This window comes from Delphinapterus leucas, chromosome 18 (genome assembly GCF_059928025.1).
Source record: "Delphinapterus leucas isolate spDelLeu-1000000601 "Yukka" chromosome 18, BTC_Dleu_Yukka2, whole genome shotgun sequence".
NCBI classification, from domain to species: Eukaryota; Metazoa; Chordata; class Mammalia; order Artiodactyla; family Monodontidae; genus Delphinapterus; species Delphinapterus leucas.
In genome coordinates, this window is record NC_143146.1 from 27424072 (window position 1) to 27568250 (window position 144179).

General features: G+C 40.6%; 2 protein-coding genes across 2 annotated transcripts; both read left to right on the forward strand.

The window, feature by feature from the left end:
- Positions 1–34432: 34432 nt before the first annotated feature.
- OBI1 (ORC ubiquitin ligase 1) lies at positions 34433–84366 on the forward strand. Its single transcript, XM_022576977.3, has 6 exons — positions 34433–34593; positions 43974–44109; positions 46509–46600; positions 49034–49282; positions 58664–58752; positions 77850–84366. The coding sequence occupies exons 1-6, from the start codon at positions 34522–34524 to the stop codon at positions 79363–79365; spliced, it is 2154 nt and encodes a 717-aa protein (XP_022432685.1). The 5' UTR covers positions 34433–34521; the 3' UTR covers positions 79366–84366.
- A 5639-nt stretch (positions 84367–90005) lies between these two features.
- POU4F1 (POU class 4 homeobox 1) lies at positions 90006–92150 on the forward strand. The gene is made up of 2 exons (XM_022576978.3): positions 90006–90234; positions 90890–92150. Exons 1-2 carry the CDS (start codon positions 90112–90114, stop codon positions 92036–92038), a joined length of 1272 nt encoding a protein of 423 aa, XP_022432686.2. The 5' UTR covers positions 90006–90111; the 3' UTR covers positions 92039–92150.
- The last annotated feature ends 52029 nt before the right edge of the window (positions 92151–144179 follow it).

Below are 144179 nucleotides of genomic sequence, written 5' to 3' on the forward strand. Positions count from 1 at the left end.
GTATGGTAATTACCTTGCTAGTCACTCTTCTACCTTGAGTAACATTCACTAGAAACTGTAAAACACAAATCACGTTAGAGGAGACACTACCCCTAACTAACCCTATCTTACGAGCTCTTGAAAGTCATAGAGAATATAGAGTTGAAAGCTTGAGTTTCTGGGGAACCTGAGTCTTAAGTTCCATAGAGAATGCAACCTCCTTTCTCTAGTCTCGGGGGCTCCCAGCTCAGATGAAGACATTGCTGTTGCTCCCAAGCTCCAATTTGAAATTGGAGGCTTATAAAAAGCCACAGGGTTGGGAAGGGGTTCTCTTTGAAGATTTCTCAGCTGGCTCTAGACCACTGGATCTCAAACTTGGCTGCACATTTGGAATCACATGGGGGAGTTTTCAGAAATGCTGAGGCCTTGGGTGTGACCTTCAGAGATTCTGGTTTACTTGGTATGGATGGCTGGGCAGAGTTACTAGACAATTCAATTCTACAGAAAAGTTCAAGAGCTACTGCACTAGACCAGTGGTTCTCAAAATGTAATGTACATGTGAGTCATCTAGGGGTCTTGTTAATTTGATTTGATTCAGCAAGTCTTTGTTGGGGTCTTAGATATCACTTTTTTGACAAGTCCCAAATAGCTGTCAAAGCTCCTGACCTGGAGACCAAGCTTTAAGTAGCAAGGCTTTAGGGACTTCCCTGGTGGTCCAGTGGGTAAGACTCCGCACTCCCAATGCAGGGGGCCCGGGTTTGATCCCTCGTTGGGGAACTAGATCCCACATGCATGCTGCAACGAAGAGTCCACATGCCGCAACTAAGAAGCCCCCATGCCGCAGTGGAGATCCTGCATGCCTCAACGAACACCTGGCCCAGCCATAATAAATAAATACATAAATAAATAATAAAAAGAAAAAGTAGTAAGGCTTTAGACTAAGTTGGTAATGCTGGCAATGAGATAATAAATCCCCTTTATCAATAACCTGAATCCTTAGCTTTAATCACACTAGTAACCCATTCTGGTGAATGTGCAATGACATATGCAAATGATATGTATTTACACTTGCTCGTAGTTGAAGAAGATACTGTACTAGAACAGCCAGCCACTAAATCTGGTACTGGGGGTATCATCTGCCAGTGAATATGATTCTGTTCTATATTCAATTTAACACAAAAATATTTGTTTTGATATCAGGCAGATGTTTTGGTCCACTGCACCAAAAATTTAGGCTGAATCTTAAAAAAATAAGTGATACTGAGAGTAGTCATACATGCAAAAGTATTAATTAGGTGGTAATATATCCATTATAGTATCTTTTGAATTCCTAATATTGTGTTTATATAAATGACAAGTTCAATAGAATCACCAAATCTATCTTATTTTTAATCCTCTTTACTTTATCCCCACATCCCAAGATTGGAAGCAGGTTTTTCAAAGACATTGCCTATCAGATTCTAATAATCTCTCCTATCTTAATGCTAAAATGCATCTAGAGTATTTTGTATCTATTAAAAAATAAAGTACTTTTAGGAACATAAAAATTCACACCACAACTAAGACCTAAAAGTGACAGTTTATACTAGTAATTGGGGATATTTTTCTCCTAAAAGGTCAAAGGGGTTGGATTAAGAATAATAAATAGAGGACTACCATGTTTCACCTCAATAATGATAGCTTACTGTGTGCCATATGCTTGTTTTAAACACTATATATCTATATATCTACCTGTTTAGATAGATAGAGACAGAAAGATAGAGAGATACATGAGTGTGTGTGTGTTTATGTGTGTATTTACACTCATCTAACCCTCAAAGGAATCCTACAAGATATTTTAATCCCCATTTTATATCTGAAAAAAATTGAGATATAGAGAACTTAAGTAACTTACGCAAGGCCAAAGAGTTAAAAGTGTTGGAGCCAGATTGGGATTGACATATATACACTAATATGTATAAAATAGATAACTAATAAGAACCTGCTGTATAAAAAAATAAATAAAATAAAATTCAAAAAAAATGTTGGAGCCAGAATTCAAATACATATTTTCAGGATTTAGATCTCTGCTTGTACCCACTCTATTATAATGCCTTTCAAGAAAAAGAGCAAACCTCTTCATCTGAAAGGTTGGAAGATATGCTGACCATTCCTCCACCCTCAACCCCTTGCTCAGCAAAGCAATTTCCGTAATTCTGAGGACTTGTCCCTCTAGGTACAAGTGATGCTTTTTGAGATAATCAAATGGCTTACCTGCTTCCCCACCTCCAGTTTTTCTAATTCCTTTGCAAAACTTCGATTCCAGGTGAATTAGAATCAGAGAGAACTTAGATGGCCACAGGATTTCTAAAACAATTAATATCAGCAGTTCCCAGGTAGAGTGGGAGTGAGGAGAAGGGTGGCACTTGGGTGCTGAAAAGCAGAAAGACTGGAATGGTTGCTCTGAGGGATTCATAATCCAAGGAATGAGGATAAAAACAGGATACTTGGTGTTACCAAATGATGGAAATTGTAGAAACCTCTGATTATTGAGGCTCTTAGTTTTCTCTGGAGCCTCTGGTGACTGTAGAACTTTCAGCAGCTAAAGTCTAGATTGATTTTTGTGGTCTGGATATACTGCTGAGTAAAAAAGTATCAGAGAGAGACACCAAGGTAATGGCTGCTGTCAGAAAGAATTCTGAGACATGCTTAGAAAATTAAGCTTAACAGTTTGAGGTCCCATCCTGGTGTCTAGGTACTGAAAGTTATCAGAGTCAAAGATTAGTGCTATTCCGACTGAAATCAGGAATCAGTCATTGCTGATAAGAACTCATTGTAACCGAGAAATAGAAAAGAGCATTCTCATGTTAAAAGTTTATTTTAGGAGCTAGTAAAGATGATTCTACATGGCAAAACACTGGACCCTTGGTAATTAAAGACAGAAATAGGAGATGCTCACTATCATTGCTATTTTTAACAGTGTTCTGGAAATCTTGGCCAATGCAAAAAGACAAGATATATATACACATTGCAAAGGAAAAGAATAAGAAAAAGTGTCCTTGTTTGAAGATGACAAGATGATCAGAAGGAAGCTTTATAAATCAATAGAAAGACTATTGAATCTATTAAGAGATTTCAGTAAATTAATATATTTAACAAAATAAAAATTATGTATTATTTATAAGCCTTAATATATAAAAATCTTTTACAAATGAATAACATATGCAAAGCATGTTAATATCATGGGCAAAGTAAATAAACATAAACAATACAATTGAGTATATAAGAATCCCCTAAGTAAAAATTGAAATGTAAGTTTAAAAATATGAGATAGCAATATCAATTTGATAACAGTATTTTTAATATTTTTTAATAAATATAAAACACATAGATAATATTTTAAAAGGTAATTTGTCAAAACTCATAGAATATACAACACCAAGAGTGAACCCTAGTGTAAACTATGGACTTTGGGTGATAGTGATATGTCAATATATTGTCATAAATTTTAACCTATGTACCACTGTGGTGCAGGATGTCTATAGGGGAGGATGTGTGCGGACAAGGGGTATACGGGAACTCTGTGCTTTTGGTCACTTTCTTTAATTGAAATATAGTAGATGTTCAATATTGTGTTAGCTTTAGGTATACTAATTGTGATTTGACATTTGCATACCTTATGAAATGAGCACCATGATAAGTCTAGTAGTCATCTGTATTAATACAAAGTTATTACCATATTATTGACCATATTTTTTATGCTGTATATTATATCCCTGTGGCTTATTTATTTTATAACTGGAGTTTTGTACCTCTTGTTCCCTTTACCTGTTTCTGCCCTGCCCCTCTTCTGGCAACCATCCATTTGTTCTGTATATCTAGGAATTTGTTTTCATTTTGTTTTGTTTGTTTATTCCTTATATCAATTCATGCACAAAAAGTATTTGACAAAATTCAACATCTCTTCATGATAAAAACTCTCAGCAAACTGTGAACAGAAAAGAACTTCCTTAACTTGTTAGAAGACATTTGCAAAAACCTATAGCCAACATCGTACTTCATGGTGAAAGACTGAATGAATACTTTCCCCTAAATTCAGGAAGAACAGAACTTCAGACTTCCACCATATTTGTCAACGATGGGTACGTAATACCTTGCTACTCAGAGTGTGGTCCAAGGACCAACAGCAAGGGTAATACCTGGGAGCATGTTAGAAGAGCAGAATTTCAGGCCAGGTCTAGACCTACTGAGCCAGAATCTACAGCTTAAGGAGGTCCCCAGGTAGCCCATATGCACGTTACAGTTGGAGAAGCCCTTGTGTAGGGTACCAGAACAAAGCCTTGGGTTTCAATCTCATCTCCACTACTGTGCAGCTTTGGGCAAGTCACCTAACCTTTCTGGGTCTCTGATTCCTCAACTATGAAATATAGAAAACGATATCTCCCTTGCCGGGTTGTTATAAAGATAAGTGACCTGGTAAAATCATGCTCCAAATTATGCAAGAAGCCTGGGACATATCTGCCATTTCTTTTATAATAACCATAGCTTGCTAGTGGGTAACAAGATAAGTGCAAAGGTGTAAATAGACAGAGAGAAAACTAACGTTTCCAAAACTGATAGGGAAAAAGCAAAAACAAGAACTCAGGTCTCCTGAGTGCCAGACTATCACACACTATGTTTGACTTTACTGGGCCCTTATCACAAAGTTCATACTCCCCCTCCACGCAAGCTGTGTCCTGAATTGCTGAGTTATAAACTCCTGGGCATTATATCACAGTCACAGGTAACATTGCTCTATGTGTATATAGACATAGTATTGCTGTCATTTCTAAAGCCCAAATCGAGACCTAGGTAGGATATCTCCCCCGTCAATCTACCTTGTCTTTCCCAACTTTAAAAAAGAAAGTTCCTTATTTCAACCTTGATAGCTGCTGGTTTTCAAACTGGCCCCATACACAGAAGGCAAGGAGAGACTGAAGAAAGAGGCAGCCCACTCCAGGTTGGTAGGTGGCTGTTTAAATAGGCAAGGGAGCTTACTTACAAGGCTTGTCTTGGGGAGCTGCAAGATGACTAGCTCTCCACATCCACCCACCAGCATCTTAAAAGTTTATATAGAGGCCTTAACAGGGTTCAGTCATATACATAGTCCAGATGGGCTCGACAATACCTTACTCTCTCAAGGCTATGTTCCCACTGTGGGAATGGTGGGCAGAGTATACATTCCAAGGACAGGGGAGGGAGTGAGGAGTATCTTGGGTTCAGCTTGCCAGCAACCATGTCCTCTCAATGGTCTCCTCCAACAATAGCTTTAAAAGAAAATAGTAAAAATATCTTATCAGAGTGAAAAATGCAAAGTGGCAAGTGGAAAAGACCCATGCTGGAACTCATTTCAGCTCTAAACAGAAATGAGAGGAACAGAAAAATTAATTCCATTGTTCGTATTGGTCAACAGTGAAGAATTAATGGGCCTAAGGGTTGGAACAGGGCATCTTACTCTTAATTCCAATATTTTAGGAAACTTACAGCCATCATGTGCTCCTTCCATCTGATTTATTACCTTCCTCCTGCTGCTATTTTAGCCAGTGTCCCCTTTCTGTCCTTAATGACGATGTAGTACATTTGGTCACCAGTCATCTTTGCAAAAAGTTCCTGTGCCCTTATTCAATCATCCCTCACCTTTGTCCTCTTCAGCTTTGCTAAATTTTATCTTATGAACAAACCATTTTTCCTGTTGTCTTTCATTCAAACAAGATACCAAATCCATCCCCTTCTCTTTGTATTTGCCTTAAATCTGTTTCATCCTTTGAGCTTCTGAAATTGGTGTTTCTAGAAAGAGCTGTATAGCTCTCATCTGCCTCTTTAACCTCATGCCCTCTTCACCACACTGGGGGATGACCTCCTGCAGCGTCTGACACCAGATCCTGAGCAGTGCCAGTAGCCACCAGGGCCCCTCATCACTACTCAGTATTGTCGTGTTGTCCCACACCAATCCCAAACCCTGCCCATCAGACACTGCCCACAGTAACAGGAGAAAAACGAAGATACTACACTGAGTTTTCATAAAACTGCATTTACAGTAAGTTCCCTACATACAAACCTTCAAGTTGCAAAATTTCAAAGACGTGAACGTGAGTTCGCATGTCCAGTTATGTAAGTTAGTTCACGTGTCTGGAGTACATTGTCACGGGCATGCATCCTCTACAAGTGGCTGTGTTTTGTATAATTTACTGTACAGTACTGTATAGACTACAGTAGTACAGTATCTTTATTTCAAGCTTCCAGGTTGTCTGGAAGCAAATGTAAAAGCAGTGGTATATAGCCGATTGTGTTAGTTGGGTACCTAGGCTAACTTTGTTTGACTTACGAACAAATTGAACTTACGAACGTGCTCTCGGAACGTAACTCATTCGTATGTAGGGGACTTGTTGTATTTCCATGGAAACAGTGGCCTTGTATTCTGAGATTACGTGTTTCTCACTTCTGTTTTTTTCTTTTGTTGGAATAATATAATAACACTGCCCTCCTTTTTAAATGATCTTGCTTTGCAAAACTAAAATATTGCCAACCCTCTGTCAGGCTCTTCATCTTTGTCGTTGTTTCTTTTTTACTACTCTGTGAAATCTCAGAGTCTGGGTGTAGAGGTTAAGAGCACAAACCTTAACCTCTGTGATCTGAGGTGGATTAGAATACCTGCTCTGCTTTCTATTGATGAAGAAACCATAGACAAGTTGCTAAACCTCTCTAAGCTTTTGGTTTATTCATATTACAATGGAGAAAACAGTACCTACGTTTGAAAAAAGAAATAAATAATATATGCCAAGTGCATAACATAGTACCTGGCACAGAGTAACAGATCAATAAATAGTAATTATCATTATTATTATGCTTCCTTGAGGGTTATTTGGCCAAACATTTAAAATAAGCTCCCATCTGTTGTCAAGGCCCCACTTCCCCTTAGGGGAGGAAGACCAACATGCCATCAACCTCAAAATCTCACCTTTGATTGCAGGTCGGTCCTACAGGACAGGCTTTAGGATAGAAGTAGAGCCAGTGTATTAATCATATATTTTTTTCTATATTTTATGACACTTTGGCATCTTGGGGAACCTGTGGACCAGAGGAGGGACTGCTCCTCCCAGGGTTAGCTAATTCCTAGAGGTAGCAAACAATTTGCCTGGGAGTGCACCTTTGATATGCAAACCAACAGATCCAACCCTAAACACTTCTTTTAACTAAATCTCAAACACCAAACCAATATTTCCCCTGTTCTAAATCATCCCAGTCCAAGTACCAGGCAACTAGAGATCATCCCTATAGCCTAGAGCCCACTGAAATTATTCAAACAAGCCAATCCTAAGGTGCTTACCCCACCCTGCCTTGTCTTTCCCGCAGAAACCAAGATAAAGGCTTGTGGTCATGCTTTCCCCTCACCCCTCTGCCTCTTGGCTGACCCCGGCGCTTCTCCATGTGGCCCTGTATGCCATGCTTCCTGTTTCTAGGCAACTGGAAGTAAAAGCTTCTTCCTTCATGGCAGTTTGTCTCCTGATCTGTTGGCCTCATCACATCTGACTAAATCAAATTCAGGGTACATTTTAATGTAGTCAGCAAATCTGACCTGTCTCAGGTGATATCTTGGGCTGAATACCCCCTTAAACTTAAATATACCAAAATGTCACCATCAGTGTAAATATATTCCTCAATGATAAACACCTCCCCACCTCCACTCCAAATCCACATGGTACTAGACGTGTATATCCAGAATGACTAGAGAATACTTGGTTTCCTAAGGGTAACTTCCAAGACGTAGTATCATCCACATGGAAAGTTGGGCCAGGTCCAGACCCACCTCTGAATTGCAATGACAGGGTATTCACTTCAGAGAATTTTTGAAGAATAGGTTTCAATTATCTTACAATTGTCCTTTATTTCCTTGGAGTCAATGGCAATGCAGAACAAGCGGCCTACAAAGAATTAAGAAACTTAGACACTGTTTTAAATAGAAGCTAAAATGGGGCAAAAATTGTGTTTTGCTTGTTTCCTGGGCAGAAACTCGTTTCTTATTTATTTACTTTCTATACTTTGATGGTGTTAAAGGTCCCTTTCAGATCTTAAGTTATATGATTTTATGACCATCATTTTATTTTCTCACCACTTTGGATCTAGTTCGCCGAGATATCACCAAGAGGTATGAACTGTTATTGTTAACAGGTAAAACTGAGCACAATATGTATATTTGTTCCATACAAGAAATAACTCTGTGAAAAAGTTCAAAAATGTAGGGCTGAGTTTCTTCCTATACCACTGACTTCCCTAGAAAAAGTCTTTTGGCCAAAATGAAAGTTCTTCGTGATCACCTAAGAAATTGCTCACCTTCCTGAGTCTCTAATCCCCTACCCACCACAGCCATTGAGGGTGGTAAATGGAGCACAGAATTTTAGTGGCTCTGAATCCCTCATGTTCTTGATCCATTCTGGACGTTGACCAGAATAACCTGCTAGGAGACCCCAATAAAAAACTGCCTAGGGCTTCCCTGGTGGCGCAGTGGCTGAGAGTCCGCCTGCCGATGCAGGGGACACGGGCTCGTACCCCGGTCCGGGAAGATCCCACATGCCTCGAGGAGCGGCTGGGCCCGTGAGCCATGGCCGCGGAGCCTGCGCGTCCGGAGCCTGTGCTCCGCAGCGGGAGAGGCCGCAACAGTGAGAGGCCCGTGTACCAGAAAAAAAAAAAAAAAAGCCTTGACAAACCCTTTGCCTTTCCCTTCATTTGTAACTGAGGTGGAGCTTGTCAATAAAGCTTTCCAAAGGTTCTTCACCACAATATTCTTAGACAAGTATTTACATTCTTTCCTCCTCCCCCATCAAAAGCAAGACCATTTTTGTTACCTTAAAGAAATGAACAGGAGTAGAAGAAGGCCATCGGAAGCAGACCTTAGCTTTTCTATCCCGGTATGAGTTTGAAAGATACCCACTCTCACAGAAATACATCCTGGACAATGCAAACATGCCCCACTTTTTCCTCCTGCTGTAGCTCTTGTGATGTGGTCTAAAGGAATTTCTAAAATGAGGTCCTGAAGTCCTTTTGCTGGGCAAAATGTCTGTTGGGCATATTCCGTGCCTTTTTTCTTTCTCTTTTTTGGTAACAAATGAAATAAATTACTGCACTTGTGCCCAGTTCTTTTCCCATTCATTGTTCTTATTGGTTTCCTATGCTTGTGTTGACATCTATGAAAATGAGCCTTTGTAGCCTCCTGTTAAAAAATAGTAAAGTAAAACAGCTACACTACCACATCCCTTGTCTTCATCTTGTCAGTCACCCTCACCGTCTCCCACTGCATACACAATCACCAAATACTCAAGTAGTTCTTTTCTCTCCTTGTAATATTTACTTTAACCTCAAAACGTATGCAAATAAAGATTAATTGTGCCCAGACTACGTAGATCATTTTTTAATTAAGCAGAGTTCACTGTACTTAGAGAATATGGTGATTAAATAGGACAGCGAAATGGCTAATCCATCATAAAATTTATAAGTTCCTCACCCCCCAAAATTTCAACTTAAGATGCTTTTATTCATCTGAACAGTTCAGCCCTGCAGTAAAGAAGGCAACTAATGTGAGCTAAAGCCCCATATTTGCATTAGCATCGGTCAATAGAAGAAAACAACATAACCTATTTTTAATTACATTCAAGGTGTTCGTCCTATTAACCTGAAAATTAAACAGGCAAAAATGAATTCCACTGGTGAAATATTACTTTCTAGCATGTTAGAAAAAGAAATAAAATCGCTCTGGATATAAAGCAATGTGTGGCGAATCCTTCTTACAAACTCTTGCATGGTGGTTTCCCAGGAAACCAAAACTCTGCAGGTGTACAAACTAAAATGCAGATGTGTGCATTTCAAAGAACTAAATCCAGTTTTTATTCCTAATGAAGCCAACTCATTTTCTGAGTTTACACAAAATGCCATGTCCCTCTAAATTGGAATAAAAATCTGGTTTCCTAAGCATGAACAATAATGTTGTTTGAAAATTAACATTTATTCAATCAAATTTGATTTTTAAACCCGTATAATATATGATCTCCATAGACTGGCAACTAGTAAACCACTAGGTAAACTTGTTCTTTGGTATCTCACCAGGGGCCCTGCTGAATCATTGCCTTACAGGTTGTGTGCCAACTATGGAACAAACACAAATGTATATTTCCTTTCCAAATGCCTCACTTCTGCCAGGAAACTAACAGATGCACCAACAAATGTTGCAAGTCTGCCTATTAAACGGGGAGCTCATTGAATTTCTATTGCATTTCTCCAGCACAAGTGCATTTGGGGCAAAGAAAGAAATTAAAATGAAGTCAGGTGTCATTCAAGAAAATTACAGTCCCACGGAGGATAGTTTTGAGTTGCAGCTTTGAGTTGCCATGCTGTGCCTTTCACAGCTGCCTACAGTTCTTGTCATTAATAATCAGTAAATAAGATCTGCAGGTGGGCCTGGAAGGCACCCCAAGCCAAGAAGACGGTAGTTAGGGCTTCTGTCTCTAAGATGGGTGGCCAGGCTCATTTGCACTACCCAGCTTATGTTTCCACACAAAAGTGCAACCCTACTTAGCATAGCTTCAGGGAAGCTGCCACAATATAGGGAATGCTAATTACTGTAACCAACTGGCAACGATGCATCCAAAATTAAATGGCCTGTGACTGAGCAGATGAACAATTTTTATGGCCCAAAGATCAGGGAACAGGGATAGTTTGTTAAATTAACTGACAGCCTCTTTGGTCTAAGTAGGTGAGCTGAAGTCATTTGAAAGCCGTGTTTGCATGCAGTTACACACCAGAGTCTCTCCTGTGTAAGTACAGTTCCCCCTGCAGTTTTATGTGGGAGTATGGCTACAGTTAGCACATAAAATTAACAAAGTTCCCCAGTTCAGTTCATAAATGACCAGGAGATGCTATTCTGAATCCCTACGGGATTGATTTTTCACACATAAAGGTTTGATCATCTTTAAATTCACCCGAAACGAATTCAAATAGTTGCATAGAGAGGTTTTTAGTAAACCTATAGAACCCTGCATGAACAAAAGCTTTTAACTTCTAATTTCCAACATTGATCACACTTAGAAACCAAGCCATTTCACTCTCATATCACAAGTTGCTGTTATTATAAGTTCATTCCCAACTGTTAATGCAAATCTAAAAGTCTTCCTGAAAAACAAATAATACAGAGATGAGAGCATACATAGCCTCCAAAATTTCCAAAGCATTCCTTTTAGTAAACACTTTTCATGTCACAAATTAAGCCATTATTTCTGCCTCTTCTGCTACAGGATTTCTCAGCTTCGTCACCACTGACATTTTGAACTGGATAATTATTTGTTCCTTGAGGTGGGAGAGTAGGGGGCAGAGGAAATGGTGCTAGAAGGACTGTCCCGTGCCTTGTAAGATGTTTATCAGCATCCCCAACTTCTACCCACTAGATACCAGTAGCAACACCTCCTCCCAAGTTGTGACAATCAAAAATACCTTCTGGCACTGCCAAATAAACTCTGGAGAATAAAATCCTCCCCCCAGTTGAAAATCACTGGCCAAGAGTTGAACAAATATTTATTGAATCATTATACCAGACGCTGTGCAAAGTGAGGGATGGGGTTAGGGTGAGGCTGAGAAATAACCTGTGTCAAATCATAACACAGTTGTGACCTGGAGGAGGGGGTAGTTCAACAAAAGAGACAGGCACATGAACAGCACGTTTCAACAATATACGATAAAGCATAACCTAGAGTGTGTACAGGGTGCTCTGGGAATCGAGGAGAGGTGAATAACTCCTGAAGGTTCTGATGAGATTTACTGGAGGAGAGTCTGAGTTGGGGCTTGAAGAATGGGTTAAAGTTGGCCAAGTGAAGAAAGATGGAAAAAGCATACTTCAGAGGGCACTCCACGGACAAAGACACAGAGGTGTGAACGAGCAGGGTATGTGTGAAGCACTGTATCCATTTCTAAGCAGTTCTATCCATGGATACCACAGTTTTTAAAAGCACATTTTTTTTAAAAAAAAGGCAAGAACACTGAGAGGTAAGAGGGGAGTATGGCATTTTTTTTTTTTAAAGATGTTGGGGGGTAGGAGTTTATTAATTAATTAATTTATTTTTGCTGTGCTGGGTCTTCATTTCTGTGTGAGGGCTTTCTCTAGTTGCGGCGAGCGGGGGCCACTCTTCATTGCGGTGCGCGGGCCTCTCACTATCACGATCTCTCTTGTTGCGGAGCACAGGCTCCAGACGCGCAGGCTCAGTAGTTGTGGCTCACGGGCCCAGTTGCTCCACGGCATGCGGGATCCTCCCAGACCAGGGCTCGAACCCGTGTCCCCTGCATTAGCAGGCAGATTCTTAACCACTGCACCACCAGGGAAGCCCTGGCATGATTTTTGATGTTACAAGGAAGTTCTTTCTAATCATTAATTCAATAAATATTCATTTACTATCAAAGATATATATGAGACTCCTTGCCATCTAGATGCTCACCATTTGGTGAGATATGAGAAGTACAGGTACGACTCAGATATGTTCTAAATTGCAGACTAAACTACAACTCTCTGTGTCACTCCAGCCTCTAGAATCTTCTCTTCATCTATTGAATTTCACCAGGAAATATTAAAATTGCCAGATTTCTATGACAGTCTTATGGGAGAATGTGAAGAAGGTGAAGACATACAGCCTACAGGAAACTTACAATTTGGTTAAGAAGATAAAACTCATGAAAAGATAATGAATCACACAAATTATGAAAAATGCCAAAGAGGAGGTACAGACTCTTAGAGTAGCAGAAGAGGCAGGAAAATGGTAGCTCTCCATGGGCAGGCGAGAACTTGAGAAAGACATGGAATTTATTCTGATCTTAAAAAATGAGTAGTATTAAAATCATAGAAAGGGGAAAACATTTTAGACAAAGGGAAAAAACGGCAAGTACAGTGAAACAGATGTTGGTCCACGCCTAGCATTGTAATGATAGTGAGGAAACATACTTAGGTAGGCGAAGCAATGAGTTCCTACAGAAAGGAAGAATTAAAAGTAGACAGTAGAACCTGTCTACTTTTAATATGGAGAACCTTCAAGCTAAAGAGTTGGGGTATGGGATAGGCATGAAGTTAGACAGTATTTATGCCTACCATTGAAAGATGGATAGAATGATGGTAATACTTAGGGGGCAATACATAGACAGTGGCAAGGAGGTGGGAAAAAGTGTATATCCAATATGGCACAAAGTTCCATTGGGGGGACTTCCCTGGTGGCACAGTGGTTAAGAATCTGACTGCCAATACAGGGGACACAGGTTTGAGCCCTGATCCGGGAAGATCCCACACGCCTGTGTGCCACAGCTACTGAGCTCAACTACTGAAGCCCAGATGCCTAGAACCCGTGCTCCACATCCCACCACAATGAGAAGCCCGCGCACCGCAACGAAGAGTAGCCCCAGCTCACCGCAACTAGAGAAAGCCTGCGCGCAGCAACGAAGACCCAACGCAGCCAAAAATAAATAAATTAAAATAAATAAAATTTTAAAATAAATTCTAAAGTTTAAAAAAAAAGTTTCATTGGCTTTGGGTGGTCTCATGCGGTGGATGAAGGGATATATTGTTTGCCTGCAGTCTTTTTGTATTTCATGAACACCGTTTCTGTTTCAGCATTGTGCTAACACAGTGATTCCCATAAACAATTACAAGAAAGTTTGTATTTTGTTAGGAAAATATTAAAAAGCCATGCTTTTTAATAGGCGTCATACCTCTGCAACCAAATGCCAAACCTCTAGGAAATGACTTCTGCCATTCTTCTCCACTCCTTCTGACTTCAATAAAATGACATCCACTTTTCTCAGCCCCACAGAATAGGCAGCAAATAATGCCTCCCAACCACAGAAGCCTCTGCCCCATGCCCCTTAGGGACTCTGTTGCCTGCAGCCAATAGACTTAGGTGCATTCCTGCCTAGAGCAGGTAATAATCAGTTAGCATCCTGCAAGTTAACTCCCTCTCTCCCAGAGGCAGGTGTGGGGATCTCTTCCTGTTTTCCTTATACTTTGTTTGGAAGCACATAATTTTGATTGTAAAAGGCATGAGATTGGATATAAATTCTGCCTTCCTGTGACCCTTTTCCCCCAGCACAGAGACCAGTATTCATAGTCTATGACTGACCAAACATACAAGAAAAGACATTTCTGCCCACAGTTCTCAAATTTGGATGTAAATGAGAGAATCACATGGAGAACTGCAGCCTAGAAATTCTGATTCGGTTAGTATGGGGTTGGAAACAAACAACTGCTCTTACTTGGCTGGTTCTGATTTTTAGAAAGTTTTTAGAGGAACATGAAATATGTTTTTTAAAGGGTATTACAGATATCTTTCTGGAAGTAAGGCCATTGTTCTTAGCCTTGACTTTCTATCCTCTTGAAGTAAATAAATAAGTAAACAAATAAATAAATAAGACAAAAAAGCAAACTTGTTGCCTCTGAAGTGTTTGGGTATGACAAAAATGTAGCAGGAATAGTCAATAGTTTAAAGTCACTCGAGGTATCCTTTAAGGAAATCTATCAGCACAAGTCACAGGCTCAGAATCAAACCTTTCCGTCTCACATAAATCATACTTTTCAAGGGATTCAAGGGACTCTGAGAAGACACTTGTCAAGGAATCTGCTTTCATTGAAAAGAAGAGAAACTCCTTCGAAATCCTTTCGGTGGATTGAATGCCAGTCGTGGTTGGACTTAAGATCTGTTGATAGTTCCCCAAAAACCCACACCTCACCTGATCCTTTACTCTTTCTCTCTATTCTTTGCCACAGCAACTATGCAATCACAATTAGATAGAAAGAGGAACGCCTGAACTAAAGTTGGGAATGATATTTGACACGGCCCTGCTCAAACAGCAGTCAAGGTGGGCCAGCAGAGTCTGCCCTTTCCCCTGGACTTGAAAAAATCAAAGAGATGGGGGAAAGAGAAAGCAAAACCTTTATCAAAATTTGAAACTTTTGCTACTAAAAGATACTCTTAAGGAAATAAAAAGAGAAGCCGCAAACTGGGAAAAAATATTTGCAAAGCACGTATCTGACCACAGGTTTGTATCTAGAATATATAAAGAATTCTTACAACTAAAAATGAAGTCAAGCATCCAGTTTCAAAAATGGGCCAAAGATTTGAGCAAAGAAGAAAAATGATGGCAAAAAAGCACATGAAAATATCCTTTAGGGAAATGTGAATTAATACCATAAGAGACACCACTGCACACCTATTAGAATGACTAAACTTATAAAAGCCTAACCATACCAACTGTTGGAGAAGATGTGGAGCGACTGGAATTCCCATGCACTGCTGGGGGAAGTGTAAAATGATGAGTGACCTTGGACAACATTTTGCCAATTTCTGTAACACAAACACACAATCTAAAGTCTGACAATTGCAGGAGAGTTTCTATGTGGATAGCAATGGCATATAAGACCTAAGAAACTCCAAATGGAGCCTCCTGATCTCCATTTGAAGCAAGGATAATCTGCCGGCATTTTTCCTCCCTGGGCAAGGGAAACACAGTAAGTCAACCAGCAGAAAAAGACCTGCCTTTGAACGTGTGTCTCAGGTCTGGCCTGTGAGTCCTACTGCCCCAGTGCTTAGCCTTGCATATTTCATGTCACTTCTGGTACTGAGCACACCTGTCGCTAGCAGCAGCATGTCAGCGGGGGCTGTCAGTGGCAGCTGTTTCCCAGCTGTTTACAGCAGAGCTACATTGCTTCAGGCTGAGCTTCTGTGCTTTGTCCAGCCCCCTGGTCTGATTTCTTCCACCTATCCTCTATAAATCTAATGATGATTGTTTAAGTTTTGATGCTATTGGGAATAACATAAAGGTTGATATTCTCTTTAAGAGTTGAACTACAGTTTTGTGACCCCAAAGTGGTACTAAACATTCCTCTTGGCCTAAACTTGTCATAAGATTAGGTCACGCAGCCCAGGAGGCATATCTGGCCCCTGACTCTGCATTCCTGGATTGATTTCAGAGCTTTCTGAACCCTTGGATTCACTCTGGGGGCACTCCTGTTTAGTATTCACTTTGCTGTTCAAAGAGCATATGGCTTTTTAGTCCTCAAAGAACAGCGAGTGCCCTGATGAGAGTGAATGCTATAATCTCACTCATTTTCATCCTCATCTACCAAGGCTTCCCTTAGCAAATTCGGCCATTCTTCTAAGTCCAGACCAAGTCATTCCTGCTCCAGGAGCTCTTTCAATATTCTAGCCTATAGAGATGCATCTCTCTCATTCCTGGCTACATTCAGAACATAGAATATTCTGCCTTTTTATTCCACAATCCAATCCACTTTATACACTGTTGATAGGTTGGATTTTCTGAAGCATATCTCTGATCATACACTCCCTTGCTCAGAAATTTCCATTGGCTCCCAAGAGCTTACAAAGCAAAGTCCAAAGTCCTGGGACCCTCGACCACTGGCCTCAACCCATCTGACTGGTCTCTCTACGGCTGCCCTTATCCAGTTTGTTTATGCTCCAGCTAAACTGAACTGTCGGCTGTTCCTTAATGCTTTTCTATTTCCATAACTTAGTTTATGCTATCACTTCCACCTAGAACACCCTTTCCCCTACTCCATACGTGTATATATGACAAGCCCAAATGATGTTTTTCTAGGAAGTCTTCTTTTTAACCCACTTAAAATAATCTTTCCCACCACTCAATTCCTATTATTGCACAGTTGAATCTCTCTTAAGACTCTTGCCATTTTATTCCTTTTTAAGAGTTATTTGTGTATAAGTATTCTCCCCCCACTGAACTACAATTGCTTTGAGAATATGCAGGGTCCATATTCCATTTATCGTTGCTCATGGTGTCTTGAGTATAGTAAGAGGTTAACAAACAATTCTTTCCAAGACCAGCTCAGTCTTGTCCTCCAAAGACAGCTGGGCCAGATTTTGTGAGAAGAGAGGAATCTAAATGTTTGCCCCCATATTTGCTAGTTCTGTGTCCTAGGGTAAGCCACTTAGCCTCAGTTTCCACAAACGTAAAAGTAAAGTGATGACATCTTTCCAATCTGCTCACTGGGCCATTATGATGAGCTAATCAGATGATGTATTTGAAAACTGCAAAATCCTGCACAAGGCTTACAGTCCCCAAAGTCAGCATCTGGCATATGCTTTCAGAATGCATACATTTTTATACACTGCATCAAGAAGTTTTAGACACATAGAACCATTAAAAATTAGAGTAACTCAGTGACATCTCATCTAGTACCTGTAAGGCCCAAGAAGCTTGGGACTTTGCCCCTAAATAGTGTCAGAGACACAACTCTGAGTCCTGTGCTATTTCCATTAAGCCATGTATAGCAGGCACTCAGAAACATTTGCTGAACCAAATAGATTCTATGACATTTTTATTTAAAGTTCAAAAGTCACCATAGATTGAGATTCCCTGTGGAATGTACATGGCTGAGAAAACAATATTGAAGCAGTGGTTAAAGCTCACACGCTACACCCCACCCCACAGTTACTCTCCTACTTGGAGCAAGGTCTCCAAACCTCTCTGAGCCTCCGCCAGAGGGTAATCTCTAAGAGGGTGGGGACTTTGTGTCTACTTTATTCATTGCTGTGGACCTAAACCTAGACGAGTGCCTGGCACATAGTATGAGTTCAATGTGCATTTGTTAAATGAATGAATGCACCTCAGTTTTCTCAAAAGTGAAATAGTAAGAATCTCATAGGGTTGTCCTGAGAATTAAATGAACGGAAGCACTTAAAGCTCTTGACGGTGACTGGAATCGAGTAAGTAGAATCCAGTAAGCTGGCCATTATTACCATCCTGAAAACAAATCTCTCATCATCCCTACCATTTGGGGCTGGGGTTAAGGGGAGGGCTCCAAAAGAATGGGTGCTCTAACCTGAGCACCAAATCTCTGTTACCATGGATTGCAAATCTAAAACAAATTAGGAAGCACATTCTGGTAAATGTTGGTTGCCTAGAGATGCCTGTATCAAACCAAGTACTATCAATCACTGAAGATCAGAACTTGGAACAACTACAGACAAAGAGAGCTAGAGAACAAAAACTTGAGAACTAAGTCCTAAACTAGAGAACAAAAAGGGTTTGCTGACGCCGAACGATAAAATTATGTGTTAACTTTTTCATAAAACGAAGAAACACCCTTTTCCAACCAAATGCCTCAAAAATTTAAAGTAGAAGCAAAATAAGGCAGTAGTAGGGCATCTAGGTTATATTCTTCTTATATTAAAGGGATGTTTTATTAAATGCCACATTTGCAGCCCCTATTGAAGATTGGTTATGAAATTAAACTTGTTAACACCCTTTTTCACAAATACTCACACCTAAGCAAATTAAAGGACAGTTAATTAGCTATTTAGGTCAAGTGAGAGCAACAATATATAACACAGAAGGATAACCAATATTTAAATAATATAATAAAATATAATTAACAAGAATATTGACCTAGGCATAATTTAATATACCCTTGAGGATCCCAGAGGCATCTCAGTATTCTTCAGAGTCACAGAATCATCATTAAGAATTTCAATTATAACTGTGTAGTATTGATACTGATTACCTGAGCTTTCTGTTCATTTGAATTCAGTATGGGAGTTGTTAGTTATATAGGTGTATGAAGGGAAGTGTGTATGGGGGTGGAGGTGTGTATATACATATAGCATACACACAACGTTAATAGGGAATGTATATATTTCCTTCCTGCCTTGCTTTCCTCCATGTTCCCCTAAAAAGCACACAGTATTCTAATAAAACATTCTCACCAGTTTAAAAAAGGGCTTTAGGCAGTAATTTAAATTTTTTCCACTTAGCATGTGCTTTGACTCCTAAAGGCTTGTGCGTTTGTACTTTTAAAAGTTTATTTTTAAAACAATGAGGTTTCATCCCTTGTGGATCTTCCAAATAATGGTTAAAATGCCAAAATAATGACAGATCCATTCAAACATCAATGAATTTAAAATTTATTTTTAACTGTATTCTGTTATCATTCAACAAGACTGACTCTTCCGGTGATTACCTGTCCACTATCCACTGACTACATTGGTCTCTCGTATCTATGTGAACGTTCTAAAACAGACCTTTCCTAGTTCATTAATCTTTTACATACAGATTTTAAATCAAAAGGCGAGAGTCCTTCATGGAGAGGTTTGCATATTGAAGTGCTCCAAGATATATTCTGTTCTTCCAAAATAAATTCGTGCAACAACAATTTTTTAAAAACCTGATTTTAATTACGTCATATTTTCCCACAACTAATTTCTTTCTGACAAATATAAACCTAAGAGTTTGGAAAGTGTTCTTTCTGCCAGGCAGAGTACCTATGCTAAGACGACAATGCTGAATCTTGAGCGAAATTAGAAAATTCAGTAGTTGCACGTACTCCGCTCCTTACCTTGTTGTCCAAGCTAGAAATCCGGGTATAACCCTCGTTACGGAAGACAAGTTTATGTGCCTGATGCACAGTGAGACCAAACAAACCGGAACGTTGGAGTTTGGAGCAGAGAAAGGTTTATCGCTGGGCCGTGCAAGGAGAATGAGAATGGGGGCTCATGCTCAGAAGACCCTGAAACTCCTCCAAGGGTTTCAGCAAAGCATCTTTATAGGTCAGGTGAGGGAAGGGCGTCGCAGGGTAAGTGATCAGCTGGCGCACAATTCTCTGATTGGTTGATGGTGAGGTAACAGGACGGTCAACATTATATCAATCTTTGGGTGCCAGAAGGTCAGGGGAGGGGCGGCTACGTGCTCATAATCCTCATGTACTTAACTTCTTCCATTTGGTGGCGGTTTTTAGCATCTGAAAAACTCAGGAGATATGCACGAGATACTATATCTGGGTACTTCAGAAAGGAGATTAAAAAAAAAAAGAATCTTTATTAAAAAAAAAAGAGGAGCTACAGCAGAGGATATGGGGGCGGGGTCTGTCCCAGGAAGTCCCCTGAGGATCCTGCTCGGTTACACTCTGATGTCACTTTCCCCACCCAAACTCTAGAGCGCAGGCTCAGAAGTTGTGGCTCGCGGGCTCTAGAGCGCAGGCTCAGTAGTTGTGGCGCACGGGCTTAGTTGCTCCGCGGCATGTGGGATCTTCCCGGACCAGGGCTCCAACCCGTGTCCACTGCACTGGCAGGCGGATTTCTAACCACTGTGCCACCAGGGAAGTCTGATCAAGTCTTAAATGTATCTATAACCCCAGAGTGATTCAAGCTCCTTGAGAGCAGACACCATGTCTCACCCAATTTAATACCTTGCAGGTATAATACATATTTTCTGGAACACAATGCATCCTTGACAAGTGATCGTTAAATGAACAGCCACTGAAACACAAGACAGAAAATCTATTTATGGCATTTAGAAGCTATGTAGTTTTGCTACCTCTCTGAACCTCAATTTTCTAACTATAAAAAAGGAAGAAAGGTAGGCTATCTATCAGGGTTGTTGTAAGGAACACATTGGACACATTCCAGAAATGTCTGCTGGACTGAACCACTATTCTCATTGGCTTACCTTTTGCACCTCTGCCAGAGTTACGTGTCTGAGAAGGAAATTTTGGTGAAAGTCGGAACCTTTTCTTTTGCTACTCCTCAGTTTTTGCAAAGCTACAGCAATGTAATTGAAACGATTTCTTATTTATTTAGAGATTATTTCTTGAAAACATACAGTGTTTAATGATACTTTGGTGCCTCGAGGGGTAAGAAGAGGAGGGAATGGGAACAGGGAGGGAAAGTGTCCATCAAAGCCCCTTTGAGTCGCTAAACTACCTTCTTGCTTAGGGTGTGGCTGGGGGAGGATAAGAAGGTTCATTTATCAGATGACTCAAATTTTGACTTTTAACGTTATCTCAAAGAGAATCTAAAGACTTCATTGTAGACACACTGATGATATTAAAAGGAGGCATCCATCATTCAGCCTATGCTTGTATATCAAGATAATAGTTCTCAAAATTTTAGTACAAACCATAGTTAGAAATCTATTCTGTATCACAAGTCAGCACAGAATAATACCACTACCACATACAAAGCGTTGTGTATTTGTGTTCTGTTCTCTTCTATTAAAAGTTTCTTAACGTGTTAGCTGCAACCAGGACAGATGGAGGTGAAGGTGATGGGATGGGAAAAGTGGAAAAAGTCAGTATAAATTGCTGAGGGCTTGCAGTCTAGAAGTGGGGCAAACACAAATCCCAGGTAAAAATTTTCATCCAATTCATCCTGGTTTGGGGGGAGAGAGGGTGAAGGAGATTTTTGCACCTTGGTTTCCCTGCTTTTCACTCACTAAATGATTTCATGACCCACTAATGGGGATGTGACCCATGGATTGAAAACAAAGACAAACCAAACTTTTACAAGCTATAACACTGCCTTTAGTGCCAAGAATTAAAATTCTAGGATAAATCCTATTTTGGGCAATGTGAAAGTAATTATATTTCATGGTATTTCGCCCTGAAGTAATTTGTGCTAAAGGAATTAATCTGTTAAATATCAATATTCAAAATATAACACATTATTTGTGATAACTATTTTGACACTTTTTCATTTTTTAATATACTGAGGAGTCCTAAAAATAAATAAAAGAGGGCTTCCCTGGTGGCGCAGTGGTTGAGAGTCCGCCTGCCGATGCAGGGGACACCGGTTCGTGCCCCTGTCAGGGAAGATCCCACATGCTGCGGAGCGGCTGGGCCCGTGAGCCATGGCCGCTGAGCCTGTGCGTCCGGAGCCTGTGCTCCACAACGGGAGAGGCCACAACAGTGAGAGGCCCGCATACAGCAAAAAAAAATAAATAAATAAAAAATAAAAGACAAAAAGTTAAGTGTCCCAGCCTCTTGACCTCCTAAAGGTATTTCTTATACCTGTAGGTGATAAAGTATTTCCCCCAATGCCTTTAAACAAAGAAAGTCACCCTCTGAAAGTTAAATGTGCACATCTGACGTATCTTTCAGTAGGTAGACAGCATCTGAGGCCCACAGGAGCAGAGGTTGGCTGCAGCTAATCAGTAGGAATGGCACATCAACAGAACAAATAAGTCACCAAAGGAGGACAGTGGGGAGACACCGAGGCACAGAGACCCATTGGCAGTATCTATGTGTCCAATCCTCTCTAGTAAAGAGAGGCTCTGATTCCAAAGATCAGAGAGAAGTTTTCTGGGAGATTATCTCCCCAAGATTCCATAGGTGGGAACCATGTCCCTCCAGACTCTCCACGTTCCTTTGTTCTGAAGCAACGATCACTAAATGAAAGATACAAGTCATTGGAAAGGGATTTGCCTCTTTGTAATTTCATGACTTTGCATCCTTCTTTATGTATGTGTCCATGAATTTGATTAAGGTGAGTCTGATAAGTACTGACTGACCAGATATATCCTAGTTTCGGGACTTTTCAAGGCTGAGACCAGAACCCTGAGGCAAGTTGAGTTTAGCAAGATCGTGCCGCCTGTAAAGCCTCGTGACAGACAGTTCACAGTGTTCCCCATCCAGTCCACAGATCTGTTGGGTGTCCTACTGGCCCCTTGGCATTCCTCAGCCATTTAAGTCCTCCCTAGAACCATACAGAGGAATTTTTATAATTGATAGCTATTTTTATGTTATAATTATGTTAAACAAGTAGATCCAGTATTTCAGACTTTTTTAAAGACTTGAAAGATTCTTCAGAGTTTATTTAGCCCAACTATTTTCAGATGCAGATGAGAGAACCAAGGTCCACAGAGGTGTACGTATTCCACTGTGTCACACAGGCAGGTGAGGGCAGTGCCAGGCTTAGCACCCACCCCTTGATGTCAGGCATCTCTGAGTCATCTTGAGGGCAGTTGTCTCTGAATTACTGTGAATTAAATGTGTAGGCAATAATCTTCTGATAAAATGTGTTTAGGTTAGTCCCAAGGCAGAGGCAAGAAAGAGAATATATCAAGAGAGGTAGGATATTTCATTGAAAACAACAAAAAGCCCCACATCTAACACAAGCATATAGAACCTGGGACAGGGGGAGAGGGATGAACTTCAGGTTGAAAAAAGCCCCTCAGTTCTCTCTTAATCTTCTCCTTCTCTTTCTTTTCCCTCCTCTCCCCTCCGCTTCCCTCCTTCCCTCCTTCCTTCCTATTGTTGTTACTTAAATCCAGTGGTTTCTTCATAGAATAATTAGGAGTTTGTTCATGAAGCAAGGAATAGATAAACAGATAAGTAAACAGATGTGTCCATGTATGCATACAAGCGTGCATGCACGCACACACACACACCTCTCTTATTTTCTTTAAAGATAGACATATTGTCACAGATTGGGTTTTCTGGGAAGAAGACACTAAGACAGAGTTGAATGTGCAGGAGTTTTGTCAGCAAGCACCCCTATGATCAACACCCACGGAAGGAGGGGAAGGAAATAGGATTGATTGGACAAAGGAAGAAATGAGGCTGGGATGCAGTCAATGGATACCTCAGCAGGTTGTACAGGGAGCTCCAGAGCTCAACTGGTTTGAAATGGTCAGGCTTTTATACCCCTACCTCCATCAGTTACCAGATGTGGGTGAGCCTAGGAAGGATACGACCCAGCTGAGTCAAACCCCAAAGGGGCTGAGGGCCGAAGGATATCTGCTGACAATACTCCCAACAGCTGGGGCCCCCACCTCCCCTTGAAAGGGAGGACTGAATGGTTTAGCTCTGTGTCCAGCATGCATGTATTCCCAAGAAAGAGCCAGCCTGAGCTGTATGTACAGACACAGGTACCACATGGAGTCTCACACAGAGTGAGCACTTAGAGGGCAAGGCTGCTGTGTTAGTGAGGATAGGCTAGGATCTGCAGCTACGAAAAAAAACCAGTCTGAAGTCTCAGTGGCTTATAACCACAAAGACTCATTTCTAGCTCATGTTTCAAGTCTGTTGCATGTGGTCTGAGGCTGTGATCTACGTTGTCTTCACTGCAGTACCCAGGCTGAGCGAGCAGCTGCCACCTAAAGATTCCCAGTCCTCACGGCAGAGGAAACAGAGGCGTGAGGAAGTGAGCGTGAGCCCTTTCAGCTGCAGATTGCAAGAGACCTATGTTACTTCTGCTCATGTTTCATTGACCAACGAAAGCACCTGATCACACCCAACTTCAATGGGATTCTAAAATATAGCACTCTTCCAGGAAGGGGAGGGCAAGCTGATGTTGGTGAACGGTAATACGACTTACCACAGTTACATTAATCTCAAGGAACACTCTAGCAAGACTAAGAACAATTCTACAAATCACCATTTAAGTTCAAGAAGTACAGAAATGGTGTGTGTGATCATTAAAAGTCTGTAACTGCAGAAAGGGAGGAAAGAGATTTGTGTGAGGCTCCTGAGGATGGCAGCCATGAGAGCTGGATCCGGACACAATAGACTTTTGGTATATTTCTATGAAATTGAATTGAATTTAGGGTTTCATGTGGGTTTCTTTTGAATTTAGTTCATCACCAAGATAACCTAGGTAGCACATCCAGTAAAATACATGGCATAATGATGCACGCTTTGAAGAATTTTTTTAATGTTAAAACTTTTGTGGTTATAAAAGTAATATTTTTTACAATTAAAAAAAGCATAAATAAGAAAAAATCATAAATAAGAAAACAATCTAAATCAGTATAAGTAAGAAAAACATATAAATAAATACGAGTAAGAAAAAAAATGTGTCTTAGTTAAGGTTGCCATAACAAAATATTATAGACAGGGTCGCTTAAACAACAGAAATTATTTTCTCAGAGTTCTGAGACTGGAAGTCCCAGATCAGGGTGCCAACCCTAGTTGGGTTCTAGTGAGAGTTCTCTTCCTGGCTTGCAGACAGCCTCTGTTTTGCTGTGTCTCCACTTGGGGGCTGTGAGTGGTAAGAGAGAGTTGGTGGGGGGGGTAGATCTTCCTATTCTTACAAGGCCACCATCCTATTGGATTAGGGCCCTACCTTTTTTAGGGCCCTAATTTAACCTTTAGGTTAAATTGACCTCATTTAACCTTAGGTTAAATATGACCTCATTTAACCTTAATTACCTCCGAAAGACCCCATCTCCAGGTACAGTCATATTAAGGGTTAGGGTTATAATATATGCATTTTGGGGAGATACAATTCAGTCCAGAGCAAAAATTATAAATAAAAATAATCTCCCAAGGTTATTATATCAGGAGAGACTAGGTTGTGCTCTGGTAGCACATCTTAGAGTCACTTATGATAATAAAGGTTCGGGCTATTTGCCTGAAATCTGACTCTATCAAGAGTCAGCCAGGGACTATTTTCTTTGCTTCACTCTGGAATTGAAACTAACGGAGCAGAAACCATTTTAAATGTTCCTGGTTACCGTGGTAGAAAGAAAGAGAGCTCTCAACAACCTCAAACAGGCAATGAAAGGCTCCAGTCAAGAAGTAACCATAGGGGCTTCCCTGGTGGCACAGTGGTTGAGAGTCCGCCTGCCAAGGCAGGGGACACGGGTTCATGCCCCGCTCTGGGAGGATCCCACATGCCGCGGAGCGGCTGGGCCCGCGAGCCATGGCCGCTGAGCCTGAGCGTCCGGAGCCTGTGCTCCTCAACGGGAGAGGCCACAACGGCGAGAGGCCCGCGTACCGCAAAAAAAAAAAGAAGTAGCCACACTAACTGTACCTGCATCCTACTCCCAAAACTGGACCAAGGGCTTCACCACAGACAGGAGGGCCAGGCAGGGCAGACCAACCACACCCTCAGGAGGCAGGGAATTGGACATCACTGTAAACAGTATTCATGGCTACTGTTATGGGTTAAATTGTGTCCCCTCAAAATTCATATGCTGAAGTCCCAACCCTGTTACTTCAGAGTGTGACCTTCTTCAAAGACAAGGTCATCACAGGTATAATTGTTTTTTCGGATTATCTTTATTTGATATTGATTATATCTCTGGACTCCTGCTTTTCCCATTTAATCTGTGTGTTTACTACTTTTCACCTCATGGAATCCTGAGATTTTAGTTGATTTACTTTTTTTTTTTGACATCTTTATTGGAGTATAATTGCTTTACAATGGTGTGTTAGTTTCTGCTTTATAACAAAGTGAATCAGCTATATATATACATATATCCCCATATCTCCTCCCTCTTGCATCTCTCTCCCACCCTCCCTATCCCTCCCCTCTAGGTGGTCACAAAGCACCGAGCTGATCTCCCAGTGCTATGCGGCTGCTTCCCACTAGCTATCTATTTTACATCTGGTAGTGTATATATGCCCATGCCACTCTCTCACTTCGTCCCAGCTTACCCTTCCCCCATCTGTGTCCTCAAGTCCATTCTCTATATCTGTATCTTTATTCCTGTCCTGCCCCTAGGTTCTTCAGAACCATTTTTCTTTTAGATTTCATATATATGTGTGAGCATATGGTATTTGTTTTTCTCTTTCTGACTTACTTCACTCTGTATGACAGTCTCTAGGTCCATCCACCTCACTACAAATAACTCAATTTCGTTTCTTTTTATGGCTGAGTAATATTCCATTGTATATATGTGCCACATCTTCTTTATCCATTCATCTGTTGATGGACACTTAGGTTGCTTCCACATCCATCACAGGTATAATTCATTAAAGTTAAGACGAGGTCATACTGAAATAAGAAGTCCCCTATTCCAATATGACTGTTGCCCTTATGGGGGAACTTGGACAGACATGAGCTCAGGAAGAAAGACATGGGAAAATGAAGGCAGACATCATAGGGGTGTTTTTGCAAGCCAAGGACCAATACAGATTGCCAGAAAACCACCAGAAGAAAGGGCAGAGCATGGAACAGATTCCTCCTCACAACCCTCAGAAAAAAACAACCCTGCCAACAACTTGGTCTCCGACTTCTGGCCTCAAACTGTGAGACAATACATCTGTATTGTTAAGCTGCCTGTTTGTGGTACTTTGTTATAGCAGCCTTTGCAAACAAAGACAGCTATCATAGTAACTCTTGTTTACGCCCCCCCCCAAAAAAATCCAGTTACATCGTTAATTTATGGTGAATTAGAGTGCCTATTTGCTCATATCCTTGTCCCCACTGGAGATTCTCTTCTTTGGTCACAGAAGCTAAATTCTAATCAAACAGCCATGCCTTCATTATTAAGCCATGCTGAGGACTGTGGATAAGAGATCACAGAGAACTGTGATTTAATCATTAAATTACAATAACTTCAAAACTGTTTTGTGATCGTTCTAAAGGGATCATATAATTTCATGCCTTCTTTGAATGGCAATCAAACTTAGCTACTTGGAAGGAGTCCACTGTCCTTGTGGAGGCCACTTCAAGCTTCTGGAAATAGGACAGCACTTTCTAAGGGAGGGTAATGAAGCAGCTGGTGGGGTAAGAGTGAAAAAAAAAGGCGCTTTCATGCTATGATCCCCCAGCTGTTTCTGAGAAAATAGCATCCGTGACCTATTCTGTGATGTGGCTGCACCTTTTCCTCTAAGTTGAATTTACATGCTGTGTAGCAGAAGATGCTGTTCCCCTAGCTTACCACGCAGGGATCCTGCCTGTGGACTTGCTCTTCCGGACAGATCCTACTATTTAATTTGTATGATAGGAACTTCCCTGGTGGCACAGTGGTTAAGAATCCGCCTGCCAATTCAGGGGACATGGGTTCGAGCCCTGGTCCAGGAAGATCCCACATACCACAGAGCAACTAAGCCCGTGCACCACAACTACTGAGTCCGTGCTCTAGAGCCCTCGAGCCACAACTACTGAGCCCGTGTGCCACAACTACTGAATCCCAGGCGCCTAGAGCCCGTGCTCCGCAACAAGAGAAGCCACCACAATGAGAAACCCGCTCACCGCAATGAAGAGTAGCCCCCACTCGCCACAACTAGAGAAAGCCCGTGCACAACAATGAAAACCCAACGCAGCCAAAAATAAATAAATAAACAATAATAATTTGTATGATGGTTTGAAAACATCATTCTTGGGTAAAAATACACACACACACACACTTGTTCTTTCTAAACCTGAGAACAACAGCTCGAATAAATTAATATACATTTTAAAATGGTGATATGCAAGTAAAGATAGAGAGACATAGAGCTAAAACTGGGATAGACTGCCAATCTGTAAGCCATTATTTGCTGAGACCCACTGTATTTTGTGCCACATGGGTAAAATAGGATTCCTCATGATCAGGGACCTCCAGTTTAGTTAGGGAGAGATTTTTCCAAAAATGTAGAGCCCAACAGAGGCGTATATGCCACTGCACATGGTTCAGCTGGGTGCTCTCCCTCTCAACGCCTGCAGGAATTAACTCATTGTATAATTGATGGCTTATTAATATGTTTGCCTTCCTGCATTTAGAATGTAACTTTCACCAGGACAGGGCTGGTCTTGTCTTTCAACATTTTAACTTTAGCATTTGTCGTGGTGCTTGATCCACTGTGGATGTGAAATAAGAGCTCAGAGAATAAATGCATGAGGTACAAAAACTGGTGGATGTAGATCATAAGTGATCAAGAATTTGAAAGGCAAGGGGATTATGAGCAGGCTGGAGCAGACAGGAGAAGCATCATGAAAGAGATGAAACTTGAGACTTGGTCATAGTGAATGGAGTGAAGAAAAGAAAGAAAAGTCATAGATCAAAGAGTTGAGGATGGTGAAACGATGGGGAAAGGAAGCCTTATTTTAAATAACACTTGTAATAAATGATTCAACTGCTGAAACAATGACTGGGAGTATTGAGTGTGTAAAGGAGTGTTGATGCTTTTTACCTAAAAGAGGTAAAACCACTTGGCAAGACTCCAGCCAGCTGCCGAGGACTCCACGGCCAAGTGCAGGATGTCTTTGTGAGAGAGGTACACAGAGGTGGAATGCAATTAATTATAGGTCTTCAGTAAATAGGATGAACAGAGGCCTGGTTTTGAGTTCCCATGGAAGGGTCCCACCTTGGAAGGGCTGCTCACACCTAAACTAAGGGCAAGAAGAAAAGGACGGTGCTTTGTTTGGCGCCTTTTTTTTTTAACAGGCTTTTTTTTTTTTTTAATATTTTTAAAAGTTTTTTTAAACTATTTATTAATTTATTTTTCGGCCACACCACTTGGCATGTGGATCTTAGTTCCCCGACCAGGGACCAGGGATAAAACCAGTGAAGTCCCTGTCGGGCATATTAAAGACAAAGCAGTCAGGATCTCAGAGCTGGGGTTCCTATTCTGCTGCTCTGGCAAATCCTAGAACCTCTCTGTCTTTGTGATTCCTGTTACGATATTCCTGGACGTATTATTTGCTACATTCATTCTCTAGCATTCAACAAACATTTGTGAAGTAGAAGTCAGGCCCTCTTAGCTTTAGGTGGAACTAAAATATTCTTTAAAAAGTTACCTAGTTTAAAACAATCACCCAATTTGCAACATTTTAAAATATTGAACATTATAACTTGCTGTGTCATAATGCCAGGGGCTAACCAATAGTGAGAACATCCATCCGGAAGAGAAATCACTGTCAAAATAGACATTTAATGGTGGAATAGAAGACTTGGGCTCAGTACTTCCATTTATAAAATGACTCATAATCAGTACAGGGGCTGGCATATCACTGATAATCAATAAAATATTTGTTGAATGAATAAATGCAGGCGGGGACATTATCTGATTTACAGCTGTCTACCCAGCTCTTAGACGAGTGCCTGCCACATAAAAAAATTTAAAGATCCGTGGAATAATAAATAACTAATTACATTTATTTATTTATTCTGCAATCACTTATATTGTTATTACATAAAAATTTGATGTGTAGATTCAGTATTAAAACCTCAACTGCTACTCAAGAGGCCAGGATTTCATTCCAAACCAATAAAGCGTAAGTGTAACTTTTCTAGTAGAATGTAAGCCCCATGAAATGAACTGTCTGAGTTAGTTTTCCTTAATGTTTTTAATAAAAATACATTAAATGAATAAATGCTAACTTCCAACAGTCTATTCTAGAAAGAAAAACAACAAAAAGATAACAACAAAAAACCACTGTGCAGGAAAAACCCAAGTTCTTCCTTCTGCTGTAGTAAGAAGCATCTTTCATGATGACATCTTGAGACATTTTAGCTCAAAATTTCCAGCCTGTGAGAAGATGGTACCATCCATACAACTGGGCCAGCACCTCTGATTAATTGTTAATCCAACTTTTATGAGTTTTCTCAGTGTTAACCGCAATCCAATTGGGGGTGTATAAATTTAAAACCAAAAAAAAAAAAAAAAGAAAAAAGACTGTCTCAGGAATGAAAAATAAATGTAATCTGAAATCAATATTTATGAAGTTGTGATTAATTGACTGATGACCAAATGATTACAAAACGTCTGCCTGAAACATCTACTCAAATTTATTAGCTTTGACCAAAAAAATTAAAAAACAATCTGAACTGGGTCAATGAAAGAATAATGCATTCCTAATCAATTTTTAATAGCACTTAAGATTTTATATTTTTTTAAACTTGCTTTTAAATAATTTATCATAAAAATGAATCCGATTTAAACAAGGAGTAAAAGGTGTTCCACGGCTATTTGATGGTTTTCTTAGCAAAGAAATTCAATTGTAACTGACTTTTTATTACTGAACTACTTTATTAATAATAATACATCTTGCACTTACATGAAGGCATTTAGCCAACAATCTCAAAGAGTCTAAGTGAGATCTAGGATTTAGCTCCCATTCTACCATTATCTGGTGGTTTACCTTATCTAGGCCTCAATTTCCTCATTTGCAAAAGGAAAGGCCTGCATAAAACCCCCTAAGATCCTTCCTACTTCTAAAAGTTTATAATTCTAAGGATTTTGGAGGCTTTAGCCTATCCCAGGTGCTGTATGTATCTGATCAAACTCCTCAGGTCACAGGACTCCTCATGGGGCTACGAAGAAGCTGAGAAAGAAATTAAGCAGAAAGTCAACAAGCCATGTAATCTTTGTTTTCCTATTAAAGTAATGGCAGCATTATTTAATGATTTGGGCCAAATAATATCTGTTTAGAATATGATTTGTCAAGATGCCATATCTTATTAAAATTAAAGCAAATGTGAATTAAAGCATTGCTTTGGTTTTCTATTGCTGTGGGACAATTCACCCCAAAGCTTAGTGACTCAAAACAACAATAAATATTAATGATCTCTGATAGTTTTTGTAGGTAGGAATTCAGAAGTGACTAAGCTGGGAAATTGTAGCTTGGGTTCTTTCAGAAGGTTGCAGTCAAGATGTTCACTGGGGCTGTAGTCATCTGAAGGTGTGAATGGGGCCAGAGGATCCATTTCCAAGATGGCTTAGTCACATGACTGGCAAGTTTGTGTTGGCTGTTGGCAAAAGGCTTCAGATCCTCCCCAAGTAGGCGTATCCACAATGCTGTCTGAGTGTTATTTGAGGCACTTCCACAGGGCAAGCAATCCAAGAGAGCAAAGCAGAAGCTACAGTGACTTTTATGACCTAGCCTTGGCAGTCATACATGTCACTTCTACCATACTCTATTGGTCATACAGGGACAGCTTCACGGGCATGAAGCTGTGTAGTCACACAGGGCCCTACATTCAGAAGAGTCCTGCACTTGGTTTAAAGCTTTGATGCTGCCATGTTGATATTCTTAATCATTTTATCTTTGGACTTTCGAAAGTGAAGTCAATAGGAACCATGGAGTACACAGGTGAGCAAAGAAGGTACTTGCAGTATGTGTATTCACTGCTATTCCTTGCCACCCCTTTGCATACGGTGTTAGCAATGCACAGAATTCTGGTGGGAATTCAATGAAACTCAAAGCAAGGACAACGTCAGCGTATTTTGGAAGCCTCCAGCTTCCAGAGTGTTGGGAGAATGTGCACGTATTAAGAAGTGAAATAAAGAGTTAATTTTGCACATCACCAAAAAAGAGAAATGCCCTTCATAGGGCAGAGAGAAGAGAGAGTTCCTGGCCTTAAAGCATTTGAATTATTTAAAGCAAAGCCTGGGAGTTGGCCTGGAATCAATCTGGACCTAGAGAGAGTCCTAGTCAGTCTGTATTGTTAACGATATTACTCAGGTGTGTGTGTGTGTGTGTGTGTGTGTGTGTACTTATTCACAAATCGTTAGTGAGCAGAGCAGGTATGTTATGGTATGATCCTATCTGTGCTTATGCACACAATAATATATGAATGAAAATGTTTGTAAGGATATGCTCCAGAATGTTGATAGTGATTACCAATCAGGATCGAGAGGTAAAGCATAAGCTTAGAGGAACTTTTGCTTATTATTTTATATATTTATAAATGGCTTAATTTTCAAGATGACTCTTACTATTGATATTTTTATAATTAGCAAAATGCAATACAGTCTTCCATTTTGAAGTGAAAAACAAGTAAACACAATGTGTAAAGCAGCCTGGGTCTGTAATAAAGGTAGTTGGTGGCTAAAGAAAATATTACGGTCTGTGGACTAGTCACTCAGTACCAGATGCTAGATAAATCAAATACAATCCCGGGCCTCAAGAAACAGACAGTCTGTTGTAGGGGCAAACAAATAAACAATCAACTATAATAGAACGTTATTAGCCTAGTGCAAAAAGAGCTATATGGACAGAGCACTAGAACAGCACTGAGAAGCTGTGACAATGATACACGAGGGATGTTCGAAATAGTCTAGATTTAAACATTCTACTTAAAATGTTGGTTATGATTTTTTAAATATATTTTTGTGACTGAGTACTAACACCAATCATCAGGATGATTAACAAGAAATGAACTTTCCCTAGTAGCTTTGGAAAAGTCTTTTTTTAAAAAAACTGTCTTCAACGTGTCTTCCTATTGCACTGTCTCCAAGGCTTGGTGTGAGAGGTAGAACAGTCTCAGTCCTACATCCCCCTCAGAGGGTGGGAATGACAGGTCCTAAAATACCACATTAGGTATAAAAAAGGTGAGAACAAGGTGAGAACAGGGAGGAACACAGTAAGATGGGGAAAAGGCAAACCTTGAACGAAGGTGGGTAATGACTTGGAGCTTTCGCATTCTGAAGCCTGAGATTTACAGCCAGGAATATGAAAGATGCATTTAGCAAAACATGTGAAGCCGAGACCCCATTTAATATGACTCCAAACAGCCAGGAAATAGGCAAACCAGATGACTTTTAGGCCAGTCATTCAGAAAAAAAGTGGCCATTAAACAGACAATCAATATGACTATTTTGCCCAGATCTCCTATCCCAAGCATGTGATGGTCTCCAATTCCTAGGAAATTAAGTTACTGAGCTGTTTGGAAGAATTCTCACTATCACCTGTGAGCCGATTTTGAACTGGAATTGGGCTACTTCAAGTGAATTACTAGCTGCTTCAATCTCATAATTGTCTGTTCCTTTTGTAGACGTGATAGTAAACATACATTGACCTCATTCAACACACACACACACACACACACACACACACACTTTACCAATGAGGAAGCTGAGAAGCAGAGCGGTTAAACAAATAGTCTGAAGCCAGTAGAGCCAGGAATTTGTTCAGGCAGGGATTTCTGCCCTGCAGCCCAGGTCCAGACCCCTTTCTTTTAACCATGAGGCTGCTTCTTGTAATTATAATGCTCTCTCCCACAAAAAGATTAGTAGAAGTAGTTGCACTGGTTTTGTTTCTAAATCTCCCTACTCACAGATTGTATTTGTTTGCATAAATTGATCACACTGGCTCTTCCTCACTTAAAGTAAATTGCAGTTAAATTCCAAATCTGTTATACTCAAAGATTCATTTAGGAACTTTCAGAGTTTTTCTTTTTCATTGGTAGGAAGTGCTAACTTATAACATCACACATTCTTCTTCAGAGTTCAGCAACATAGTGGTACATTTCATATCCAACCAGGTGCCTGAAATGAAGGCTTTAAACGCCTGTGCGAGTGCTGTCGGGGAGTGTGGATGGTTCACGCTCTTTGCAGCTTTCTCACACGTGGGTGTAAATCAGAGTCCACGGCTCAGATCCTAAAGTCTTTCGGATAGAAATCACAGAAGGGCCAACAGTGAAAGCGTGTCTTCACGGAAAGCTGCTATTAATGTACGCAAAACGTCTCTGAAACAAACAAGGAGACAATCACTGTCGTTTTTAAGTGACATTACATCATTTAAGAATGTAAAAAGACCTGAGCCCGGTAGAAAGTGGCTTGGAAAAGTTAAAATGTACAGATAACACATCAAATTTTTATTTGTCTTTCCTCTCTTCCCGTTTTGACTGCGCCGTGTTTTCTGTGTCGGGTTTACTCTTTAGGTGGAAAACTCTTCCCTCCTCCCCACCCTCCAGGAAAGATCCTGGGATTTTAAATCGCCTTTCTGCATCTTCCTCTCCTCCCTCCACCATTACTCTTTCATTTAAACTTTCAAGATCCTCGATGCCCGTAGCAAACCTCCTTCCTTCCCATTCTCAGGAATCCTGTAGCTCCCGAACCGGGGAGAGTATTTTTCAAACTGAAAAGCAAGGAAAGAAGGAAGGGAACAGCTCCAGCAGCCGCGCGCTGGGAAAGCGCATTTTCGTTGCCTCGACCGGCGCGGCGTGGCCCTGCTGGGCCACCGTAGCCGGCCTCGCGCGGCCTCAGTCGCTGTGAGGAGCCGCGGTCGGCGGGACTTCCGTGTTGGCGGGATTCTGAACGCTGCCATGGCTCAGACCGTGCAGAACGTTACGTTGTCGCTCACTCTGCCCATCACGTGCCACATCTGCTTGGGGAAGGTAATGGGTGATTCCGGGCACGGCTACGAATCGGGGTCGGGTGTGCAGTGGCCCGCCAGAGCCGAGGCCGGTCTCTGTGTGTGGCGGGGACGCGGCGCGAGGCGCCGGGCTGGTTGAGGACGCCGACCCGCGTTCTCCTTAGGCTGGGGTGGCCACGTCCTGGGCGACGGAGGGAGAGCGCCGCGATTCGTGTGGTCATCTCTGTGCCTTTCGGAGGAAGATGACATCGGTCTGGGGTGTGGAGGGAGGGCGGCCTCACCCGGGCGACTCCGGCGTCGGAGGAGGCCTGGTCAGAAACGAATCCCAGCAATTTACGCCCCTGTGCATCCCCATCAAAGCCTGAAAACACGTTTCCTGGGAGCCTCGCTACGGTTCCTTCGTCCTCTGCACAAACTAGAGTGTTTTGTTCTTGGGCCTCCAGTGCTGGTTGGAGAGTCTTTTCCATTTCCAAGATCATTTCCTTTACTTAGCCCAGCGTTGGGAGTGGCCTTTGCTCTGGGTTCAGAATTAGAAAAATAAATAGTACGTGTCCCTGAATGACGTTTAGAATGAGAGATACGGTTGTTAATTCCAAGAACGGATCAGTCACGAGGTAGAATACCGTCTTTTTGTGATGCAAGAGGTGCCTAAGGTGTTTGTGAAACTAGGTGGAGAAAGTAGTTCAGAATTAGAAGCGGAGTTTTGAAGGTTCTAATGCATTTGTCTTTCATTTCCGTTTGTGCCTCCCCTTCGGTTTAAGAAGAACATTTTGTTTTACTACGTAGGTCTAGAAGGGAGACTTTTTTTCTCACGCTGAATTGTTTTTACATTTGTGGTGTGTTTGTGTGTGTGCGTGTGTGTGTGTGTGTGTGTGTGTTTACCGCCCCCCCCCCCACTGAAACTGTAGCCACAGGCTTAGGATTGAGAAATGCAAACTTAATAGAGCAAACATTTGAGTGTCAGCCAATATGATCATTTGATCATCTGCTTTAAGTCTATGTAAATTTCCTGAGTTCAAGAAGTAGTAGGAAGTCAGGCTTGGAAGAAACTGATAACTCATGATATCCATCAGAATGAAATGCCAAGGAAATAGCAGATGTGCTGTGAGAGGATATAGAGATGGCTTGATCCATTCTGACTGGCGAGATCAAGGATGGCCTGTGGAGGGTGGTTATTTGAGCTGGCACTTGCTACCACTGTCTGCATACATAGCTGAGAGGACGGCAAGATGTTTCAATTTGCTACAGTCTACGTTTGGCTCCTGACTTGAAGTTCCCACAAGTTAAGTTCTGAGTGAATTTACTCCTAACAGTAGCCTGGTAAAGGGCTGATAAAATAACCTTCGGAAATAATTTTCACTTTGTTGTAGTTGTACACATTATATCTAGTTTCCTTTAGTTCATAGACTGTTTCTTGCAGTTGTGTTGAAAATGTGTTTTGCCTGGCTGATTTTGCCTACCTATGCTTCCCGTGCTTAACAAAACTGATAGCTAATAGAATATAGTGCTTTGCAGATTACAGGATGCTTTTGTATACATTTAATTATTTCATTTACTGCTCTCACCAGTGCTGTGAGATAGATAGGGCTGATTTCCCCATTTTTTCAAATAAGAAAACTAAGGCTTAGAGTCTCCAGCGTTTGAACCTGTTACCATTTGTGTCTTCAGTAAGTTACTTCCTAAAAACTCACTTGAACTCATGCATAACAGCAGACACTTTTGGTGTCTTTTTTCTGCCATGTACTGGTTAACTGTATTCTAGAATTAAATGTGATTAATTAATTAAAGGTTAATGATTTGTAAATAGGCATTTGTTTATGTCTGCTATGGAGGCAGAAAGGCGTAGTGGTTGAGGGCCCTGAGTACTGTGTTCAGACTAAGTTCTAATCTAGGTCTTCCACTTAATAGTTATACGACCTTATACACATTACTTAACCTCCCTCAGAGCAGTTTCCTTATCTGTACAATGGGAATGATAATAGTATTAACATTCATCCTTGTCTTTTGGGGAGGATTAAATGAAGTAATTCATATGCAGTGCTTAGCATGAAGTTTGGCACTTAATAAATGTTAACCTTTACTATGGACACTGAGGCAGACCCTCAAAATGAGGAAGCCAGCCTTTCCCAGTAAATGTTCTTCCCAGTTGCTTCATGAGACCAGTACACTCACTCAATGAAGATTTACATTCCCAACAGAGTGGGACCTGTTTGTCCAGGAAATTGCCACAGTACATCCAGAGGTTTTAGCTGGTTCCCTATCCCTGTTGCCTTTTGTATAGTTAAAGCAATTCTGATCTGCTTGTGCTACTCACCCTCCCACACACAGCTGTATTTGTGGGGTACTGGAGATGGTATGGCCTGGAGTAGCAGCGGGTTCCTGATGTTACTTCCATCTCCCCGACACACAGCATCTCCGGCCACCTCTGAGATCTGCCTTAAGGTCCTTCCTGACTAGCCCTCTTCTGTATAATCATCCTTTTGCTGCCCTCACCATTTGTACCATATAGAATTAGCAGTCTTCATTTTTGATTTTTCTACAGAATTAGGGGCCATTATTCCTAGAGGTTTACTGTAAAAAAAAAACAACCTTGCATATTACTTAAAGAAGATAGGGGTGGTATAGACCTTAAATCTGAAGAGATAAGGTAGATGCTGATTGAAATGGGGGTGGAGGTGGGGAAGAATGCGGGGGGGAGGGAGCAGTAGTGGAGATAGTCCAAGTATGTAAGTGGTTAATACTCTGTCTTTTGAATACAAATGTGCTTAAAATTGAAAAGTTTAAACATTTTGCATTTCCTACCTCTGACTCTACCTCAGTCTTAAAGGTGGATTCTCTCTGCCCAATAATGTTTAGCAACCTTGCCAATATTGTAAGTAAGAGCTCTTTGTGGCCTGAATAAGTTGGGTACATCCTGTGGGACAATTTATATATAACATTTTCTTGCCTATTCCTCTTTAATTTTTTTCCATGCCTTGGGCTAATAGGCCAGCAGGCCAAAGTACAGAAATGATCTAGCCCAGGATATCTGTTCAGTGACATTTGGTCCTGCCGCCAGAATGCTACAGACCAGTTTATCTCTAGATAATTCCAGGCTTTTATCTCTTCAATTAGGATTCAAGCTATGAAACGAAACTGTTGCAGGTAATACTTTTATTGACTGAGTCAGCGTTTTGCCATGAGTGACAGCCAAATGTGGCCCACAGTTAGTTTTATCAAAGGACAGAGGAGGTTCTCAAGAGAAGTGCCAAGCAACTAGGCTTCTAATGCTGTTTAACATTAATATATCATATCCAATTATTCCTCACTTGAGTATGAATCCAGTTTGGGGCACCATGCTTTAAGATAAATATAAATAAACTAGAGTATTTGAAATCATTTGGAAAGGAATTGAAATTGAGGTTGGAATATAGATGGAATGGAATAGTGTTGGAGTGAATGAACATGATAGCGAATCATTAAATAAAGTATTTTCATTTGGAAGGGAATCAAGCTTTGGGTAGCTCCACGATATTAAGATTTGTACGTAATATAATGCAAGCTTTCTGGCTGAAATAATCAGAAATGAAATCAGCTTTCTTAGAATGTGGAGTGTCCGTCTCTTGAAATGTCCAGTAATAGCATGGACTCTTTCCCACTAGGAACACTGTGGAAAAGAACCCTTCTTTCAGGGAGGACTTCTTGCTTTGCTTTCCACACATGTAGTTGATTTAAAATGTTGCAAAGATAGAGCTAGAGACAAAGCCTTAGCAACTTAGCATCCTAACTCTAGGTTGACTGAATTCATTAATCAGTGTTCATTAGGGGCTGTTGATCGGCCAGCAAGCCACCCACCTCAGTACACTGAGCCCATGTTTGAGTCCTGATTGTCTCTCAGTTCCCAAGAGTAGATTTAAGAACCAGCCTTGTACATAATTGTCACAGGTAATTTGCTTTGAAAAAAAGTCATGTGGAGTATATAAATTTTGCATTTTCTCTTTTCTAGATTAAAATAAGCTTGAAGAATGCAGACACTTTCAGAAAAGTATAACAATGTTGTGTCTTAACATGGAGTATAATAAAAATTAACTCAAAAAAGTGTTGATATATCCTAATAATTTTCAAGGTTGGCATATAATAGCTGACATATTTACTTCACAAATAAGATTCCAGTTTATCCTTAAGGCGTTCTAGGTAGGGATAAAGATGGGAGAGGGGAAATGTATTATCTTTCTTTTTATGTAGACAGAAGTGGGGACCCAGACCAATAGGCATTAAGTATAATAACTTAGTTCTCGGGATCACACAGTTTTAAAGTTCTAGGTCCTACTCTGGCCCAGAGCCAAATATTTCTTGAAACATAGCAAGAGCAATCCAGGAATTTTATTTTTAAAAGTTTCCAAATTTCTAAGGTTGAGTAGGCGGGCCCCTACTACAATCATTTCTACCTCAACTTTGTTTTTCAGTCTTTCTATGTCTCCACTAGTGAAACCCATAAAATTTTGACATAGGTGCCAGAAGGATATTCTTCGGAGAAGAAGGATTAGCTCTAGTCTCTAGTAAAGGTGACAAGAACAGAGAAGTTGATTGTAAGTGAAATTGCCAGGCCAGCTGGTAAAGTTTATCTACTGCCTTTTCCCTCCAGCCACCTCCATCAGTACAGTACCTCTTTTCTGCAGTCCCTACTGATCCTGGTGTCTTGATCCTTTCAGACATGTGCCTTCTATTTCTTACTCCCAGATTATTATTTACTAAACCTGCTCTAAGGAAGAAAGAACTATTTCTTAGTTGAAAGATCATTCAGTTTGCATGTGTAATGGTGGTTGAATGCTGACTCTGCCACTTAGAACCTGTATCATTATTTCCTTGAGTCTCAGTTTCTACAGCTGAAAATGAATTTGATACTATCAACCCCATTAGGTTGTTAGGGAAATGCATGTGAGTATCCCAGCCCAGTGGTTCTCAATGGGATGGGAGTACATTTCGTTCCACAGAGACATTTAGCAATGTCTATTTCTGATTGTCTTTGGGGGTGCTACTCATATCTAGTGGATAGAGGCCAGGGATGCTGCTAGCTAAACATCCTACAATATACAGGACAGCCTCCCACAACAAAAACTTTTTGTTCCAAAATGTCAGTAGTGTCAAAGTTGACAGACCCTGCCCTAAACCAATATATAACTCCTATTAGGTAAGTCTAGAATGGATATTAATGGACAACACCTTTAGGCATGACTCCTCCCAGGTACGTTTGCTTTTTATGAAAGGGGTTTTTGTGGTAAAGTCTCTTAAAACTGAAACATCTTCAGATAAAAGAAACTACATAGTAGAATTATATATTATAGGGTTAATGTTTTTTATACTTAGGACTGCTTCCTTGGGCCCATTCCAGTGAGGAGAGCCCACTTTTCATCCCTTGCTTTGTCTTCTCTTCCTCTCCTCACCAGCCTCGTGGGGCATTACCCTAGGATATCACCTCAGCATGCTTACTCCACATGAGTTTGGAATTGTACGTGCCACTTAGCTTTGCCATTGTCTTCTTGCATTTTTATTTTGTAAGAGTGCTTACTGTGTTATTGCCACAGATCTCATTTGAGAGTAAATTGGATATAAAGTCTAATAACATAGGCAAATTATGACTATTTCTGTATCTTGAGAAGATCTTATTAAAGAAAATTATTTGTGTATGTGTTTTGGTGTTGTATATAGCAGGATCTGGGCAGAGGAAATGGGTGGACAGGAATTGAAGGAGGGCTAGATTCTTTGTATTTTGCTTCTGTAGGTTATGGTCAAATAAATAACAAGTAATTTGTTTTAGTAGTTCTTTCTCCTTTATAGGTTTCTGTTCTCCTAAGTAAATTTAAACCATTGTCTAGAAATCATCATCTGATAAGTACATGGTCCAAAGAAATGACTTAGTCAACTGTTTCAAAATCCAACACAATGACAATGATAATACCAGGTATTGAACAGTGAAAATGATTCTCCTTTGGGTGACATTGCCAGTGGCTGTTAGCAGACAGAGCCAAGTAGTCTGCCTGTGGTTGTTCTTCTGTATCATTCTGGCAGATTAAATGGAAAGGTTAAACTTTCACTTTTTCAAAATTTGGCAGTGGCCATTGACCTTTTGCTTCTTGAGATGCTTTTAGCAGCATTATCTCAGCCTTTTGTTTTAATACATCAAAATTCACTTCTATTAATCTTAGAGTATACATTGTATAAGTTGTTGTAGGTGGACATAAAGATGAACAGGACAGTGCCCCTGCCCCCAGGGAGCCTGAAATCTAATAGGGAAGGCAGGGTGTAAACAATTTTCCAAGGCCAGTGAACATTAAATCAATGTATAAGAAGTGCTCTTATAAGAATCAGACAAAGATCCAGTTAATTCTAAAAACGATTAGTGAAGGCCTTACAGAAGAGGTAACCTTTGATTTCCTTAAAAGATGGGAAGGATTTTATTTTGATTGGGGAAGTTGGGAGGCCAGTGGAACATATTAAGCTAAAAAATGAGAGCCCAGTAAACAAGGAGACTCTATTCTTATTCCTTTTGATGAACATTGGGTATATCTGTGTGGTTGAAGTATAGGTTTTGTCAAGTATTGAAATAGCAGATCAAAGATATGGCTATTTAAGAACCATATTACATTGTTCTTTGGAAGCTGTACTTAAAACTATGAGCAGGGAAAAAAACGTTGTTTTGCAGGAGAGCAGTGAAAACTGCTGCTCCATATTTTAGATGGCTAGCTCTGGCATCAGTATGAAAGGCGGACAGCAGTGAACATGTGGAAGCAAGGAAGCTTGGGAGGAGGTCATTGCAATAGATTGGGCTAAGAGAATGAGAACCTGAAGTCATTGTGGTGAAGATGGAAAAGAAGTGATAGATGATAAGTAAAAGAACATTTAGAGGTAGGTTTGCCACATTTTGACTATTCTGGGATATACTTTTTTTCCCACGTTATAACATCTCTGAAATCTGGTTCTATTTTACAAGCGATAGCATCTTGCAGTTGTAATTGGCAGCATTTTTCATTCTTTCTTTTTTCTTAGTGGTAAATAAAATATGGGTATATCTTAAAATCTCTGGCTTCTTAGACTGATATATGATACCAGCATTTGATGATTGATTGGATGGTGAGGATAAATAAAAAGGGTGCGTCAGAGACAGCTCTCAGTATTCTAGCCTGAGTGGTGAGGTGGTGGTGCCAGTAACTTAGACAAGAAGCGCAGGATGGGGAGTGAGTGTGTGGAGGCCAGGTTTGGCTTTGGACGTTATGGTTGGGGCAGCTTTAAGATGCCTACATGGAGTTGGCTCCTGGGCATGTGGATATAGTCCTTTTCTCCTTTCCCCTCCCCTCCCCAGGGATCGCTATGTGGAAGTCTCTGTGCTTACATCTTTATATTATTAAATCTTAAGCAACATCTGAATGAAAAGTTTACTAGGTTAAACCATAGTTTTCAGAAGAGGAAACAGATGCCACTGTAACTAAAGGGTTAACCCAAGGTCAAACAGTTCAATAAGTAGCAGAGCTGAAGTCAGCCCCAGGTTTGTCTCTAGAAGCCTAAGCTCTGCCACTTACTAAGGTCCAGTTACAGAGGATTCTCAGGAACTGTTACCATAGAAAACATGTTAACACTATGTGATACATGAGATTGAGAGAGAAAATAGAACTTTGTCAGGTAAGGTGTCCCAGGACAAAACATTAGGGAAAGCAGCTGTACCGCCTCCTGTGCTTTGACTATGAGCATCTGCTCCTCCTCTCATCATACCTACTCTTCCAGTATTACTTTAGCCTTTTCAAGATCCATTGGTTGACTCTATCAGTTTGCTGCCATTCACATACTCAACAGTGTTTGGCAATCCAGCTCTGTACATAACCCTAATAAATTTACTTTCTTACCTTTCAAAACAACTGCTTTATTCTCCTATTTTCTCAAGTCGATATTCCCCCCTTCTTCTCACTTGCAGCTGGTAACCTCACGTCATATTTAATCACAAACAATAAGCAGTTGGAACATGAGTTCCCTCATCTTTCCATCAACAGATCTTCCATCCACTTTGTATTTGTTCTTGTACCCTCGGTTTTCCCTTTTGTTAAAATGGAAGACAGATCCTCACTCCACTCCATATAAGCCAAAATCTGACCCCTTGTGCTTTGGATATCATTCCCCTCTTGACTTCTTAGGGACTTTGCTATCTATGGCTCTTAATCCCTCCCCCTCTTCCTCCATCATTAATTAATATCCCCTTTTTACTGTGTCATTCCTGTTATCATTTCTTACGCTGGCCATATTTTTATGCTCTCTTCTTTACAACAAAATGTGAAAGAATTGCCTATTCCCTCTGACAAGTTCCCCAGTAAATTGAATTTTAAGTACTGTCCTAATAGCAATTACTTCATTCAACAAGACTTTATTGCGTACCTACTGTGTACTAACCTATTTTCTAGGTACCAGGGATTCAGAAATGAATGAGACGAAAGAAGTTCTTGCTCTTACGGAGTTTCCAGTCTAAAAGGGGAGATAAATATAAATTTACAATAAATATGTAAACAAATAAGTAGAAAACTAAAACAGCTTCTCTTCTATTTTCCCTCTGATAAAACAGCTACACAGTCAGAACACCTACATCGTTAACCCTGAGCAGGCCACCTAATATCTTCACACCTTGGTTTCCTTATTAGTAAAGTATATTTACTGTTTATCTCACAGGGTTATTGAGAGAGAGAGAGAATGCATGGAAAGCCCATTGTAAAATATAAGACAATATAAATGTAAAGTATTGTTATTTGATTACACTGAGTCAAAGATTTATATATTTGGTGTATTTAAGTATTTCTGTCAGCATTGTTTGCTATTTAGATTGTAAACCACAAGAGCGTATGTCTTGTCTTTTAGGATTGTTGTAGCTTTCATGCCTCTGGTTTCAGGGACTTTCTAGTAAGAATCAGTGCTAAATTGTTGATTGCTATTGCTCTGTAATATAGTAGAATGACTTGAGGGAAGGATTTCAAGTCTTGAATGTCATATGGGTGATTGGACTAAATAACATTTAAAGAACCTTCTAATTCTGACATTTTGTGATCCAAAAATAGAATAGTTGAAGGAAAATTGCCCCAGCCTCAGTGGAACAAAATGCATTTTATTTTTGGCAATAAGTGTGGTTTGGAACAAAATAAAACCATTTCATGATGTGTTCAAAGTTTCAGTCTCTATGACCAGATATCTAAGCTAGTGTCTGTATTATACATGTGTAAGAAACAATGTGGTAGCACAAGCAGCGTTTTTATGAATCCTAGATATTATACTTCCTCTTAAAGCACCTACTTCTGTACTCTAGAGAAGAGATTTGCTCTAAGCTAAAACTATTGAGATTCTCATTACGACTGTTGCCCTGTACTAAAAGTAATGTTTCTTTTTTCAAAGGTACGCCAGCCTGTTATATGCGTCAACAACCATGTATTTTGTTCAATTTGTATCGATTTGTGGTTGAAGAATAATAGCCAATGTCCAGCCTGCAGAGTCCCCATCACTCCTGAAAATCCTTGCAAAGAGATTATTGGTAAGGGTCTATTTTATAAACATATAGAAATAGATTTGAAACAATCTTAAATAGTGTCTATTTGGAGGAAGACTGAAATAGGCAATTTTCAGTGATGTTATTTTGCCAATATCCTACTGGATGGATTGGTCATTTGGCATAATCTGTAAGTGGAGCAATTGAGGAGCACAAAGCACCATGAGAAGTCTCAGAGCCTCCTGGAACTTTCGTTCTGGTAGAGGCTGTGCATGTGGACCAAAATATTAATGGTTTAAAGCAGCAGATGCTAACAGCCAAAAACAAACAAACAGAAAGGTCCACAGAGTTTAAACAGGGAAGTTAAGCTAGGAACATTGAGAAGGGATCCATGACACAGGTGGCCTTTAAGATGGAGATTTAAGGATGGATAAGTTTTCAAATGGTAAAGATTAGGGAGGGCATTTCATGCAGGGGGAATAGCATGCACTACAGTTTAGAAGTAGTAAAGTAAGGCATGTTTTTGGAAATGATCAGTAGTCTAGTTTGGGTCTGACTGTTGAAATAAGACTGAAAATGTAAAATGAGACACTTTTTACTTTTTTTAACATCTTTATTGGCGTATAATTGCTTTACAATGGCGTGTCAGTTTCTGCTGTATAACAAAGTGAATCAGCTATACATATACATATGTCCCCATATCTCTTCCCTCTTGCATCTCCCTCCCTCCCACCCTCCCTATCCCACCCCTCTAGGTGGAAGGGAGGGAAATCACCGAGCTGATCTCCCTGCACTGTGCGGCTGCTTCCCGCTAGCTATTTTACATTTGGTAGTGTATTAGAGCAGAGCATCTTGAGTGACAGACTAAATCGGGGAACTGCTGTGTGGGTGAGAAGGGCGAGGTGGGCATGATGGTCTGAGCAAGGGGATGGCACAACCCAAAATGTGTGTAAGGAGTATCACTCAGGGGATGTGTGCAGGCTGGGCTCCAGGGGAGAAACAGGATGTGAGTAGGTCAGGTTGGACGCGCTTGCCCAGGTGAAGGAGAGTGTGATTCTGGATTAAGGGAATAAAAAAGAACATTCAGTGCTACAGTAGTGTAGGTAAGAGGGGGGATAAAACTTGAACTAGAAGATTCTTGAAAAATAAAGCATTTAAAGAGCTTTTTTAGTGTTATTTCTCTTAGATTGTTAAAATTAAATGATTTTTATTTGGTTTTGCTTTAGGAAAAATTGAAAGTGAATTCATGATAGCATGAATCATAGAAAAAAACCTTTCAGAAAACTTAAGAAGTCATTGTCATAGTCCCAAGTTAGGCAAAATGGACTTAACTAAAATTTTTATAATGGAAAGGAAGGTACATATGCTAGAACAAAAGAACAACCAGTGGAACTTTGGAACTAAGTGATCTGAAAGGGGAGCCGGAGCTGGCTCCAAGGTTTCTTTCTTGAGTACCTGGATGGAGTCTGATAGAGGAATATTTCTCTGCTGTGCTGGAAACTGGAGTGTTAACCTTAGCCCCTACTTTTCTACCTGCACTGACCTTTACCAGGAGTCAGGTCTTTCCTTGAGGAATATGAGTTTTGTTGATTAAAATAATTCGAATGTTTTTTCCCCAGCTTCTTTTCACATCCCTTCTCCCTCCTTTATTCATTCATATCTAAGTGATATTTCATAAATTCTCTCAAGTAAAATGGTTCATCCATCCTGCCATTTGGATAGAACATCCTGAAAAAGAATATCTGTATATGCCTTTGCTATCATGATGCTGAGAAGTACAAAGAAGGTAACCACAGCATAAGTGAAGAGCTCTCAGGAAGAAAACATTTTGAGTGTGTTTGTGTGAGTTATTATGGGCATACAATTAGTGCTGTGATTTATAATCCATCGCAACTGGGTTGTTAGAATCAGTGAAAAGACACGTTAATCTTTTCAGTTGTGTAACCACATATGTTTGAATGAATACATTGGTTATAATAATATGTATCATAATATATGTATCATATGTGATATATACAGATAATAATATGTATTTGATAATTATATCATGTACAGATAATATTGATAATATTTATACAACTTATTGGTTAGCTGTAAATATAATCATTGATTTTATTATTAGCAGTTGTCTGGTACTCAAAATTTGCAGTTGTCCAAATGTGATCATTAATAAAATATAGCCTTTGCCTTCATTGAGTTTAATATAATAAGATACATAGGTAAGTAAACACAACATGATATTTTATTGAAGGTATTTCTTATGGTGTTATTTATCTTTTCTCAGGATTAAAGTACAGAAGAGGCCTAGATGGCAGCCCACGTGGTTATAAGGAAAAGGGTAGAAATTAAGCTAGAGAACTATATAGAACAATAAGAAAAGAGTTCATTTTAATTGTCATTCTACCCAAATCAGAATGAAAAGTTAGCTTTTTTTTTCCCTATAGGAGGAACAAGTGAAAGTGAACCTATACTGAGCCATACAGTCAGGAAGCACCTTCGGAAAACTAGACTTGAATTACTCCACAAAGAATATGAGGTAAATAATAATTAAAATGTTAAATGATGACAGCATTGAATTCAAGGTAAAACTGAGCTATCAGTCCCTGGACTTCTTAGAGTAAGCATCTAATGAAATCTTATTTTAAATGCCAGTTTAAAAATATCTTATTTGATAAATTTTTTCTTTTTCCCTTTCCTATTTCAAATAGTGGAAGGGAACAGATGGAAACATTTCCTTTTTTTTCTTTCTTTTAATTTTAAATTTGTCCTCAACAGAAACATTGTTTTGTAAGTTACTCCCTCAAGAGGTGGGAGATAAAGGAAACTCCCTTGTAAAAGTCAGTCTTCCAGCCCCCACAAGGCATTGTGAATGGTCTGGCAAACAGGGACTATAATGGTCATTCTGTTTTTGTTTCTACCTATAAATTCACTGCTAATTATAAGTCTGATCAGTTCTGGTAAAGAAAATATACTTATGTCAGCTACCAGCAAAGAGATTTTGGTGTGAGATATGCTATTTCCTAATTCTTTTTTTTTCCCCATGTAAAACAGTGTTTTTTTTTTTTAATAAAAATTGTGTATATTTAAGGTGTATAACATGTTTTGATATACATATACATGGTGAAGTGATTACATCAATCAAGCTAATTAACATAGCTGTCTCCTCACGTAGTTACTTTGTGTGTGGGGTGAGAGTACCTGAAATCTACTCTCTTCGCAGATTTCCAGTATACAGTACAGTATTATTAACTATAGTCATCATGTTATACAGTGTAGATCTCTAGACTATCTCTATCCTGTATAACTGCAACTTAGCACACCTTGAACCAGCTCCCTATTTCTCCCACCTCTCCATTTCCCCCACCTTGCACGCTTGGTAACCACTGTTTAACTCTGCTTCTATGTATTTGACTCTTTTAGATTCCACATATATGTGAGATTATGCAGTGGTTTTCTTCCTGTGAAGGTGATTTGACATGGTGATGGAATTTTTTCTAAATTAGCTTCATGTTAATGGAATACATATACTTTTGAATAAACATTAGGCCCAGTTGTCATTTTATATCGACTAAATGAGGGATATTATTGCTCTCTTCCTTTGACACAAAATATCTTTAAGTTATACTATGTAAATGGAAACTGCTTCAGCTGCTTTAAAAATTTTTTGAAATAAAGTGGGACATAAATAAATGAATAAATGTTCATTCATATGTTTTCCTGTTTATATTTGTTTATTCATTAATATATTAATTCAAACAAGTAAAGTGATTTTCTCATTTTATAATGCTATTTAACTTGAAATGTATTGTAATTTAAAATAGTAAATAGCACTATCTGTGTTAGCTCTGAAGCGTATTCTTATTTATTTAATATTTATCACACTTAGATGCTAATCAAATTAATCCTTTAGAAGATCACTGGCATATTGAAGTTTATTTTCTAACAACAGAATTTCTGACAATCTTAGTTTAAGATGAAATATCCATTATAGATGAATAAATTGTATCACAGAAAAGAGTTCTAGCCCCAAATGTTTAGTTACTGGATTTAAGGTAGCAAGCAGTTCCACATGGGGAAAACTAATACTTGGAATAGTCTTAGCAGTAATTAAAGATCCAGAATGTAGAAGAGTTAAAAATTAACTACAGGTACTATTCTGAAGTGGAAAGTGAAAGGACATAGTATGTGGTTTTACTCCTACTTCAAATATAGAAGCAAAAATATAGACATCAAACAAAACTATAAATCTTGATCAAAACTGTATTTTTAAATTCCCCTCAGTAAAGCAATTAAACATGCCTCAGAATTTTCTTCTGAGGAATCTACTTCCTTGTTGAATTCATGTGCCTTTTCGTGTTTTATGGATATCTAAAATAGAATCAAAGATTCGACATTTTAATTTTTTTAAATCACAAACTATCATTGAATTAAAATAAAAGCAATGGAAATGCCTTTTTTTTTTTTTAAAGAAGATGTTGGGGGTAGGAGTTTTATTTATTTTTGCTGTGTTGGATCTTCATTTCTGTGTGAGGGCTTTCTCTAGTTGTGGCAAGCGGGGGCCACTCCATTGCGGTGTGCGGGCCTCTCACTATCGTGGCCTCTCTTGTTGCAGAGCACAGGCTCCAGACGCGCAGGCTCAGTAGTTGTGGCTCACGGGCCTAGTTGCTCCGCGGCATGTGGGATCCTCCCAGACCAGGGCTCGAACCTGTGTCCCCTGCATTAGCAGGCAGATTCTCAACCACTGCGCCACCAGGGAAGCCCGGAAATGCCTATTTTTATCAGAGTCAAAATACATGTTGAGAATTTCAACTATATGTGACTTTCTGTCTGCAAAGCTTTTCTGATGCATAAAGAATCTATGTATCTACAGAATTTTGAGTATAAAATTTAAAAGCACATTGGCCTCACTCTAGCATATGTATGTGTTTAGTGTTTCTGTCTACCTGATGGCTATGCAATGCTTTTTCAGGATGAAATAGATTGTCTACAGAAAGAGGTAGAAGAGCTTAAGAGTAAAAATCTCAGCTTGGAGTCACAGATCAAGACTATTCTGGATCCTTTAACCTTGATGCAGGGCAACCAAAATGAAGACAAACATCCAGTTGCAGATAATCCAAGTAAAGTTGACCCAGAAACTGTAGCAGAGTGGAAGAAAAAACTTAGAACAGCTAGTGAAATCTACGAAAAAGTGAAAGATGATGTGGAAAAGTTGAAGGAGGTAAGTTGTGGTTGTTTTTAAAATTCTGTAGTATTTTAAGTACCTTCAAAAGTATAAGTCACCATATTATTTTGAGTCATCATTAGATGATTTGGGGGGAAAGGACAGAAATCCCTGGATGAGCATTTATAAGAAATAGGAAAACTTTTTCTCCTTAAATGTTATTAGCTGCCAAGAAATATCAGGTGGTTCCATTTGTGACTATAATTGGAGACTCTGTAGTGCCTCTATATGAATTTGCATCTTCTTGTGGAAGAGTGACATCAATTTAAAGGATGTATTTCTATTCTTCTCATTGTGGTTTGGCTTAATTTTGTTTTTTAAGCTTATGTTAGTGACTGCCCTGTATGCATAAAGACAAACACCTGTCCATTTCCCTACCTATAAAATGAAAGGTTTAGACCATATCTTTTCTAGCACTACCATTCTCTGATTTTTTTAATATTGTAAATAGTTAAATATTTAATGACTGCTTCCAAGAGAGCTGTGAGTAGCTGCTTTAGACTACTCCATGAAAGAGAATATTTGGCTTATGAGGCAGGTTCATTTTTTTCAATTATTCTTCCATCCATACAACAAGATAAAGAAAGCATAGGTGAAAAGGGCAAACCTCTAGGATTTTCCAGTCTAGGAAAGGAGATGAGATCCATGCTATCAGCACTAGAGGTAATAATCAAGTGCTGTAGAGCTTTGCTGGCCAAAGGGACTAGCCTTTAGCTTGACTTCAGGTTTATCCACAGTGGAGTCTTGTGCTGAATAGAGATGGTTTTGTGGTATCCAGGTCCACAACCACCCATTCAGCCTATGTGCATTCTCTTAAAATACTGTTACTGTGCTGAATTACTAAATCCTGCCTCCTGAAATCATTAATGCTCCATATGATATTTTAAAGATGTGCTACCACATACTGATCTTCAGTGAGGTTAAGTAGCAGAGAAGTATCTGCAGCTTAGTGTGAATACTGAGTCATACCCACGTGTAAAATAAATGCCATTTAGGCTCAGAAAAGGCCACGATGAGACAAAGAAGGGAACTTAGTGCTTTTAGAGAAAAAAGAAACTACAGACATAATTGCACTGAGTTTGTTACAAGTTTAGGGGAAGTGTGTAATTTCTTTGGTTTTCGGAAGCCAACATTATTAGCGTTTTGTCTAAGAAGAGAAGAGGACACAAAAAGGAAATACAGCTGGGAAGTCACAGTATTTATCAATCAGCCATGTCCCCTGTAACTTTTCTTCTTCCTGGACCATCAGTAAGTTCTATAGGGTCTCTTTTATAGTTATTGAATTGCATTTAAATTTTTGGTAATAAATGTTTCTTAGAGCATGAAGATGTGTATGAAAACTTTACTCTGGGCTTATAAGAGTGGTATAGGGAAAAAAAAAAAGAGTGGTATAAGAGATGTATGTAAAAGAGAGCTACATAAAATACAGTTTTTCTTTGTTCTTTTAAAGGTCACGTGTTAAATTCAATACCCAGAGCTACCCCGAGACCTCACAATTATCTGGGATATTTAATAAGCCCATTTTGGATGCCCAGTGAAGATATTAGGTAGAATTAGGCAATAAGCTGGGACATAAATAAATTTTAAAATGCAGCGGCAAAACTTGAATGTAAAGTACAAAATAACAACATACTGTCAATCAAATATAGGAGTACTAAACATTCAGAATAAAGGAATACCTAGAATGAGTGAAATGGACTTTTTTTTTTTTTGAAGTTTTGGATTGTATCTTATTTTTTTATACAGCAGGTTCTTATTAGTCATCCATTTTATACACATCAGTGTATATATGTCAATCCCAATCACCCAATTCATCACACCCCCACCACCATGCCCTGCCACTTTCCACCCTTGGTGTCTATACATTTGTTCTCTACATCTGTGTCTCAATTTCTGCCCTGCAAACCAGTTCATCTGTACCATTTTTCTAGGTTCCACATATATGCATTAATATACGATATTTGTTTTTCTCTTTCTGACTTAACTTCATTCTGTATGACAGTCTCTAGATCCCTCCACATCTCTACAAAAGACCCAGTTTCATTCCTTTTTATGGCTGAGTAATATTCCATTGTATATATATACCACATCTTCTTTATCCATTCGTCTGTCGATGGGCATTTAGATTGCTTCCATGACTTGGCTATTGTAAATAGTGCTGCAGTGAACATTGGGGTGCATGTGTCCTTTTGAATTATGGTGTTCTCTGGGTAAATACCCAGTAGTGGGATTGCTGGGTCATATGGTAATTATATTTTTAGTTTTTTAAGGAACCTCCATACTGTTCTCCATAGTGGCTGTATCAATTTACATTCCCACCAACAGTGCAAGAGGGTTCCCTTTCTCCACACCCTCTCCAGCATTTGTTGTTTGTAGATTTCTGATGATGCCCATTCTAACTGGTGTGAGGTGATACCTCATTGTAGTTTTGATTTGCATTTCTCGAATAATTAGTAATGTTGAGCAGCTTTTCATGTGCCTCTTGGCCATCTGTATGTCTTCTTTGGAGAAATGTCTATTTGGGTCTTCTGCCCATTTTTGGATTGGGTTGTTTGTTTCTTTAATATTGAGCTGCATCAGCTGTTTATATATTTTGGAGATTAATCCTTTGTCCGTTGATTCATTTGCAAATATTTTCTCCCATTTTGAGGGTTGTCTTTTTGTCTTGTTTATGGTTTCCTTTGCTGTGCAAAAGCTTTTAAATTTCATTAGGTCCCATTTGTTTACTTTTGTTTTTATTTCCATTGCTCTAGGAGGTGGATCAAAAAGATCTTGCTGTGATTTATGTGAGAGTGTTCTTACTATGATTTCCTCTGAGGGTTTTATAGTGTCCGGTCTTACATTTAGGTTTCGAATCCATTTTGAGTTTATTTTTGTATATGGTGTTAGAGAGTGTTCTAATTTCATTCTTTTACATGTAGCTGTCCAGTTTTCCCAGCACCACTTATTGAAGAGACTGTCTTTTCTCCATTGTAAATCCTTGCCTCCTTTGTCATAGATTAGTTGACCATAGGTGCCTGGGTTTACCTCTGGCCTTTCTATCTTGTTCCATTGATCTGTACTTCTGTTTTTGTGCCAGTACCGTATTGTCTTGATTACTGTAGCATTGTAGTATAACCTGAAGTCGAGGAGTCTGATTCCTCCAGCTCATTTTTTTCCCCTCAAACCTGCTTTGGCTATTTGGGGTCTTTTGTGTCTCCATACAAATTTTAAGATCTTTTGTTCTAGTTCCGTAAAAAATGCATTGGTAATTTGATAAGGATTGCATTGAATCTGTAGGTTGCTTTGGATACTATAGTCATCTTCACAATATTGATTCTTCCAATCCAAGAACATGGTATATCTGTCCATCTGTTGGTATCATCTTTAATTTCTTTCATCAGTGTCTTATAGTTTTCTGCATACAGGTCTTTTGTCTCCTTAGGTAGGTTTATTCTTAGGTATTTTCTTCTTTTTGTTGCAATGGTAAAAGGGAGTGTTTTCTTAATTTCCCTTTCAGATTTTTCATCATTAGTGTATAGGAATGCAAGAGATTTCAGTGCATTAATTTTGTATCCTGCTACTTTACCAAATTCATTGATTAGTTTTAGTAGTTTTCTGGTGGCATCTTTAGGATTCTTTGTGTATAGTATCATGTCATCTGCAAACAGTGACAGTTTTACTTCTTCTTTTCCAATTTGTATTCCTTTTATTTCTTTTTCTTCTCTGATTGCCATGGCTAGGACTTCCAAAGCTATGTTGAATAAGAGTGGTGAGAGTGGACATCCTTGTCTTGTTCCGGATCTTAGAGGAAATGCTTTCAGTTTTTCACCATTGAGAATGGTGTTTGCTGTGGTTTTGTCATGTATGGCCTTTATTATGTTCAGATAGGTTCCCTCTATGGCCACTTTCTGGAGGGTTTTTATAATAAATGGGTGTTGAATTTTGTCAGAAGCTTTTTCTGCATCTATTGAGATGATCATATGGTTTTTATTCTTCAATTTGTTAATATGGTGTATCACATTGATTGATTTGTGTATATTGAAGAATCCTTGCATCCCTGGGATAAATCCCACCTGATCATGGTGTATGATCCTTTTAATGTGTTGCTGGATTCTGTTTGCTAGTATTTTGTTGAGGATTTTTGCATCTATATTCATCAGTGATATTGGTCTGTAATTTTCTCTCTTTGTAATATCTTTATCTGGTTTTGGTATCAGGGTGATGGTGGCCTCATAGCATGAGTTTGGGAGTGTTCCTTCCTCTGTAAATTTTTGGAAGAGTTTGAGAAGAATGAGTGTTAGCTCTTCTCTAAATGTTTGATAGAATTCACCTGTGAAGCCATCTGGTCCTGGACTTTTTTTTGTTGGAAGACTTTTAATCGCAGTTTCAATTTCATTCCTTGTGATTAGTCTGTTCATATTTTGTATTTCTTCCTGGTTCAGTCTTGGAAGGTTATACCTTTCTGAGGATTTGTCCATTTCTTCCAGGTTGTCCATTTTATTGGCATAGAGTTGCTTGTAGTAGTCTCTTAGGATGCTTTGTATTTCTGCAGTATCTGTTGTAACTTCTCCTTTTTCATTTCTAATTTTATTGATTTGAGTCCTCTCCCTCTTTTTCTTGATGAGTCTAGCTAATGGCTTATCAAGTTTGTTTCTCTTCTCAAAGAACCAGCTTTTAGTTTTATTGATCTGTGCTGTTGTTTTCTTTGTTTCTGTTTCATTTATTTCTGCTCTGATCTTTATGATTTCTTTCCTTCTGCTAACTTTGGGTTTTGTTTGTTCTTCTTTCGCTAGTTCCTATAGGTGTAAGGTTAGATTGTTTATTTGAGATTTTTCTTGTTTCTTGAGGTAGGCTTGTGTAGCTATAAACTTCCCTCTTAGAACTGCTTTTGCCGCATCCCATAGGTTTTGAATTGTCATGTTTTCACTGTCATTTGTCTCTAGGTATTTTTTGATTTCCTCTTTGATTTCTTGAGTGATCTCTTGGTTATTTAGTAACATATTGTTTAGCCTCCATGTGTCTGTGTTTTTTACGTTTTTTTCCCTGTAATTCATTTCTAATCTCACAGCGTTGTGGTCAGAAAAGATGCTTGATATGATTTCAGTTTTCTTAAATTTACTGAGGCTTGATTTGTGACCCAAGATGTGATCTATCCTGGAGCATGTTCCATGTGCACTTGAGAAGAAAGTGTAATCTGCTGTTTTGGGATGGAATGTCCTATAAATATCAATTAAATCTATCTGGTCTATTATGTCATTTCAAGCTTGTGTATCCTTATTAATTTTCTGTTTGGATGATTTGTCTATTGGTGTAAGTGAGTTGTTAAAGTCCCCCACTATTATTGTGTTACTGTCGATTTCTTCTTTTATAGCTGTTAGCATTTGCCTTATGTATTGAGGTGCTCCTATATTGGGTGCATATGTATTTATAATTGTTATATCTTCTTCTTGGATTGATCCCTTGATCATTATGTAGTGTCCTTCCTTGTCTCTTGTAACATTCTTTATTTTAAAGTCTATTTTATCTGATATGAGTATTGCTACTCCAGCTTTCTTTTGATTTCCATTAGCTTGGAATATCTTTTTCCATCCCCTCACTTTCAGTCTGTATGTGTCCCTAGGTCTGAAGTGGGTCTCTTGTAGACAACATATATATGGGTCTTGTTTCTATATCCATTCAGCAAGCTTGTGTCTTTTGGTTGGGGCATTTAATCCATTCATGTTTAAGGTAATTATCGATATGTATATTCCTATGACCATTTTCTTAATTGTTTTGGGTTTGTTTTTGTAGGTCCTTTTCTTCTCTTGTGTTTCCCACTTAGAGAAGTTCCTTTCACATTTGTTGTACAGCTAGTTTGGTGGTGCTGAATTCTCTTAGCTTTTGCTTGTCTGTAAAGCTTTTGATTTCTCCATCAAATCTGAATGAAATCCTTGCTGGGTAGAGTAATCTTGGTTGTAGGTTTTTCCCTTTCATCACTTTTAGTATATCATGCCACTCCCTTTTGGCTTGTAGAGTTTCTGCTGAGAAATCAGCTGTTAACCTTATGGGAGTTCCCTTGTATGTTGTTTGTCTTTTTTCCCTTGCTGCTGTCAATAATTTTTCTTTGTCTTTAGTTTTTGCCAATTTGATTAGTATGTGTCCCGGCCTGTTTCTCCTTAGGTTTATCCTGTATGGGACTCTCTGTGCTTCCTGGACTTGAGTGGCTATTTCCTTTCCCATGTTAGGGAAGTTTTCAACTATAATCTCTTCAAATATTTTCTCTGGTCCTTTCTGTCTCTCTTCTCCTTCTGGGACCCCTGTAATGGGAATCTTGTTGCGTTTAATGTCCCAGAGGTCTCTTAGGCTGTCTTCATTTCTTTCCATTCTTTTTTCTTTGTTCTGTTCCACAGCAGTGAATTCCACCATTCTGTCTTCCAGGTCACTTATCCGTTCTTCTGCCTGAGTTATTCTGCTATTGATTCCTTCTAGTGTATTTTTCATTTCAGTTATTGTATTGTTCATTTCTGTTTGTTTTTTCTTTAATTCTTCTAGATCTTTGTTGAACATTTCTTGCATCTTCTCGATCGTTGCCTCCATTCTTTTTCCAATGTCCTGGAGCATCTTCACTATCATTATTCTGAATTCTTTTTCTGGAAGGTCGCCTATCTCCACTTCATTTAGTTGTCTTTCTGGGGTTTTATCTTGTTCCTTCATCTGGTACATAACCCTCTGCCTTTTCATCTTGTCTATCTTTCTGTGAATGTGGTTTTTGTTCCACAGGCTGCAGGGTTGTAGTTCTTGCTTCTGCTGGCTGCCCTCTGGTGGATGAGGCTATCTAAGAGGCTTGTGCAAGTTTCCTGATGGGAAGGACTGGTGGTGGGTAGAGCTGGCTGTTGCTGTGGTGGGCAGAGCTCAGTAAAACTTTAATCCGCTTGTCTGCTGATGAGTGGGGCTGAGTCCCTTCCCTGTTGGTTGTTTTGCCTGAGGTGACCCAACACTGGAGCCTACCCGGGCTGTTTGGTAGGGCTAATGGTGGACTCTGGGAGGTCTCACGCCAAGGAGTACCTCCCAGAACTTCTGCTGCCAGTGTCCTTGTGCCCACGGTGAGCCACAGCCACCCCCCACCTCTGCAGCAGACCCTCCAACACTAGCAGGTAGGTCTGGTTCAGTCTCCTATGGGGTCACTGCTCCTTCCCCTGAGTCCTGATGCACACACTACTTTGTGTGTGCCCTCCAAGAGTGGAGTCTCTGCCTCCCCCAGTCCTGTCGAAGTCCTGCAATCAAATCCCGCTAGCCTTCAAAGTCTGATTCTCTAGGAATTCCTCTTCCCGTTGCTGGACCCCCAGGTTCAGAGGCCTGACGTGAGGCTCAGAAGCTTCACTCCAGTGGATGGACTTCTGTGGTATAAGTGTTCTCCAGTTTGTGTGTCACCCACCCAGCAGTTAAATGGGATTTGATTTTACTGTGATTGCGCCCCTCCTACCATCTCATTGTGGCTTCTCCTTTGTCTTTGGATGTGGGGTATCTTTTTTGGTGAGTTCAAGTGTCTTCCTGTCGATGATTGTTCAGCAGTTAGTTGCGATTCCAGTGTTCTCGCAAAAGGGAGTGAGAGCACGTCCTTCTACTCCACCATCTTGAACCAATCCTGGACTTTTTTTCTAATGTTTCCAGGGCTAAGTGAGTTTTGAACAATTATGAAGCCAGTGTTGAGAATGCAAAATATAATAGTTAGCTGAAGTCTTCATTACTCTTTTAGGTGCAACAAATAGGCAGAACTCTCCCCTTTGTAACTTTACCCACCTGATTCTCCTGAAGTTGAAACTATCTCTAATAGTTGAGGAACTAGCCAGCCCATAAAGAGAATGTTAGAGAGCCACAGGACTGGTGAGAGACCTTGACAGAGGGGATGGGGAAAAGAAATCAAATGAGGTTCTAATTTAAGCCTGTCCTTCATCACCAAAAAGCATTCACTAAGTGCCTCCTCTTATGAGGGCTTAATTCATTGTTTGTGTGTATGAGGAAGTAAATTACTTTTCCTGTGTCTTCAGAGGGGCAGTAATGGTATTTATCAGTCACTTAAAGAATTAACCCTCCACAGTCTTGTTTGGTTTGCACCCACGAAGATAAGCAGGTGCTCAGAGCTCAAAAGGAACCTAGATTAGTCTAAGTGAGAGAGTTAGGCTTGGTGCCCAGAAGAGTGTCCTCTGTCCTGCTTCTCTTGTCATCCTCTTGGGGTATTTGTGTGTTGATGGGCAAATAATATAGTCAGAAGTTCTAGAAATTATTGGTCAGATTTTTAAAATCTGTTTTCAAGTTTTCTTGGTTTAAACCTCTTTGTTGACAAATGTTCTTGTGACCCCTTCACTTTCAATGTTAATGTTCTAGTCAGACAATGAATTCCTCTTGCCAGGTTGGTAAGATTGGTTCCTAGTCTAGGGAGTCTTATTTTTTGTTGGAATTGAAAAACACAATGACTAGGGAGTTTAAATGAAGTAGCTTTTAAGAAGACTACAATAGACACACTACTTTTTGGGCTGTCAAGAATCAATATTGAGCTTCTAGATTTCTTAGCAATTAATGTTTTGTCAAGCAGTTTTTAGGTATCATAGAACTCAAAAAAGAAAATCATACTTGGGATTTTTTTTTTTTTTTTTTTTTTGCGGTACGCGGGCCTCTCACTGTTGTGACCTCTCCCGTTGCGGAGCACAGGTGCCGGACACGCAGGCTCAGCGGCCATGGCTCATGGGCCTAGCCACGCCATGTGGGATCTTCCCGAACCGGGGCATGAACCCGTGTCCCCTGCATCAGCAGGCGGACTCTCAACCACTGCACCACCAGGGAAGCCCAGGATTTTTTTTTTAAATCAAAAGAGGATCCGTAGAATTTATTAGAAAACATTGATTCAATTCTGAGAGTCCCAGAATTTGTGAGCCAGAGCATTTGAGAAAGCCATTTTGAAGAAAGCAAGCTATGTTATCACTAAAAACTATTTTTAAATAGCAACCAAAAATCAATCTCATAGCTCAAGATTCTTAGCATTAGTTTTGTGAATAATTGCATGTGGTATAATGTTATCATGCTTAGAGTATTCAGTTATGTGAAAAAGGAAAAGAAAAAAACATATTTGCCATTAGTTCAGTCCCTTAATGACTCTAAGCTGACTAACATAGTTCCGTTTATTTCCCTGGATAGGGGATTTGCAGAGTGCTTGGGGAATACGGATTAAAAATGCTTGGTTGTGTTCACAGTTTCACAAGTCATTCCCAACGGTGGTTTTAAGCTTCTGAAGACATGTTCTAGTATTCAGTTTTCTGATATTGTTGCTCTAAAGAATACAGATGGCTCATGTCATTATTTTTACAAGGCACTTTTGTTTTAACTTGTGCTTAATTATTTTCAACATTTTTTTTTTCTAAGGCAAATAAAAAATTGAAATTGGAAAATGGTGGCCTGGTGAGGGAGAATTTACGACTGAAAGCTGAAGTTGATAACAGATCACCCCAGAAGTATGTATTTTGCTAACAGAGCAATGTTTCAGGTTATGTCAATGTTTTAGAATAAGCTGCTGTTATAGTTTGTGTTTGTCATTTGACTCTTTTCATTGAAGCATGTAAGTTTAAATAGAATGTCTTACCTCTAAACATCAAGTGTATACTTATGTTACTGGTAAAATCTTAGTCATAGTTAAGACTAGTGTTGAAGAAAAGATTTCCCTCTGATCCTTTTTCTGTATCTGATTAGCAAGAGGATTGTTTTATGTGACCTAAAATAGGTGAGCCTTCACTTCGTTTTACATGTAACTGTTTAGTGGTCCTAACAAAGAGTAGGGAGAGTAACATAATGCCCTTTAGACGTTTTCTGAAATAATCATAGTTAAAATTCATATAGCGCTTTCTCTTTGCCAGGTACAACAACCTGTGATGTAGAACTATTATTATTCTCCATTTACAGATGATGAAATGGAGGCATAGAAATCAAATTAATATTTCTAAATCTGCACTGCTAGTAAGTGGTGGAAGTAGGATTTGAACCAATGTAGTCTAGCCCCGGAATCTGTGTTCTGTTACATTACATTGAAAACTATTACACTACCCATTATACTAAAAAGCCTATCTGAAATAGAATTTTAAGGCATCATTTGTTGAATTTTGGACTGATTTGAACTATACAGTTAAATGAATTTATTCTTTTATGATGAGATAGTTTTCACTCCATTCCAAAAGGTAAGCAGTTGGAACTATTGACCCACTTAACAGTTAGTTTAAAATGATAAGAAACCATTGAGAGTTAAGACTTGAAGATTGAGAAAAGATGGGAGACAGTGCTTAAGGTTGTTATTTTTCTGGGAAAAAAAAATGACAAGTGAAAAGAGAATATGGCCCCCATCCCTCTGAGGAGTGGCATATCAGAACTCCACACTTTTCCCATCCAACCATTAGACTTCATTTTTTCCTAATGGAAAAAGACAAAGACAGACATAAACAAACAGTGGAAATTTATCCTACCAGACGTAGTTCTCTGCTTGTCATTTGAAAAGGAGAAAATATTGCTTTCAGTAGAACAAGTGTAGTATCCAGAAATGGTACAAATAAACCATAATTACTCAAAGCAGAGATAACTAACCAATAGACAAAGAAGCATAGCTTTTACTTTTAAATAGTTCCTTCCCCTTTTCTCTTTCACTTCAGATAATGTTGTACTTTGATGAATTAGTGAAATAAACTTAAGAAGTGTTGCCATTATTATATGGCGGTTTGAGTCTCTGCTCTTCTCATTTATTGGCAGCTCGCCTTGCCAGTCATAGTAATACTTGTCCATTAGCCATTTCCCACGGCAGGCTGAATGGAACTAAAGCCATTTTGTTTGTAGCTTTTATTTCTTGAAAAGTTGCCCACCAGATTTCAGATTTAATACTAGCCACCAGGATGTGTGTTTTTAAATAGCCATGACTCCTACCTGATAAACAACTGAAGAATCTTATCTAAAGAAACCGCACTGCTGTCTATTCTAACAAGCAACCACACTTCTGAATCCCATATAACTCTGGGATTTGCTATCTTTAACTTCCATTCCTTCCCTTCAGGGGAAAGGAACAGTTTCACTTAAAAAACGATTTGAACTGACCCCTATTCCTGATCAATTTGCAATGCATTGAGGTATTAAAAGCATGGCTTTTGATTTATAGCCTTAGTTTACTCTGCATCACAAAACCCTAGTGGGATTCAGAGAGAAGCTGACCACAGCTGAAAATACCCAGATCTGGTTCACCTGAAGAGAGCTCCTATTCGTATTGAAAAGAATATGAAATTTCAAGAGTTTAAAAGTAAATGCAAGCAAATAAAAACCATCTATTCCATTTCATTGCCTTGATTAGGAAGTGCCTTGACAAATTATTTTTCTCTTATCTACTTGATTAGGTGTCAAGGTATACTTTTTATACACATGACCTTAGTTTCTTATGTATCTTTCAGGTTGTGCAGACATATTCTACAAATCGTGCAGAAGAGAGAGCTTTAAAATTTAGATACTAGAGAGGAAAAAAATTAGGAAGTTATATTTGTTAGCTTGGACTGCCATAACAAAATACTATAGACAGGGTGGCTTAAACATTGGGTATTTATTTTCTTACAGTTCTGGAGGCTAGAAATCCCAGATCAAGGTTCAGCAATTTCGGTTTCTGGCAAGGGCTCTCTTTTAGGCTTGCAGACAGCTGCCTTCTCACTATGTCTTCACATGTCAGAGAGAGAGTGCGCACGCTCTGGTCTCTCTTCTTATGAGGATGCCAGTCCTGTTGGATTAGGGCCTCATCTTTATGGTCTCGTTTAACCTTAATTACCTCCTGAAGACCCTGTCTCTGAATATAGTCACATTGGGGTTTAGGGCTTCAACAAATGAATTTGGTGGGGAAGTTGGGAACACAATTCAGTCCATAGCAGAAGGTATTTCTTTTTAGGACACTCAAGCAAATATCATGCTATTGCCCCAAAACTAGACTAACATCTGGTGTCAACAAGGGGGACTTAGACATTTACATTGGTCTCAAGTAGATAGTATTGTATAAAAGTAATAAATTTTATAATTTTTAAAAACAGTGCTATAATCTTTAAAATGAAATCTGGATTATCATTTATCTCCTATGCTATTGTTTTTCTAGTCTATCTTTTACCCTCGATTATATCCAGTCTTAAAGTGTACCTGCATATTTTTCCTTTCTCAACTTTAACTTAAAAGCCCTTTTGAGCAGTGTGGCAGATATCCTACTAATCGTACTCTTCTAGGTTTCAATAATATCCATTCTATTCCTTGTCAAAAATTCATTGTCTCGATATCTAAACTGGTGGTCCAGAAAAATGCGATCTTTTTCTTTGACTTGATGTAGCCAAAGACTTCCTGAATTTGTCTTCTAATTTGTTTCAGCTGGAGAAAGCCGTCTGTTTGCCCTTTCAGTTTTCTCTAACATGGACTCCTAAGAGAATCAGATTTAATATTCAGAACTCAAGAGGTGGTGGTAATGTCCTTCAGTTTACAAGACTGTTATGCGAAGAAAACTTACTCTCCCAACCAACCCAGAAATACTAAAAGTTTATTTACTTGACAGTATCCTAGGTGCTTTGAACTATACAAAATAAATACTCTTTCTGACCCCTAAAGTAGGTTAGGTTCCCTTGCTGTAATTTCTCTTACTACCTTGTACTTTCCCTTTTTAGCACATATCCCAATTACTAATAATTAATGTTTTGTGTAATTATTTGTTTCATGTTCTTCTGTTTGAGTGAGGACTATAGTTTTATTCACGGTTGTAGCCCTGCATTTTATAGTGTTCTGGCTAATATTCTGCTCCTAGTATATATTTGTTGAGTAAATGAATAAAAACGTAGCCCCCAAGACTATGAGAAAACAGACAGACAAATCCAGAATATGGTACAATCAATTGGAAAAATGACCAGATTTCTTCATTAAATCATTGGCAAAATGGGAGGGGAAGCCTGATTTACAATAAAAGAGGACTAAGAGATATAATAACCAAATGCAGTACATGGATTTTGTTTGGATATTGATTAATAACAAATGTCAGAAGACATTTTTGAGGCAATTGGATATATCTGAATATGAACTAGATATTAGATGATAGAAAGGAATTACTGTTAATTTTGTTTAGGTCTTATGGTTACTTAACAAAATGTCCATGTTTTTTTTAGAAATGCATACTAAAATATGAACTATAGTATATTTTAACAAAAAAAGGGATATATATATATATATATATGTGAAATGAGGCAAAATCTTGATAATTCTTGAATGTGGGTGATGAGTATATGGAGTTTTTCCTGTTCTTCGATTAAAACCAACAAAACATAGTCCTTGCTTCCAGGAAGTTCATAATCTAATGAAGACGAGAAAAAATACATGAAACAATTAAATACTAAATAGTTACTAAGTCAAATAGCAGAGACAGCAATACGAGTTCGCAGAATGGCCAGTTGGTTGGAGTGACGAGAGTCTTTATCTAAGAGGCAGGACTTGAGCCCAGCTTTGAAAGACGGAGATTTCAGTGAAGAGGAAGGCATTCTGAGCAAGAGGAAACAGCTTGAGCGGTTAGGAGTATTAAGAGGTCCCTTCAGCTCTAGTTCCTTGTCTCCAGAGTAGCCACAAGTCATGCCCAAGAAAACACGGTGGCTTCCTTCTCAAACTCAGCAGAGCAGAGGTCCTCTGTGTAATTTGCACATCTCTCCATTGTGACCGTCATCATCCCACTTAAACAGCTGGTTAGCACAATTCCACTGCATCTAGTACTCCACTACATTCTGCTCTAAGCAGAAAGGCCTGTTCTCAGTCTCCTATTTAATGGGGAATGCCAAGTGTCACACCTCCACATGATAAGAAACAAGAATAAGAAGCTGAAGGGAGGACTTTAGAATTGCGTTTCTCTATTCCTGAACTGTGCCAGGAAGTGTGATATATTTGTCCATGATAGAGAGAGGAGTTCCTTAGTGATTTTTTTCGCTCGAAGGGGTATGAAGAATTGATTTGTAAAGCATTTGAGAGTCCCATGCCCTCTCTCTGAGATCTCTGTTCAGTTGTGACATTTTTTTTGTTCTAGTCATGCTAGGCAGAGTTTGTGCCATGTTGCCGCCTATTATGAGGCTTTAGCAGAGCAGATGTCCATGCCCTTAGCTTCTAACTTACCTTAAAGCGTAGGGTATAAAGCTCCATATACAAAATTCCATAGGTCATTTAAATCAAACCTGGTTATAATTGGATTAATGGCTTTCCTTTCTATAAATATGTGTTTGGGAATGTCATTGTATCTTTAGTGAGATCTGTGGGTTTGATACTATGGTAGTGTTAAGCATCATTTTTACTGCCCAGTAGCCCCAAGGCTTATCATTATGGACCAGTCTTCACCCATGCCTCAGCTCCTTCTGGGGGAAGATAAAGGCTCCAGGTACTCTCTAGATGGTGAGCAGTATTTCCTATTATTAGTACATGAAAAAAGTGCTCTGAGGAGGAAAGAATAGACTTCATAAGTCATAACCTGCACGTTCTTCCCTTCTTCCTGTATTTGTGTTCCTTGAGCCGTCTTATCAACTCCCATGGCTTTAATAATCATCTACTTGTATGTCTGAGATTGCAAAACAAAATCTAAATCTTTGGCCTTGCCTTTTCTCCTAAACTGTAGATTAGTGTTTCCATCTATCTATTTTATACTTTCACTCAAGATCCTATACCTTAAATTCACCACAAAGCACAGTAGTTAAATAAATGCTTGGTTCTGGAGACAACAGTACCTGGATTCAAATTTCCTTGCTTCCACTCTGTCTCTCTTTTCCCTACCCAGTTCAGTTTCACCATGCTCAAAATTGCTTTTTATAAAGTATAAATCACACTATTAAATCTCCTATCTGAAACTATCCAGTGTTTTCCTAAAATAAAATCCAGACTCTTCACGAACTAGTCTGTGCTTGCTTATTCCACTTCATCTCATTCTCATTCCCCCAGCTAATCCTGCTCTAGCCATACTGGTCTACTTCTGTTTCTACAACATGCTGGACTTTTTCCCTCTGCTTAGAATGTTTTGCTTCTGCATCGTTATGTGGCTGTCTCCTTTTGTCAACAGAGTCAGAGAGGCTTTCCTGACCATTCAATCTAAAGCAGCCCTCTGAGGTTGTCCTTGTGACCTTACTCTTGTGGAGTTTAGAATGGAGAAGACAGAACAAGAGGTCAAGCAACTAAACAAACATGGTAATTTCAGTGTTAAAGGCTAAGACAGTAATACTGTAACATTGGTTGTGCATTAACTATGGGCTCTGTTATAAGTACATCTCAAGTTTTAACTCATTTAAACCTCACCGGAACCTATAAGATAGGTACTCCTACTGAGCACATTTCACAAAAGATAAAAACTGAGATACAAAAAGTTTAAGTATCTTCCCCCAAATCACAGCGCTAGTAAGTAGACAGAGTTCAGTTCTAGAGAGTCTGGCTCTGGAGCCTGTGCTCATAATCACATGCTATATTGCTTTGCCATGCCATGATTTTATCACTACTGTTAAGAAAACATAGGCAGAACGCTCTATGACATAAATTACAGCAAGATCCTTTTTGACCCACCTCCTAGGGAAATGGAAATAAAAATAAACAAATGGGACCTAATGACACTTAAAAGCTTTTGCACAGCAAAGGAAACCATAAGCAAGACGAAAAGACAACCCTCAGAATGGGAGAAAATATTTGCTAATAAAGCAACTGACAAAGGATTAATCTCCAGAATATACAGCCAGCTCATGTAGCTCAATATCAAAAAAGCAAACAATCCAATCCAAAAATGGGCAGAAGACCTAAATAGACATTTCTCCAAAGAAGACATACAGATTGCCAATAAACACATGAAAGGATGCTCAGCATCACTGATCATTAGAGAAATGCAAATCAAAACTACAATGAAGTATCACCTCACACCAGTCAGAACGGCCATCATCAAACAATCTACAAACAATAAATGCTGGAGAGGGTGTGGAGAAAAGGGAACCCTCTTGCACTGTTGGTGGGAATGTAAATTGATACAGCCACTATGAAGAACAGTATGGAGGTTCCTTAAAAAACTACAAATAGAACTACCATATGACCCAGCAATCCCACTACTGGGCATATGCCCTAAGAAAACCATAATTCAAAAAGAGTCATGTACCACAATGTTCATTGCAGCTCTACTTACAATAGCCAGTACATGGAAGCACCCTAAGTGTCCACTGACAGATGAATGGATAAAGAATATGTGGGGCTTCCCTGGTGGCGCAGTGGTTGAGAGTCCGCCTGCCGATGCAGGGGACGCGGCTTCATGCCCCGGTCTGGGAAGATCCCACATGCCGCGGAGCGGCTGGGCCCGTGAGCCATGGCCGCTGAGCCTGCGCGTCCGGAACCTGTGCTCCGCAACGGGAGAGACCACAACAGTGAGAGGCCCGCATACCGCAAAAAAAAAAAAAAAAAAAAAGAATATGTGGCACATATACACAATGGATTATTACTCAGCCATAAAAAGAAAGGAAATTGAGTTATTTATAGTGAGGTGGATGGACCTAGAGACTGTCATACAGAGTAAGTCAGAAAGAGAAAAACAAATACCGTATGCTAACACATATATGTAGTATGCTAACACATATATATATATATAGGAATATAAAAAAAATGCTTCTGAAGAACCTAGGGGCAGGACAGGAATAAAGACACAGACGTAGAGAATGGACTTGAGGACACAGGGAGGGGGAAGGGTAAGCTGGGACGAAGTGAGAGAGTGGCATGGACATATATACACTACCAAATATAAAACAGATAGCTAGTGGGAAGCAGCCGCATAGCACAGGGAGGTCAGCTCGGTGCTTTGTGACCACCTAGAGGGGTGGGATGAGGAGGGTGGGAGGGAGACGCAAGAGGGAGGGGATATGGGGATATATGTATATGTACAGCTGATTCACTTTGTTTCACAGCAGAAACTAACACACCACTGTAGAGCAATTATACTCCAATAAAGATGTTAAAAATAAAAAAGTCAGGAAGTAGAAGGTGCGGAAGCGAGGGGCTGCTTCCGTCCTCCCACCCTTCTCTTTAATGTTTAACAGTGGCTTTATGAGGTGAATGCTTGAAAGTATTCAACATTAAATTCAATGTACTTCACATTAATGTTTGCAAATACATCGTTAGCAATTCTTAAATATTTCAAATCAACTAACTTGAAGTGCAGAAGGCTTGTTCTCAAATAACTCTTCTGAGGTGACATGAAAACTGAAAGCAGCCTATGACTTGAGTCCAGCCTTGCTGTCTATGTCCTTCACTTGCAAAACCCCAGCACCTGAGAGGCACCTGATAAATACTTGCTGAATAACTAAATAAGTAGATAAATAACATTCGATAAATTACTTGACCTGTTGGGGCCATTGCTTTCTTTATATAAAATGTGGATAATGTACTGCTTTGAGGATTAAAGGAAATAATTGTATGTCCTTGGCACAGCATGTAACACAAAGAACTGGTAGAGGTTTGTGTCTAAATAACTGTATCCATTATCCATCCCACACAAAAGATTGTTTGTCCTCTTGCTTTGTTCCTATGCTCCTTCATGGCTTTACTACTGGTCCGGTTGCCTAAGATAAAAACTCCAGGGCTTCCCTGGTGGCGCAGTGGTTGAGAGTCCGCCTGCCGATGCAGGGGACATGGGTTCGTGCCCCGGTCCGGGAAGATCCCACATGCTGTGGAGCGGCTGGGCCCGTGAGCCATGGCCCCTGAGCCTGCGCGTCCGGAGCCTGTGCTCCGCAACTGGAGAGGCCACAACAGTGAGAGGCCCGCGTACCGCAAACAAACAAACAAACAAAAAACTCCAGTCTTCCTATGTTTCTCCACCCCTTGTCCTCACTCCACACCTAACTGTTCAGTATATTCTATCCTACCTATTAAATGCCTTGGTAATGCATCTTCTTCTTGTTCCCACTAGTTTAGATCCACATGATTTCGTGCTTAGCCGATTTTAACAACCTTCCGACTGATTGCTCTTCTTTTCTTCTCTCAACCCTGGAGCATCTGCTTTATTGTTGCCTGAATTCTAAAATATAACTTTGATCATCTCACTGCCTTGCTTAATAACCTTTGGTGATTTCCCATTGCTCACAAATTGAAGCCCAAATTTCTTAGTATAGTACGGGAGCCGCTTTCCCAATATGATTTCAGCTTAGCCTTCTTAGCACCTCTCCAACCTTCTTCTTCTTATACTCTGCTGTGGCCATGCTGAATTTCTCCCTGGGCTGAGATTTGCCATGTTATGACATGTACCTTAGCTCATGTCTTTTCCTTTGCCTTCCCTGGTCCTCTCCATTAGCCTCTCTGTTTTTATTCTGCCTTGTTAATCCCTACCCATCCTTTGAGATCGAGCCCAGTTGTCAGTTTATCTATGAGACCCTCCGAGATTTCCAAGATGATTCTTTCATCATACTGTTTTAAGGATTACATCGTATACTGACCAGCTCTGACTGTCATGCTCAGTTAATTTGCCAGCTCCTTGGAACTAATACATTTTTTTTTTTGGCCACACCACACGGCTTGCAGGATCTTATTTCCCCAACCAGGGATCAAACCCATGCCTCCTGTGATGGAAGCGCAGAGTTCTAACCACTGGACTGCCAGGGAATACCCAAGACATATTTTTCTTTTTTTTTTATGAACTCAGTGTGTATCTGTATAAAGTGTGAGTGTTTGTGTGTGTGTGTGTGTGTGTGTGTGTGTGTGTGTGTATTTTTCCTCTGGAACATGGCAGAAGGAAGGAGTCCTTACACTCTAATACTTTATACTGCTGCTTGGAGGGAACTGACCAGGGAATTAAGATCTTGAGCTTTCTTGAAGCTTAAGGTATATAGGGCTTAAGAGGGCAGAAAGTCAGAGATTCCTGGCATTCTCCAAATGAGGAGAGTAGAGGGATTTCCTGAAGTTTTCCAAAATTGTACTAGAGATTGAGAGATAGAAAGAGGAAAAGAGGAGGTAGTGTCAGGGCTTGCCTGGCTCCAGGACGATGTTTCTGGTCTGAGTCACTTGAACCAGGTTTTCCTGCCCTTACCTGTCTCCATGCTGACAGTGAGCTGTGCCCCTTCCTGGTTCACAGGTCTGCTCTTCCTAAACTGTGTCTCAAGATGTGCCAGTACTACACCTGGCTTCCTCAGCAGCATCTCTGCTCTTGCTAGCCTTGGCTGTTCTCTCTTCTTGACCTTTTCTGGCCTTTTTTGTTTCTCACGATTCTGCTCTGACAAATGCCATGATTCCTGGTATTTGACCCCAGCCTGATCCGTTGACTGATTCTGCTGTGCCCTTTGGTTTTCCCGGAAGGGGAACTTGTAGACTGTCAGGGGAGCCTGATGATACCCTGGGGCCAGACTGTGACAGCTGGGTGTGCTCAGGCCCCTCAGCTGCCTGAGGGGCCCTTCTCTGGCTACTCAGCTAATTGGGGGTGGACATTTACTGCAGTTTTCTGTCAACTTGCCTTTATTATATTGATAAGATATTTTAGGAGCCTGTAGTGCATGCTAATGACTAAGCGGTAAGGTTGTCAGAAAGATTATGAACTGCGTGAGAACAAGGATAATGTCTTCTACTCCTTTTGTTTTCCTTCCTCATCACCTCTCAGCATGCCTTAGTCCTCAATAACTATCATCTGAGCAATAATTACAGAGTGGCTGCATCACAGTTTTTTGTTTTATTTTGTTTCATGTTGTTCTTCATGCTGAGAGAGAGAGATTGATTTAACTATAGTGAAAAATGTATAGATACTATTAGTTCAGAGATTTTTAAGTATGCTTTTTTTCACCCAACAACAGTTGCATTCTTTTATACTATTGAGATTTTATTGTTGTTGTTAAGGTTAGTATATTTTGGGAAAAGATATAAATCCTTTATTCCTCTGAGAACTGTAAAAAGATATGAAATAGCATGTCTCGAGGTTCTCTCCTTCCATGAAAGATTAGGATCGCCATTTATGTCATGTCAACTTTGAGGCTGATCTTTTAGGGCAGAAAATTAGGGCATTTCTGCATGGAATTGAAATGAGATATATTTAACAAATAGAATGGAATTTATTCCACAGTAAAAAGAGTAGTCCATCTTCAGGCAGTGAATGTAGATGTGGTTTAGCCCTTTTTAGAGACTTACCACAAAAAAGAACCTGTTCCTCTTCAATTTACATATGCTGCCCAGCACTTGGGTGTTTTCTATTAGGAATTTCTAGGTATTGCAGCAAGAACTTTCACCACAATTTTTAAATACAAATGCATGGTTAGTTCAATAAAATAAACACACACAATAAACCTTTCTTTAAAATTGTGTTAATAATACGAGCTTTTTTTTTTGGCTGCGTTGAGTCTTTGTTGCTGCATGCGGGCTTTCTCTAGTTGTGAGCGGGAGCTACTCTTCGTTGCGGTGCACAGGCTTCTCATTGCTGTAGCTTCTCTTGTTGTGGAGCACGGGCTCTAGGCGTGCAGTCTTCAGTAGTTGCAGCATGCGGGCTCAGTAGTTGTGGCACGCGGGCCCTAGAGTGCACAGACTTCAGTAGTTGTGGCGTGTGGGCTCAGTAGTTGTGATGAATGGGCTTAGTTGCTCCGTGGCATGTGGGATCTTCCCAGGCCAGGAATCAAACCCGTGTCCCCTTCATTGGCAGGTGGATTCTTAACCAGTGTGCCACCAGGGAAGTTCCTGAGCTATTATTTTTAAACTCTGTTCTCCATTTGAAAGCTTGCCAATCAGACTCTACCTTATTTTTTTGCGGTACGCGGGCCTCTCACTGTTGTGGCCTCTCCCGTTGCGGAGCACAGGCTCCGGACGCGCAGGCTCGGCGGCCATGGCTCACAGGCCCAGCCGCTCCACAGCATGTGGGATCTTCCTGGACCGGGGCACGAACCCATGTCCCCTGCATCGGCAGGCGGACTCTCAACCACTGCGCCACCAGGGAAGCCCTACCTTAATTTTTAAACAGGACTTTTGGGAGGTGGAGGAAGAAGGAATGGCTGCAAGGGCCTTAATTCTTTGTCTAGTTCCACTGTCCATGTGACCTTTGTCTTTAGGGGGAAATTGTGGCTTTTTTTTATTCTTCCAAATATTGGAGCACTTTCTGTTTTGTGATAAATATAACAATATAAGATGAAATATAACATAGCTTGTGTTTTTTATTCCTATTAGAACCCTAGATAAGTAAGTACCTATGTGATATTTAGGTCCTAAAATTATACATTTAAAATTTTGCTCATTTCACATTGGTACCTTTGTTTCCATGTAGTTGTAGATGCCTGCTGATTGTGCATGAGGTAGACAAGAAGATAATATATGCTTTTTACACATAGCACAATTAAAGATGGAGCTTCCAGTTTATGGTTCTGGTTCAGATTTAGTATTCATATCTCTGGTTAAAATAGTCATGCTTTTTGGGTTGGCATTTGCCAGGTTGATCTGTCTGTGCTGTAGTTTCCTGCAAGGCCATTTTAATAAATGATCTTTGGAAGTTTGAAAATACTCTTGAACTTATATCTAGAACATAATAGGTGTTTGATAAATATTTATTGGCTTTGTGCATACATATCTGAATGTATTTCTACATCTTGTTATTTCCTCTCCATATTTCTAATAGCAAATGTATGTATTAATAAATAGTACAACAATTTTAGTCCCTTGACCATATATACAGACTTGGCACTCAGTAGACATGCTTGCGTTTTATACTATGTCATAGTATAAATAGGTGCTGACATTATTTAAGAAAGGATCTCATGTTCAAGCATCTCATATGGCTTCATACATGGTGTTTGGACTCAGACAGACTTGGCTTCTTGCCGCTTCCTTTCTGCATAACCTGGAAAAAGAGACAACCTTTTTAAGCATCTCATTTCTCATCTTTAAAATAAGAATAATAGATCTTGCTTCATAAAGTTAACATGACAATTAAATTAGGTAAGTTAATATATATCAAGCATATAGCAATGTCCTTGACACAAGTAAACTTTCAGTGAATTGTGGCTGCTGCTGTTATTGTCACCAGCGTTGTCGTTAGTAGTCACTTAGAGCATTGTGGAAGATTTGTCTGTTACATTTAATTTTGGTAATTTCCATCCCCAGAGTTCACTTGCCTTTATTTATTTATTCGGATGTTGGGCCAGGGAATAGAAACATTATCTTGAGTCTTCAGGAGGGAAGAGGTTTTTCCTGTTCTCTTTTGGTATGCCTCATGTTGTTTAATATGTTTTTGTGGACTCAACTAGTGTGACAGGGATTGGCCATAGACAGTACTTTTATGATTAACAGATTCTCTAGGAATGTAACATTTTCATAAGTGTTTCATTTTAAACAGAGAAAACTCTCTTGAAGAAACACTGGCAAGTCATCAGGTTCAGCAGTGGATGAAAATGTATAGGGCACTTTCCAAAGCTTCTCTAGTAGTTTAAAGACAGAACGCTCTACCCCATCCTCCTGATACATACACAGGGATGAGGGTAGATATGAGTAATGCACAGACAGCTCATTGGGAGCAGGTGAGAGAAAGGCCCCCACCACCAAGTACAGTTTTGAGCTGCCGACAGTGCCGGTCCTCCCTGTGTTCTTTCCCTGGAGTACGCCTCCTCCGCATCCTGTACACACATGTGTACAGCAGAGCACAGCACTGGACCTACCCCTTTCCTTCCCAGCCCCGCCCAAACTCAGATCCTAAAGAGCTCATATCACAGACTACTCACTGAAGTTCTGTGTAATTAAAAAGAGGCATTTGCAAACTTAAGGAATCTTTAACCCATATATTATGCTGTAGGAGAAAATACTTAGGAAGGGGAAAGGAACAGTAGAAAATCTTTTCCCCTAAAACTTTTATCTCTCTTCCATGTTTTAAGAAGATACTTTCCTAGTATCTCCATAAGTCAGGGAATGAGAAGATATGCAACTGCAGCTATATAGCCAGGCAACTCTGCAATAAAATTTACTGTATGCCTGGGTCATTCTTTTCTTAGATAAATGTAACAGTTCTTTCAAAAACAATTGTTGAGGCTCACTCAAGTTTACTTGGTTTTCCCACATACCAAGCATTACTTTAGTACAGGTAATCCTCACTTTGCATGGTTGTATAGAATCATAAAAATGACCATTCAACCTAAAACCATGCAAAGCAATCTCAGTAATCAGAGAAAAATCAAATTGTTCTATAAACTTTAATAATTTTTATCAAAACATTAAATCTCTTACTGTCAGTTATAAATGTATATGAAGATGAAAAAATAGTAAAACTGATACTTATTTAGTACATTAATATTTTTATAGTACAATTTAAAACATTAGAAACATTGAGAATTGAAATGTTTTATTTCTTTATAAAAAACTTACGGAGAATAATTTGAATAGTGCTTGCCTTCTTAGCGTATAGCTTATGATATGAAGGCAGCAACTTTTCTGACGCTTCAACAACTATTCCTAAGTTTGCATCAGCTTTACATTTAATCCTTTTGTGCTTTCAGTATTGTGAAATAGCTCCATGTTGCTTTAATGTGAAGTTGTTTGCCAGCCTGTCACTTCCTCTAGACATCTTTATTCTTTTCATCACAGCCACTTCTTTCATTTATGTCAACAAGTTAGCCTTTCCCAAGTTCCTCTGGCTTACCTAGGATCTCTCAAATAGTGACAGTTTCAACATTCCCACAGTCAGCTATTCTTCTCTACACTTACATTTGATTCTAACTTTACTACTGGCATTAATCACTTTTCCATTTCTTTGCCAAACCTCATCTTTGTTGCCTAGTGCTGTCTTTTGATTATCCATTTTTGTAAATGTCATGTGACAGCACAACTATATGTTTTATTGTCTGTGTATGAAGTGAATAACAGGTGCACAGTCACTTTCAGACTTTGAGAGAAGTGACCTGATTGGTCACTGTTCACGATGCACGGTCTGTTGTTTATATAGTGTTTTGTGAACTGAAAAGCTGGCAGTGAAGTTTTACTTTATGCAGCTACTCACAGTTAATATAATGTGGTAAATTTGAACCATGTTGTTCAGTGACTGGTGGTATTTAACTAAACTGTGGTAACTGAAATTTGTGCATATCGAAACCATCAAGGACCTCGATATTGAAGACCTATCAGGCTGGATCACAAAAGCTGGTCCATATCCAAAGATTGCTTTCACTTTGTTTCACTCTTACCTCAGGTAGTAAGTAAGAAGAATATATAAAATCAAAGGTACATGGAAGGCAGAGGGGCTCACTTCCCCAGAACCCCTCTTGTTCCTCAAGAAGATGTTTCTGAAGTTCAGTGTCTCAGCAACCCACTGGGCTTTGCTGCATTAATCCCTTTTGTTGGGGCTGCCATTGAGAACTAGAGGGGCAAAGTAAATTACTCAAGTTTCACAGCTAGTTAATGGCTGCATAGCACTAGAGGTTAATTCTTTTGACACTTGGTTCTGGCATTTATTCTTTTATCACATTGGCTTTCTTCTGACACCCTTCAAACACGTCCTGTTCCTCCTGTGTGATGAGCTATGAGAAAATGTGGTCTTGAGAACTTTTCATTATTAGAGATGCCCTTACTCTAGTTATAATACCTCAGAGGTCAAACCAATAGGACTTTTCATTTCTCTTACTTCTAGTAGGGACAGGACCAGTCTTGTACTTATGTAGCTTTTTGAACAGGGGAGCTCTCAGCCAGAACGTGTACATCAGTTAACGTTGCAAGATGAAGAATCCTTTAAGCTTCTCCTTAGATTTTAGCAAAACACACTTCTGATATCAGATGCAGCCCCCAAACTGCTTTATGTTTTCTCTGACATAATGAAGCCCTTGGCCATCACTGCTGCTTTGAAAATCAAAGCCTTCTGGTCTCTAATGGAATGTTTATAAAAATACTCCATTTTGAAATTTGCGCAGGCAAAGGAAGTATGGTAAATGATATTAGAAATCCCTCTGGCTTGCCTTCTTAATGTTATGTAGTCTGGAAATATCTGGAATTAGTGTGAATAAGAGAGTATTAATACCCAAAGTTAAATAAGCTCTTATCCTCATTGTTTTCATCCATGGAAGTATAGCATCAGGTGTGCATCTCTAATTGTTATTTCTATATGATCAAGTAAATTGTCTCTTGCCAAATTTAATATTGGTATCTAGGGTAAGCTAAAAATATGTCAGAAGTCTCATCTGTTTGCATTCTCTTGCTAAGGTGAAAGTGGAAAGTGTTTTTGGATGGAGTAGAGTGTAGAACAGCAAGCCTGTACAATAAAAAGAACTATACTGTGTATGTATGTCATTCTCTGTTGCTTTCTCTGGTGTCAATGAAAAAAAGAAAATAAGCAGTCAAACGTATGAAACATTTAGTTTAGTAATATAGTGACTCATAATGCTTACGTGTGAAAGAGACCCAAGGACCTTTGGATTATCCTGTGATGTTGGCTCTGTCTTGATGTAAGGCATTGATGTATCTTAAAGTAAGAAAATAACATCTATTCAAAACATATTTAATGAGCAACTACTGTGTACTGTGAATTGTTCTAGGGAGCTAGCCATAATTCCTGCTTTCCTGGAGCTTATACTCTAATGGTGAAGAGAGAGACAGAAAACAGATAAGCTACATGGACTGATAAATAAATTGATCAGTTCATTGGGTTTCACTATATATTTCTTTTAGTTTGCCCACCAGCACAGTTCCCTTATTAGAATGGTAAAAAGGTCTGAATATTTGAAGTGTTATAGACTTGCAGAGTATTGAAATAGAACTTAGGGGAATTGAGGGCATTGACCTTTTAGAAAACAGCCGGCTCCATCAGTGACTCCTCCTTGCTTGTCCCTCTCATATGTGCTTAGTTGCTGGCCTTTGTTGTTAGTTCTCATGGCACTTCAGCTTTCTCTCTGAAGTAATACAAAAAATATACTTAGGCTATCATTTTGAATTCAGCTCAGAACATTTGTTAACTAACTTCTTTTAAAAACATAATAATAAAAAAATTAGGGGCAAATATAGCATCATAAAATGACATTATGTCTGAAATTCCAGACTAAAATCTAGAATAAGAAGCTGCTAATATTTGGGGAAACATTCCTTATTTGTCACTACTTCTTATGTAGGCCTTTGAGTTCCCAAGGACATCCTTTGGTAACAGCTGACTTACTATCTAGTAACATTATTTGCTTTTAAACCATTTGATTTTATTTTTCATCTGAGGATAGTTTTATTATAAAAATTGCACTTAAGAAAAAGCAAATTTTGTCTTGGCAAGCAAATTTAAGGCTGTCACTTTTGCTGTTTGCATTAAATAAACATGCTACATAGTTTTTCCATTTAAAAATATGTGGGTTGTTTGATTATGCCAGAGTAGTTACAGTCAAGAACCCACAAATATTTATTTTTTACTTTTCTTAACTTTTTGACCACACTGCACAGTATGTGGGGTCTTAGTTCCCTGACCAGGGACTGAACCCGAACCCCCTGCATTGGAAGTGGGGAGTCTTAACCACTGGACAGCCAGGGAAGTCCCAAGAACTCACAGATATTTTTGCTGAATGAACTTAAAGATCTTTGTCCACCTTTTAAAATTCTCTTGCAGAAACTACCACTCTGTCAAATACTACATTTACAAAACAAAACATTTTTCTTTGGTGAAAAAGGAAAAACTCCCATCGTTCATTTAACCAAATACTCATAGTAGTAAACTTTGTCTTTAAAACAAGGAGGCTTGTGGGCTTCCCTGGTGGCGCAGTGGTTGAGAGTCCGCCTGCCGACGCATGGGACACGGGTTTGTGCCCCGGTCCGCGAAGATCCCACATGCCGCGGAGCGGCTGGGCCTGTGAGCCATGGCCGCTGAGCCTGCGCGTCCGGAGCCTGTGCTCCGCCACGGGAGAGGCCACAACAGTGAGAGGCCTGTGTACCGCAGAAAAAAAAACAACAAAAAAAACCAAGGAGGCTTGTTACTGAAGTTGCTTTTGTTTTTGTTATACCTCTGGTGTTTGCTTTGATTTTTAGAGGTTGATGGGAGTGTGCTCTTTCTGGGAGATCAGTTAATTGCAGTGAGTAGGTCAGTATTTGGCAACATGTCTTTTAAGGTCCTTTCTAACCCTGAGATTTTATGAATCTATATTTACCTTTGTCCCTGCTTTTTTCCCTTAGTGACAAGAGCAGGGATCATGTAGGGGAGGAGCTGGAGAGTGAACTGGGCTACAGTTTAGGAGGAGGTGATGGGTGTTGAATGAGAGTCATACAACATATAGTTGTTGACACAAAGAGGTACAGTTACTGTTGGCTTCTTCTCCGTTTTAATTTTTTAATACTTAGTACATTTTCTTAATTGTAATTATTCTTTTGTAATTAGGGAAAAAAGAAAGAAAAAGATAAACCCATAGATTAAAACAATTTGTAGAAGTCACCTTCTCAAGTACCTTGCTCAAAACAGACAATCCCTGAATTCTTCAAGATGGGCCTATATTTACGTCATCAAAAAGATGATTAAGAAAAAGCTTTTTAAAAGAACTTTTGTGGAGAGAAGTTATTTTTCATGGGGTTAGAATGTAAGACTTATGTTTACTGACTCATAAGAAGCAGTTTCCTGAAAGATGAAATTTCCTTTGGTAGTCAGATCAGATAGAATTTAAGATAGATACTTTATGTCCCTTGAAGCTGGGACAGTCTTATTGATCCTTTTATCGTCAGCTCCAAATATACCATGAGCCATACTAGGTGCTCAAAACTTGTTTTCTTAGCTGAACCCCAGTACCCATTCTTAAGGGAATAGTGGAAACAAGGTAATCCCAAGTGAGAGGAGTGATTTTTTTGTTGTGTTCTTTTTCATTTATTCTTCAAAATGTTCCTTTTCAGAAAATGTGAAAATGTTTTTATGTGTAATACATTGGAAGCACAAGCATTGACTTTGTACCTCAAAGTTGGAAGAAATGAAATTGATGTCCCACACAGTCGTGAAATGCCAAAAATAAGTAGAGCTGAAATGAATTAAAGCCCAGTATTCAGAAAGGCCAAGTAAAAACCTCAGATCAAGGGTAGCTATAATTGAAAGGATCCAAATAAGTATTTAAACCCACTCCTGCTGGAACTGCTAAGATTTCTGAATTTCAAATTGGCATTTTATGTTTGACAAGGTGACATTGTATAAGGAATGTATTGTAAAACAGTGCTGTACTATAGGAAAATGATTGAATGTAAATATTTCAAGATGTGGACCACTGTTCAAATGTTATCATAAATCTTTGTCATTGTTTTAGGATATAACTCTTCATGCATATATGAGCTGAATTGATAGTGCCAGCTCTTAGGAGGGAAATTATCAGTGAGTTTCTGCCTCACTGCTACTACTAGTATGATTTGACCACAGAAGTATCCTATTAGGCCTTTGCCATTATTATCATATGCTTATTAGTACATAAATGGGGAAACCCTCTTTTGAAGGTACTACATCTGTCATTGCTCTTATCCTGTTCATTGAGTGGTCTGAAGTGTCACTGTTATGTGAAATTAGAATGGGTGGAGACAATTTGCACTCTTAAACTTCGAAAAGGAAAGAAAAAATCTTGAACTATAAGGTTAACGATCCTTCCATTCTTTGTAGGTTTGGAAGGTTTACAGTAGCTGCTCTTCAGTCCAAAGTAGAACAGTATGAACGTGAAACCAATCGCCTCAAGAAAGCCCTGGAACGAAGTGATAAATATATAGAGGAACTAGAATCTCAAATTACACAGCTAAAAAATTCAAGTGATGAGAAGGAAGCTATGAATTCCATTTGCCAGAGAGCACTTTCTACAGATGGCAAGGGGAGCAAAGGCACTGAGGAGGATATGGCATCCAAGAATCAAGGTGATGGTGCCAGAAAGCAGCTTGGCTCATCAACCTTGAATTCACACCTGGCAAAACCTTCTAGCAGTTCTGTCAGACAGGAAAGCACCAGCAAAACAGAACCAAATTGTTCTAAGAACAAAGACTTATATCACAAACGGGTGGAAATAATGTTAGATGTGACAGATACAAGTATGGATACTTATTTGGAAAGAGAATGGGGTAATAAGCCAAGTGATTGTGTATCCTACAAAGATGAAGAACTCTATGATCTTCCAGCTCCCTGTACTCCTTTGTCCCTTAGTTGCCTTCAGCTCAATACGCCAGAAAATAGAGAGAGCTCTGTGGTCAAAGCGGGAGGTTCCAGAAAGCACTCAAACCATCTCAGAAAACTGGTGTTTGATGATTTTTGTGATTCTCCGAATGTTTGTAATAAAGATTCTTCAGAAGATGATAGAAGTGAAAGTGAGAAGAAATCAGAATGTTTTACTTCCCCAAAGACAGGGTTTTGGGATTGTTGTTCCACGAGCTATGACCCCAGCTTGGATTTTGAAAGCTCAGAAGAGAACACGATAGCAAATTGTGTTGGAGAAATTTCTTCAAAATTGAGTGAGAAATCAGGCTCATGTTTATCCAAGAGATTGAATTCTCTCCGCTCCTTTGAAATGAATCGGACAAGAACATCCAGCGAAGCATCAATGGATGCGGCTTACCTTGACAAAATCTCGGAGTTGGATTCAATGATGTCAGAGTCAGACAACAGCAAGAGCCCTTGTAATAACGGTTTTAAGTCATTGGATTTGGATGGCTTAGCAAAGTCATCTCAAGGCAGTGAATTCCTTGAGGAACCAGATAAGCTGGAAGAAAGAACTAAACCAAACCTTTCTAAAGGTTCTCTAACTACTGATCAGTTAGAAAATGGAAATGAATGGAAACCCAATTCTTTTTTTCTCCTCTCTCCATCTGACCAGGAAATGAATGAAGATTTTTCACTCCATCCCAGTTCTAACCCAGGAACCAATGAAATCAAACCCCCAAGCTGTTTGTTTCAGACTGAGTTTTCCCAGAATGTTTTGTTAAGCAGTTCACACAGGCTATTTGAAGATCAAAGGTTTGGGTCATCTTTGTTTAAGATGTCCTCAGAGATGCATGGTCTTCATAACCACCTTCAGTCTCCCTGGTCTGCTTCCTTTGTGCCCGAAAAGAGGAATAAAAATGTGAATCAATCAACAAAAAGAAAAATCCAGAGCAGCCTTTCCAATGCCAGCCCATCAAAAGCAACTAAAAGTTGACTAATTAGAAAGGTGTCATTTATGTTTTTGTCCTGAGAGGAATATAAGATTTCAAAGTTAGTTTTTTCCCCTCATAAAAGCTCTATACCATTTTGAATTGATAATCTTTCGTCAGGTGTCAAGTCAGAATGGTGGATTAGCCTGTACCCAGGATACTTTTGTTCACTTTGAAGAGTTTTAGTATTTTTCATTTTCATTTGGGGATCTTTTTGACCAGAAAAGGTAGGGTGAGAGTTTCTTTTTAATGAATATTATACGTATCTGGTTTGGGTATATTTTGTTTTCTTGAGTCTTGATTTAACTATTGAGGTACAATGGCCTATTAGTAAGCCTCAGTTATCTTCAGAACTTGGAATTTTTAAATAAAACTTTCGGTGTTGTCCACATACTGCTCATAAGACACTTGAGTTTCTTTAAAGCTTTTCCTAGGGTGGAAATTATTTTGCCTGCCCCTTTTTATTTATGTTTAGTGATAGCCTAACTTTTTTTCAAGGCCATGATGGAGAAATAGCACTCGAACCTTAGTCCAATACTCATCTACTTTTTTTTTTAAGTTTTATGTATATGTTTGCATTTTTAACATTGGGTTCTGTCCAGTTTTTGTGAAAATGTGTTGCTAGTATGAAAGAATACATTTTCTATATGAAAATACTTGTTTTATGTCAGGTAGCTTTCATTCACTCATCTTTTTGTGTGTGTTGAAAATCAGAAATTGAGCCTACTTTAGCAAGAAGTCATGGAACAGTTGTGTTTGGAAGAGCCTAAACATGGTAGCTTCATCGTTTCAGATATACAGGTACAGGAGCACTCATTGCCAAGTTCTTGATCCACTTATGTCCCAGGGGAACTTTCTTTGGAGTGGTAAAGTTCTTGTTTGCATGTTGCTGTTCTTCATGGAAACTGTATGCATGGTAGCATTCTTGCTTGCACTGTTTTCCTTACTTAAGAAAAAGAAGTTTCAGTTGGCTGAAAGATTATCTGTTATGTAGGCCCCAAAAAACTTTTTCATGAAGAGTGTAAAGGGGGTGAGAATAGGTGAGCTAAGCACAATTTTTAATTTAGATTCTGAAAAGGTATATTATTTTAAACATGTTTGGTATGCCCATATAGGCCTTTAAAAATGGTTTGTATGTTAATGACTTGTTTATCTAATGTGCACTGAACATTTTACATTAATACTGTACTGTTTTACAGTAATACTGCATGCTTTTCTATGTGAATTGAATAAAGGATGTCAGAAGCACTGTAATCCTTGATGTTGGCTCATGTTGAATTAGCCTATAAAGACCAGTAAAACTTACCATTTTTTATTGATCTTTTAATATAGGGGTTGGTGGACCATGGCCTGTGGTCCAAATTCTGGCCTGTACCTGTTTTTGTAAAAGGCCTGTAAACCAAAAATGGTTTATAGATTTTTAATGGCTTTTAAAAATCCAAAGAATATTTCACAACACAGGAAAATGATATGAAATTCAAATTTCAGTGCTTTTAAATAAAGTCTTATTAGAACACGGCTGCACTTACTTGTTTACATTTTATCTAGGACTGCTTTTGCACTGAAACGGCAGAGTTGAATAGTCTTAACAGAGACCATATGGCCCACAAAGCCTAAAATATTTACTGTTTGGCCTTTTACAGAAAAATTTGCTGACCTCTGTTATAAGAGACTCAGGATTCAACAAAACCATAAAAGTATAAAAAGTCACTTTTATGATTTGGAGGATCATGACCTCTACTTTTAGAAGTAATAAGAGCCTCCTCCCCCCAAAACGGCTTAATATAAAGCATAATTTTTGTTCTATCATATTTTTTCCAATAAGTATTTATGTATTACTTTGTCTTTCTGATAATGTTTAAGCTAATGGATACTCTCAGAGATATTGCAGTTTAAATATCTTTGACAATGTGGATATGCATTTGAAATTCTATTAAATGTAGAAATCTAACATATTTCTGAATAGAGTAAATTTGGGGGTAAACCTCACTCTAAGTTTGTCTGTAACTCTTTTTTTTTAACCATGAGTGTGTTAGGTTTTAATACAAACTGACACTGTGCCATGGAAATGCAGAGTGTGTAACCTGATTTACTAGTGCCTAACCGGGTGAGGGTGTCTCTATTGGGTTAGAGTATTTCCTAGCTGCTTCAGAAACACTGCTCCATTCTCTCCAAAACAATATTTCATATATTATATTAAATTAAAAAAAACTGCCATTCCTCAGTTGAAGGAAATAATCTGTGCAGGATCTGATTTTAATGACACATTCTCATTTGTACTCCTAATCTCTTTACCATAATCTGAAATGTCATGACAAATATGGTGGTCTCATTTTAAAATATATCTATTATATATACACACCCTAAAGCAAGACAAATACTTTTTTTTGAAACCAAGTACTTTGCTAACCTGTATCTCATGTAATCTTCTTTTCAAACTCTGTGAGCCAAGAATTAATTTTCCCCAGTTTACAAATAAGTGAGTTGAGAATTAGTTGTCACACAGCTAGAATGGGATTAGAACCCTGTCTCGGAGCTGGGCCTCTGACTCCAGACCTTGTACTCTTCCTCCCTCATGCATGGGATGCATGGGAGTTCACATTTATAGGCCAAAGGATGAATGGGTTTGAAGTTTCCAAGGATTCTTTTTAAAGTAGTATTTTGGAAGTATTAGCATGTTTCTTTTCAAGTAGCATTTAATTCCTGACTGCGTCCTCAATCTGAGTCTACTACTAAGTGGAAGCTCAGTGATGGGAGTCGTGTGTGTGCCACTTTTAAGTTTATAAAGATTCACATTAACTCTGACATTTAGATGAATTTCAAAATAGCACTAAGGCTATGTTAGAAAAAGATGTGCTAGTGATAAAGGGAAAAGACACATCAGTTCATGTCTTTATAAAAACAGTATCTTTTGACTGCTCATCTTTTTAAAATGCTATGGCTAAGAGAATGTGACATGATGTTAGATATTATTTTGACATGACCTTTAGTGTTTATCTTTTAATTTTTAAAATCTTCATCCCATCCAAAGTGACAAGTCTTTTTCCTGTTCTGATGGATCAACTGAGACTTAAACTGAAAATGTCAGACTTGAAGATATGTAGTCCCTTAATTTCAAATCTGCTCTGTTTTCTTATAAGTTCGTTTGTATTTACTCTGGTTTGAAACCTCTGAAGGTACCACTGAACAAGGGAAGAGCTTCAGTCTTGATTCTTAAGATGTTTCAGGAACCTGTTTCTATATACTTGAGTGGTTTTCAATTCAAAGTGTAATACATGCACTAGACTTTTTCCCCCCTCACTTTTGTACCTGTGAATGATATTTGTAGAGAACAGTTTAGTTTCATGGAGTGTGGCCTATCTAGAAGGGTTTCCCAAGGCCTCATAAGAAGGTCTTTCATTCCTATTCGTGGGAGTCCTACAACAGTCTTTGCCTATCATGATGTAACCCGATCCTTTTAATAATACTTGGCAGAGAGAAAACCTTTTAAGCAGTGATCTCAGAGTGCATAGCGAACATTTATTGCTTAATTCTCGGAACCCCACTCTGAGGGAGGAAGCTGCAGCTTTCTTTTAAGAGCCCATCTGAAGCTTAGGCTTGGATGATCTTCAGTTTGACATGACAGAGGCAGCCTAGAATAAGTTCGATTGAAGCTCCATTTCTTGAATCAAGGTAGATTTCTAGGTCTGCTGTGTCTTAACAGGGAGCAGACCCCCTCTAATAAATGTTAGTTGCATTAACCAAATGTGTAGAAGTGTGCGCCTAGTGTGACATATAATTTGGGGCTGTGAACATCCAGTACCGTAGGGCAAAGATTTGACTTAGGCATTTACTGAGACTTTCTGTGAGGAAGGAGGACCTAGTTCTGGACCATTTTAATTCTTATAACACTGGTGAGTAGAAAAGTGTGTGTATTGGGTATAGCATGGAGCAGAAAGGAAACCAGGCTGCTTCACGGAAGTGCTATTTGTATTGGGTCTTTAGGCATGAATAAGAGTTTGATGCGGAAGAGGACATCTCTTCTGCGCCTGTGTCCGCTCTCCTGCAAGGGGTTGCCTATTCATCAGATGTCTCAGAAGAGGTGCTGAAGGAACCATTCCCTAACATCAGGGCTCCTGATTGAAAAGGTTTCCCGATTGCCCCAGCCTGAGCTGGCAAGTTTGGCTTTGGTCCGCCTCCTCTCTTGAGCATCCCCTGAGACTCTAGGCTCAGCCTCGCCGCCAGGACCGGCGGCCTGCTGGCGAGACTGTGATTCCCAGAAGGCTAGAAGGCTCAGGAGGTGGCAGGGCTGGCCCATCATCTGTCCATTAAGCCGAGGCTTGGCGCTCCGAGGACCGGAAGGCGCGACCTCGCTTCCCTCACTGGGTCGTCTTTGTGCTGGGGGTGGGGAGGTGAGGTCTGGTCCGCCTGCCTCGGCTACGATCCCGCATTCCTTCCTCTGATTCCGGCGAACCCCTCCTTCCCGGATTCTCGAAGCCAGTGCCGCTCCCCCTTCTCCCGAGAGGACGGATCTGCCGGTGCCCCTCTGGTCGGAGTTTCCCGGGCTCTTGAGGGCGCTCTCAGCTGCTCTCTCCAGGGCCCCGCCCAAAGAAAGGGCCAGCTCTGCGGTTTCCTTTCGTTTTATTACTACTTGCGAAACCTGGCGATTAAGACGCGAAACCAACAAAGAGTTTTCTTTCCACCTTAACCTTGCACACAATCCTTTAACAAATTAATTAATCCTAATGAATTAACACTTCATTTATTTAAACGCACTACAGTCCATGAATTAAATTTTCATGCAGTGATTAAAGGCTGTTAAAATATGCATGATTTCGTTAAAATTTTATAATAAATCAGGGCAATGTGTTACATGACAAGGCAACTATTTCCCAGTGCCTCGCAAGGGGCTTTGATTTGTGCAGGCGGCGGGGAGGAGGGGCGGCTGGCGGCGGCGCCTGCGAGCTTCGGAGCCGGGCGACAGGACCCAGCTCCGCACTTCGGCGTGTGGACTCGAGGCTTCGCGCTTTCCTCGGGGCGTCTGGACCCTCCTGGGGATCCCGCTCCTGCAGGCCGAGACGAGTCTGCGGAGGGCGACGGGCGCTCGCCTCTCGGTTCCCGGAACTGCGGTCGCGGGGGCCTGGGGGTCCTCTGCGGTCCTTGTGCGCCAGCGGAGCTGCCTCCCCCCAACGCGCGCGTGTGGCCGGGTGGGAGCGGCGGGCCCGCGGCTCTCCGGGGAGAGGAAGGCGACACAACTTCCATCTCGTCGCGTGGGGTCAGGGGCGGGCGTGTCTGTTGTAGAGTTGGTTTGTTCGTTGTTGTTCGTAACCAGGAGACCTCGAAGCCCCTTCTCTGACCAGCGCGTTCTCCCTTTCTGGAAGGGGCCTGTGCGGGGCGGGAGCAGCTCTGCTTCCCTTGGGACCTAAACCACAGGGGCCCGTGGCCAAGCGTAGCGGTCCAGCATTGTCACTTGGACAGTGAAACTTGTTCTGGCAACTAGCGGGCGAGGGAGGCCGTGCCCCTGTTAGGACGGAGACGTAGTCCTACATCATCCCTAGGGCTTTCACAAGGTAGGTGGGTTTAAGTCCACCGAGGGGTTAGGGTGGAGACTTTATATATATATACACACACACACACACACCTAGATCTCTACAGATGTAACGCCAAGAGAGATAATGACCGGCAGTGAACTTTACTGCCGCATCATTCGGATCCCAAGTGTGTGTATCAGGGACATCTCGGAGTGGGGTGCTCGACATCCAGGAAAATGTTCCCAACGGAAGTGGCATTTGAATTAAACGGCTAGAAGAACGAAAACACTGGGTTTTCAGCGGCTTACTCGAGAACCTCCTCCGCAGGTCCCAGCTGGGAGCCTCACAGGAGCTGATCACCACTGGCCTCAATAACTCACCCACCCCGGCCTTTGGGACCGAGGGAGACAAGCGGCCGCGGGTGCGGGCAGAGCGGGGTAGAAAGGAAGGACAGTAGCCTGTGGGAAATCTCCCAGCTCTCGCCAACGAGAGCGTGGCTGTGAACTCGCGCCTCGGGCTGAGCGGTGGCACAGGGCAGGGCGACCTCCCAGGACTGCCTTGAGGGCTGGGCGGGCGAGGAGCCCAGTGCCCACACCGCGGGAGGGACGGGAACGGAATGCGCAAGGGTCAGCGCTTAGAGAGACCCAGGAGCAAAGCTGCCCAGGTTTGACGCTGGCAAGGCCGCCAGGAGGGGAAGCGAAAGCACGGCACTAGTCCCCCCTCTGACCCACCCTTCGGACAGAGGGTGTCTGAGCGGAAGGGAGCCGGACCTCCCAACTGCCGCCCCTCTTCCGCATACCGACACTCCCCCCCACCCCCCTCCCAATTCTAGGCCTCCTAGTCCTCTGCTGGCCAGTTCATTCCCACCGCTTAAAACAACCCAAGCGGCCTCGGAAGCCGGCCGACTAGAGGCTCTGGCGACTTCCACCGCGCAGGGCGCTGGCTGCGCGGTGACCGGGCCGAGTTTCTGGGCGGCAGCCGGGAGGAAACGTGGCTGCCCGCATCTGCGAGGAGCAGAGCTCCGTCTTGGGCCGCCTGGGTTTGCATGTTGTTCCAGATCCCCGCGTTTGGGCAAGAACGTGAGGCCTGATCCCCTTCTCTTGTACGCGCACAATCTCCACTCACTTCAGTGCACATTCCTCAGGACCACCGCTCCCCCCATCCCCCGCCCCCCGGCGTCCCCGAATGCGGATAAATAAATCGGGTTCAAGCCCAGAGGTGGGGCTGGGGAGAGGGAGGCGTGCAGGTAGGGGCTGCTGAGTCCAGAGCTAACTTTCCCCGCGCCGCTTCGGAAGAAGAAAGGCTGCCCAGCCAGTGGCAGCTGTGGAGGGGGCGGGGTGCTTAAAGGCGAGCAGCAGTCACCCCCAGCCGGTCCCGCCCTTGCGCTGCGCCTCTCCCGCGGGTCTTCACTCCAGCCTACCAACGTCTGCCCGCTAAGCCCGGGAAAGAGGCGCTGCGAAAGGAAATGTGAAGTGGGGCCTGCCAACGAAGGAAGAGAAAATTAATTAATGAGGGAAAGAAATGTGTTTCTGATCCAGATGATAGACTCCCTATCCCTGGGGGCGGAAATTCCTTGGAAATCAATAGCTGTGCATTCATTATCTCCCTCTTGATAAAATGCAAAGCTATGAGATCGGGTGAGGAGGGAATCTGTGTTGGTCATTAAACAGGAAGGAAAAAAAAAAAAAAGAAAAAAACAAACCCCAACCTGCCCAGGATTCTAATGCCAAGGCTCAGACCCCACGTGGGCATCACTACCTCTGGCAGGGGCCATCTAGTTACTGCACTTGCCAAACCCGGAACACAAAGCAGTGACATTGATGGACTGAGCCCCAGTCCACCATCCTTCCCTTTCACTGCCCTGGGGGGAGAAGGGAAAGGCTTGATAAGGTCCAAGGAAGTACCGGCAGATCTACCACCGTGTCCCACTCTCTAGCCTGGGGCTGAGGCCCAGCAGGGATGTGACAGGATAATTCTCCAAGCATCATCCCCTACCCCACCCGGTATTTCTATACAATTCCCTCTCATCGCACCTGTCACACCTGTACCACAAAAACACCCCCTTCACCTGTAGCTACCCCACTCTCATAGACTGCCACCGCCCCAAGGCAGATGCCTGTATTTTATACCTCATTTTATCTCCAGTGTCTTGCCCTGGCCCAGACTGGTGCTCAAGGTAGGGTAGAAAGTAAATGAGGGAAGGATGAGATAAATGACTTTGGAAAAATTGCTGGCTGGAATCAAGATAGACAGCTCTGCGTGGGGACAGCACACCTTCTGTTCCAATCTGCATCTCCTTTTCAGGGAGAGAGGAGACCCCTTCGGTGATCTTCCTGCTTGCCCCCCACTCCCCATTGGTCCTGGCTTGCTGAACTCTCTTTGTTTTTCTCCCGGCCCTCGCCGTCTGCCTTCTCTTCCTTCCTACACACGTGTATTGTTCTATGGGGTATTTTCAGTCTGTGACAGGCACCCTTCCTAAGTGCCAGGGTGGACACAGATGTGCCCTAAATGGGCTTCCAATCCATTAGTGGGGTGAGGGGGGTGGGTAATGAGATGGGGACTGTACCCAGGGCCCTATTTCTAGCCCTGGGGGAAAGTGAGACATTCTGAGCAGAGGTCTGAGCCCACCCTAAGCTGGGCAGGGACTCTGGTTGTCCTAAAAGAAGTGAACTAGGAGAGGAGTCTGGACAAGGTGATGAAGTCTTGACCTCAGGCCAGGGACCTCCCCGCTGGGTTAATTGGCGCTCTCTCAGTGTTGGAGGGTAAACCGAGATGGGCTTCGGGTACTCGGGGGCTCACCTCTCTCTCTGTCTCTGAGTCCATGTGGCCCCAAAACTGTGCTATTTGCGTTTGTTTCCCCTGCACTCTTTGGGGTCCCTAAAAGCCAGCGTTTCCCTGGGGGGAGGGGGAGACAGGATCTAGGCGCTCATCCTCTGCGGCGCCCTTCCTTCCCCCGACCCCGACCCCCCGACCCCCTAACGCAGGCGAGCTCAGGGAACCGCCGCGGTGGGTGTCAGGAAGGATTAAGTTAAGCCTGAACACCCGGTGCGACGACTACCGTAGGACTCATTCGCTCCCTCCAGCGATGTCCTGCTCGTGGTCCATTCCCCGTAAAGTTGCACTTAGCACTCCCAAGGGACCGCGTAATGGCTGGAAACGAGGCTCCTTCTCACACTAGCAAGTGAACATCCTTCTTAACTCCCCTGTCGGGCTGCGAGGGGGTGGGGGGAGGGGGAAAGGTAGAGAGAAAAGAAAAGACAGAAAGAAAAAAGAAAAAAGAAAAAAAAGCCGTGGTGACGCCTCTGGGCTCTTCTTGGAATTTGAGTAGGGAGCGTGTCCGCTAAATACGCACGCGTTTATCCAAAGAAAAGATCCAAGGCGAACGTAAATTTAGGTTTATAGAAATGAGATCTAATCTTTAGCGGAAATACAGACCTCCTTGCTGTGGGAGAGACCAGAAAGATTATTTATCTGATCTCTGCCTCCCCTACGCAGCCCCTTGCCGTTCTCCAGCTCTCTCGCTGCAGATGTGATAACATCTGGGCTGTTATCACCCCGGGCAAGGGCTGAGTCCCTGGGGACTCGGGCACCTGAACTATGGTTCCCCGAGAGGCCCTTGATCTGCCTGCCACAGAAGGGCCACATAGCAGGTTGGCTAATTGATTTATTCTTCTTACGTTTTGATTTCACAATAATAAAAAATAAATAAAGGCTGGACCAGAGCTTGGGCCCCGTTCTTTTAAGTTGGTTTGAATTAATATTTTAATCACGCTTTCCTATAAATTGGCTTGATTCTGTTCCCTACCGAAGAAAAAAAAATGTGTGTGTATATATATACACATCTATACATCTGTATGTATATCTGTATCTGGGGGGCGGGGGCGGGCGGGTGGTGGGCAAACAAGCCAAAACGATGGAAGGGAAAATAAAGTTCTCTTCAACATCTTATTCCCTTTTCTCTGAAGCTATTTCCTTTTCCTGGAGTTTCCAACATAAAGTGTGTGTGTGTGTGTGTGTGTGTGTGTGTGTACGCTGAAGAGAGGTAAGGATCCCAGCTACACCCTGTTAACTATTTTTCCTTTTGATTACAAGGAGCCTCAGATCATCCGGAGCTCGTTTGAAATGTGGGTTTGTACACGGTTAAAGGAGACAAACAATAAGAGAAATGCACAACTTCATTTCAACAACCAGCCGTTCCCTAGTAGAAAGCACACGCTCCTTGTGGCTCCTAAGTGGCTGTCACTGTCGGTGCCTGACACACTTATAGTCACAACAACAACAACAACAAAGTATGCGGAGGAAATTAAATCATATGGAAATCAATAGCATCTGACTGCTTCAAACAAATGTCTGTCACCGCGATTATTCATTCTCCAGGAACCTATTTATAAACCATGAAAGAAGCAGGTTCTTGCCGCAAAAGACAGCACCTTCTGCATTTCTGTGTTATTTATACTGCATACAGAAGAATGCGCGGGCATAATTTAACATACAAATGCCCAGCTGTATACATTATATAACAGCTTGTTAGACGTCCCGGAGAGGAGGTGTGCCTAAGTAATGCGCATATATTCAGGGCTTGCGATCGGGGTGAGGGTGTGGAGGAGGGAGGGAAACCACCCAGGGGCTGGCAAGCATCTTGTCTTTCTCCCCCTAAAAGATGCCTACCCTCAAACAATAGCTGGCCCTTTTGATCTTTCCAGACCCGCGATGGGAAAGGTGAGAAGTGCAGTGCGCATGTCCGGGTAGCTACAGGTGCATCACCTGCGCTGTCCTTGCTGGTGGTCACTATAAGAGCGGCTCCCACGCGCGGGTCGCGGCCGGGAGAGCGCGCGCGCGCGCGCAGACGCACGGCGCCGCCGAGAGGGAGAGCGCGCGTCAGATAGACGGAGACAGCTGATGCCTGTCAGCGCGGTGGGCCCGCGAACTCTCGCGAGAGCTCCCCGGACCGGCCGCGAGAATTGGGGCTCAGGTGTAAGAGGAGTGCATCCCGTCGGCGCACGGGGCTAGAGCTCTCGGAGAAGTGGGATCGCGAGGCCGGTGCGCGGCGGTCTGCGCGGTCAAAGCAGCGCCGGGCGGCAGCGGCGGCAGAAGAAGCAGCAGCGGCCCCCGGCGCGTCCGCCGCCTCCGCGCCGCCAGCCGCCGCGGCTGCAGCCTCCGAAGGGAGGCCGGGGGAGCCGGCGTGCGCACTTTCCCGCGGACTTTCGGAGTGTTTGTGGATTTACATGCCAAGCCATCAAGATGATGTCCATGAACAGCAAGCAGCCTCACTTTGCCATGCATCCCACCCTCCCTGAGCACAAGTACCCGTCGCTGCACTCCAGCTCCGAGGCCATCCGGCGGGCCTGCCTGCCCACGCCGCCGGTAAGCGCCCCATGCACGCGGACCCGGCCCGCGCGCCCGCCCCTCCCCGTCTCCGACACGCTGCATGTCGGGTGCTGATGTATGTACAGGTCCCGGTGCGGGGATTTGCGGGCAGGGAGTTTTAGAAGAGTCCCGCTGCGAGGCAGGCTTCGTACAGTGGAGCTTAGCGTCGTGTTCCCGTCGCCTCTGCCTCCGTGTCGGGCGCCGGCGATCGGAGTGGGGAGCGCTGGGGCCATGAGTCTCGACTTCCCTCCACTCTTTCCTGTTAATTTCATGCCTTGGAAAGGCGTTTTCTGTGCGTGTTCGGGTGCGTGACACGGGTCCCCAGCTGCGAGTTACATCTGCACTTCTTCTTTCCCCCTCCTTTTCCGTCTCCCACGCCCGTCCCCGGAATGTGTTCCTGTGTCCCCCTCTCCTCCGCATCTGCCCCTCACACTCCCGTCCCTTCTCATCTGACCCCCTGTCTCGTCCCCAATGTGTCCCTCTTCTGTCTTTCCCGGTCTCCACTATCCCCACCCTCGTCGTTATTATTTTGCTTGCTTTGTGTTTGCCTTTTGCTTGTACTTTCCGGCTTGTGTGTGGTTGTTCTGTGTTTTTGCTTTTTTTGGTTTTGTGGTTGTTTTTTTTTTTTTGGTTTGGTTTGTGTCGCCTGCAGCTACAGAGCAACCTCTTCGCCAGCCTAGACGAAACGCTGCTGGCGCGGGCCGAGGCGCTGGCGGCGGTGGACATCGCCGTGTCCCAGGGCAAGAGCCACCCGTTCAAGCCGGACGCCACGTACCACACGATGAACAGCGTGCCATGCACGTCCACGTCCACCGTGCCGCTGGCGCATCACCACCACCACCACCATCACCACCAGGCGCTCGAGCCCGGTGACCTGCTGGACCACATCTCGTCGCCCTCGCTCGCGCTCATGGCCGGAGCGGGCGGCGCGGGCGCGGCGGGCGGCGGCGGCGCCCACGACGGCCCGGGGGGCGGAGGCGGCCCGGGGGGCGGCGGCGGCCCAGGCGGTGGCGGCCCCGGGGGCGGCGGCGGCCCGGGCGGCGGCGGCCCGGGGGGCGGCGGCGGGGGCCCGGGCGGCGGGCTGCTGGGCGGCTCGGCGCATCCGCATCCGCACATGCACGGCCTGGGCCACCTGTCGCACCCGGCGGCGGCGGCCGCCATGAACATGCCGTCGGGGCTGCCGCACCCCGGGCTGGTGGCGGCGGCGGCGCACCACGGCGCGGCAGCGGCGGCGGCGGCGGCGGCGGCGGCCGGGCAGGTGGCGGCGGCGTCGGCGGCGGCGGCCGTGGTGGGCGCGGCGGGCCTGGCGTCCATCTGCGACTCGGACACGGACCCGCGCGAGCTCGAGGCGTTCGCCGAGCGCTTCAAGCAGCGGCGCATCAAGCTGGGTGTGACGCAGGCCGACGTGGGCTCGGCGCTGGCCAACCTCAAGATCCCGGGCGTGGGCTCGCTCAGCCAGAGCACCATCTGCAGGTTCGAGTCGCTCACGCTCTCGCACAACAACATGATCGCGCTCAAGCCCATCCTGCAGGCGTGGCTGGAGGAAGCCGAGGGCGCGCAGCGCGAGAAAATGAACAAGCCCGAGCTCTTCAACGGTGGCGAGAAGAAGCGCAAGCGGACTTCCATCGCCGCGCCCGAGAAGCGCTCGCTCGAGGCCTACTTCGCCGTACAGCCCCGGCCCTCGTCCGAGAAGATCGCCGCCATCGCCGAGAAACTGGACCTCAAAAAGAACGTGGTGCGGGTGTGGTTTTGCAACCAGAGACAGAAGCAGAAGCGGATGAAATTCTCCGCCACTTACTGAGGGGGATGGGAGGTACCGGGCGGGGCAGAGTGGGGAGCCGAATGGGCATTTCGAGGGGCTTTCCCCGGGCCTGTTTCCCCCCGGATTTAGAGTGTCCGTTGTCCTGCTTGCATTTGGGGAGCCCCTCCTCGAGCGCTCGCCTCCACCTCCTCTCTGCTCTCCCTGCCCTTACTCTCCCCAGCCTAGAGGACTGGGGTGCAGGGTGTGGACACCAGAGAGAAGGGCAGGGGAAGAAGAGGGAGCATTTGTGAGAGTGGGGGAGTCGGGGGAAGGAAAGCGGAGAGTGGAGGAGGGGTTGTGAGGGGCAGGATGGCTCTGAGGGTGAGGGTGGGGGGAGACTCGGGAAGGGTAGGGAAATTGACTGTTTTTGACCAGAGACACTTACCAAAATCTCCTGGGGACCAAGGAGCTATGTACAAAAAAACCTACCAAGCACCAAAAACTAGACAAATAAAGACAAAAGAAAACAAAACGGAACAAAAGCAAAGAAAAAAATGCTTTAGAAATTTAACTCCGGAGAGTCGTGTTCTGCAGCTTCATTCCCCCCTCCTCCCCCCCTCCCCCGCAAGGAAGAGAAAAAAGAGCACCACGTTATTACTATCGCCCAGCCCTACACACAGGAACTGAGTCAAAGACCGAACACCAGACGAACCGGAAGGTGAAATTCTGGGTAGCAAAGCTAGTTGTTCTGTTTGTGTGTTTAATTTAATCTTTCCTCTAAGTCTTACCTACACCCCATCCAAGTCCTCTTTGATTTATTTTCTCTTTTCCAATGAGACTCCGATGGCTGCTCTCCATTTCCAGAAAGTGAGTAGGGGCACAGCTGAAAGGGGCGGCGGGTGGCTACTTGTTTAGGTGAAGTCCAAGTTTTCCAGTGACCCAGCCTATACTCCTGTGGCCTGATAGGTCAGATGGGGGTCTTTAGGGAGAGAGAGGCATAGTCTTTGGGCTGACTAAAAAGCAGAATTTAGAGGCTCCGAAATAAATATTTTATTCTAGGAAAATAGAACAATTTTAACCAGGTTTTTACTCTTTCCATTTTTGCTCTCATATCTAAGATCTAGAAAACAGACCATTTCAAACTAAGCTCCCCCCCCCCCACTCAGAGAACTTGCTTGCCCTTTCATTTATTTTTCTGAGTGGCTTATTTTAAACTCTCTACTTTTTTTTCCCCTGTTGATTCAAATAGATTGATGGGGTGGCAGACAGTAGGAGAGATACGCTGTCCCATTTTCTCCACAAAACAGGACCCATCTTGCTCTTCTAGGTCCCCTTTCTTCTCTCTTGGAGAACATGAAATCATTGAAATATTGAGAAGTTTCTGCTTTCACTTGGAGCAGGACTTGGCTGTGAGAAAATCAACTAAATCCCAGATGAGAGGAAGACAGGTTTAAAGCCCTCCATTTATTTCAAAAGGGTCTGCATGTTGGGAGCGGGGGGAAGCAGAACAACTGTTTCATTATTATTATTATTAAATTATTATTATTATTATCCAAAAGTAATTTATTGCTGGGGATAAATGTTGGGTAGCAAGAACTTTAATTTGCACTATCAGTCTCCCAAATAGAAAATCATGTATAGCATCTCATAGTAATAATCAAGGTACTTTATGAAACTACTGATGGATTAAAAAAAGAAAAAAAATTGGAGGTGGTTAGGTAAAATGCCTGCTTGGTGCACAAGACACTCTTTTGATCTCGGGTGGAGATGGTTTATTACCATCCTTTAATAAGAACTAAAAAATTGAAAACAGAACAGATGAGAAAAGAAAAAACCTGCCATTTAACAAGACTGAAATCATGCATGATCTGAAAGGTGCAGAAAGAAACACAACTAGGTCTCACTCTGGTTAGGCATTATTTATTTAATTACATTGTATATCATTGTTTGCAGCGCAAACATTCTATGCATTTGAAACTGAGCACTAAACTGGGCTAGCTTTCTGATAGACCGTTTTGTGGATAGTGTGATTTCACAGTCTACTGCCTGTTTTCACCGAAAACACAACATTCTTGTCATATTCTTGTATTTAGAGGAAAAGGAAAAAAGGAAGATTACTGTAAATATTTTCTTTAATGCACACACTCACACAGTGGTTACGAACTGCCAGTGTTAATCCTGAAATGCCTCACGGATTGATCTACCTGTCCATGTATGTCTGCTGAGCTTTTTCCTTGGTTATGTCTTTGCTCTATTATCTTCCCCTCCTCCCCACTTCTATCAGAACCACTTCTGTGCGCCAAAATACAACAGGGGGATATGTCCCAGTACACTTACAAATAAAATATAACTGAAAGAAGAGCAGTTTTATGGTTTGGGTGCATTTTTGTGTTTATACTGGGCCAAAGTCCTGGGAGAGCCGGTCAACAAATGAGACTCAATTCAACCAAAAATACAGGGAAGGGAAGGACGTTGAAAGGGAGGTGAAAAGAGGGGAAAGGATGAGAATGATGTATTTTTCTGCTGAATCAGAATTCACTTTCAGATAACTCATGTGAAAGCGGTGCTCTGAATAAAATGAATTCTCTATTAGTTGCCTGTGTTTATCAAAGTTTTCTTTTTTTTTTTTAACTGCAGAAATCCTTCAAGCACAGCCCTCGCTTCAGAGTGGTGGAAGGTAATAAATAACCACGCACTCTCAAAATATTTAAATCAAGGTTCTGTGCAGAGGCATTTGGAGGTTTGTATGTGTTGTTCTAGCCTAAAAACGTTTCTAAGAAAATGTTGTAACTAAATAACTTTTATTTGGAGGTTAACAAAAACCATCCACTGATCTGTCCAGCCATGGTGTCAAATGCCTCTGTTCATTTGGAACTTTAGTGTGCCACCTACTGCTCCAGAGGGACCGGAGATTCTCTGTTGGTGACCCGGGACTAGATCAGATGCCAAATGTAAAAAGTTTCTTAATAGCTGGGATTATATCTTCTGAAGTCATCCTACTTTAGCCAAATCTTTTTAATTTCACCGGCAAATCTGTGAAACAAAATGCTTGATGTTCAAAAAAGAAGAGTACATTTAAAAAGCTGTGATTTTAAACAATTGTTAATGTTTAAAAAAATCACTAGAGGTATTTTTAAAATAGATCTCTTCCATCAAAATTGATTTGTTTCTGTTGTTATTAACTTGAAATGTCATCAAAGTTTTAAATAAAATACATTTGTTTAAAAAAATACCCACGTTATTTTATAGAAAAGTATGACCGGATTTCATTGTTGGAGAACCAGGAATGAACAAATAAACAGATTTACAAAGGCTGTTTTTTAAAAAAAATCTGCCCCGAACGGAAATGTTGCAGGCAAATATATTTGTATTATATAACGATGACTAATGTATGTAATAAGAACCTAAGCATTTGTTTTGTATTAAGTAAAATCCTTACCAAATAAAGAGAAGACAATATTATGTTAATAAAACATATTATGAAAATACATGATTTGCAGAGTTTCCTATTTTACGTAGTAGGAAGCTGTGCAAAACAGGAAATGCCTTGCTATCTAGTGACTGAATCTGTATACTGCCTGAAGGAATATTAAGACTATTCTAAGATACCTTTGTCAATTCACGAACAAACAAACAAATAAACAAGTTAACAAACATCCTCCTGGAGAGAGTGCTAAGGCTTGCTACTCAGTGGTAGTTAACCTTTCAAAGTTTTCTGGTTCTGAAGAACGGAACTTCAAGTGAATTCTGGCACTAGTCAGTGGGTGGAAATAGCGTGGCTCCGGTTCTTTTAAATAATCTAAAAATAAGTTGGAGTGGGAAAATTGTGCTTTGTTTGCATTTCAGCTTCTCAGGAAATGCAGGCGGTTGTGGAGTAGGAAAGGCAAAAGAAAAGTAAGCATAAAATGCATCTACCACGTTTAAGCCACCCATTCGTTTTAAATTTTCTCTTTTCCCCAGTCCTAGCTCCGGGTCCCGCTACTTCTGTAGGTCTAGGAAATGATGTCCTCAAGACGCTTCAACTAACTTCTTAATAGATTTTTGTTTAATGCGTGTTCTGAAATTGCTCTCAACTTCGATTACACCCTCATAAATAAACCGTAGGCACCCACTGCCGTGATTGTATCGACTTTTAATTTCTTGTGGTATTAAGATGACTACGGTCCGGTTCCTACACTTGGCCGCGCCAAGAGAGGACAGGGCGCCCTGGGCCGAGGACTCACCTGGCCAGCTCCCGCCCTCAGCCCCTTGCCCCGTCTCCCCGGTCTTCCCGCCAACCTAGCCTGAAGAATCCCTACCCCATCTTTCACTTGGATGGGCTTTCATAGTCGAATCCGTGAGGTAGGAATTGTGACTTCTGACCTGGCTAAAAGCAGCGTTCCCCACCCCATTCGAATGGCCTTGGTGGCCGGCGAGGTGATAAAGGTGACGACCACAGTTATTCTCTGGTGTGGTTTTGCTGATGGGTGTTACTGCCGCTGCAGTCTTAGCCCCAGTCCTCGCGAGCGGTTCCAGAGGAGAACGCAAGCTTAATTGATTTTTAAAAAATAGCAGCCGAATTCTAAATCTCACGGGGGGCCTCTTTCCCACCTGCGAGATAAGCCTTGTCGCAATAATTACGTTATTTAATATTTGAGCAAACCTTTGCGCCACCGCGGCGGGAGGGGCCGGGCCGCCTCACGCCCTCCGGGGGCAGCGGGCAAGCGGCTCTGCTCGAGCCGGACCGGGCACGTGCGGCGGGGGCGCGCCGCCGCCCCGCTCGGGTTGGCTTGCCCTTTGAATAATTCATGGCCTGAGGATTCTGGAAATTAATAAAATGAAGGATAACAAGAAGCTAATTAAAAACTTTCGTAATTGTTGTCAAGTCAGCCTGGTGAAGAGATTGGGCAGCCCTCCCTCTCCCCCTCCCCGAAATCCGGTGGCTCCGTAGGGCGGGGCGCGGGCCCGGAAGGGCCTTGAAACTGGAGCGGCCGAACGCTCCTGCGGCTCACGGAGTGATTTCGGAGGCGGCCTCGTGGTGCTGCTCCCTCCCCTCCAGTCTCTCAGGCTAGACTTCGGACTTAGGAGCGGGTGCCGTTTCAAACCACAGGCAGAGCTGACTGGGTCTGAATCTGCAGCCAGGAGGGGAACCGCTCTCCCCCGACCCAGGCAAGGTTCCTGACCCCCTGGAAACACCCACCCATCCCTGGCCGCCCGCGCGGGGAAATCCCAGCGCCCTAGGGGTGCGAGCCGCGGCCCAGCGACCAGGTACGCTGGGTCTGTGCCCCTCCGCCGCCTGCCGCGACTCGCGGCCCGGAAGCTTCCAGCTGCCGGGGGCCTCAGCTCCTCTCGAACGGTGGGACAGCTACCGCCTACCGGCCCTGGCCGGGACTTAGCCAGGCCGTGAATAACCGGAGCGGTCAAACGCCCGAGTGCCCAGCGTCCGGCGCGCGTGCGCAGGCGTGACCGGCGGGGTACGGACCGCTGGGAGCGCCGCGCGGACGGGGCGCGCTCCGAGTGCGCACGGAGCGCGCCGAGCTCGCGCAAGCGCGTTTTGTGTGCGGCGTCACCTCAGAGAATTGAGCTGGAGCTCCGCAGCTGGTAATTAAGCGCTCCCGAATGTTCTTTCCCACCCTGTAAGGGCTTCTGAGGGCGTCCTGCGAGAAGGGGGAATGGACCAGTATCTCGTAGAGGTTAAAAATACTCCCCTCCCCACAGTTTGCCTACGTCAACAGACGTCCTAAACACCACAAAACTTACAAAACTGGTTGACAGTTTTTGGCAAGAACTGGGAGCAATAAGGTCTCGGCTTTTGTTTTGTTGTTAGGGTGCACACCAGCAAAGCCCTGCTACGAATTGGACCTTATACCTGGCACGGGAGGAAGGCTGGCCGCTGGGCGTTAGTCCCGGGGAATTCCGTAGAGTCCTGGATCGCAAAACAGAGGACGAAAATCTCGGTTTCGAGAGAAGTTGTTAAAGCTCAAGCCAGGGGACCAGTGTCCTGCTGCTGCAGCCCCAGGGGAGGGGCTAGGAGCGCCTGTCTCCCATCCGTTGCCCCAAGCCCGAGGGCCCTGGAGGTCTCTTCTTTCCGATTTAGAAAGCGAAGAGAATGGGAAAAAAGAAGAAAAACTAAAGCGTGGAGAGAAGTGGCAAAAGGAGGGATGGAGAAGGAAGAGAGGCAGACTCCTTGCATTGATTAGGTAAAGCGAATTACAAACCAAAGTTTGGTAACTCTTGACGCCTGGCTTCAGTGAAGCATAATGCACACAAACTTTTGTAGGCATGGATCAGAATAAAACAAAGTGTTGACAATTTCCAGCCGCGAAAATTCTCTTACACCAGTCTTTCCCTCCCCCCGCCCCTCCCCCGCCAAATGTTGACAATAAACATTTAATGAAGGCTGGGACCCGGCTGTCTCCAGCCAGTGCCTGAATACTTTAAGCAGACCATTAGCACGGCTTCTTCCACTTCAAACATCGCGCGCTACACTCTAACATTATATATATATATATATTTACAAAGTGTGAGACAAATAGTATGTTTATACGAATATCTTAAGTGGTGTGCAGTAGTTCTGATACCCCCTGTACATATTAACAGAAACCAACGCATTGTAGAATACTCGCGCTTAAAAAACTGTTAAATACAGTTAATGCAATATTAATCGCCCTTTGGTGATATAAAATGCAATATTTTCAGGCAGCTATCGAGCTTTTCTAGAAGAAGAGCTGATGAAAAGAGTCACAGCTGAATAGTGGAGAGAGAAAGCCCGGTATTTATTGCTTTTGTTTGGCTTTTGGCTACAGAGACAGGAACCTTCTAATGGGGTAAGGACATTTATTTTATCTGCAATCTATTGCTGCTAGAGCAGGGGCGGCAGATGGGGCTGGTGCGATAGTCACAGTGTAATTTAGAGCGAATCCTAATAACTAATAATGATTTATGTTAATTTTGATCACTTATGCGACTTTACCAAAGCGTTGTGATGAAAGAAAGGGAAAGCAAGAGAACCAGAACGTGACAAGGAGCTCTGAGGCTGAGATTGGAGCTCAGCTATCCTGCTTAAAATGTGTTTTATGAGTTAGCAATGGAAAAACAGGCATTTAAAAAAGCAGGTAGGATCCATTTGACTCTGGGCAGAGGTATCTCCCGGGGGCTTTCATTTCTTCTGAAAAGAAACCTAAATGAGAGGAACCGTGACGCCTTTGAGCGGGAGTCTCTTTTATCGCAGTTTTAAAGAAAAAGATATGGTTTCAATTGTTTCATTTGCTTATATTCAACTAAGAGGTCTTGTGTGTGTATGTATGTGCACGCTTGTGTGTGTGTGCGTGTGTGTGAGTGTGTAGGGGAATCAAGTGTGTGAGAGGCGTTAGTGCGCGCCGGGGTCTTCCTTCCAAAGTGTAATCTGAGCCCGAGGTTTGAAATCAGCCTTAGCGCCTATGAGCAGGCTCTCGCGCACTGTCGCCACGCCTTATGCAAAAGTTTTATTACTGCGTGCTTAAGCAAGTTGCCTTTCTCTCTTCCCATCTGATATTTGTTTGTCTAGAATCAACTTTTGGGAAGCTTTGCCTTCTCTGCCTCCCGTCTTTCCCCTCCCTCAAGGGATCCCAGGACTTTTAAACTTAAAAGTGCTTCCCCTCTCCCCATCCTCCTGGTTAAGTGGCACGGGTTCAGAACCCCAGGGGCTGCCAACAGGACGCAGTTCTGCACGGGAACAGGCGATTTTCGGCTGCAACGCGGTGCATTGCAGAGGGTCGGAGCGATTTTGAAAGGGAGGGTGCGCCTTGCTCGTGGCAATTTACTTTTTCGGTTACCTTTTGCGCGTTTCAACGCCTCAAGGCTATAGTTTGAAAGTAAGACAGCATCAAAGCAGCTCCTTATTAGCTCTGTATTTGAGAAATCCGAAGATGAAACTACCTAAAAGGTTTAATAGGGCGGAACAGCATTTATTTGCCAAGCAAACAGTCAGAGTACAGTTCAAAAGGGGTACAGTGGTTTATCAGCAGGAGGCTGGAAGGAGAAGAACGTTGGGTAAAGGGAATTTCAAGCTTCAGTTACGACGTTGAAGTGAATTAAATAAGCTTCAAGTGGGATGTCTCCTTTGATTTTGAGTACCATCTCCCTCGCCAAAAATTTATACATACGTACATGTGTATATATATTTCTGCATATATGTACATCCCAGAGGCTTACTCCCCCTTTCAGAGTTTGCCAAGACTTTGTAACTTTTAGGTTTTGTAGAGCAATGATAGTTATCTTTCTAGGGATTTGATCACAAATGTATTTAAAATACAATCTTTTAAAATACAAAGTTTCATTATTTTTCCCCTTCTTATTTTAAGGCCACAGATGTAAAAATGCACTTAATTTCTTCTACTAGGGAAAAAACATCAAGCTACATGATTAAGAGCTGTTTCTTTCCTAAATATTATGCTGTATATTGTTTTCACTTTTGAATCATCTCTATCAGTAAGTGTACTGTTATTGTACTGTTAATATTCCTGGTATAAAGAGGACTTTAAACAAAATAAATCTTTAAACAAAATAAATCCAGGCAGCTAACGTTGCCTGTTTACTGGTGATGCTCAGGAGCTTGTGTGTGTTTGCGAGCTTGAAGCTGCGCCTCCACGTGCATATCCACATACAAACAGATTTGTACTGTGTTGTACTAAGTACAGTTTTTACTGTTGTTGTTGTTGAGTGTAGTGGAGTCTTATTTCTAAACTTTATTCTGGTTCTGTCCCAGTGTTTCAGGGCCAGAAGCAACTCCCTTAAAATTGAAATCTGGTGCATTATTGAAACTCTCTATCAAACAGCTCTGGGGTGCAGCCTTTCTGAACACGCTGGCTCTAGATGAGGTCTGACTGTCTGACTGCACATAAGCCCCTAATATGTTAATGGCCGTAGGGGATGCCTAAGGTACTATCTCAAGCTGCTTCGCACACCATATGTCAGGCCGTTAGCCACATGGATCTATTAATCAAAAAGAGCTGGAGAGGGAGAAGAGGGTCTTTGAAAGGGTGCGAGAGCAATGGGGGAGGGGGGAGAGGGAAAGAGAAAGCATTTAAAACCCCCATCATTTTTGTTTCTTTTATTAAAAAATGAACAAAAATAACTAAAGAAGGCTCAATCAGCGAAGATTTCCTTTCTGTCAAGTTAAAGATGGTTTATAAATCCCTACCAAAAGAACTCGAATAGCATCTGATTCTTTTAAAATAGAAGGCAATTTTACCTGGAGGGTCCTGTTTAGGGTTCCTTTATTGCAAAACTTTTATAAGCAAGACTCTTGATACAAAAAGTTGTTTTTGTTACGTGAGTTGTTTTGTAGATGAGCTTTATTAAAAGTAGTAGGGGAGGTGGAATGAGGCAAATGTGTGTTTAGGGGATGGAAGGGGGGCCATGGAGGGAGATGTCTGGAGGATTTGTAATGAATATATAATTCATCAATGTGTATCTGCACTAACAGTAGAGTTTTCACCACCTTTTGTTCTTCTGATAGTAAATGTAAACTGTTTATGTTTTTATCCCTTCTTTTAAGCTGGCTTTATGATAAATGAAACTGCAGAGTCTACAGGGTACAGAAAGTATTTAATTCTTTTAGGAGGAGAGGAAATGGGAAAACACTTAAAACTCCCATTCTTTCTCACTTCTGCTTTATTTAGAATGATCTCTTCCCCCTTGAATGTTGAAAAATAATTTTGGTTAGATAAATACTTTAGAAAGTTTTCACAGCCTTAGAATTGACTATGTACTCAACATGGAGATGGCATACATGAATAAGTACATTAAGTCTATAAGAAAAATTTAGATTTTTTTTCTTGAAGTAGTGAATATGTTTGTCATGTGCCACAAACTTAGCATTTTTAGGGAAATCAAATGAAAGTATTGATTTTAAAGTGTCAGAACTCTCAGAAACAGAGCAGTGAAAGGAAAACATGTAGGCACTTAAGATTTAAAAGTTCTGTTCTTTTCATGTGTTACCTAGGGATAGAGAAAATATAAAATCAAATGTTCATTCAGGTATTATTATTTTCTAAATTGATAGTCAGTGATTATGAACCATATGAAGACTCAATTTCTGGATTATAAATTTAAAATTTACAACCTGTAATTAATGATACAATTTAGGAAAGAATACCCTTGAATATGATTTTTAATGTTATAGTAGGCTTATACTAAAGTGTTTATAGGATAATGGAATGACTGAAAAATTTATTCATTTTAGGTTTTTAAATATATATATATATGCAAGTGATTGACTATTTATATATATTTGAGAACATAGATTATTCATCCATTCCACAAATCCCCTGTCATTAACATAGGTTCATAGTACTCTATTATATTGGACTTGGAGAAAAGAGGGGCAGCAAAATGTTCTTATTTATGATTTAAAGATACCTAAAGAAGATACTTGTGAGATTGTGCTCAATAACAAACAAGAATCATATAAATGACATGTGTTACATTATTTATAGGATGTAAGTGGAGTACTTTGTACTGTATGTTAGATTGGATGTGTTAAATATTTTTTATTTTCACAAATGCACCTATTTGTGTTTATATAGAAGTAAGCTCTTAGTTACAAGAAAAGGTTAACATTGGTAGGTGCCTTTAATTAAAAACACCAGTACATTAGGTTGTTTGGTTTGCCTGGAAAATCATCTGTAACTCTTTCAGTAAAAGGAAACAAACAAAACATTTAAAACATAATTGTAGAGAATTATATTGTAGAGAACTGCAGCCAACCTGTAAATATGAGGGGTTCTAAAGCACTGTATTTCATCCAGGAGATGATGAATACATAAAGACAGATCATCCTGAATCTCAAGAGCAGCGGCATACAGAGAAACACTTATTATCTTTAAATTTCGGTGCATGCCACACGAGCCTTCATTTCTTTCCCTGTAGTTAAAACATAGCCCATATATCTGTCGCATTGGGTTTCCAAAGACTCGTAACTTAATTCCTTCAGGCTATTCATCAGCACAGTAATTAAACTAGCAAATGGATGTAAATAAAGTGAAATTGGTTTCATGACAGACGAGGCGAAGAGGCCTCTGACATGAAACAAGGCAGGACAATAATGATTTCGGCAGCACTGGGCGATGGAAGGAACCCCAGCTGGATTTATTAGGTGCTGCAAGTGATTTGCTGGAAGCGGGCAAGACATGAGCACTCTTTAATCTGACAGGAATTTTGCATCCTAAAGAGCATATTGAAATATAAATCCAGAAACAAGTTCAGGCAAACTGTAAACAGATGTATTATTGGACTGAAGGTACTATTCAATATTAAAAAAGGAAGAAGAATAGAGAACTACAACCTGACCCCCGCCCCATAGAAGAGCTTAAATTGCATAACTTATTACCTAATCCTAGGAAGTGACAAAATAATTATGAAACATTCTTTTCTGCTTATGAATTCTGTTGCTACTTCAGGGCTAGCAATTTTGTTTCCAGGTTTATTTACTTGGGAAAACAACTAATACTATGGATGATTTAAAAACCAGCATGATAGAAACATCTGTAGAAATTATGGATACGTGCATATCTGGGAGGGGAATGTGACAAACTGGGAGAGAAGCCCAGATGGGCAACTTATTTTACAGAGTGCAATTATTACTGCATTTAAATAAAATCTGGGATAAAGATCTGGTACCAGCTTATTGCCTCTAGCGGTCTGTGCCTGGATACCCAGAAAGTGCATTTCTAGCTACAGAGAGAATTGTCTTAAGCCCTTGATCAGACTAAGCTTTAAAATCAAATATAGATTTGTCCTGGCAAAATATGCAGTTCCATAGATTAGGGGGAGCCAACCTATAGCCGAAAACTGAGAAACAAGAGAAGGAGAAGGTGGAAGGAATGAGTTCTTGGCTGGCTCAACAAGACTTAAATGGAAATTGAGTCACCAATTCCATTACAATAAGGCAGTCACACATAGAATAAATAAAAGGCAGATTTTCACACTAGGAACAGATTAGCCCCTTTTACCACGAAAAGAGGAGAAATGAACTGCTTTACGCTTAAATGTGATCTCAATTATTTAAGCCCCTTTTCATGAGGAGCAAAAGCCTCCATGAGTGGTGCCCTCCCTTCCCACAAGATTCACGCAGGATTTTCAGCACCGTGGCCAGCTCCCGGGAGGCGGGGGAGGGGTGGCAGCGGGTCGGGGCGGGGCAAGGGAGAAGGGTGGGGGGTAGACGTTAACCCAGGAAAGGTGAAATCTAAATACTCCTGAAATTCTTCAGGCGGTTTAATTATTTAGCAGTGGATTCGGATCCACCAGTGGGATACTAATGTGGCCCAAGTCCTCAAATTTTTTGGAAAGCTGTGTTTTAAAAAGAGATTGGCGGGGGGCAGAGTAGGAGAGTAGGTTATTAAAAGTCTTAATGAAAATAAGATCTTTTAAGAACTAAACACCCAAAAAAAAAAAAAACCAAAAAACTAAACACCCACTGCACGCCCACTATTAGAAAATAGTGGGTGACTTTCAGGCCACGAAGGAATTTACAGTGAAACTCAGTTGGCTTTCTCCCTGAGCCTGTCCTTTTTTTTTTTTTAACAGAAAAATATGCCTAATTATTTTACAGTTCTTTTCCAATCGCTAGGCATAGGCAAGTCCTTTAATTATAATACAGTCTGAATAGGGGGAGCATATGGAGGAGAATGTCAAGAAGAGGGTGCCAGGGGCAGATCCTCAGAAATCTGTATTCATTTCGGGCTCTTATTTGTTCAGTAATCTCTACCATCATAACTAAATCTTGAAGCACTGATGTAGTTCGAGTTGTTGTTGACTTAACGTCAAAATTCAATCACTGGGGGTTTTGCATCAGCCGGGCTACTTATTTGTCTAATAAATCCGTCATTTTGTAAGAAAAATATTTGAGCAGCCGTACTTGACCTCTTGGTATCCACAAGTCACATTTATTTCTCCCAGTTTACAAATGCAAAATCGAGATGATCATCTAATGCCTGGAGGAATTGTGTTGATTTCTGATTGGATTTTAGATGGAAATGTCTATTTTAAATACCTTGTGATTAAATTGTACATATAATAGAATCCATGCATTTTAAGCTGATTCCTGCTTGGAAACTTAACAACCTGCACTGCTAGTCACACGGACCAATGCCAAAAAAAAAAAAAATCCCACAAAATATCAAACCCACCTTTTCCAAACAAACACTTAAATTCAGTATCAATTTTAAGACTTTATTAAAACCAGACTCTTATTTTTTCTTATCTTAAAGTAGTTCTCTTTATGGATGGATTTTTCCCCCCAGAAAATGTTATAATTTCTGGAGGGTAGGGCTTCATTATCCCAATCCCAGGGACAGCACATACAGGAGAATTCATGGCTAGCACTGCAAACTCGGGGCTGCAGTTTGGAGTATACTGCCACACTGTAGCTCAAGTCCAAGGAAATCCACATCTTCATTTCTGAATTTTATTAGTCAAGGAAAAGCATGTGTTATGTTTGGTTAAATTAATTTTATTCTTCAGAATAACAATGTGTTTGGAGATTGCTTGAAAATATTTGTTCCACCCGTCTCGTACGGGATCTCCTTTTAGCACCTTTTAGTGCAAGGCCCCTTCACAACTCAAGAATCTTTCTGAAATCTTTGGCTAAGGCACAACGGTCCATTTGAGAAAGTTTCTCTGTGTAGCGTTGGGGAGAACGAGTCATCACCAGGACCCCTTCTGTTGTGGCAAAGTGCTTGACTGAAAAGAGACGTCTTCAGAGTTAGACTGGAGAACTGATTTTGTCAGTTGGTGATGAGACTGGGCTAACTGAGGCCTCAGAAACCTGGAACAACCGAACGCATGCATTTATCCACGAGGCGTGTCCTGCACATGCAGTCCCACCCGCTTGGCGGGGATGGGTGGGGTGTATTCTGGTCGCACCTTGGCTGAGGGAGGAACAGGACCTGGCAACCCACTCAAGTTTTGGAACGCCTTTGTTTTGCACCCCTTTTGCTTTCTTGCTGCGGGGCCTGCGTGTGTGTGTGTGTGTGTGTGTGCGCGCGCGCGCGCGCGCGCGCTATTCAATAACTGGGAGATGTGTAGAGAAGTGTTGCTTAAGCTTGTTTGTATCTGAAACTGTCTTGATGGTTCGACCCTATATACAAGAGAATTCAAGCCCTAAGTTGCCATATAGGGGGAGGGTCCCTGAGCCCCTGCCGCCTATGCCCGTGCTCTAACCTGCGTTTCACTCCCTCGGAGCCCCGCTTGGGTACCGCCTGAGTTTGGTGTTCGTACTTTTCCTTCCCTGCTCAGTTTACGCTCGGGATCCCCCCGAGCCTTCGTCTTCTCTATGGTGGTGATGAGAAGGGTGCTCTTCTCAAACGTCTCGGTGCTCCCCCGCCTGGGCCGCCTGGGAGCTGGATCCTTGCGTCTACGCAGGGCAGGGCTAGCGGGTGGCTTTGCGGCCTCCGGGGTAGGACGGTCCAGCTAGGGCAACCCTCCGAAGGGAGTTCGGCTCCTCGCCTGGGGCGAGTGTCCGAATGTGCTCCTGCTTTTGCTCGTTTCCCCCCTGAGACCTGTAGTGGTCGCTAGTAAGCAGCAGGTTTCCTGCCTCAACTTGCAGTGATCGTGCACTCCTAAAGCTTAGTAGGTGCCTGTTACTGACCAGTCAGTCCTTCCTAGGGGAAGGCAGCTGGGATCCAGGAAACTCTTCCCGTCGTAGTGTGCAGTGTTCGTTTCTGAGTCTTTCTCATAAACATTTCACTTCCATTTCCAAACCAGCCCTCCCAAACATTGATTACTTCATTTTCCCCCGATAGGACCTTAAGGCATTTCAGGTATTCAGAAAGACATTGAAAAACAAAACAAGACAATAAAAACAAAAAATAATTCTCAACTCTAGGCCCACCCTTCTCTGTGAGAGCAACAATCTACACGACTCTACTCCCAGTTCCAAGGCTTGTGGAGGATGTAAAGGACCAGATTATGTCTCTTTGTGGTTTATGCCAGCGGGTCTGGCTGGATTGAAGTTCTAGTTATGAGGAGGTGAAGGAATCATTCTTTAGTATGTGATGAAACCGGTCAGACTGAATTGGCAAATTTGTTCAAGATTTGTTTCTGTTATGAAAACGTACTGATGGGGCTTTCTGAGTCATTACTCTGTCTTATTCTTTTGCCTCACTCCCGTCCTTGTCCCAACTTCCCCTCAGTTCTTGAGAGAAACGGGAAGGAGGTGTTCCTAGTGTTCTTGGGCTGTCTCCTAGTTGATTCTCTATTTTGCCTTCAGCTGTGGAGATTCTGAGGGGACTTTATTCCTTGAGTGTGGTTAGGCTAGGGAGACAAGGCAAGTGTCTAGGAAGGCCCAACTCCCTGGGCTTTGGTGCTAGACAAAGTTTGCTCAGGCCTTCTTTTGGCTTTCAGATTCTTCTCCCTCCCCTGGAATGTTGGAGGAAGGACTTCTACATTTCCATTGGTTGCCTTTAGTTTTTCCAGAGTCAGTCACTCTATCAGAAGCTGGAATTAAGTGCAAGAAGGTGGTTGTGAATGGTGGGATAGTTAGGAGATAGATGAGGGCAAAATGTTTCAGAGAGAGATATATTTTTGAATGCAGATGATCCTACACTTACAAATGTATTAGACATCATTTCTTAGAGGAACCTCTGGCATATTTAAAAATACTCAAGACTTCTACCTATAGGGTTTTGAAGTTAGCTTTCACCTGCATAAAGTACTGACAAGTTTGTGAACTTCTTTTTGTTTGTTTTTGCGGTACGCGGGCCTCTCACGGTTGGGGCCTCTCCCGTTGTGGAGCACAGGCTCCGGACGCGCAGGCTCAGCGGCCACGGCTCACGGGCCTAGCTGCTCCGCGGCATGTGGAATCCTCCCGGGCCGGGGCAAGAACCCGTGTCCCCTGCATTGGCAGGCGGACTCTCAACCACTGCGCAGGGAAGCCCTGTGAACTTTTTAATGAGAACAAAACTGGAGTGAAAAGGAGGAAGTACTTTGGCAGTTTGAAAATATTAATGTTAGCTTGTGGAAATAGATATACTACACTGTAGTTATTAACAACTTATAAAATTTTAAATCAATACAAATTAATTTAATTATGATTTGTAATCACATTATTCATGATCAATTTGAAATACTACATTAAAAATAATTAGTGCTGGGTGCCATCACTTGTCACTCCCCTAGTAGCTTAATGAAAAGGAATGTCATGTATCACCTTTGGGTTAAACCTGTAAACTAGGATAAATGCTTGTTTTCCAATAAAAATGTGGTAAAATAATTGTACTTTTAATAGACATTTTTATGACTGAGTTGTGAACGTATAATGGATTTGGGGAGGATGGTGTTATTATTTTTTTCCATGGACCTTGTTAAGTATTTATTAGGGTTGATTGAGCTGTCAGTGTTCTTTTCAGGATCAGACCTTGAGGATTTGAATGAAGACTAACTTTTATGTAAAAATATCATGCTGTCCTCGAAGCCTGTGCCAAGAGGTCACTGCAGATGGAGGTCCTAACTTAGCATAATGGGTTTAACATCTCCATGACATCATCAGGGAATCTGAAAGGAGTCTAAGGATAATCAGAGTGGTCATTCAGAAGGACAGTAAATATTTTATGAGGATATATAGAAGATAGGAAAGATGGTCAGAAAGGTGATTCTAAGCTCCTTAGCTTTCTGTGAAAGAGGCTTCTCAGTTACTCGAAGTTAAAAGAGCCACTGCATATTCTTATATTAGTGAGACCCTTTCCAGACTCTCGGAATAGAACCCAGATTCGGTCCTATTTTTTGTTTGTTTGTTTGTATATGATTATTTTTGTTTCCTGAACTCTTCGTATTTTGTCAAGCCACCTGTATTTATCCTTTATATGCTTGCAAACAGGAATACACATCCATTATTCCTGGGACTATTTTAGTTTATTGATTTCCCAATATTATCTAGCTCTGCAAGACAGGTTCTTTACTTTTATGGTGATAACTGAAATTACCAGAAGCATATCAGAAGTGCTTGTGAATTAGATGAATTCAGTAAACTCTATTAATTATTTGTTTTATTTTTTGCCCTTTATTAAATATAATATTTGAATTCTTATATTACTACAGGTGTTTAGATGGGATTCCCTTTAGTCCGCCCCTGAATTTCTACCTCCAGCACCAAGCAGGCATTGAATATATCTCTATCTCTATCTGTCTAGAGAGTGAGAGAGAGAGAGAAGAAACAATAAAAAAAAAATCCACGAAACTACATGATTCAGAGTCTTAAACATCTCTAACTTATGATCATTTTTTTTCCCACCAGACTTTACATGAAAGAAATAAACTTGTGTTATTTGAAAAGTAGACACATCCTTTTTTCCCAGAATATGTTGATGTACACTTGCTCAGCTTTATTAGTTTTTGTTTTTATCACACATTGTATTAATGGCATTAAATGTCTGACATTAACCGTTAAAATGGGTATTTTAGGCTCAATTTCAGAAAAACCAACTGGAATGAGCACTGAGTCTTCATAAATTTATTTGTTTATTGTTATAAAAAGTCCTTTTGAAAGAAGTCCGCATGCCAGAACTAAGAGCGCTCGTGCCGCAACTAAAAAGATCCTGCGTGCCATAACTAAGACCCAGCGCAGCCAAAATAAATAAATAAATATTAAAAAAAAAAATCCTTTTGATACTTTTGAAAAGAAAAGAACTTTTATCATTCTCTGCAGAGAACATAAAATGCATTAAATGTTTGGAAGGGTACACAGAATATTTTAAACTCTAATATTTAATCTTCTCCCTTCCAAACTTGATCTTTCAACATCTTAGGGATGGGTGCATCCTTAGAAACACAGGTGTTGTCATGCCATGAAGCCTTCCATGATCTTCTAGCCAGGAAGAAAACTACTTGTGAATTCCAAGGCCTGTTTTTCCTTTCTTTAGTCTCTTGATTCACATTGCCTTCTATTGCAAAGTCATGTTTGCACTCTTGCATTTCTACCATAATAAAGGCTTCTCAAGAGAAGAGAGTTTATCTTTTCTACCTATGTCCCAGAATTTCGAACACAGTATTATATACAGTAGGTAATAAAACTTCATGAATACATGAGTTAAGAAATGCAAAGTTTTTTTCCTGATTATCATATTGAACACATGTGTAAATAATGCAGTCTCTTGCTCTTCTTTTGTATAATTCCATTTTACTCTGGTGATTTCACACACAGTGGACAAATGGCAGCACTGACCTTTTCAGGCTGAGGTTATTCTCATATTTTATCTTAAAATTATGTTGCATCAATTAGAATTCCGTTCCACAAAGCTCATCATAGTTTTATTTTAAAGCAATTTAAAAGCTGTTGATATTTGAAATATTGTAATTGTCTTTATATAATTTGTGGAAACAAAATTTGTGCCCTTGCCTCATGTCATTGTAATTGGCTATGGACTGACTCAAAGCCCTGATCCCTTTGCCTAAACCCCCAACATACTCCATTATTTGTCCCATTGTACACAGATCTTGCCTTAAAAATTTGGCATTATGTGGTTTCCAGACATTAACTTGAGAATGTCTCTGCATGATTCATCCTTTCTTTCCCCTTTGTACAGTCACTGAATATTGCAATGCAATGATTTCTGCAAGTGGACCAGTCAAAAGTCAAATCATTCCTTTATAAGATACAAAGTTTATTGTGCCAGTTAGCAAGATTTGCTTCTTGGTAATGGGGCTCAGCATATTTTACTTTCTGACACATTTTATAACCCTTCAAAGTAGGTACAGTAATTACAAATGACTCAACTTCCACAGCCCTATTGGTGCCAGGCTCTGCTCTATATCTCTCTGAGAATGCTTTTGATTGCAACTGAGTAATTTTTTAGTGATTGATACTGTGATTCAATCAATGCATCAAATGTTACAGTGTTATTTTCTGGGACTCCAATGCCTATTGGTTTTCAATACAGGAAGCAATTATTAGTGCTTTAAACAAAGGGAAGGATGCTAAAAATGGGTAATGTAAGCATACGTCATTTGACTATTTCTATTTTTAAAATATAAAATCTATCTTGTATTTTAAAACACCAGAGAAATTTTATTTGCAATGGCTGTTTTAACTCTAGTTCCTCATCTGAGAAATTTCTCTCATGCTGCGAGGTTTTCTTTGTCTACAATAGATAAGAAAACACAACACTTCTAGGCCCATTCCTTTTCACATTAAACAAACCCCCAAGGGGAAAATGTACCAGTTCTGGGCCTGAACATTACATTCCACGAACTGAAACCACAAGGACCAAATATTTTGTTAATCACCATCCATATTTTTTTTTCGTATTTTGAGCTGTGTGCCAAACAAAGAGAAGGCAAAAACTCCACGTTTATACATTTCTACATTAAATGTAGAAACATTACAAAATTAGATTAGGAAATAGATGAATATAATGACCTTACTCTCAATCAGCTGCTGCCAGCTAAGCGTTGGAGACTCTGAAAAATTGCACTAATGAAGCTATTTGAAGGCTTTTGTGGACAACTGCTTCCTCTTTGAAGATTAAATGAATGATGTTGATGTGATTAATCTTAGTACAGGGAGTGATGCAGCAGCTAGAAAATACCTTGGTGATTTTCATAATTAAACTGAATCAACATTTCAAAGAAATGCCAGTGTTATCACTTGTATATTAGAATTACATTCATTAGACAGAAGAAACAAATAATTTGAGCAAACAAGATTTTCCTTTTGGTGTACTGAGATTTCTGTCATGTCTCAGAGTATCTTACTATAAATCATCATTACTGTTTAATTTTGTCCTTGCCTTTTTTAGCTGTTTTTATATCTCTGTGTGCATGTGTAGTGCTGTTAATGATTCAAAGCATCTTGCTGCTCTTTTAGTTATTTTTCAACCTTTGAATTTTATTTTTTCTTAACTCCACTTCCAAGGTAGCTGTCTGCTAACTATGAACTTAAATGGATAATATTTTAAAAATCCAATTTTTAATAAAACAAGACTTCTTGGAATTGCTTTGGTACCTGGCAAAGAGTTGAGAAAATCATATTTCTGGTCCACATATCTTTGATGTATTTCAATATCATGGTACAGTATTACCTTGATTCATTTATTGGTTAAGTCATTTCTAAAAAAAAACATTTTTTTCCTTTTTTTCATAAAAGGGTAATTCCAGCAGAGTCACATTTTTTGGTGCTTTGTGGATAATATAAATGAGAAAATCATCAGCACCACTCCCAAGCCACTAAGCTGCGGGAAATTGCCTTTTGGTAGATCAACCAGAAACAGTTCTACTGACTTCTTAGTACAAGTTAGGTTCAAGGGGTAAGGATTACTGTATCAAGAGAGACACAGTGTGTTACTTGTTCTATCACCACTTTAAATTATTTTAAAGGTTTCTGGGTGACTCTTGGTAACCCTGGTATTTGCAGTGCTCTTCTAGCTGTTGCACAATTTTTCCTTTCCTGGCTGTTTCATAGAAATAAGAAATGCTTTCTTTTACGTACTGGATAAAGGCTGTTTCATAGAAATAAGAAATGCTTTCTTTTACATACTGGATAAAGGCTGTTTCATAGAAATAAGAAATGCTTTCTTTTACCTACTGGATAAAGGACTAGTCTTTCTCTTCAGGGACTCCAATTTGAGTTCAACCTACAATCTTAAGTGAAATGAGTCTGGTACCTGGTCCTGAGTCACTGGTGACTGAAAATACTCAGCCCCAAACTTGTTTTTCCTTCCATTACTGTTGTCTGTAATGTAGACAACAGTAAAATTATCAGGTGCCCGATAGCTCCGGAACAAAATTTCTAAAACAAACAATGTCTGAAATGGCTCTAAGATGCTGGTACATATTCCCTGCTACAACTCCTCCACTAAAACATGACCTAATGGTCTGGAATCTGTTGGCGTTCTTCATGTAGTTGTTTGCATGCACGTGCTTGAGATCCCAGTCAGTCACCCCATGACTGGAAGTTGCCAGTTAATCATGACAACCCATGAAAAACGAGACTTGCTTACCACATTCGGGACCATAGGATGTTCAGTACAAACAGCTTTCAGCACTCTCAGACTACCCACATGAAATCTGAGTAATTACTGAACCCAAAGCACAACTTTTCCTCAGATCCTTTCTTCCATGCTCATTACTTGTAACCGCAGCAGTCACAAGAACAGGGGAAGGAGAAGAGTAATTGGAGACTCAGGATGCTGGGGTGTGAAGAGACCTCCTAGGGGAGGAGAGCCCAGAAAACTTCACTTTTCAGGGTATTTGCCACGAGGCAGATGGGGAAACCAAGAAAGTATGGCTGCAGGAAGAGGGAGGGAAGATGGCGCCACACATGAGGGATATGATTTGTTTGGGGAGCAGCGAGTCCAGGGTAGGAACAGCATAAAGGAACGATGGGAGAAGCAAAAAGGGAGCAAAGACTTTGGATAAGAATGCAAGGGGTAAACAAAATGATTCTAGTGGCGGATGCAGTAAACAATCCTCAGTCAGTGAGGAGCAAGTATGGGCTGAGAAAGGGACGGAGAAGGGAAAGTGAAAATTACAGATACTGTGCAGAAAGAAAGTAGAGCTGCCTCGTGACTAACTGGAAAGTTGTGTATCCTTGAGGGGAAGCTCTTTCGGAGAACTCTACAAAAATAACTCACCCGACTTGTCTGCTGTCCAGATCCAGAGAGCTGAGGGCGGAAAGAGATAATTGTTCAATAAATCATCCTTATCAAGCACACTTTCTCTTTCCTGGAACACGAGGAAGTTGGAGAGATCGAGAGGTTATGAAATCGCTCCCTGTTCTCCTTCCAATATTCCGGCCACGTTCCTGAGCTAGCCTACTTCCCCCTCTCTTAACTGTTCTGGTGACACATCTAGACGCCCCCCGCCCACCGCCTTCTTCAGCTTCACCCTGGTTTTGGCCAGCTCATTTTTAGTGTTACCTTTTTCCCAGAGGTGATTTAGATGTGTTTCCGTTTGTCTTCCCTCACCTTCCTTTCTGCTTTTTGCAGGTAAGACACAATTTCTTTTTGCCTCTCAGCCGATCTTCCAAAGAGTAGGTGGCACTGCGAAAATTTCCTTCGGTCTCCTTTTCCTCCAGGCCAGGCCTCAATGGCTGTAACCACATTTTTCTAAAAAAGAGGCTGATGTCTGTCTAGGAGACAGAGATCACAGGTGGAGTCCAAATCAGAACGTACTGTCGGTCAGCACTGAAAACTCCTGGCTCTTCAGAGGCCATCCCATGCTACCTAAAAATAAACCTGCATTGACCTTTACCTCACAGTCGGCATTTCCCCCTCTTCAATTCTTCCAACAGTGAAATGAGCATTTAGGGATCTCTACACTTGAGAGAAGATTTGTTCTCTCAAGTGTTGTGTTGGAATGTTACAAAATACATTTTGGAGATAATGTCTTTTAACCCAATTATAACTTCATCCTCGTAGGAATTCAGTTTTCACTAGAAGTGTTCTGGATTTCCATAACCTTTCCCACTGTAACTGTCTCATCTGATTTCTCCTCGTCCCCACTCACCCTGGTCAGATTGTCCCCTTTACTCCCCCATGGGCACTCCATGCTCACCATTCATCTTCTTGCCAGAATCCCTTGCTCTTTGCCTGGCTAGGGTCTCTTTATTCACCACGTTCCAAGTCAGTCCACTTTCTCCATGAACCTCTCCAACCCTCATTTATCTTCTTTTCTGTAAATTTAGCACTCAACTGTTTTGAGTGTCAGTAGAACATGTTAGTTAATAGCAAATATTGGAGAATCAGAATACGTGGGTTTGAATCCTGGATCTGCAATCTATTAGCTGTATAACCTTGGGCAAGTTATATAGATTCTCTGTGCTTCATTTTTTCCCATTAGTAAAGTGGAGATAATAATGTATTCTACTTCATTGAATGGTGGGAGAATTTAATAGGATAATATAATCAACACTTAGTGCAGTGCATATTTAGAATGAGTACCATGTGTCTGTCACAATTTGTGTTTTGGATTTTTGTTCAGTCATATATTACACAATAGAAAGCAGAGGTCATCTTTTATTCTCTTTAGCCATCCCCAGTAGTGCCAAGAGAGAACTAAGAACAAAGAGGCATTTAACCACTTGCTTATGGATTGATTGTGTCCATTGAATTAAAATGTCTTTTCTAATATGTCGAGTGGCAAGAAAAATTCACCATGTATGTTAGTCCGATTAGACTAAGAAGAGTGTTACTGAATCTTATGAACAACCCTAAGCCCTAAACAGAAGTCAACAGGAAAATGAGCATCTGCACCCCTCCCTCTTTGACTTAGAGCTTTTGTCCATGGCCCACACTGCTGCCACCAGATGGGTGAAGCAGTGCCCACTTATCTCTGATTTGTCTTTGAGCTTTCTTCTTACTCTCAAAGAAAAGAAAATAATTTGTAAACTAGGTCAACAGAATGTGTAAACTAGGACCACAAAAGGGGGTTGCAATAAAAGCAGAAAAACAAGCTTCATCTAAGAAAATCACGCTGCTCTTTGTTGCATTGAATTCTGTTTTTTAAAAAAAATTATTTTCTATGGGCCATGTCATAGGACTCTTGGATACTACAACATTTTCAATGTAATTCCATTTAAATCTAGATTTTTGCTGTTTGTTTAACTGTAGTTCAGAGCTAATCTTATTTCTCTTTCAGAAAGGACATGTGAAGACAATTTTCTATTGAAACTGCTTCTAGAGGTCACACAACAAATTCTGTTTCTGCTCTTTCTCTCCTTGTTCAACCTTATTCCTTGACCTAAATACATCCCTGTTAGACTCTAAGATTCCAAACATCTGTCTACACCTTTCCTGGATTCCCTCTGGAGGCCCGACTTTGTTCTTGACTGTCTGTTGCTAACCACAGTAGAAGCCATGAACACAGCTTGTCTCCCTACAGGTCCCAGACTGCCTGATTGCCAGTGACTTTATGACCACTCACTGCTATAACACATTTAGATTTTATGGTAGTAACTCATGGATCCAGTGATGTTTGTGAAATTCAGTTGGGTGAGCAACTGTCTCTGTTTGACGATCCTGTCTTCAGAGCTGTTTTCTTCTTTAAGTTTTTCAGAATTCCAGATCCCTGAAAAATCATAACGATTGTTATGCCTGCTTATTCATATGAATTAGACCAGCAATGACCCAAGCTTAGTCAGATGTGGTGTCAAACACCAGAAAGGCGTCTTGCATGGCATTTTGTATCACCATGGAAATGCTGAATAAATAGCAATGTCCGTGGCGTAGTACTCTTTAACTATTTGCTCTGTAACCTTCATCTAGTCATATTAAATATGATAGAAACATACCTGAACTCACTTTTATGTAGGTGGAATATCAGCACATCTTGTTATTATAATTCTCCTTAAATTAAAGAGCCAACTCTGACTTAGGATTCGGGTTATCTTGCCTCACCGACTGTTACTTTGCAGATTCTCCCATTATCTGATTTCAGACAGGGAAACAAACCCTGGAGATAGTGGAAATTCTAATGCGAATGGTTGGAATAGGCATGATGCAGTTTGCTGTGTGGAGATGAAACTCATGGCCCTTTAGTATGGAAACTAAAGACTAAACTAAACTGTTGTCAACTAAGAGAGAGTCAAAACCAAGCTGATTAAAAGCCCACTGAAGAACAGGATTTCCAAAGAGCAAAAGCACATCTAACGAGGATTTTTGAAGGTGGTTTCAAAGATGTAGGGCAAAGCACAGTGTGTTTGGAAAGAAAGAACGGAGATGTGGAACAACGGTATGGTGCAATCTTTAAGGCAAGGGCAAGGACAAGGGCAGGGGAAAGCTGAAGGGGTTAATGCTGGCAGGATTGCAGAATGCGATTGCTTTGAGATTACAGTAAATCAAGGGATAAAGAGGTTAAAGAATGAACTACGTAAGTAGGTTTGTGAAATTAATGATGGTTCTAAATTGGCTTGTTGAACTCAGAGAAATGCAGTAATTCATAGTGAGTAGGAAAATGGACAGACATTCAAGTTGGATGGATTCTTTATTCGTTTATCTGTTCTTACCTTTGTGGCATAGGACAGACAACCTAATTCTTTCATATGCTAGCCTGCATAATGGTATACTGAGTTTCCACCTGATTATGTAGGGAGTCTAAGGTCCAGGGAGATATTGACCACTCAATACTTTGCAGCTCTTTGGAAGGGCACACGTACGTGCATATTCATTCAGTAGAGTAATCGTTCCTTGTTTCAACAAAACCAAACCAAATACAAATAACTAAAAAATGAAAAAGAATGTTCAAAGATATGGAATTAAACAACTAAATTCAAAAGTAAAAGCCTCTTGAAGGCAGATGTTATCTCTCTCTTTGTGCCATCATCACCAAGCCCAGTGCCTGGCACATCTTAGACTGTTTACAGGTTTGATGAGAAATGATTCTGAAAATGGCTAAATTAATTTTTTGGGGGAAAAATTGGATTCATCAAAGTCTTTTAATGAGTGGAGTTAGTCATGCCGAACATGTCAATTTTGTTTCATCTCAGCAGAAATAAACTCATCTGTCACTGTTTTGCACTTTCTAGCGTGATCTGAGTCTGATATGCAATGCTGTTTAAGCCGTTCGAGTGTGGGCTGGACCTAGTGATTTGCTTCTAATGTATAGATAGTGGCAAGAGTGCTGGAATGGCATTTCTGAGATTAGGTTACAAGAGGACCGTGACTTCCTTTGTGGTGCTCTCTTGCGCCCTCTCTAGGGTCACTTGCCCTAAAAGAAGCATGCTGCCATGATGGGGGCATGGAGATACCCACGTGGCATGGTGAGGAGTTGAGGCCCTTAGTCCAACAGTGCATGAGGGTGTTGAGCCTGGCTACAACAATGCAAGGGAGCTGGAAAGCTAATCATTCAGCCCTAGCTGGGACTTGGGATGACCATCAATAACCCCAGCTGACAACTGGATTGCAACCTCATCAGAAACCTTGAATCTAAGGGACCCAGCTAAACCTTTCCTAGATACCCAACCCACAGAAACTACAAAACACTAAATGTTTGTTATGTTAAGAAGCTAAGTTTTGGGATGATTTGTTATGCAGCGATAGATAATGAATACACTGTTAAACAAAAAGAAAAAAATCCTTGGGCAAGATGTTTGAAAACTAGACTTGTTTTTTTCCTAACAGTTTTTACTATTGTTTTTGCTGAGGGTCCTAAAGAGAGAGACAGAGAAGGAGACAGAGAGAGAGAAGGGAGTGCGGTGGGGGAAGAAGAGGAGAGATTGACTCTGTCTTTCCTTCTACTCCATCAAGGATTCTAACTTTTATCTTCCCTGTCTTCTAAGATAGCAGTCTTGGGGAGCTGAATTGAGTACATATTTGGCTTCCAAACAAATCTTCAAATACATGAAGGCTGGTTATATAAAATAAATAAAAATTATAAAAGAATGTAGTTTTCTTAATCAATGATAGATGGCACATGAATATTTTCAAAAGTATTTAGAAAAATGTAAAAATATTTTAAGAGGAAAGGTAAACAAAGGCTAAATTTACATTGTTATAATATTTATTGTATATAATTTCATTGCTATTTAGTGTTTTTATACTAATTTGTTTATACTAATATTGCAAATATTTGCTAATATATGTAAACTTGTTTCATGGCTCTATTTTGGAAATCCATATTGCATTTCACCTGCCTGTACGTCTATTTATTATATTTTCTGTCTCATCATAGCTAGTAGCAGTATTCTGCAGGTTTTGGTGATACCAGGGAGTTAAATTATCTTTAAACTGATATTCTATTCATGAGTATATACTGTCTGAGAGCATATTGAATTTTATTAACTATGTCTCTGAAACTTCTGAAACTTCTTGGAATGAAGAGAAATGTTTTATTTTTTTCTTTATTCTTGCCAATATGGTAACTTTCTGAATCCATTATTTTTATAGCATGCCATTTAAATGTGAATATTTTAGAAGTTAATTGCAAAGATCATAAATGTGATAGCTGTGAAAAGCACACTGAAGCCAGTTTTATCTTTTTAACCAAAGACAGAATCTGAAGAACAAGATTTTTCTTCTTATTCTCCTCCTCATGATAATCAACGCATATTTATAATTACTTATGGGCATTGTATTATACTAATACCTGCAGGTCTTTTTTATTCATTCAATGGAAGGTTGCCAAATTCACCTATTCCATGAAGATTTTATGGAAGTAAATGTTGTCATCATCCCTTAAACTGGTAGGGTGCTTTATAGTTCACAGAGCATTTTCATGTGTATCATTCTATTAGTGCCTCGCAGTGGCCCTGGAGTTAGGAGGGACGTATACTATTGTTCTCATTTTAGAGGAGGAAATCCAAGCTAAGAGAATTTAAGTGACTCTGCCAATTGGGGGTTAGAAAGTGGTATGCTTGAGTCCTGAATCTATCTACTAACTCTTGGTCCAGTGCTCAGTCCATAGGTTGTTTTTATTTTATAAATTTCTGACAGGTGCAACCACACCAAATTTATGATTAATAATAAGTGTTGAAATGTTGAATGACTCAGATAAGTGCGTTAACTTTCGAATGGCTCAGATCAAGTGTGAAAGGAGATACCACCATTTAAACCAGGAGTCTATGTTTTGCTCTACCTGCAGCTATTAATTAAGCTTAGTAAAAATATGCAAGTCCTACTGATGGGATATGTTCCTGGCACTTATTTCCACTGGGATTTATGGCCCAACTTACTTAACAAGTGATAAGGGAAGCACCTCTGGTTTCAGCTCAAAGTGTATTTAGTATTAGAGGAATTGGCACACTTATTATCCCATATTGGAAAGCATCCAGTTAAAATCCAATCTAGGGCTTGATGATTGCTTTATCTGCAATAAGGAGTCATTTGTACAAAGATGTGGTTGACACTAACTGCTTTGAGAGATCTGAGGACCCGGCAAAGTCAGGCACCCAGTGGAGACTTCGGGTGTTCGTGCTCCACCCCTGTCCCCGGCCTCGCCACCCGCTTGCCCTTGGTAGGAGTTGGATGTGTCTGTCACGTGACTACCTGGCTTTGAGACTGTGGTTTAATCCTCTAACATGGATCACTGACCCATAGAATATTGATCTTTTTTTTTTTTTTTTTTTTGCGGTACACGGGCCTCTCACTGTTGTGGCCACTCACGTTGTGGAGCACAGGCTCCGGACGCGCAGGCTCAGCGGCCATGGCTCACGGGCCCAGCCGCTCCGCGGCATGTGGGATCTTCCCGGACTGGGGCACGAACCCGTGTCCCCTGCATCGGCAGGCGGACTCTCAACCACTGCGCCACCAGGGAAGCCCAGAATATTGATCTTGATTGCTACAGGATTCCTACTGGCTGATCTATAAAGAATTTCATTCTAATGTGCACATTGTAGGTGTTCAGCAAATATTTGATAAAAATAAATGAATAAATGCATACTTTCATAACTGAAAACTTTCAAAACGCAGAGAGAATGTGGTTTACACCTTCCCGGGGCTGGACCTGTTATTTTCTTTATCAGAATTTCCTTGAAGTGTTTGTTAAGTATAAGCTTGAATACCCTTCACATTTGGGGTTCCTGTGTCTTGATCAGTGGTAGAAAAGCAGCTGCAGCGTAGTGACAGGGGCATGGAAGGGCTCCCAGTGGGTCTCTGGAGGAGCCATGTTTTCTGCAGAGGTAGGGGTGAATCCTGGACTCAGAAGCACCTGGGTCAGCCAACAGTTTTGATCAGTTACCCAGGAGGGAGTGAATGAGTGGGAAGCACCAAGGTTAATTTGTTGATTAAAATTATAATTCAGCATTTACATTTTCAAAGTACTTTATGATTGCTAATGAATTGTTCTTCAAAGTGGACCTGGGAAGAAGGTTAGCATCTTCGTCCCCACTGTACAAAAGAGGAAAGAGACACCTGATGTTAAGTGGCTCATTCAAAGTTGCCCAGGCAAGTTCACCATGAAAAAGTCTTGGTTGAACTTTAGGAGCTGGCTGTCTACACTGGGCTCAAGGTCTCCCCAGGGGAGTTGACTCATCTTGGGGCTCTGTTGTCTAAATGTGGGTTGATATGGGTCTGAGATCTTCTAACGAAATAAGCTCAACCATCCTCACTCCTGAAGGATGTCAAGGAGGAAGAATGATTCTGGGAATGCACTACTTTGATCTGTCCAGGGCTGTGATTGTGTAAATTCTGCTCATGAATATTATTTCAGGATTCCAAGCCTTTGCTTTCACTTTTCAACAAATCTCCCAGGAAACCTTTTTCTACAAGTCTTCTCTTTGAGATAAACTCATGTTCATATTAATCCAACTTTTAGATTTTTATTCAATTAAAATAGACAGAATAGCATATATATTTTTTCTTGTTACAAGGAAATGAAGCAACTGTTCATCCCTACTCAGTGCTTATGGGAGACGCAGACCTCCAAAAGCTCTTTGAGTCATGTTGCTGAGGACATTTCTTCCTCTTAACTCCCCAAGCCTTTGTGCAGAGGCAGACCTTAATTTTTGCACTTACAACATTATAATGGATGCTTTCTGTGTCACTTTCTGTGAAATTTTTCACTACTTTGTCTCTCTACAATCTTGCATCATACCTGTCTAATCATAGGCACTTAGTATTAAATGCTTGTTAGCAGAAGAATAAATTTAGGTCAATTTTTTTTTACAAGTGGCTATAAACTTTTTGCTTCTTTCCGGGAAGGAGTAATAGATGTAGAGTGAGAAAGAAGAATATAGGAGAAAGAAAAAAAGAAATTGAAGTAAAGAGGAGTAGTGCCAGCATGCTGTGTACTATCTTACACACTCTCATTTGTTCTCATTAGTAACACTGTTTTGTAGATGAAGGAATGATCAGAGACAGAGAAAAGGAGGGGAAAGAAATAGGTAGATACAAACTGTACTGGTTTCCCAGGTGCAAATATGTCCAACATTTGTAGTTTTAATTATAATAAAACAAAATTAGCCTCATGATGAAAAAAATCATCTTTCCCCCGGCCAAACCCTGAGAAGGCCAGTGCCAATAAGGAGATTATCTGGAAACTGGTTTCAAGGGACTCAGTTTAAAAATGGTGGATGAGCAAATATTCCATCCCCCCAAGAGCTCCCCAGATTTTTTAGTGTTGTTTTTAGTTATTAGAGAATGGGGTGAGGAATGTCATCTCAGTTCCTGGCCAGCACATCACCTATTTTCTGTTTTTCACTTACAATAGTCCTAACTGTACAGCATATACTAGGAACATTTAAATATTAGTTCTTGGAATTTTCTAAGGGGAGACTTAGTCACAGTTCCGTAGCGGAGGTACTTCAGAAGAAAAACCTTTGGTAATTGAGGGGTTGCACAGATGCCTTATGTCAACTGAAGCTGTATATTATGAAGTAACTGTGATGCATTGGCCACTGTATAAGAGTATGAATCAGAGGCCTGAGTTCCATGTCTATCTGCCACTTACTAGCTATTTTGAGCAAGTTGCTGGACTTCTTTGTGCATCAGTTTCTTCACTGTTTTGTAAACAGGGATGATATTATTTACATTAGAGATGTTATGAAGACTACAAGATAACATATTAAAAATGTTCATTGAATTAGGGAGGAGGGGGAAACAAACAAAGCAAAGGAAAATTCTTCCTTAGAGAAAAACGTCAACTAATAAATGTGGAAGGAATGATGAAATTAGAAAATCACCACTTTGTAGTCCCTAATGTCATAATTGGTTCAAGTGTGAGTATAATCAGTGGGTACTAAAGCCATTGGGTGAAAGATGTTGAGGAACAGGATATTCATCGTAAGCCCTGGGGAGTAAGTTTACGCTGGAGTGGTCAGGTGGTCACACCTTTACCAAATGGTCAAGGTTAGCACGACTCCTAGAGGAGTCCTGGAACAGTTACAGTCCTGTTACAGTCCAACTGTAACTTGACGTTACAGTTGGCCCTCTGTGTCCACAGGTTCTGCATCCATGGATTCAACGAACCAGGGATTGAAAATATTTGGAAAAAAATTCCAGAAAGGTCCAAAAAGCAAAACTTGAATTTGTCATGTGCTGGTAACTATTAACAAAGCATTTATGTTGTATTTATAACAATTTACCTAGCACTTACATTGTATTAGGTATTATTAATATGAGCAACTAGAGATGATTTAAAGTACATGGGAGGATGTGTGTAGGTTATAAGCAAATACTATGCCATTTTATATAAGGGACTTGAGCATCCGTGGATTTTGGTATCCTCAGAGGTCCTGACACCAATCCCCCCAGGGTACCGATGGATGAGTATATATGCTACTATATAATTAAAATCTGAGGTAGCCAGTACCACTTGTGAATTATTCTGGCCAAAAATGTTTCACCGAAATCTAACGAAACCTCTAACCTAACTTCTGGTTTAAGAAACACAGGAGATGGAGGTACAAGCTAAGGTGCAGTATGAGAAAACAACCAGAATGTGGGATATTCTGTGTAAGACAATTGGACCTGAATGCTTAAGAAAGTTCAATATCATGAAAACAAAGACAGGAAAGGGGACCGATCTGGATTAAAAGACAGTAAGGAGCTATGAAATATGTAAACTCCATGAAATATGTAAAACAGCAACAAAAGTATCAATAGCAAGTGAGCTATAAGATGCCTTTAAAAAAATTTTTTTTGGTCAAGGATTATTAGGAAAATGTGTAACAACTGGAACTAGGTGATGTTTATGGAGTAATTTTTATTCTATAAAAATTCTATAATAATTTTTAAAATTTCCTAGGTATAATAATGATTTTGTGGTATATTTGAGACTATCTCTCTCTATATATATAATATATAAAGATAAAGGAAATATGAAAGATATTAACAGTTTATCTAAATGGAGGTATATGAGTATTCATTGTATTATTTTTTCAAGTTATTATGTTTAGAATTTTTCATGTTAGAAAAAACTAAAAAAGGAAATATATATGTTACTCAAATGATAAATCTATGAAAAATCTAAGCTGTTCTTAATGTATCAATAGTATCTATAAAATATCTATAATGGTATAGGAAATTGTTGACTAATCTGTTGATGTTGAGAAGGACAGGAACAAAACTTATCCCCAAAGGAAGTAAAATTCACACAGGAAAAAAAAAAAACAGTTTAAAGACTGTGAGACACCTAGGAAATACATAAAATATTTTTCTTTCCTTTCTGAGTGCAAGTTTTATTATATTTACAAGTTGCCTTGTCATCCTCCTGGTCTGAAGACAAATCCAGACAATGATGCTCTGGGGCAAACTCAGAACAGTATATTAACAGTACATTGCATTTGTAAAGCATTCCTTATTTTCTTAATCTGAATGCATCCTCCCAATTACATAGGTATCCCCTCCAAATACATCCAGTCATCTGCCTGTATTCACACATTAATTCTGGTAGACAAATAAGCCAAGGATTTCTTTCTCAATGTATCAATGAAGAAGCTTAGTCTATGATGGTAGATGGGTAAGAAATGTGGAACTAGAACCAATTATTACTCCCTGCTCAATTAGAGTGAATGGGAAAAAATTTTATGTCAGATTTACTTGACAAAAATACTTTGGAGAAAGTAGTCCAATCTGTATTATTACTAAGATATTCTGAAATTGTTTATGCCTTTAACTGTGATTTAAAAGCTACTAGTTATAATATTGTACATCAACTATTCCTCAATGAAAAGCTAAAATAAAAAATAACAGTTACAAATTAGGCCTAATAGGCTGCATATTGTGATGTCAGTCCATTAAAGTTGACATATTGCCTCTATAAGAACATAAGTAATAGACCATATACTTACAGCATGAAGCTAGGTATTTTTTTCTACTAAAAATAAAGAGAATGAGAAATTGAGAGGATCTGCATTGCAAATATTTAAGTAGAAATCCAAACATTTATTAAAATCTTTTGCTATTATTTATTAAAAAAAATTAAAGTGCTGACAATATTTTTAAAAATTAAATTAGATAATTATATCTTAGAGTTTTGCTAAATATTGATTTTACCTATCTGTATTTTTTCCTTTTTTCCTCTCCTTTCTTATTTTTTGCTTTCTTTTCCATTAGTTTTGTGTAATGCAGGACAAATGAGCTGTGGATATGTCTATGGAATAAAGTTTTATATTTTCTATATTAAATTTTTAGAAGTAATAATTGAAATGTAAATACATTAAAAATGAACAACTAAACAAATCTAATATATATCGCTATTTGCACAGATGTCTTCTATTTTTTTTCTGCATGCTTATCACTCGGAAGAATAAATTCCATTTTTCACTGGAACTTGCTGTTTAGTACCACTACAACACTTCTAGAAAATCATGAATCTAAGAGTCAGAACTGTCCAAATCAAAAAACTTTCAAATAATTATCATCAGTAATCCCATCTTGGGATTTCCCTGGTGGTCCCGTGGTTAAGACTCTGCACTTCCACTGCAGGGGACATGGGTTCGATCCCTGGTCCAGGAACTAAGATCCCACATGCCATGTGGCATGGACAAAAAAAAAAAAAAAAAAAAGAAATCCCATCTTAAAAAATGAAGGATGACCACATTTATCCAGAATCATCAGGCATGAGTGCTACCACGTTGGTGAATTTTCCAGAAAAACATTTAAGTGGTCTGAACTTTTTAAGCAGATTACCAATTTAAATGCAATGCTTTAAAAATCTTTTGTGTACCTCCTTTCATATAAAACTTAATATGCAGAATATAAGCTAATATTTACTAAATGATTCGAGGCTATCATTGTGAACAGAATGCCTTTAATCCACATAATACTATGGTTTATAGATCGTCTTCACACATCTTCTCATTTGATCTTCACCACAGCTTTATGCCATGAGTGGGGTAGGTATCGATATTCCTGTTTTCCAGAAGAGGAAACTGAGGCTCTGGGTGGCTAAGCAACTTTCCCAAGAATCTCTCATAAGTGACAGAACAAGAAAGCAAACAAAATCTTCTAGCTTCAAGCCTGTGCCCCTTCCCATAAACAGCACTGCCTCCCTGGACTAGTGATTATACAGCGGTGTTTACAAAGATAATGAAGTGGTAACATGGACCATTTTTCTTTACTCTAAAAACCCTCAGACTCCTAAGGTTTTATGTTCTTGCATTTGCTTTTTATAGTTTTTACTGCATAGTGCCTGGCATGTAATAAGCATTTAGTCATTGTTCCTGTGAATCTGTCAGCTGTTGGTTGTAGCATACCTGGCACTAGAGACTTATCTTCTTATTAATATTCATTCATTCATACATTCAGTAAATACTTATTGAGAATGTACTATTTGCCAGGCCACAGGGCTAGATGTGAGGATAAATGCTGAACCCATAAAAAAACTTAACGTTTCGAAGCTTATGTCAATCACACTGTCACTCAATGCCAGACTTCTACCCCTCAAATGAAGCTACTTCAAAGAAGATGGCAATGATTCTAGGTATCAGTTTTCTAGGGCTGCCATAACAAATACCACCAGACTAGGTGGTTTAAACAACAGAAACTTATTTTCTCCTAGTTCTAGAGGTTCGGAGTCCAAGCTCCAGGTGTGGGCAGCGTTGGTTTCTTTGGAGGCCCCTCTCCTGGTCGGGAACATGGGTACGTTCCCGTTGCTTCTTTGCACTCTCACCCCTGGTGTCTTTCTGCTTGTCCAAATTTCCTCTTTTATAAGGACACCAGTCATATTGGATGAGGTCTCACTCATATTACCTCATATTATCTCAATGACCTCTTTAAAGGCCCTATCTCCAAATACAGTCACATTCAGAAATATTGGGAGTTAGAGCTTCAGCATATGAATTTTTGGGGGGACACAATTCAGCCCATAATACTATACTAATTACTTTCCACGTGTCAGCACTTTCTAGGCACTTCTATTAACACGGATTCTAACAATGGCCCTGTAAGTTAGGGTACAGTTGAAGACATGTTCAAGGTGGCAGAATAACTTGTGTGAAATACAGCTTATATGTGGCAGGGCCTGGAGTTGAGCCCGGCCATTCTACCTTGATGTTCTTTGCTGTCTATTTAATGGTGTAGAAGTCTTTTCTTATCCTGGTTCTTGCCATTCTGGATGACTGAGTGCTTGGCAAGTGTTATGCTGCAGGACAGCAGGATATTAGTATATACTTACTTACATTGTCAATCTCACTTTAAGAAAACTGGTAAAACTCTTTTTTTTTTTTCCAACCAGCAAGTATTTACTGTGTGCATACTACATGCCCAGCAATGCATATGTTTCTCTATAGACAACATAGCTGCAGGTCTGCTTATTTCCTGCACTAAGCATTGCTAAGTTGATGGGCTGTCTGGCTTTAGTTATTTTATTATGGTGATGATTGAAACAGTCCTTTAAAAGCTATATTCTTATTCACATCCCTGCAGTCCAGGAAAAGCAAAGGAAAGTATGGGGAGGATTAATAAATATTTGTGGAATGAAGTATGATCATGTTAAGCAGAGTTTCCAGTTTATTTTATTTAGTAGCATATATACTCTTGCTGTACTCTATATGACACATTTATGGAATTGTTTTCTTAGAAGCTCGGTATGCATTATATTCAATAATAGTCACTAGAAATGTGGTTTTAAAGCCGAAAGATGGAGATTTCATTGGAATGCGGAAAAAAGAAAAATAAATTGACTCCAATTATTTGAATAAATTGAATCAAACATTATTTGAGCGTTTTCCAGGTACCAGGAATGATACCAAGTACTGGGGATACAAAGAGGAATACGTCATATCCCCAGGCCTCACCTAGTTCAATCTCTCATCATCTTTTCACCAGACGGTGACATTAGTCTCTTGACTAGACTTCCCTCCCTCCATCTTAGCCCCTCTTTAAACCACAAGCCACACCGCATCACAGCAGTCTACCCAAAATGGAATCCAAACTGCAGAAAGTTCAAATGCTTTAGCATCATAGTTAAGACCAGCAAGACACTGCCTCCCGCCCTTTATCTCCTATCATTCTTCACCTTGACGTTTACGCAGAACATTTTTCTTGTTTCTTTTATGTAATGTTGGACCTCATCTTAGTTATCAGATGCCACAGAATCATTCACAGATTTCTCTCAATTTGATATTACTATCAGAACTGCTTCCATTAAAAAAATTAGTTTGGGCTCTGACTATGCATAACTGTAGCATTTAACACACATGAATATCTGATGACTGGCTTTGGTTGACTTGTACCACCTCAGTTGATACCCTAAAGTCAGGCAATGCAGAAATATTTTGGACAAAATATTCAGTCTGTGATGTGATCAGAAATAATTTAATGTTTATTTTATACAACATAGTGCAAATGTAACCTAGTCAAATTATCTAAGATTTAAAAAAATCAATACACTTTTTGAATTCAGGGAGGACGTTAATATACCATTTTATGTTGTTGGATAATGTGAAATCTAATATGCTTTTCCATTTCCAGGAATTCCTCCCTGGGCTCCTGTGAAGGAACTCAGTTATTCTAGTCTGATGGGTGGACCTGAAACACTACGTAGTATAGTTGGCTAGTGGCCAGTTGTATTTCTTCAAACATTCTCTACTCCTCAAAAGTATTTCTTCAGTGAGCTACATAGTATGTAGAAACTAGCTGCCCGTCATCCTAAGAGAAGTTGTCTTCTCAAGGAACACTAAATCTTCCTCTCTCTTCCCTCTCCCTATGTTGATATTAATTTGTATATTACTGGATTTTAATAATTAGAGGCTTAGAGATAGTTGCGCTTATTTGGTAACCAGCTAGTTGTTACTTAGCAAATCAGCTAAGTACACATAAAACATTACAGTAGGGCTTCCCTGGTGGTGCAGTGGTTGAGAGTCCGCCTGCTGATGCAGGGGACACGGGTTCATGCCCCGGTCCGGGAAGATCCCACATGCCGCGGAGCGGCTGGGCCCGTGAGCCATGGCCGCTGAGCCTGTGCGTCCGGAGCCTGTGCTCCGCAACGGGAGAGGCCACAACAGTGAGAGGCCCGCGTACCGCAAAAAACAAACAAACAAACAAAAAAACCCTACAGTAAAACATCAATAAACTGTAATGTTCAGAGAATGGTTACTTGATTTAACCTGTGTGTTAAAAACAGAAACCCCTGCCCCCTTAAAAAATCTCTGGTTTAACACTGTGTTTAAAATATTTTGGATAACTTTACTGTTAATATAATAAATTTATAGTAGATACATACAGTATACAAACACAGCATAAAATATACTATAAGAAATATTATAGACTTCTCTGTTCAGGACCTTTGTTCAGCCTAAACATAGATTCTTTTTTTTTTATTATTGAAGTATAGTTGATTTACAATATTGTGTTAGTTTCAGGTGTACAGCATAGTGATTCAGTATTTTTGTAGATTATACTCCATTATAGGTTATTACAAGATAATGGGTATAATTCCCTGTGCTGTACAGTATATCCTTGTGCGTATCTATTTTATATATAGTGGTTTGTATCTGTTAATCCCATACCTCTAATTTGTCCCTTTCCTCTTTGGTAACGGTAGGTTTGTTTTCTATATCTAAACATAAATTCTTAATAAATTCCTATGTACTGACTGAATAAATGAGGTAATAATACAGCTGACTTTGTACTGCTCTGAGAACACATCTTAGATATATTTTAATTTGTTTTTTAAGTTAAATGCCTGTTATCTTATGATTTGGTTTGCTCTTTCTAATATCAGTAGAGATCAGGAAAAGAGTTAGCTCAGTTGATTGAATAGTCAGTTATTTGGATTTAGATCATTAGAGGTTGGAAACACGATGGCCTGAATTACAGCTTTGCCACACACTGTATAAGCGTGAGTAAATTCCTTCTCTGAACCTCCTTTTATTTGTTGCTAAAATGGGGATGAAAGTGATACCAACCAATAGACTTCTTGTAAAATTTAAATGAGGTAATGTAATTAGAGGTCTTCTTAACTGGATGCTGTCGATAAAGGGCAGGCATCGTTGTCATTCTGCCCAATGACGTTTACAGTAGAATTGAACCAGATTTAGTTTACGTTGTTCTCATTCTTTGGTGGTTGTTGACTGGGATGCTGCCAACGGCTGCTAGCTAGCTAATGCTCCTTTCTCCTGGGCCAGACCCAGGTGAGCTTCTCTGCCTGCACCCCACACTTCTTCTAGAAAAGACATGTTGACCAGAGAGACCTGCTTGATTTAAACCATTCTAATAGCTCAGAAACTTGGCACATACGTAGTTTTCCTGGTGGCAAAGGGTAAAAATATGAAATTACTTGCATTCCTCTCAGTATAATTTAATCTCACACTATTATTCTGACAGAAAAATGGAGAAATCGTTTGATAGTATCTTCCTTACAATTAATTCTATAGGATCCACAGACTACTTTTTATATTCTCAGTTTTTTTCCTCCAGATTAAATTATCCAATTTCTCAGCAATCTTATTTTTAATTCCCCTCTTGTGCTGCCCTTCCCTCTCTCAAGTTCCCTCTCCAGCTAAAGATACTTGAATTGTAAATATCCGAGTCATATCTACGGTAAGGGAGAATCTCTTGTAGTGTCTATAAACTTAGTGCTTTAAATGAGGTTAAGTCTAAAATAGACTAAATCATGAGTGAGGGAAAAAAGATCAAAGGAGTTGAACATGTAACCCACAGCACAAGTACCATATTTCCCTGGCCTGTTGTTATTACACCACATACATCAAAGCTTGGACACAGAGAGGAGGACTTGACACCCACAAAAAATGGATTTTGGAATAAAAAAGACTGGGGTGTGAATATTAACACCTACGCACTTCCATTTCTTTACATGAGAAACATGGTTAACGAGAGTGGTTGCCCCATGGGATTGTGAGAATTAAGTAAAACAATACCTAAGCACATCAAGTCCATCCATGCATCCATCTCTCCACCCATCCATGCATCCATCTCTCTATCTCTCCATCTACCCACTCATCTATCCATCTCTCTACTTGTTCAATCAACATTTACAACAGTTTCCTTTCACCTGGCCTTGCATTTCTATAGTTAAAATTAAAAAGTCTCGTCAGAGAAATGAAGCTTCTGACCTGGGGTAAGGAACAACATCCTAATCAGAATATCTGCCCTTCTGCTGTGCCCTCTGCTTTGGCAGCCCTGGTCACAGTTGACAAGCTTTCCTAGTTTTATTCACAGGAATTGAAAGTTTCCTGTGTTATCAAAAATCCTCCCCCCCCCAACCACCCCAGAACCATCATCCACATGAAGCCAAAGGATGGAAGTATAATTGGATGGTTCATCAACAGACTTTCTGATGTTTACCCAGAGGGGTGAGACTGGGGAAATACGCACGTGTCCCCTCAGCGAGCTGATAATCCTGGGGGGGAAGGCTGTGTGAAAGCGTAAAGCTTTTAGACAAATCTGGCCCCAGGCAAAACTATGAATCTGACCGAGATTGTCTTCTACCTGCTGGCCTCTGAGCCTGGGATCTTTCTTCCTCCAGCCGCGTCCACTCTCTCCCCCAGCTGTCACACAGTGCTGCCTGTCATCCTTTGTGGTGCTCAGAGGAAACAAAAAATGCCTCCCCCTAGGCGCTGTGCATTTTTAAATAGGCATCAAAACTGCAAGTTAAAGGACATTTCAGCTTGGAAATGGCCTGCAGGGCAGGGCAGCCTATACTCTGGATCTGCTTGAAGTCCACCCTTTTGCTACAGAGAGGAAGGTTACATGGTCCAAGAAGCTAAGACAAGTAGGGCAAGGAGGATGGCACACTCTTTTCCTTTCCCCCCGCTCTCCGGTCTTGTGTGGCACGGCACAGTTCAATCCCCAGCTGGAATTACATCACTGTTCCCGCCTTTCGTGGCCCATTCGTCAACTTCCAAAGAGCGGTGGCTGCAGCTGCTGATCCTTCTGGGCCTGCACTTCCGCCGTTTTTTTTGGGAGCACAGAAACCAAAGAGCAGAATGACCACTGCCCATGCTACCTGTGAATGGCTCTCTGTGCAAAACACTGACTGAGCTATCTTTAAATCTTACCCTGGAGAACTTTTACCTTTTCTGCTACATCTGAAACAAGTAATTTCATGAAATTCTATTAATAGAACATTTAGCAAGATATACCAAATTCCAATGAGATCATTCCAAAACTTCTAACGGTACAGATGAACCTATCTGCAAAGCAGAAACAGAGACACAGACATAGAGAACAAATGTTTGTACACCAAGCGGGAAAACGGGGGCGGTGGGATGAATTGGGAGATTGGGATTGACATGTATACACTGCTAGGTATGGAATAGATAACTAGTGAGAGCCTGCTGTACAGCGTGGGGAACGCTACTTGATGCTCTGTGGTGACCTAGATGGGAGGAAAATCCAGAAGGGAGGGGATATGTGTACACATATGGCTGATTCACTCACTGTACAGCAGAAACTAACACAACATTGTGAAGCAGCTATACCCCAGTTAAAAACAACAACAACAAAAAAACCCAAACAAAAACAAAAACACTTCTAACTCTCAAACCGTCTCTCTAACATTGGGAAGAAGGGCAAGACAGTATCTGACTTTCTACTTTTTATGAGAAGGACAAACTAAAAGACCAATAACTGTAGGTTTTATACTCCCTTTGCTGTGCCAGGTAATGACAATGTGTGATGGTCCCTTGCCCTTAAACAAATTTGATTAAAGCAGATTATTAGCTAAAAAAAAAAAAAGTCTGGGAAAAAGGACATCTTTTTATGACAACTCACTTATGGTTTTGACGTGTGCTGTAAATGGTAAGATCACAGGAAGTAACTTAGCTGAAGTGTAATAATTGGGTTCCAAGTGTTATGATTGATACATTTCGTTGAGAATAGCACCCTGAGGTTTTTCCAAATTAAAGACGAAATCTAAATAAAACCTTAAATAATCCATGTGGAAATACTTTATTGTAGTTAATAATCAAGCAGAATATGCTAATTTTGTCTGCAGACTCATTCCAGCATATTATACCTATTGTGGCTTCCATTTGAAAGGCATCTCACTTGGCTTATGTAAAAATAATAGCACTCCTAACTATTAATAGCAAATAAGAGAGACATTTATGGGCATTCATACATCATTTATAAATGACCCTTATGAATAAAGTGTTACAATGATTCCATTAGCATAAGTTCCACAATTATGGCCTGCATAAGAGATACATTTTTCTTTCTTGAATGCACATATAAAAAGTTGCCATTTACTTCGTTGAAATTTAATCTATAAGACTTCAATGTATTTCAATGTAACTCAATGACTATACACCTAAATACATAGACACGGATGTATCCTATGTGTATGTGGAGATCCATGAGGCCCTTAATAATGTACCTCATTGGGACCCAGGGCACATGACCGTGTCTGCCCCTTGGACGGTGGAATTTAGAATGAGATCGGGCTTCTAGGGTTGGCTTGGACAAACTGGTAGGGAATTAAGGCCCCTGATGGGGACCTTGATCTTCTTTTTTTTTTGCCTCTCCCTGTCATCTCTCAATCCAGATTCTTGGGTACTAGCTTCCCTCTTTGTAAGGGAGGTCCAACTTTGGAGTAAGTTCTTGCAAGGGATGTCCAACTTGAGAGTAAGTTACTTACTCCAACTTCTGACGGAAAGGACAAACTAAAAGACCAATAACTGTAGGTTTTATATTCCTCTCACTGTGCTAGGTAAAGTCAATGTGTGATGGTGGTACTGTCCCCTTAAATAAATCTGATTAAAGCAGATTATTAGTTTAAAAATTCAAAAAAGGAGTTTGAAAAAAGGATATCTTTTTATGGCAGCTCACTTGCAGTTTTGAAGTGTGCTGTAAGTGGTAAGCTCACAGTAAGTCATTTAGTTAAAGTGTAGTATTTAAGTTCCAAGTGTTACGGTTGATACATTTCATTGAAAATAGCACCCTGATGTTTTTCCAAATTAAAGATGAAATCTAAATAATACTTAAATACTCCAACTTTGGAGTAATTAAGCTAATATCTTCCCTTGATGACCTAGTGAGAGAAGCATATTTCTGTGATGGGAGTGTAAAACGTGAGAACTGATGGTTGTTGAGCTCCTGCTTTGTGGCAGGCACTGTGTAAGCATGATCTTGCTGACTCTCGTAACTACCCCATGTCGATGTGCATTTTGATGACGAACCTATGAGCTACGTTTTGTTACACTTTTTTTCCTAGATGAAGAAACCAGAGCTCAAAAATGTGACATAAATTTCTCAAGACTACACAGAGCATGACAGAAAGGGTTTGATCCAAACCTATGCTTGTCCTACCATATACATCCCCTGACCCTAGGGCTCTGCCTGAAATCAGAGTACCAGGTCTCTTGAGCTCTCCCCATTAACTCTCTGGAGATGTAAAACTACTTTGAGCAGAGGTGTACTCTATGTAGGGAATTATCATTAATTTAGTCTCAGAATGCCAGGAGACTGCCTGGGCTATGAGGTAGAAAGCTTGATCCAAGGACAATGCCAGTAAGGCAGTTATAATGAAGCATACCCTCCAGCTCTTGATTTACCATATTCTGTTATCCTTTGTCATAGTCCTGCATCTTCTTAGTGAGACCATTTACGGTGGGCAGGATGTCCTAGCTGTGGCAGGGGTCATTATTGTGAGCTGTGGCCATGGCTCCTTTTCTTGATTTGCCAAGATTTTTTTCCTTTTATTTTAAATTTTGTTTCATATTTTTTTATTATTATTATTGTTTTTTTACAATTTTTAAAGGTAACTTTCCATTTACAGTTATTACAAAATATTGGCTATGTTCCCCCATGTCGTACAATACATCCGTGAGCTTATATGACACCCAAAAGTTTGTACCTCCCACTTCCCACCCCTATATTGACCACACCCCCCAAACCGGTAACCACTAATTTGTCCTCTATATATGTGAGTCTGCTTCTTTTTTTGTTATATTCACTAGTTTGTTGTATTTTTTAGTTTCTGCTCAATTTGCTGAGATTCTTGAGGGGAGGGCAGTGAGCTGACCATGGTGCCCCTTCCACATTTTTTTCTCAGTGACTTTGCTACACTCTTTTCTTCCTCATAGTGACTGGAAGCATCTGGGCAACAAAAAGTAGCTCCTCCATTTAAAAAAATCTGGGGAATCCTTTGCTTGGGAGTGCATATAAAATGAGGATTGAAGAGTTTTAGAAGTGGAAGGGGACCCTTTGCTCCACCCTCAATATTTGTACAGAGGACACACATTTATTGTGATTAAGAACCAGCAAGACTGAGTTTCAGCCTCCTTGACTCTGCCACTTCCTAGATGTGAGACTTCAGGCAAATTATTACCTCTTTGTGCCCTCAGTTTCTCATCTGCAAAATGGGAATAATAATGGTACCTGCTCCATAAGGCTTTGAGAAGATTAAATGAAATGATCCCTGGTCCAAAAAAACTTCCAATAATTGGTAGCTGCTGCGACGACAACAACAATGATGATGATGATGATGAAGAATTAGTCCAACTAAGATCATGCTACCAGTTTGTAGCACTTCTGGCAGTGGTGCTGGAACCCAGGCCTTCTTACTCAGACCAATTCCTTTTCCTCTCTGTTTCAATCCAAGATAGATTTATAATTTTGATATTAATTTTTAATATCAACCTATACAATGTTTATAGCTGACCAATAAAAACAGGCTAAAAGCATTATATTGCTAATTTTAACTTTATTAAATAACTAACTTTAGTTGTTGCTTTACAATAGGCTGTGTTTGCTAGTTTCCTATTGATTATATCAGCATTAAATCAACTCCAGCAAATGTCTGTTTCTATATATGTTATAAACCATCAACTAAAAAAAGAATTATTTTTTCATTCTATTCTCCATTTTCATGCAACATGTCAGCTTCGTCCACCACATATTTTGCCAGGAGCTTGTCCCTCCAAAATTGTGTTTTTCCCTTTGAGGATAAGAGCAAGTCAGATAATGACCTGTTCTGATGAAAGTAACTGGAGAATATAACTACTGATGTTGTAATTTGCAGTAGGAAAGTCTTGCTAATATTTACAAAATAAATCCTAACTTCACAAATAATTTATCCCTAAATATTCTTTCCTTTTTTTGGTGGGGTTGGGGGGGGGCAGGAGATTGTTGGCCTTAACCCTAAAATCGATTCCAAGGAAATTGTAATTTTTTAATGAGAGTAATTTTTTTGCTGTGAAATTTATTGATGAATAAAATAAGATCCTGAACAAGGAATCACTATTTTTTTCCCATAAAATATAATGTTAACGTATTTCTTTAATGTCTTCCAAAAACCTTTTAGACTAATGAGTCCTGAAGCCAAGATGCCTCTTTCATAAAGAAACAGGAATCAGAAAAAAAATTTAAGGTTAACTGTGTTTATGTGCATGAGCGATTATTGTATAAGGATATTAATAATAAATTACAGAGATTTATAAATAAGTTATCTACGGTAAACTAAACCAGGACTTCTAATTTCCTCTTTGTATACATTGAGCTATTATTTAACTATAAGATATTTAGCAATTAACTACAGCTGTTTTTGAAATTTTATGGATCTCCTCTGGAGATAAGCAAAACCAGATATCTGTTGTAGAAGATATTAACTCTATAGCCTTTATTTTATAACCAACAACTCTTTAGGGATTGCTTGGTTGTTAAAAATTAACGTAGGAATATCTATTTATGACAAGCAGACATATCAGAATTCTATTCAAAACTTGAGTAGTGTGAAAGCCCTTATTTTGAAGGATCAAGGCAAACTGCATGTAAATCACACCAGACCTTCAAATAGTTTTCAAAAACCATCAGACCTGAAAAAGACCATTTACTTCACATAATTGAAATTGAACTGCTTGCGTTAACCTGAGCCTCTTTTCCTCACTTGTTCTGATATCAACATCCCTAAGAGAATGCAAAAGCCCTCCTGACTTCTAGCATATCCTGAAAAATCAGAATTTTATGCAAATGCCTGAAGAAAGAGAAAGAAAATATGAAATACTGTAATTATTTAAGTCCAACTATCTGATACTTAATAGGTCTACTCTGACTTATATTTGTCATATTGTACAGAGGGACCAATATTTATTGCTACACTTGGATTCCTTTATGAGATAGAGGGCTGCCAATTTTGTAGTAAATTGAGTGTGGCAAAGACTTGGATGGGAGCCAGCTTCAAAACAGGCACAGAAAATGTGTTCTTACCACAGTGAAAGGAGACTAGATAAACTTGCATTGTTTCTGTCAGCTTTGTGATAATTAATTTCAACCATATTATCTGAATTAAAAAATGACATTTATTCCCTGGACCGATTTCCTGGAACCTTTCCAATTTCACTACCCTATTTTGGCAAAAGCTTGGCTAAAATATGAACAAATCATTAAGAATCGATGCATTATAGGATGTACATATCCTATAAAATATGACACCTCTTTTATTTTTTTTTAATATGACACCTTTAAAACATGATTTTAAAACGACCTTAGTAGAAAAGAAAACGTATATGAGAAAGGACCATAATTCTCCCTGGCACAGCTGGAGTGCCTTGAGATGGAAAGTAAAAAAGGCAGACTATTAGCAGACCTTTTGGGCCAGCGGTATGGATCTCCATCCCTCACAGAAACCCGTGTTGGCTCATTTGCTGATAGCAGTGATTGACTGTGGGGTAGTATTATCGCCTGCTGTTCCCCCTCCCTCACTTCGGGGGATATCAACACAGGAATCCTCAGTCAGGGCTCCATTGATTATCCTCAAAATTTGCTCCTGCTATTGACCATAATAGGAATAAAAAAAGTGCCTCTGAATTATTCAGAATGAAAATATACACAGAAGAAATCGATAAGACACATCTGATATTAAAGACAAATTAAAACAGACAGTAAAAGCGGGGCTTGAGGCAGCCACTACATACAGAGAAGGAGGCATTTTGGAGATAAACGAAAAGTGTTTTTGCTTTCTGAAAAAAGATGTTATAGCTGTCAAAGCTTTTCAAAATTAATAGCTTTATTAATGGAGGCATTAGGACTTCCTGGCCAGATAGTTCCTTATAAATGTTGGAATTATACTTGAGATGCCAGCTCCGTAATTTCCTCCTAATATTGCCACTGTCTTTTTCACTTAACTGCAACATGCAGTGCTGGAGGGATAAAATTCTGGAAAAAAGATCAGGTCAAAACCAGGATTTCAACAAATAACCAGGGCCTGCACTAAGTCCTGGTAGAATTTGATAGAAGTTAGAAATTAAACAAATGGAATAAATGTGCCCATCTCACTATCACGATTGTGAGAAACACACCGACTTTGTATCTTAGACAGAAAGAACCAGGTTCCAGGAGGCTGTTATGAGTACGTGGGGTGCGGGGGCAAGGGGAGGAAATCTCTGGCCAAGAAACTTCACCCCGTTTAACTGGGATTTCTGAGGGGAGAGGAATCTATTCATAGTTACTTCAGTGGCATTGAAGTGACAACTTGCAGTTGTCTGGAAATTTGATTCCCTGGGTGGGCTTCTTAGAACTTCAAATAACCCCTACCCCCTTTTCCTTCATGAACAGGTGAGTTTAGTCCAAATTATCAAACATAATTGTTTAGCATCTCCACCTTACTCTGTGAGGTTTTAGTCTTGGTTACTCATCTGTTCTCTGCAGGAGGCAAATTACCCAGTAGTCCAGGAAACTGGAGACCAACTTCCCCAACCCCTCCAAGGCTCAGGGACCAGCTTGAAGAACCAGGAGCTTTATTAGGGAGGCGGTAACAATCTCTCTTGACTCTCGGTTGAAATGTCACTCAATTAGGAGTCTTCCCCTGGACTGCTGAGTGGAGAGAGGCCATTCTCCTGGGATGCTCCTCTTCCCAGCCCTCCTTCTGAGGGAACGTACCCTTTCTGTGAAATTAGCTAGGGGTAATATGGCAGGGCAGCACTTGGATGACTGAAGATAGAACTTTTTCAACTTTTTCAGCTCTCCTCTTAGATTTTCTATTCTTAAAGTCACTGCCTTAAAAAGATATATTTTAAAAGTACATAATTAAATGCATATAGCTGTGCAATACATCATGATCAGCTCTAAGAGGAGGATGGGCAGCATGATTTAACTTCTGTTTCACAGCAGTTGAGACAGTTCTGATAGAACGTTGTTCAGTATTAGATGTGTAAAGATTTTGGTAATTCTTTATGGCCGTACTAAAACTATAGAGGTGGGCTGTGCCATTGCTTCTGGAACTTTCCTTGGCATGACCTGTTAATTGGAGTTACTACTATTGAGAATGATCAGAAGAGATCAAGCAAGAAGAGCAGCACATCAGCCAGTGCCCCCTGCACTCCCAAGTCCAGGCTTTCTTCCTTTACTGCGTGTTAATCACTTTCCCACCTCTCAGATGCTCTCCCCTAGCCTCCCTCTCACCCTCTAGGGGACTGTTTCACTCTTTCCCTTTCTCTTTAAAACCCTGTCACTCCTGCACTTCTGCTGTCATCTTCCCTCTCATCTGTGACCTTGCTTCCCCCTTCCATGAGAAATCTGAAGGAATCAGACAGCATTTGAACATCTACCTGAATCCAGTCCCTGTACCTTTCAATCTGCCCTTCCTGGCTCTGGCCAGGGCTTCCACAGGTAAACTAGTTTGTAGCCCCTTTTTCCTTTTCAGGGACATTACTCCAGCAATATTTTCTTTCCTGCATCATCAGTTTTTATCTTTCTACCAGATGATTCCCGTTGGCCCACAGACATGGTGCTGTTTCTCTTAGCTGAAAAGAAACAAACAAAAACAAACCAAACCAAAAACTGTTTTGACCCCATTTCCTCCTCAAATTACCATCCATTTTTTTTCTTACCTTTTCCAGAAAACTCTGTGAAAGAGTTGCCTATGTTACTACTTCTAATTACTCTCTTCCCATGTATTTTTTCTAACTTTTTATCCTGAAGTAATTTTAGATTTACAGGAAAATTGCAAAAATAGTACAGAGCATTCCCATACACTCTTCACTTAATGTTAACATTTTCTGTAACCATAACACATTATCAAAGCCAGGAACTCCCATTTACTCTTGAACCCATTGCAATTGTACTTTCTTGCCTCCAAATAAACAATGACCTTCACATCACTGAACCCAAAGGTCAGTTCTCAGACCTTATCTTATGTGACCCATCACCTCTCTTTCATAGGGCTGGTAATTCCCTCCCCCTCCATACACTTTCTTACCTTGGATTCCAGGTCATTACTACCACATTTTCCTTCTTTGGTTTCAGTGTCAACCCTCGCCTCTTCTCCTCGGGGCTCTTTGCTTGGTTTCTCTTTATCTTTTTGACCTCTTAACATTAGAATGTCCCAGAGTTGAGTCCTTAAAGGACCTCTTCTCTTTCCCTACTGTCCAGACTCACTTGGTGACCAATCAACTCGCACTGCTTTAAATACCATCTATACACTGATGACCTACACATTTTCTATTTTCAGTTTGAACTTTCACTCCGAACTCTAAACGTGCATGTCCAGTTGTTTACTTATAAGCTTTACTTGGAGGTTTAACAGGCATATCAAACATAACATTTCCCAAACTGAGCTTCTGCTCTTCCCTATTCCTCCACATGGTTTCTCACACTGTAGTCCCAGTGCCGGAAAATGGCAACTTTATCTCTCCAATTGTTCAAGACAAAAATTTTGGAAAGAGACGCTTCTCTTTCCCTCCTAGCTCACATCCAAATCTCGCAGACAATTCTATTGACTATACCTATTGACAGTTCTATCTAGAATCCAGTCACTCTTCAACACTTTTTCTGCCAGGATCCTAGCCTGAGCCACCATGATCTCTTCCTAGGTTATTTCCATAGATAACTCACTGGTCCCCTTCCTCTGCTTTCCCCTCATCTATGCTTCAACTATAGTGACCTTATTAGAGCATAAAACATACCACGTGACTTCCCTGTTCAAATGGCTCCCTATCTGCAATGGCTCCTCGTCTCAGCCAGAGTAAAAACCAAAGTCCTGACAACAGCATACAAGGCTCTACATGACCTGATCATCCTCTCTGTCACCTGTCTGACATCACCTCTTCCTACTCTCCACATGGCTCCCTTTGTTCCAGCCACACTGACCTTCTTGCTGCCCTTTGAATATTCTAGCCTGCTTCTGCCTCAGGGCCTTTACACTTGCTATTTCCTATTCCTGGAATGTTCTTTTTTTCCTGATATCCTTATGACTGGCTCCCTTACCTTCACTCAAATGCCATTTCACAATGAGACCTATTTTTTGATCACCATATTTAAAACTACCTCTTCTTTTTTCCAAGAGTTCTTGTCCTCCTTTCTGTTTTTTTTTTTAATTGCACTAATAACTATCAGAGTACTATACTTGTTATTTTATTATCCTCTATGTCTTTCTACTAGAATGTTGTTTCCACAAAAGCAGCAATTTTTTCCCTTGACTATTACATCCCCAGTTCTTACACATTGCCTGCAACATAATAGATCCTCAAGAAATTTTTGTTGAATGAATGCATGATGGGCCCATATTTCCATGAGACAGACCATGCAAGTATTTTTGTTCCCATTTAACTGGGAAGGAGGCAGAGAAGAAAGCATTTAGAGGTAAATAACTTGTCCAGAGTAAACAGAAGTTTGCAATGAGAGCCCAGTTCTCTCAACTTCAAGTGCTCAGGCATTTTAGTACATGTGTCTTTTAATTCATCAGAAGCTATATATATGAAGATCTTGCTGAACTTTGCTAGGCTAGGGTTATAAAAACAGACCTGGGGCAGTGGTCAGCCGGTTAAATTTTGGGGATCCAAACTTCTTTTTACAAGAGAAGAATTCCAAGTAAGCTTTCACACTGCAGGGTGACAAGAAGGAACATTAATCTGCCAGGGCAGCTGTTTGCTCTTATAAAATACATCAGTCTTCATCATAATGGAAAATCCAAGGGGCAGCTTGCTGATTGAATTGAAAGTCAATGGGAATGAAGGAATTGTCCATGTTGAATTATTAAGTAACTATTTCTAAATCAAGCCTTTTGGATGAGCAGCAAACTGGACTGCAGCTTGCACAAATGTATGTTTTCCTCACTCCTCTTCTAGGAGAAGTTACGTTAGGTGTATGCCAGCACATCAATCAAAGACCCCCAAACAGGTGTGTGAAATGCCCATCCATCATATGGGATCTTTGGCCACTCCACAGCAGAGTGATTTGGAACTCGTTCAATGGATAATGCACAGGAAAAAGGAGAGGCTGTGCAGAGCTATTAGTGTGAATTCAAAAGGGCATGGAAAATACAAATTGATGCTGGAACGAAAGCTGAAGATCTACTCAGCAGTTTGTTTATTCTGATGTAGGCTGCCAGTTTGAGAAATGGAAGAAATAATTCAGGCATGTGTGGAAAGGGCCTATTTTTAAAAATAAGCTTTTTGTTTTAGAACACTTCTAGATCTATAGGAAAATTACAAAGATACTGCAGAGTTCCCTTATATCCTACAGTGATCTCCCCATTATTAATATCTGACATTAGTGCAGTACATTTGTTACAATCAATGAGCAAATATTGTTACATTATTACTCACTATAGTCCATATTTTATTCAGATTTTCTTAGTTTTTACCTAATGTCCTTTTTCTGTTCCAGGATCCCATGTAGGATACCACATTACATTTAGTTATCCTGTCTCCTTAGGCTCCTATTTTCTGAGATTTTTCTCAGATTTTCCTTGTTTTTGATGACCTTGTCAGTTTTGAGGAGTACTGGTCAGGTGTTTTGTAGAATGTCCCTCAACTGGGATTTTTCATGATTAGATCAGAGTAATGTGTTTTGGGGAGGAAGACCATAGAGGTAAAATGTCATTCTCATCATATATCCAGGGTACCTATTATCATTATGACTTATTATTATTGGTTTTAACCTTGATCACTTGGCTCAGGAAATGTTTATCAGATTTCTCAATTATAAGGTGACTCTTTTTCCCCCTTTCCGTACTGTACTTTTTGGAAGGAAGTTTTTTATGTGCAACCTCCTCTTAAAGACTGGGAAGTTACGCTTCACCTCCTTGAGGGTGGAGTATCTACATAAATTATTTGGAATTCTTCTGCATGGGAGATTTGTCCTTTCTTCCCCATTTACCTGTCTACCTATCTATCTATCTATCTATTTATCTATCCATTCACTTAGCATAGACTCATAGCTATTTTATACTCTGTGTTATAATCCAATACTTTATTTATTTATTTTTTTTGCGGTACGCGGGCCTCTCACTGCTGTGGCCTCTCCCGTTGCGGAGCACAGGCTCCGGACGCGCAGGCTCAGTGGCCATGGCTCACGGGCCCACCCGCTCCGCGGCATGTGGGATCCTCCCGGACCGGGACACAAACCCGCGTCCCCTGCATCGGCAGGCGGACTCCCAACCACTGCGCCACCAGGGAAGCCCCAATACTTTATTTTTTTTGCTCAATATTTTCCAGTCTTGGGTATTAGGAGCTCTTTTAATTGGCTTCTGTGTCCCTTTGACATCCCCTCCCCCATTCCCCATGAATGTGACTATATATGTATAAAACATTTGCTTACTTTCTGGCAGTACAGTATGCTCAGGCTCATCTTGCATTTTCCTGTCTTATTCCTGGTTCCTTTTATTGTAAAATGGCATTAGAAACTAAGATCTGTGTTCTACGTATGCCTATCATTACTGGGGTATAGTTGATTCTAGGTGTTCTCAGTTGACAGGGCAAGGAAATATATATGTGTCTACTAATCCATATGTGTGTGTGCGTGTGTATTTGTATGGAACTGTCTGTTCTATATTTAAGCTAAACATATATTTATACTCATGTGTCTAACTCTAATCTGTTACCACATGGATCATTCTAGTCTCCTCTCCTTGCTTCTCTGTAACCTTCCATTCCAGTAGTGAGAATTTGGCTTTCGTTATCCATCATTTACCCAATTGTTCAATTTCAGTACACATGCAGAGTGGTTCCAGAATTGTTAACCCATGCCCTTGTGAGAAACACCTTTATCAACTACAGTTCAGTGCTTATGTATAGTGGGGTTGTTTTTCATTTAATCTTACAGACTCTATTTACTTGGAAAATTGCTTAGTTTAGCATCTTTTTCCCCTTACCCCTTCAGTGAAGTTGTTTAATACAGTGGTAATATATTTAGATTCCTTTGTCACATTTGTATATCATTCTGGAATCTTCCGACCTCCTGAATGATTTTTTTTTAAGTTATAATAAATAAGGTTTGTTCTTAAGGCTGTAAAGTTCTATGGGTTTTGACAAAGGCATGGTATCATGAATTCATCATTATGGTATCATACAGAGTAGTTTCACTGCCCTAATGGCTGAATAGCTTCACCCATTCAATCCTCATCCTTCCTCCATCCAACCCTTAGTAGCTACAAACCTCTTTACCATCTCCACAGTTTTGTCTTTTCCAGAATG

What these genes read in the sequence shown, in the direction of transcription:
- POU4F1 (XM_022576978.3), top strand. Translation starts at nt 90,112, where the DNA reads ATGATGTCCATGAACAGCAAGCAGCCTCACTTTGCCATGCATCCCACC. An exon ending in CCTGCCTGCCCACGCCGCCG is followed by an intron (nt 90,235 to 90,889) that starts GTAAGCGCCCCA and finishes TGTCGCCTGCAG; the next exon opens with CTACAGAGCAACCTCTTCGC.
- OBI1 (XM_022576977.3), top strand. Translation starts at nt 34,522, where the DNA reads ATGGCTCAGACCGTGCAGAACGTTACGTTGTCGCTCACTCTGCCCATC. An exon ending in TCCTTGCAAAGAGATTATTG is followed by an intron (nt 44,110 to 46,508) that starts GTAAGGGTCTAT and finishes TTTTCCCTATAG; the next exon opens with GAGGAACAAGTGAAAGTGAA. An exon ending in GATAACAGATCACCCCAGAA is followed by an intron (nt 58,753 to 77,849) that starts GTATGTATTTTG and finishes CATTCTTTGTAG; the next exon opens with GTTTGGAAGGTTTACAGTAG.